Source organism: Lipophrys pholis, assembly GCF_963383615.2.
Source record: "Lipophrys pholis genome assembly, chromosome: 1".
In the NCBI taxonomy this organism is placed as follows: Eukaryota; Metazoa; Chordata; class Actinopteri; order Blenniiformes; family Blenniidae; genus Lipophrys; species Lipophrys pholis.
Window position 1 is genome coordinate 36,993,451 of NC_137635.1, and position 130,410 is coordinate 37,123,860.

At 39.9% G+C, this 130,410-nt stretch overlaps 2 protein-coding genes across 3 annotated transcripts; both read left to right on the top strand.

The window, feature by feature from the left end:
* Window positions 1-32,509: 32,509 nt before the first annotated feature.
* On the top strand, window positions 32,510-35,193 carry klf17 (Kruppel like factor 17). The gene is made up of 3 exons (XM_080461311.1): window positions 32,510-32,707; window positions 32,839-33,946; window positions 34,069-35,193. Exons 1-3 carry the CDS (start codon window positions 32,642-32,644, stop codon window positions 34,242-34,244), a joined length of 1,350 nt encoding a protein of 449 aa, XP_080317437.1. The 5' UTR covers window positions 32,510-32,641; the 3' UTR covers window positions 34,245-35,193.
* A 14,195-nt stretch (window positions 35,194-49,388) lies between these two features.
* On the top strand, window positions 49,389-121,549 carry slc6a9 (solute carrier family 6 member 9). Of its 2 annotated transcripts, XM_080471693.1 has the most exons (14): window positions 49,389-49,518; window positions 61,987-62,306; window positions 103,545-103,701; window positions 107,279-107,410; window positions 107,524-107,800; window positions 109,305-109,437; window positions 109,540-109,674; window positions 109,795-109,898; window positions 112,507-112,744; window positions 113,609-113,743; window positions 113,838-113,937; window positions 115,606-115,706; window positions 116,457-116,627; window positions 119,478-121,543. In XM_080471693.1, exons 2-14 carry the CDS (start codon window positions 62,277-62,279, stop codon window positions 119,748-119,750), a joined length of 1,986 nt encoding a protein of 661 aa, XP_080327819.1. In that variant the 5' UTR covers window positions 49,389-49,518; window positions 61,987-62,276; the 3' UTR covers window positions 119,751-121,543. The 2 variants fall into 2 exon arrangements, with proteins under 2 accessions (XP_080327819.1, XP_080327818.1); XM_080471692.1 differs by lacking the exons at window positions 49,389-49,518; window positions 61,987-62,306 and adding an exon at window positions 79,852-80,430 and having other exon boundaries at window positions 119,478-121,549.
* Window positions 121,550-130,410: the final 8,861 nt, after the last annotated feature.

A 130,410-nucleotide genomic window follows, 5' to 3' on the forward strand; every position in this document is an offset into this window, starting at 1 on the left:
ATTCGTTTCTTTAAGAAAACTCCTTCAACTCAGTATCAGTCACAACAGGTCCGATTCAAAAATAACAAAGTATTCTTAAAAATTTGAATGATCCTTAACATGTACACATACGTTTGTGTCAATGGTTATATGTTTGTATTTTTGGTCTTCAAACGTCCATAACTGAAATACTGGAAATTACCTGAAGAAAACAGGAGCGATGGCTGGGACAGATAGGTGAGGCATATAGTTGCCCGCTGTGTAACCACATGGGGTAAACTAAATGACTCCCCAGCCCAGGTCCCGCCTTGACCCGGGTGTGGGTTTAATTGAACAAGCATTGTTCACATTTTTCTGGATGCATTTACGAGGCAGTCATGTCCAAAACACCCAAAGGTAACTTGAGATGCATTCCTCCCATTAGTAAGGACTGTTATTTTATGGTGGGCGCGACCCCAGGAAAGAGGGGTTGGACAGGTATTGTAGCCCCTGCTGGGAAGCCCACTTTAGAAACCCCATGAGGCACGGTCAGGGCAGCGCATGAGAGTGGACCCCGTGTTTACTGATTTCTTTTTTTGGTCTCCAAATATGTGAATTTTAGCATTTATTTTTTGTTACGTAGCGTTGAAATGTCCATTTCGAGCACATCAGAATTGAAAAATTGTTTTAGTATCCCATAGGATTACCAGTGCACCTGTGCAGTGTGTCAGTTTAACTCAGACTCATGGATACTGTCCACACCCGGAAAGAGAGAGAGAGAGACGTTCTAACTTGTGGTATAACTGTGGATGACAGAGCAGGTTTTCTCCTTACAGTAGCACCATACACTTCTTCTACATTTAACCACAGAATCCCCCCCCCCCCCCCCCAAAAAAAAAGAAACCACAGTCAATCTGTGATGTGCTCAGAAACAAAATGAAGAACCCATGTTTAATCTCCACAGAGACTAAGTGAGAATGCCAATCCATCACAGGGCAAACACAGAATACAGTCAATGTGATGCAACTAACACGTGTTTTATCAAATCAAATCAAATTCTATTTATATAGCACTTTTCATACAAGGTTGTAGCACAAAGTACTTCACATACTATGGAAATAAAAACAAAAACACACACACCACTAACCCCAACTGCCCGTATCAAAATATAAAAAACTGATGTAAGGATGGCCCGGGCCCTGATGTGCAAACTATGAGCGAGAAACCAAACTTACCATCTGAATATTGTTTGCAGCTTAGTAGCCATCAAATCAAAGTAAAACTAATTCTTTGTCTTTCGCGGCAGAGCCCACTGTTGTTTTTGGCCACGTAATTTTAATGCCGTCGGACCACTGGCATCTGAACCACAGTTATAAAAGCGTTTCCTCTCCGACAGGAATTTAGCGACACAATTAACAAAACCTCTCTCTGATGTCTTATCAAACACACAAGAGTGTGTGTGTGTGTGTGTGTGTGTGTGTGTCACTGCTTTACTTTCTTTGTGAGGTCTAGGATCTGAGAGGATACTTGAGTATTAATATATTTTCAAGAGTCAATATCTAGTTTTAGGGTTATTTTCACAATTAGGTGAGGGGTAGACACTTTATTAAAAAAAAGATATGGCGGGGGGTGGGGGGTAGGGTGGTATCTGTGCATGCTGGCGTGACAGAAACACTAACAGTTACTTTGCCACTCAAGTGAAACTGTTTATGAGGCTTTAGACTGATTGCACCCATAAACTAAAATGTACTACGACAACATCAGTTTGTTGATGTGCAAGAGTATTTGATCTCTAATATGTAGACTAAACTTCAACTGAGGAGGCATTAGAAGCCAGGGAAAAAGTCATTACACTTGTCTCACACTGTATTTACAGTACATGTAACAAGTTACAAAACTGTCAGAATATGCAGGTAATTATTTATATACTAACAATAATTGTACATGTCTTTTTTATGCAAAGCTTTTATTAGGTCATCCTTTGAACCTAACACCAAAAGAAACGGGTACTTTCTTCATGTTGTGTGCGTGTTTCACTGTTTTGTGCAGTTATTACTTGTGTATCATCAGTCAGAGCGGTGAGTTGACTCTGGTTCGACCTCCTGAGCAATTATAAACTCCAACTTCCTCTTTCCAGTGAACGTTTCAGAGCGACAGAGTTGGAGCGCCTTATCTCAAACTGGAATGATTTCCATGGAAGAGAGTATGCTGCAATAACCACACACACTCTAGTTAATGTCCCTGTGGGTGTCATTGTGATTTAGGCACACTTTTTGCAATAGAACCCTTTTTTTGTGATTCCACAATTAGTCTAAACTATGCTGCATTGACTTTAAAAATAGTTCATATTTCCTGTGAAAGTCCGATTACCGCCTTGATTTGGTCAGACGTCAGCATGATTCATAAACACCGTCTGATCTACACCTCGACTAAAATGTAGATTTCTGCCATTTTTGCTAAATGAACTGCAGACAGCAGCCGTGATACTCCATGATGTATTTATATATGTGTTTAACATGACTACAGCATTATGTGCGGTGGCCAGGAGCACGCTGACCTCAGATGCCCCAGATTATCTTGAGCACAATATGCAGCTATTTGTTGCCTGACATAACTATTTCAATAGTTCAGTTTCTCTACTCCATTGGGTCAGTCTAATCTGATCTGTCATCATCAAATTTCTGTTGGTAACCTGCAGTGCGTCACACTATTTTCTTTTCTCGATAAATCCTGGGAAATAACCGAAACAGTGGCAGTACTGTGGTGAGAAGATCAGGTCGGGCGGGACCTTTCTGTGTTGTGGCAGCGTGGGATTTCTCTGGGTACTCCAGCCTACAGCTGTAATCCAGAGACACGCTTGTTAGGTTAATTGGTGACTCTAAATTGCTTGTAGGTGTTTTTGTGCATGCGTGGAGGTGATTGCCCCCACCCCCCTCTCCTGTATCCTCTGAGATAGCCGAGCTTCTACACCTAAAACTAATGAAGTTGACGATGAAGGATGGGTGGATGTTTTGAATCAGCACAAACACATTTTTTTTTTGGTACTTTTGGAATCATTACTCTGTAGAAAAATCTTAGTTTTAAACAAACTTCAAAGACGAGACAACTTTCCAACATTTCTATTGAGCATGTATTTGTTGTTCGATCTCTAATACTGTGTATGAAAGAAAACCAACTTAATTGCTCAACGTAACCTATGCAATGCAGTTTTGCACCACACAAACCAATCAACGTCTTCATAATGCCTTCGGGCATTATGCTCAGTCTTCTTGCCCAATCCCTGTGGCTGATAATGGTAAAGTGATAGTTTCAAATAATTATCTTTGCTCCTGTTCAGAGGCATTGTGAGTACATCGGTACTTCAGTTGTGTTTAGGTACACAAATGCAGACAAGCCAGACTCCCATTTACCTCTTTTGTCAATGGATTTAATGTATAATTCTGTTCTTTTCACGGCACTATTCATCTGTATCATCATGTGCTTTGTGAGTATGCAGCATCACCAATGGTCACTAAGTGTTCCCATCCATCATTTTGTCTCGATCAGAGTGAAGCACTTAGGTACAAAACTCTCAGGAAAATGACAGTCTCACATTTGAATGATATTGTTTGGCTCGTTTTCATCCAGACTATGGCTGGACATAAAAAAAAAAAGTGAAGGAGGTTTTGTTTAGAAAATAGCTCTGTGAAGGACAAGAGATGCAATTAACCACAGAGCAGTCATTTGACTCAGTGAACAAGAGATGTTATGTGAGAGTCCTCCTAATTATCCACAGAGGGATTTTCATTATATTTATCAATTGGCATCCATGAGAAACAGGCTGTGTAGTTTATCAAACTGGTTGAAAGTATAAAGGGGAACACAGTTTTCTGGGTTTTCATTTGCTTTAATGAAATTTAATATAACAAATGCCTGGAATACTTTACCCCATGTGGAATTAATCTATATGATATGATATATCAAGTTTCCCATTCTGAGTTGAATCATTGAAATTAGTCCACTTTTTATTGATATTGTAATTCCTAGGAATTTCATTTAATAAGGCGATATGTTGGATTTCTCCAATCCGAGGATTTTTGCGTGCTGAGTCTTCGTCTCCATTTTTGGTGTATTTCTCTGTGAGTTACAGCACCACCTAAAGGCCTGGCATAAGTACTACATTGCTTTGAGCCGTGTTCATAGGGATGTGTAGATGGAAATTATTTTTTTTTTAAAGGGCGATGGAGAGAAAAAAGATAATTTTGACTCGTGTGGACAGGCCCTTAAAAGGTACTTCACTATCTTGTGAAAAAACACTATATAATGGATTAATTTGATTAAGGTAGTTATGTAAATACGTTTCTGGAATACTTGCCAAAAAAAAAAAGACTTCAAGACTGAATATTCTAAAACTTTGGATCTTTTTTTTTTTTTTTAATTTTCCATATTTATGGAGTGTGTCAGGTTAAATGTTGACCTTGAGTATTGGAGACATGGTCATCGCAGGGCATTTGACGTGTAAACCAACTAAGTCTATGTTTACAATGACCTGCTGTGAAGATCCATGTTTTAAAAAGGGAAAGAATTATACCACCAAGTTTTTCCTTCGTTTTCATTTGTAATTAAATTCGTTCATCGTGTTTGGGTAAGCCACGATAGAGAAGGTGGGCAGATGAATTTATTTAAATTGAGACACATCTAAAATTTGACATAAGAGCGTAAGTGAATGCAGCTTTTGCCTTATATTGGTATATCTCGGTTTGTTATAGCGGTCGTCTCCCAATCAGAATGTTGCAGGTTCAATTCCCACCTCTGCCTGCCTATGTGCCGAAGTGTCCATGGGCAAGACACTGAACCCCAAACTGCCCCCATTGGAGTGACAGCTTGCTTGCTGCAGCCTCCAGTGGTGTGTGAATGTGATGAGCTCGGTAAGTTAGTCCTTTTACCATTTATGTTGCTGTCGTGTTTTTCTGGATGAGCAGTAGATATAAGTCAGTTTTAAAGAATGCTACTTCTCATCAGCCCATTCAGTCTGCTGACTCAGACTTTGTAGTTTCTGTTTGGGTTTCTCTTCTGTGACGGTGCCTCACGGGAGAGCGCTTTAAATTGAAGCTCATTGGCTTATCACACATCCGCGATGACATTCGGATGAGTCCTGCTTGCTGTGACTCAGATGTCCTCTACGTGTGTGTGTGTGTGTGTGTGTGTGTGTGTGTGTGTGTGTGTGTGTGTGTGTGTGTGTGTGTGTGTGTGTGTGTGTGTGTGTGTGTGTGTGTGTGTGTGTGTGTGTGTGTGTGTGTGTGTGTGTGTGTGTGTGTGTGTGTGTGTGTGTGTGTGTGTGTGTGTGTGTGTGATGACACGCGTTGCATGGTATGACATTCAAGAGAGCCGGAGTCAAACACATCACCATGGTTTTCATTCATTTAATTTCATTTGCCTTTATTTATTCAGGAGAAACACATTGAGATTTATAATCTCTTTCGCAAGTGTGTTTGATTGGATATCCATCTAAAAGGATGGCAAGTCTGTGTGCATGTTATCCCTATGGGAGGAAAAGGAGGGAGCATTAGCATGTGCGTACTCTGACTGACTTCCTGGGAAGTCACCAGATCGCGTCAGAGTTTTAGGATCTCTCTGCCTCAAACTGTTTCAACATCTGATGGCTTTTCCTCTCTGATTCGGGGGCTTGTCTCTGAAAATACAGCGTGACAGGGGTGACGACACTGACGGAAAGAGCAGGGCACGGAAGGCGAGAGGGAAAGGAGGGCGAAACAAAGGGAACTATAAAGAAAACGAAAACGAGAAGGAGTGGGGAGGGGGATTAAGGAAGTGAAGGGGTGACTCTTGTGGCTTTGGTTACGTAGGTGGAGAATGCAAAGTGTCAAGAGAAAAGAGAATGGAGAGGTCACTTCATCCACGGAGGTGCATTTTACTGTCACAGGGTGACAAGTGAGAAGGCCTGGGAGTCATGACAGGGTGTAACACACATTAAAGATAACATGTCACTTGAGAGGTTGCACGCTGCAGAACAATGTAATGTCAGTGACTCTGCTCAAAGAGAGATCTGCAAAGATCGGAGTGTAATTGGACGTTACGTAGAACTGGTCTGCATTTAGTGACAATACAAGACTTTAGTTCACGACAAGCCAACCAGTTGGTCATTTCTGCCGCATTCAAGTCTCCTCGTCTGTTTGACAAAATAATAGCAGAAGCAGACATCGTGCTATACTACATTTACACACACACACACACACACACACACACACACACACACACACACACACACACACACACACACACACTGTTTTCCAAATTGTCTCAGCGCCTCCATGTAAATTTCACTGCTCTGCTCCAGCGAGGATCATCAAGGCCCACACAGCCATGATCCCCTCTGCTCGTGGACCCCCGATACCAGTTGCTCCACCACAACTTTGAAAGATGAAAGGAGCATGCGACAGATTGTAGATGACACCATGAATAGGAAAGAGGAGTGCTAAAAGAGGAGTAGGTGGACTCCGTGCGCTGCTTCCTGATGAATTGCTCTCATCCTCGGGGCAGACAAGGCGTTAGGAGGGCAAAGATCAAGGCCGCCTTTCAGGCTCGGGTGAAACTCACTCACTTGTGTATCCACGCTTGGTGAACGTGTGATATTGTAAGGTTTACCCACTTTTTTTTCCTAACCTCTGAAAGCTACTGTAGCCATCCGCTAAAATTAAACTTTGATCTTTCTCTCTGACTTTTTTTATGTTTTAATGAAAAAAAGAAAGAACAAAATTAAAGCGCTGCTTTTCCGAAGAAACATCTTTTTAATCCTTGCATGTTCTGCAGAACATTCTACAGCTCAAGTGTGTTAAATATTGTTTTGACATTTGTCTGGAGATTTATGACGACATTTCTTAATTTATGTTGTTGCGCACTCGCAAGTGATCTTTACTCGCTTGCCAAAAAAGCATGAGTAATCCATTCCTCATGTGGTGAGACCTTTCATGTACAAACACAGCATGTTTCACGGTTGAATTCATCCAGAAGTTGTAAATGGCTGTGAAGGAGGTGTTTTATAGGAAATAATTAAGACGCGGCGGACCTACATAAACTAAAATGTTCCACTCGCAATACACGTATGCATCCGTTTAGACCTCAAAGCAATAACTTAATGTTAAAAAAAAAATGTTTCCCAGCGTTTGTGTGTTAGAAATAAATGAGCATCGAATGCTTTCTCAACATTAATAATTCAAAGTCGAAAGGAAAAGATCTTGAGCCCTGCGATGGAGTAGCGACGGTTGTCCTCCACCTCTTGACCGTCAGCTGGAATTGGTTCCTAAACTGGATAAGTCAGAGGGAAATGATGCATGGATGGCCAGATTGATGGATCGAGTCTTTCTTTGCATTTCATGTGTTGTAAGCCGTGGCTCAAGGGCTCGTCCATGTATTTGTTAGTGTTGTTATTCTATCTGATGAAATCAAAGGGTGAAATATAAAGCTGCATGATAGATGCCAACAGAGTAAAACTTATTGTTTTCCTTTTTTTTTTTTTAAATCACAGGCTTGAAAACAAACTTTCCCTCCTTGTGCAGTTGTTTTGAGGGGGTTATCTGAGGTTTCCAATGTGGATAAGTTCCAACAGGGATTCAGTCAGAGAAGTCTTCAGTCTGAGAAGTGCCCTCAGGTGTAAAACCAGAGTAAGGTACCTTCCACAACACTGAGGTTTTTTTTTTTTAACATCTGTGAAGGATTAATGAAGCGACACCTACCTGGAGCGGATATGACATTAACAGTATCAGAAACTGTGAATTGATCACCTTGTTTTCTATTTGCATTCTTTTGGTTACAGAGCTGACATTTCCAATTAGACTGGTTTAAGTGAGGTTTTTATAGACCAACTGTGCCTGCTGCTTCACGACACAAGGTACAACTCCAGGATTTGATAATTTCTTTTGCACTATAATAAAAGCAATTCTCATGTATGTATGTATGTATGTATGTATGTACTTCCAATATTAAAATGGACTCATAGCTTGTTTAAACTTCTATGTAGATGATTCAAAGTTCCAGTAAAAGGATCAAAGCAGCTGATCGTAACCAATACCCATGCTGACGTTGGTGATCGTCAGAGAGATTAAGTCAGATAAGTATTAGTTAGATAAAATAACTTCTGCTTCTGGAGTCAGTCCAACTGGGTTGTCTTATTTGACAACTTTTCTGAGTCAGAACTATGATTTCATTTAAATCCTGATCTGTGTCATTGTGAATGATTAAGCTGGGGTTTGCATAAACACAATCATAGTGCGTGTGCAGAAGACCCCCAACTACCAGGGGAAAGAAAAGTTTTGAGATGCCTTAAAAAGTCATTTGGTGTCATTAAATCTAAAACCTAATTAATTAATTCGTACTCAAATCCATTTCAAAGCCTGAACTTTCTTTCTTTTAAAAGGTTAAATCATGGCCTCAAGAATTTTAGCCCGCCAAGTCCTTTTTTTTTTTTTTTAGAATGTCTGTACTTTTCACGTGAAGAATGTGAGTACTTTTGCCGAATTTGACACAACTGGTGATATTGTGTAATATAATATTTGTTCTTAGTTGTAAAAATAAGAGTATACAGAAGCAGCAACCTCCCCGTTTATTCAATCATATCCTCTCCTTTTAACTTAGGAATATACTGCCAAACCAACTTATTTATTTGAAATTGTTATGTTTATGTCATTGTATATTTTCATCATATTTAGCTTCTTTTCTTACCTTGATCTATTTATAGTGCAGTGACGTAGGTGAAAAGATTGTACCTCATTCATTCTGACGTAATGACTAATCGCTCTCCGACGTCATTGTTACAAAAATTCCGTCGATATTGGAAAGAAATGTGGTTAACATGACCTCTGCTTGACAGGTCAACAAAATGAAAGCGAACAGCCACACTGACATGTCTGCCTCACGGGCTTTTAAAGGAGACATATCATGCTTTTAAATCCTTCCTTTTTACATATAAATCATACAGTTGTGGTCTATATAAAGCGGAACTGCAATGCTTGGGTCTGAATTCCTCATTATTATAGCTCCACAGGCCCCTTTTCAACCCCTTTTCTGATGTGCTTCTGAGAGCAACTCGTTTTGGGGCGGTCTCTTCAAATGCAAATGAGACACTTCATACCCCGCCTCCTCTCCAGGTTGCAGAGGTGACACTCGGTTCAACTCCACCCTGTTCGGCCATCTTTGTAGTTTGACAGAACAGATACAATTATCTAGCGGCGCAGAAACTTTATATTCACACATTATTTACAAAATGTCAACAACGGAAGATTTGTCCATCCAGCCATACATGTTGGAGCCAGAGTCGGACCCGGCGGAGCGAGATGAAAATGACGATGATGCACCTGCAGAACAACGTCTTCATATGGATGTAACGCAATGGTGTGTTACTATATTTACACTAACTTCTCCATCCATGCCCACTACTACAATACTGCCTGTATTACAACGACTATTTAACACAGAAGTTACATTATAATCTAAAACGAGCACACAGCGCTAACATATGAAGACGGTGCAACTGCTAATGCTAACAAAACAATGACAGGGACGTCTTATCATCACACTTTTTAGCGTTATATACAGCTTACCGAAGTGCTCTGTTCGTCGTCTCCATAGATAGAAGGAACTGACGCTCAATCAGACGAAGTCTTTCGGCAAATCCTTCTTTATACTGGCGGAGGTTGCTGAAGCAGTCATCCTTGAAGTGCTTCGCGCACACAAAAATGACCTTACCCACAGATGTGGGTACATTTCTGTGAAAAATAAAACTCAACCAGGCACTTCGAAAAGGTTCTGATGCTGGGAGACGGTGTAACTAAGCTTGTGGGTTACTACATCCAACAACCGAACATTTCGACTTATCCTCTCGTAACTTCGGTTGGACTACAAAATCGCAGTGAGAAACAAAAATGGCGGATTGCTCGAAGTGTCGATGTCCTAATTTGGCAGTTCCGCTGCGAATACTGTGACGTCATTGTTCAAAAAACGTAATAGAGAATAGAAAAATCGAAACAGATTGCAAAATATGAGCAAAACAGAATATAAAGATATCAACGGAGCACCTGAAGAGACTACTTTGAACTTTTCTGTACTTCTAAACACTCTAAATATACAACAAAATGCATTTAAGGGCTAAAAAAGTGGATTTAGCATGATATATCCCCTTTAAGGCTTTAAAATTGCCCAGACTTACAGGTTTGCAGAGGGGGAATTTTACACACGGAGAAACCACCGGACTTCTCCTTTTATGATGTAACTTTGCCGTTTCATGAGTCATGACAGTGCATGTTCTTTAAAGCGCTTCATATCTATGTGTCCATGATACTTTAAGAGTTTGTTCAATGTGGGACGATCTCAAACTAAGTTAGAAAATATCATCACATTATCGTGGTATTTCCACTTCATCTGTAAATCACCTGGAAGTAACAAAAATAAAAAAGTAATTGTAAAAGTCTAAATAGTGCGAAAGAATATGTTTTCTTGTCAAATAATCGCAGTGAGTAGATCAGTGAGTAGATCCTCATATTCCTGCCAGAAATGAGACGAGTACACTGATGATGAGAGTTTAAGCGACTTTGTTTCTTGTGCAACTGCATGTGAGTGTATTCACTTTGTCTGTGAAATGCACTTCACCTTGATGATTAAAAAAAAAAGATCTGAATGCGCCTGACAGAGAAGCACAAACACTCATAAGCTACAGCATTGAGTGAGTGGTGCAAATACCTTCTACATTGTCTGTCCATTATGATAAAGTTGACCGAATTGAAGTAAAACTTGTCGCTGCACTTCCTTCCTAAACATGTGCTGAGCTCATGTTAAACTTAAAAATGCTCATTAAAAGTCCACCCAACATGTACAGTATATAGGAAAACAAAAGAGCTTGGTTGATTGAACAAAGATATGTTTTATTAAACTTAATGTCTCTACATGATCAGATTTGCAGAGCAGGAGAACTGTTTTATGTCACTGAAAGCTGTGGCAGGCATGCTGGTTTTCATATAAGCATAAAAAAAAGATATCTTGTTTTCTATTACTCCCTCAAATCGGAGCTTTCCAGACCTGTGAGACGGTAGATGTAGTTGACACGATTCAGTTGCATTCATTGAGTTAAAAGAAAAGGAAACTAATGTGGAAACAGCCACACCTATCCAGAGAAGGTTTTGCCTCCTGCAAATGATTCATCACCAATGGCGCCGATTAGATGGAAAAGAAAAACTGCTGGAAGCAGGTGTTCATGAGAAGTCCATGTTGTTGCTGCAGTTTTCACGTTCGGTTGGATGTAAAACTGAGCTGTGAATTTGACGAGCCGAGGGAAGGATAGGTGCGACCAAAATCCTTCAGCATAATGAAGTGCGATGACTCACTTCTTTACTGCACAGCTCTTTTTAGGCTTTTCTCTCTGACGCACAGCCTGAACCAGTCTCAAGTTCAACGTTTATGAATCACTGTCCATTTCCTCAGTTACATTTACCTGAGTAACCTTTTGGATAAATTCGAGTAGTTTATAGTTTTTAGGCAATATACTTTTTACTTTTACATGACTTTTACTCAGTTACTTTTAGGATTAAAGCAGCTAGTTACCTTCACTTTTCACAGGATTGGATTGAAATAATTGCATCATCGTTGTGAGTGTAGTAAAGCTGTTTTATTTTATTCTTTTTTTTATTTTATTTATTAGAGCCACAAAGGGCAGCTGTGATTTTACAATCAAAATACAATCACCTAACACTGGGAACAGAAAATGTATACTGTCAAAATGAACTTAAACAATGTAAAACCCTTGATGGGAAGGAATGTGTTTAAGATCTCATCATAGATAACATTTTAACAATGTTAATGGGGATATTCAGCAATTACTCACTACTTCAGTGGGTTTTAACCAAAGTACTTCATTACTCTTAGTGCTCAAATCAACTTTACTGTTCATCGAGTAACATTGTGCTACAGTAACTACAACAAATCTTGAGTCATATTTTTAATTATTCTCCCCACCTCTCTTTTTTTGTAAGTGGTTTTTCTTGTGTTTATCATTAACTGATGTTTTCCGTTCCTCCACAGAGAACTCTGGTTATATTAATGGAGAATTGATAAATAGTGTCACACTTTATGGCTTCTGCTTGGGAAATCATTGGTATGTGAGCTGCCGTTTTATAATTTACGGTCTTGATTAGTACAAGTGAGGCCTCTTTAGTACAGAACAGTCTTAACCCTTTGATACCTTGAACCATTTGGTAGGGCAAAGTTTGTGAGGTCACGTTAACCCCTTGTGGCACACTCCTTGAAATACGTTCATAGCGGTTGTTGATGATACATATATAAAATGATAAATACCACAGGATAATTCTCCTGATTTATAAAATGATTCCCCAGTACAACACGAGCTCAGCGAAGCAGTCCCGCTCTCATTAACCACCATTATGAATAAAGCAATTGATTAGAGTTGATTAATTCTGTTGAAATAATAGCAAAGTTAAAATATATATATACATACATACATTTGTTGTGGTTTAAATGTTTTAAAGTTTATCCAAAGCAGTATGTTGTTTACGGTTCCCAATTTGATGCCTCTCCCAGCTGGAGATAAGCCAAAACACATAAACTGCAATGACAATCATTGAGTACCTCAGACAGCCTTGTTTGAAATGTTCTGTACTACCCTTTCAAAAACAAAACAACAGCAGTTATTGCACTTTTAAGTCAGCACCATTATTCTACTGAGGTCAAAAGAGGATATAAATAGGATTAATGTAAATATCCAGACCCAAAAATAGAGGGTCGTCCTTTCCTTGTATCATAATTAGAACTGCGATGTAGTTTTTCTTTTTGTTGTTGTTGTTTTGGGGTTGTTTTTTTTCACATAATCTTAGTTTTAACTTTTGTATTTTCTTATCTGAAATGCAGTTGTAATGTTTCTTCAATGCTTTGTTGGGGGTAAATTCTTCCGCAACATTAATATATGCGAGGTGAATTAACGCATCGCTTTAATGCCTCTACAACTGGTGGCGGTTTCTCTGAAAACCCGAAAACACCTTATGGGGAACTTAGTGCACATAATAGCATGTACACATTTTAGTATCTGTGCCAGCTGGTGTGTGTGTGTGTGTGTGTGTGTGTGTGTGTGTGTGTGTGTGTGTGTGTGTGTGTGTGTGTGTGTGTGTGTGTGTGTGTGTGTGTGTGTGTGTGTGTGTGTGTGTGTGTGTGTGTGTGTGTGTGTGTGTGTGTGTGTGTGTGTGTGTGTGTGTTTACCCAGCGGTTGTGAACACTCATCTGCCGTGCTCCATCACTACTAATGGTGTAATTAACTGTTGTTTTTTTCTTTTCATGTGGTCACAGCGAGTGATACTATCAGCACACCACTGGCGCCATTACTGGGCCTAACCAATAGAAATGGAAAAAGAAATAGGAAATACAAAAACAAACTAAAGAAAAAAAAAACAAAAAAAAAACAACAACTGCCAATCTGCTCGCTGGCAAAATGTGTGGTCTCATCGTGTCACAAAGCGCAGGCTGTGCTGGACGCTGGGCCAGTGGATGGTCCTGGTAATGTCTGGGTACGTGACAGAGATACGGAGCATTGCTTTTATGTTCTCCACCGTCAAAGACCACAGACCAAAACTCACCAAATCAGCCTCTTATCAGATATATCATGTGTCAAAAATGAAAACCTATTCAAACTATCTAATTGCTTTATCTTAAGTCTCTGTATCAATGAAAAGTACCATAAATCAAACTATTGCAACTTTTTTGGGAAAAAATGAAGAAAGAAAGAAAGAAAGAAAGAAGCAAGTTTAAACAAACATGGCACAAGTAAGTGTAATATAAGGATTGCCAGGTTTGTGGTTTCCCACAGAAATGAGCTCCTTTTGTTTTGCTGCAGGATCATATTTTTGTCCGCAAGGCCAACAACCTGTGTTGTTTACATGAACATTGCCATCACAATAAACGTCTCATCAAAGTCCATCAAAATATCTGCACTTTAAAGTTTTTTTTTGCTTTGTCTATGAACATGAAAGAAATAGATCATGTTTGAATGCCCATATTAAACATCCAAATCTTTCCATCACCAATAACTTGTTAGGACCTTTGATGACGCTTGGTGAAAAAAGTGTTTTGAGGAATGACACTTAAATAAATTAATTTGTCAGTATCATAATGCACTTTGTGTGGGCATATTTCAAATTCTGGTGGTTGGATTGTTTCATCTCTCAGACCTGGCAACCCTTGTAGTTTGTTTTACGTTTCTTTTGTGTCTTTTACATCATCTTAACACTTCAACATGCAGTCTTACACAAAAAAGTTCTTTCATTGTTGTTCATAATATCATATTGAACACCCCCCCCCCCCCCCCCATTACATTTCCTTAGTCTGGGAATTGAAGGGGTTAATGTATGTTGAAATCCTATGCCCAGAGCATAACCTCTTGCCACATGACAAATTGAATAGCAGAATTGAACACAAACATTTTATGTTGCTGAAAAGCGAATATGTGTCGTCAGCAGATTAGTTAATCCTGTATCATGTAAATTACACTTTCAAACCACAGAGTATAAGCACAAGGTTTTTTTTGTGTTTTTTTTGTCATATCCCATGAACATGAACTTCATGCCTTCTGAGAAGCCTCTATGAAGATGGTATGCGATCTTGTAATGAATTATTCATTTTGCTTGTTGTCTGATGTTTGAGTTTCTCGGAGAGAGGTCAAACTTGTTTTTGTTCAGGGGTTTATTTTCTTGAAACCTTTAGCACGTTTTCTCAAATTTGCATTCATGCAATACGTTTTTAGATTAATTCACTATCCATATGGTCTCACTGTAAAGGTTTGTTATTCAGTTCTAGCTCTCAGTGTTATGTCTACTCGCAGTAACAGGAATAAGAACAGGTAATGTCTTCTTTGTAATTTCTTACACCATTTGCTTGAATTTGTCTTTTAGTACGAAGCTTAGTTCCAGTGTTAATGCTAAAGTCTTTTATTAAGGGTGTTGTTACAGTGCGTATGCGGTTGATTAAACATCAAGCAAAGAGATCAAATCTGAACACTTCTTTGCCAAAACACCACATTTACATTAAATTTTAAGGGGTGCTAAAAAAATTGACATCAGTTGCAGAAAAAAATAAATAAATCCGTTATTTCACAACTGTTTCATGCAGCCATGCGAACAAACTCACACCATTGCGGTGTAATTACCCAGAGACATCCAGAAATGTTGTTTTTATTGTGGTGAGCAACGCTGCAGTCAAAACAATTAGACTTGTCAAAGCAGATACTGCATTATATAATCCCTCCCAACTTTCCATCACAGTGACAGGTACAGTTAATAAAACATGGCAAGCATGCCATCTCTTCAGGCTTGTTCAAACAAACCGCTTCAGATATCCGAGTTGTGTGGGAATCACATGGAAGTTTTGCATACTTCATTTTCAAACTGAGAAAGTCTTTATCAGCCCGTTCAGCGGCTCTTCTACCAAAGGATGTCTTATTTGCGGCATATTTCAAGGTGTAAAAGGGGATCCCTGTTTACCTGCTTGGTCAAAATGTCCAATGTGACTTTATTTCAACGTTGAATATGAAGAAAAATGCCAGGTCATGTCAGTCAACTGGATTTCCAGTCAGCAGCTGAAATGCTATTTTTCTGAGGCCACATTTACACAAAACTGGATCGTTACAAATTTATTTCCCCCTCTGAGCTTTTAAAAAAAAAAAGTATAATGAGAAGTATAAAGCCATTCTAACCACTCAGAATCCTGAAAAGAAAATCACAATGACAACTAATGGCACAAATTTTTTCCTGTTCCTTCAGTGATAATGGCACAAGGGTCATGTGTTTGGACCGACAGAGAAGTGGGGCTCCTTCTAAATGTGGCATTAGAGAAGAAAACAAGTGAAATATGACAAAATATTGACAGGGAATCGTGTCAAGCAAAGTATAGGGACATATTGACACTGTTTTTGGAACAGTAACTGTAAACACAAGTCGCCCACTTACGACAGAGTTCTTCCAAATCTATTGCATTTTATAAGACCTTCAAACCAAAAACAAGTGTAATATACATCAATTAGGAATTAATCCCTGCAATATACAGAGAGTACAGGTACGGTTTGTCCCAGTGTGCTCCCACAAAGTAATAAGCTTTTCACAAAATCATGTGAAGAATTATGGATCAAGAATCTGCATGTTGGCATGAAAAAGTATCAATTTGGTAAAAAAAAACAAAAAAAACCAGACAGACAGAAATTACATAATAGGAAATGTATGCTCTTTTTTTTTTTTACTTATTAGTTATACTAGACAAATACAATGAAACTTGTTACATTCCTGCCACTAAACAATTCCAGACTTTTATAGCAAAAATAACTAATTATTTTCAATAATAATAATCAATTTTATTTTAAAAACATCAAAATAAAACTGACCCTGCAGTTCAAAGAAAAACAAGATTGCATCTACAAATACAGGCAAATATAGAATGACGAGCAGCATCAGGTGGCACAGAAGCCGGAGGGACGAAAGAAACAAAAGAAAATACTTTAAACATTTGGGGATAGAACGGGGATAGAGCAGACGTTCGGAAACAGAGCACGCATAAATTAACAGCCAAAGTTCCAGTTGAATACACGAGAACATTTTACAAAGTGATTGTTGCCTCCACTAATCAGCAGCCGACAGGGCAGACTGAATACGAGGCAAGGTGAGATAGCGCCTTCTCTCTAACGGAAATGCAGGAGGTCACAGTCTGATAAGAGCTGTGAGGAACTGTCCAGCCCCGGTGCATGCTCTACAGGCCAGCGATAACGCAGCATCACACTGCATCCCGAGAAAACATGACGGAGCATCATGTGCTGAACAAGCAGAAATCATCGTTTCTTTGTTTTCTGTGGTTTATGAATTGACTTTTTTTCTTTTAAATTTCAAGATAAATACTGCTCATAGACATTTGTTTATTATGCTAAATCATACAGAATGTGACTCATGCAGATTTGGGCAAAGATTCCATTTGAAGTATTAAACAGTATAAATGAAAATCGATAGACTATGCAGGAAATACAACTACATTCATATAAAAAGACGATATGTTTTCAAAAGTCTGAAATACATTCCTTGAATCCACCCTAAAAGAGAGTAGTTTTTTTTCTATTATAATCTACTCGGATTATATTTATTCATTCTCTTACACACATATGCAAAGCATAATGTATTTACATATGTGTTTATCATTTATTTATGTGCATGTATTTGTAATATGTAGCCTTTATATCGTCACAACAAGTGAATACATGGTTCATTGTTAGGAGAGAATTGTTTACTTTATCCAAAAATGCAACAAATTGCAGTTTAAATTTATTTTATTCTTTTTCGAAAAACTGACCCACACACGATGTTTTCTAAATACAGCAGGATCTTTCCAGGATTTTCTAAGCTAAAGCAAATATCAATTCAAACCATTATGGTTTAAATTGCGACTGCTTAATTTGAAATAATTCTACACAAAAATAGGTATTGCATGTTTTACCTGAGCAAGTGTTTATTTGAATAAACATTTTTTTTTTTTTCTGGGTGCATTTGAGGACATAACAAAGTGGTGCATTGTGCTGGGATCGGCAATAACAACAAACCAGAATGGCTGAAAAATGACAACAACAACAACAAAAAAAGCAGAAAATGGATAATCCAGTTATATGCATCCCTGATGTTGACTGTCCTGTGATCTGTTTAATGCAGTATTGTTTTATTGTGAAATGCCTAGCCGGACGTGCCGAGCTCGCGTGTGAGGGTATATGTTAGGGAGTTTATGTACGGAGGTTGAGATTAAAAGTATGTTCTGTTGCTCTCCAAAGTGTCTCTTGAAAAAGAAAATCCTGGATTCATGCCTATAGCACAACTCATTGCCACACCACAAGCTACTTATGTTTTCTTTGAATAACTAGTAAAGTAACTGCACTAAAAAGTAGAACCAAACAATATTTGCTGATTATTTTTTCAGCGTTTACAGAGGTAGTTAATGTGACATGTTCAACGGTCCACGTTCAAAGATGCGCAGAGACTACTCGCGTTTCTTAAGGCTGATATGTGTGTTTCCTGGAGGATTGAGAAGGTATGTGATAGCGCTGTGCCGATTAGCTCTTAAAGGCAAGTTTGTCTTGAGTACTCTTGTTGAAACAAAGGTTTTGAGGCAGGCCTGGTCAAACAAATGTTATCTCAAGTGGACCCCATTAGCCCTCCAAATGTGACATGAGAGCGGGGCCGTGTAATTTAGAGAAGTCAGTGAGCACATATGATGACAAATTGGGAGCGAGGGGGGAGAAAACTTGTCAGCCTGATTTGAAAAGCCAAAAGATGAATGTATGTGAGCTAAGCCCTGTGCAAAACCTCCAAAGACCACCTTAGGGTTCTCACAGACGTTTACACAGGCAGAGTGGTATTAGCCTGTCACTGCCATGTTCCATAGAAAATTACACCATTAGCCACATGTAATGACAAATTAAGAGTAAAATGCGAGCTTTTCTGAGAAAAACAAACAGACAGATGAATCAGCTCATATAGCCAAAGACGAGTCCACAAAGATAATCTCCTTTTCACAGAGCGGCTACGTGCCTTTGTCTTGATGCCGCTGTGGATATAAGTCTTAATAATCACATTTTGTAAGCTCGATAAGTTTTTAGGTATGCTGTTTTCCTTGGAAAAGATTACGCCAAGGTTATACCCGAAATCTCAACATTCCCGGATGAGTAGTGTTGAATGATGAAGTCATTGGTCTGCTTCCCAAAGAAGAGATTTCCTTGCTGTTCATATGAAACCCATTTTTAATTGGAGAATGTGTTTAAACATTTTTTTTTCGATAATCATGCATTTCTTTCAATATTAAGTATTCACATATACATGTCAGTGCAATTGGATCAAGTGAAGTAGAAAATGGATAGCTGCGGTTCACTGAATGGCTTGTTGAGTGTAAAAATCCTATCCAAAGCCTTCATGACTGGGTATTGTGGGACTGGACACAAAAAAATGGACACTTGGCAATAATGGTATTCCAAATACGTCCTGGCACACCGATGAAACATTAAATTGGCCTGAGGTTCAGTTTTAGGCACCTGAACTACAAAATGTTAGTAGATAAGTAAGCTTTCTTTTTTTTTTTTTTTACTAATTTCCTATCATCTTGTCAAGAACCGAACACTTGAACTCAGCATGTAAGGGGATGCTGTCATTGATTCCCTGAGTTCCACATCGATAAGATTTTACTTCATTGATCGTATTTTGAACCTGTGCTGACCTTTTCTCTTCACTGTTGGTTTGATCTGTACGACGGACAAATAATCAGGAAGACTAATGCCATTGTTTCCAATAGCTCCCATCCCCTTACATGCTGAGTTCAAGTTTTTGTCTTCGGGGTTTGGGCTCGGATTAACTCGTACGAAGGACACTAGGTACAAGCATTCCTTCATCCCTATAGCCTTTTGAATTCAGGACAGGGTAGGAGGGGGGGTCACAAATAAAAACTGAAGTGCTTGTGCATGCACAGTTCCAGTCCCGATGATGTAGGCTGCACCTGGAGTTTGTGACGTTGGGTGCCAGTCAGTATACCTGCATTGCTGTCCAGTTGAGAAGGTTTCATACAGCTATGCTTGAGGGGTCCATTGGTCCAGAATCCGCCTTTGACACAGCCTTCCAGTTCTCTGTGAGGTCAATCAACAACTAAATCTGTCCGAAAAAGAACACAAACTGCAACAATGTTTTATGACTTTTTTTTTTTTTTTTCATAAAAAAACATTCGCATTTGTTTTGTTTTTAAAGTGTGTGTGAGTGGGACAGATTGAGTGTGCGTTTCACCGGCTCGCTTCTCGTCGTGAACATGGACTCCTGCTTCCTTTGAAGGAGGCGAGGCCCCGCGGCCGTTCGAGGCTTTAATCTAATAATGGCTTCAATAACAGCAACCATATCTTTGTGACAGCTGTTTTAAAGGCTTGGCAGGTTTAATGTACTGTACACCGCGATGTACCCTGACAGTAATCTGTGAGGTGCCAAAAAATTTATGCCAGAAAGGCTCAGTGCAGCAGTTGAAACTGGACGAACCTGATGTGAGACAGCTCAGCCAAGATAAATGATAAATAGGTGTTGGACCGACTAAGATGTTTGGTTTGGGATTGGTTTGAATAAACAGATTAGTAGAATTTAACTAAATTTACTCAACTATTTCGTGCAGTGGTTCTCAAAGTGTTGATTTAAGTTTTCTTCTAGCAGACTAAATCTATCGTTCATGAGGGATTCCTTTAAAAAAATTAAAAAATAAATCGTGCAAGTAGGATCATTTAAAATTCTATTTAATATTTTTCCATTTTCTGACAATAAATTGTGGATCCGAAATGTTTGATCAGGGAATAAACAACACCACAAATGTAACCGCAGTTTAAGTTTAGATTACAAGCCTGCAATTAACACAGGATGAGTTCGGTTTTTTATTATGCAAGGATCAAACCGTGGAAAAGAGAGTCGGAAATAGAGCATTCAACCATAACTCACTCCTTGTTACAGGTGAAAGTCCATCCTCCTTTCCTACTGAAAGTGAACGGCTCTTTCATTGTAAGTGAAAACTTGTTTTGCAGCACTGTGGCATTGTCAAAACATTAGATCTAGACTTAATGGCACATTGTAATATTCAAAAATGTCAGCTGCAAACTTGTCCCATTTATTTTAGCAATAGTTGGTATGTAACTCTTCATTACATTGAATTGTTTTCTTTAAAAAGCCCCTGTGTGCAAACTGTTGAATGAACACGCTCATGTTAACAGTGATTGAACTTTCAAGACAACAAAAAGAAGCTCCTGTGAGCAGCAGAATAAGGTTCCTCTTCCTTTTGATTCACTGTATCAATTAAATGTATTGTGATAACACGTCCACGTTTTCACATCATATGTGCCATTATGCATGTGGTCAATTAATTATAGTGTAGCTGGAATATGTTTTGCAACACACCACAAACGCACAGCAGGGTTTCTTGGGTTTTTCCTGGTGACGCTGTAAAACTGCCTTAAAGGCTGCGGTATTGTAATCCACTGATATGAAAGAGGTGTGTGTGTGTGTGTGTGTGTGTGTGTGTGTGTGTGTGTGTGTGTGTGTGTGTGTGTGTGTGTGTGTGTGTGTGTGTGTGTGTGTGTGTGTGTGTGTGTGTGTGTGTGTGTGTGTGTGTGTGTGTGTGTGTGTGTGTGTGTGTGTGTGTGTGTGTGTGTGTGTGTGTGTGTGTGTGTGTGTGTGTGTGTCTTAGGCCCTGTCCACACGAGCCAAAGCAGTCTTCTTTCTCTTCGGCGTTCTAGAAAAAGAATTCCGCCCTATAAACGCGGATCAACACGATGCCCAAGAGCATGTCGTACATATGCCAGGCCTTGAAGGGCGCTGTGACTCACCAAATATGCAGAATAAGACACAGAGGTCATAGAAGTTGACTCCTGCTCATAGACGTGTATATAACTCCGAGTTATGTAGGTCTATGCTCCTGATCCTATCCGTAGCTTCAGCAGCTCAACCTGGACCACGTCGTCCGTGATCTTTGTGGTTATTAGGTGACTTCGTGGACCGCGGTGGCGGGGAGAGGGGAGCAATGACATCATCATTATTAGCAGATGTGCTTGCTCATCCACACCTCAATACAGACCCGGCGTTTTAGAATCCCCAATCTGGGACCCGTGTTAAAAAACAAAAAAACACGTTTTTTGGGCTCTTAAAACGCTGCCCAGTGTGGATGATCGGCCAAAAACCGTGCGTTTATGTGAAACGTCGATCTCGTGTGGACAGGCCCTTAGCTTCTAAGATCACTCTTGTCTCCAGTTTGCCTTTCAGCAAGCCCACTTGAGGACATTCCTTTGGCAAGTTCACACAAATAGATACTTGGATTTTAACGTTGCTGAATTCCCTCGTCATGTTTTTATTGGACTAAACAATCAGGCGTGTGTGTTCAGATGTGTCCCTGTATGTCCTATGAATGCCAGCACAAGATCAAAGGAGGTTTCGATCGAATAGCCTCCAATAACACACGCACACACACACACACACACACACACACACACTGCAGCATTGTGTGCTTGATAGGTTTCATTCAGTTCTGGTGACTTGATATTTGTTTACTCTACTTTTTCTGCAGATTTACAGTGATGTCAACCCAGACTGCTACTTTTCAATCCCTCTCTTTTACCAAACTTTAACTATCATCTAAAAATTTAATTTTTTTTTAATTTGAATTTATTTGGTCTCTGCGTTTCAGATATGTCCCCCATAATCTCAGTCCCCACAATGCAGGTGAAACATGACTACACTCAAACACGCCACCAGAGAAAGAATCGATGTTCCCTGCCAGAAGTAATTATGAAATCATATGATGTGATCTGAAGCCAGCTGACGCCTACAGCAATACCAACCTGTGTGCAAGGCTTTCTCGTGCGGGTGCCGGTAGCCATGCCCAAACAGGTCCATAAACCTGAAGGTTCAGAAGAATGCCATTAAGCTCGAGGGATTTTATTGTCATGGCTGATTTCCACTGCCATGTCAATCTTTTTCTGTTGTTTTTTTACCCCAAATCTCGAAAGTCTCAGTGCCTGAATGCAGTTTTCTCTCTCTCGCTCTCTCGCTCTCTCTCTCTCTCTCTCTGTACCCACAAATGCACTCCTCACCCCTCCTCCATGAGGCTCCCAACCTGGTCCCAGTCACTCATCCCGCTCGGCTCCCCTTTGTCTCTGCTGGGGGGAGGGTTGAAGGGTGTAATTGGCCGAGCCTGTTCAGGTGAAAGCAGACCTCTTATCTGGGGACACAAAACCGTCTCTCTGTGTGTGTCTGCAGTGCTGCAAGGTCAAAAGGACATGCTGTGTTCGGCCGGACACACACACACACACACACACACACACACACACACACACACACACACACACACACACACACACACACACACACACACACACACACACACACACACACACACACACACACACACACACACACAGTCCCCTTCACTCATCCTACGGCCCACAACAATCAGCGCAGCTACCTGGGAAAGGTAATTATTTGCTCTCATGTCTGTCTTCTGGCTTTCAGAGCTGCCTGGAGGAAACGCTGAAACGGTTGAAAGTTTGTCCCACACTCTCACCTCCATGCTGGCATTTGCATCATGCCACCATCCTATACACACTGTGCCTTTAGCACATATCTAGACGAGCGGACTGCATGTATTCACACCTGTGCTGCACGCTGTGGGGCAGAACGTCCTGCGTTATCTTGTCAGGAGATTGGTGGAGTAGTTTGACATGAACTCAAGGCGAAGCTGCTCTAGAGACAGAAACCTGAAATGATTATTACTTTTTTACAATGTGATTTCACAACTTGTTTGAACAAACCTGTAAAACGATACGGAAATTAAAGTATTGACAACTATATTTACAAAATAGAAGAAAAACTAAATTGTGAACTGTAAGCCAGGGTCTGTCTCGGTACTTGCAGATACAAAAATGCATCTTTTATTAGCCGACATATAGAACCATGTAGTGTTTATCTTGTCTCGGAAAACCTCACAAAAATATGCATATTACTCAAGTAAAATCCCATTAACAGTTTTAACGTAAGATTCTAAAAAAATGTGTTTTGATACTCTCACTAATACAAGTGCTACCTGAAAGTACATTTAAAACTTAAGTGTCCGTGGTGCACATCAGGTTAGAAGGGGTACATGTAAATGCAGTTGGTAGTTTTTTTTTTGGGGGGGGGGGGGGGGTTCCCATGCAAGTTCCTTGCAATGTGAACTGCAATGTTATTTCAATGTATGTTGTATACAAGGAAAGGGCAGGTGCATTGCTGCTTTGTGAAAAGTGCACAACGGTTATGGCGCCACTGAAAACCGCAAAGTAACTTCTCAATACGAGGGGAAATTACATTTGCTCGACAAGCAGTTTACTTGGCTTTCGGGCTCCATGTCATTATAATGCAACTCTTGTTATCAGTCACAGTACAGTGAGAGCACCTGGACAGAGAACGATACGTCAACAAACTGAGCTCAGGCAGAAGACTGTTTTTCTCTTCTTGACCACATCTGCACCTGTCTTTACCTTGAAGCCTGTCAGGCTTGAGAAACACTTGACGGGTTTACAATGCCCAATGTGTGTTTGATATGATGCAACCCGACAAGTGTGGTGCCAATAAACATTCACAGCGTGGTGCTTCATGGCTGTGTGGACCTCAAAAAGGATGTTACGTGCAATTCTGTGTTCAACAAAAGCAACAAGAGACAAAACATGATTAGTCTTAGATGATATTCATCGTTCTCAAGTCAAATGTGTGGCATTTTGAAGTATTTTGAAAACACTTTAAGCTAAACATTGATTTAATCCATCCATCCCATTGCGTTATCTAAATATTTTCACAAAACTACAACTGAGGGACCGATGGGTGTTTACACTGGTGGCACTAGAGGTGAGAGCACCCCAGAAAGACCCTGATCTGGATTGAAAAAAACATTTCTTGTTCTGAGAGGCGACAAATGAAACCTCAACGCAACTCTGCCATCGTTAATATAGTGTCATGAAAATCAACATGCTGATGTTTAGCAGGCACTTTTTTTGGACATCAAGCAGCTGAGCTTGATAGAATAGCAAAGCACCTTCTTAATATCTTTACAGGAACTTGCTTTGTTAAAGCAGCACACAAACATTGATGGAAATATCCAAACTCTTGAATGCATTTCATTTCATTTCATTTTTTTATTTCATTTCAGACATGCTTAAAACCAGTTTCGGACAACAGTGCACACCAGATAACCAAAGATATTTCACCACACAAACAGTGAATAATTACAGATCAATATAATCAGATAGCATGTCCGCAAAGGAGTGGGAAGAAGTATAAGTTATTAAATCCAACCTCTTCTCCATAAATAAGCTATAAAGTTCTTTACCTTCCACTTATTTGATATTCAGTTCATTGAAACATGTTGGAACTATTATATTAAAACTAATTATCTGATGAAAAAGTATGAATAAATTACATATATTTGATAAGATGTGATATGTAATATAGAATAAATATAATAAAGTTGTTTGATCATATCCAAATATACATTCATAAATACATACTATATACAATTTATATGCATAGAAATGTATTCACACATATACCCACATGTAGAAATAGACAGCATGTAGGGGCATTTGCTCACATTCCTTCATCTTTATATTGTTTTACAATAATTGACTCATACAATATTGACCACTTTGGCCTTGTAGATGTATGGGCATTTCACAACAATAAATTATTAAACTCAAAGGCCAAGCATTCCTGCATTTCTGGAAAAGTTTCAGTTGAAAAAAGTCATTGGAATTATCTGCTAGACACCACGACTGCTTAATAATGGGGTAAAACTCTCAACTAAGAACCAAAAATGTCAATGATATGAATCTGGTGAGTCATATAATTGAGGCAACACACAACGTTAATAGGTTTAATACCCTGTGGCTCATTAGTGTCAATACAAGATGTTGAGATAATCCCAGTGGGGTCAACTGAAGAGTTTGAGGATCATTTGTGTCTTTTTTTTTTTTCTAGGGACTGAGCAACTTATAGTGGTTTGTTCAAACTAATAACTAGAGTTTGAAATGTTTTGCATTACACTAAAGCCAGTCAGTTTCATCATTTCGGCATTCAGGATTTTGGTTTCTAAAACTCATGACAAATACTTACAACATTCAAACTGAGGCGGTGACCTTTCACAAACTCCTGGCATAACCTATCTAAATCCAAACACGGGCAAGTCTGATCAGAAAATATTCGGTCTGAATTGTCATCTATGTAATGTTCGAATTCATCATATTTGGTTTTGTGTTTTAATAAGTAATATTTTTTTTTCTGACTTCATATCACGTCATTACTGTCGCACATCAAGATCATACTCTCCACAATGAGATTGCGTCAGATCTGGAAGAAGATCAGATTATGATCAGATCCGTCCAAAAAGTGAGATTTTAGCTGATAGCCGGAGCATATTCACTAACTTCACCAGGCAGTGGAACCACATCGCTGATGTCACCGATATGAACAAGTAGAGAGTTACAGCAACAGAAACAGGGATTCTGAACTGACACAACACTTGGGGAACAGATTTATGGTCTGCATGGGTGGCCCCAAACCCGTCACCGTACCATGAGACGTCGTGCTGACACTGAACACACAGTGCTACAAACAATACGTCTCGCTTTAGCCTCTCACTCACCCACGTTGTGCATTGAGAGTCTTTGGCTTCTCCTCGGCCCGTGACGGGGGTTAAAGCCATGAGGTGTTCCAGAAAGCACTACGTCAGCCGACACAGATATTTGATTATTTTCTTTCTTGATCGCTGTAGTTTCGACTTTGTTAAAGTCGAAACAGGTTCGATGAGTTATCATCTGTGCAAGCACATGGCTGATCCTGAAACGGTTCACAACAAGTGTCTCATGATTTGGTCAATAATGCCGCACAAATGGATCATGTTGTGTAATTTGACACACGTGCGGAAATGAACACCATTATCTGTTAAATAATAAGCAAAAAAATGGCAGGCATCATATGCTTTCCTTGTATCTCTTACAACAGCTCCACAATAGGTGTGATTTAGCGCCATTGTCATGAATCTGGCTAGTGTATCCTTGCCGGACAGCAAAGCAGCACAGCTTAGCCACTGAAAGATGAGCTAAGTGGAACAGCGAAAATAGAAAAGGAGCGATCACTTGTTGCCCATGAGCACAAGGATTGCTCCTAAACGGATCATATATGCAGACATTTTGCTCCGACGGCAATCCTATACCATCCTCCTCTTCTGCACCAGATTTTTTTATTTTTTTCCCCACATTGATTCTTCAGTTGTGTGTCTATTGTCAGTCTTTTTCTTAACAAATGCTATTCATAGAGCAGAACTGTTCCGAAAAGAGGCCAGATTTTCCACGGAGTACAATAAATATTTAATCTGTAAATGTTGACTTACCTTCGCTTCAAGTGTTTTCCTACCATCACTGTGCTTTTTAAATGTTGTTTTTTTTTTAAAGTTACTTTATAGAAATTGTAAAAGAATAATAATAAGATAGAAAACTTCAGTCTCTCCATGAAAAAATTTTACTTAAGAACAATTCAAGACATTCTGAATTCAAATGGAATCGAAACTTTAGTTTCGGAGAAGTTGATTCTCCAGAAAAGCAGCTTCATTTAGTAATTAGAAATGATTAGTTTCACGACCTTTCTTAAGTTGACCTGTTTACTATCTTACCTGCGCTCGTACCTTATGTGTGAAAGCCCACAAGCCAAGCAATGCACTCGCATGGTGGGACGACGTAGCAGATAGACATCTAGGATCAATGTACATTTAAATGTTTTAAGGCGATAATTGAGGGGAGTATGATTTCTTGGAGCATTTTAATTATGTACATATATTTTTTTCTCCTCAAAGTGCATCCATGTTGCTTTTGCTGTAGATCTACATGATCCGTGGCACATGTCTGTTTGGGTTTGCTGGTGCTATGCAGAATTTATTTGTCATATATTTCCTTTGTAATATTGTCACTTTTGCTTGTGGATTTACACGTAAAAAGAAACTGTAGTCTTCAAATATTTCTTAACTGGTTCATTGTTCCTGATAGATATAAATGAAAACACATGGACATGCATGGATACACAAGAGAAACCCCAACAGGTGGAACAGGTAAATAGCCTTTGTGGTATGGAGTGAGACAGTGACAGGTAATGGGCAAACCCTCAGTTGTTTCCACGTGTTAATACTGAAACTGAAAGAAGGAAAGAAAGAAAGAAAGAAAGGTAACTCCCATTTAAATAAAATGGGTGAAAGAAAAGTTTGACTGAAAATGATTTAATTGCAGCCAAAAAAGTACATCAAGGTTAGATTTTTTTTCTTCTTTTTTTTTTACTCTAATTCATATTCAAGTATAAAGTAAAACTTTTTCTACTTTTAGAAAATAAAATAAATGGTGTCAGAACAGTTTAGATGTGCAACCACTTGGAACAATTAATCTAATGACTTCATTTTCAAACTGTGTCTTACGATAACCAGTTGCTTAATCCAAAAAGAGTACCTTTTGACTTTTTTAGTACCTTTTGACTTTTTTAGCAGAAAATGTTAGTTCACATTTTAAACATTTCACTGATTGTCTTTTGAGTGTGGGAGGCTTCAGGACGAGTTAATTAAGAAAACTTTCTGTGCTTTAACTGAAAACCTGACAGGAAGATTTTTGGTATACTTAGATGCGCCGTCATTCGAAAACATGGAGAGCTTGCATTTTATTTTTCAGTCTGGTTAGATACACCATGTCTTCCTGTTTGAACCAACAGGCGTCAAACTCTAATCTCAGGAAGAGCAGAATTAAAGATTAGAGGCCCCCCAGACGATGTTATTGCAATTCCTCTTTTCCATGATTCTCATACTTGGTTTCCGTTTGTTCTGATTTCCTCTTTCTTCCCGCCTCCATATGATATCTTTCTAGAAGGTAACTAGTCCGTCTCCTTGCCTTCGTTGTACTTTCTTTTCCCCCTCTAATCACTTTGTTGCTTTTTCATGCCATGCACGGCAGCATATTTATCCAAGATAACAGCTGGGTTTCCCCTCACTTTGTGGGTGATGGAGGATAATTGCTGTGTGTGTGTGTGTGTGTGTGTGTGTGTGTGTGTGTGTGTGTGTGTGTGTGTGTGTGTGTGTGTGTGTGTGTGTGTGTGTGTGTGTGTGTGTGTGTGTGTGTGTGTGTGTGTGTGTGTGTGTGTGTGTGTGTGTGTGTGTGTGTGTGTGATCATAGATTATTTGGGGCTCCTTTGCGCACAGCTACTGTTCATCTGAGTTACTTCCTACTACATAATGCAGCCCGTTGTTGCACCTTGGTACTTTTAACTCACTAAAATATATTAATCAAGTGACATAATGTATACTTAGTTATTTGGTCCAACTACTTGGATTACTTTTCGCAATTTCAGCATTTAGCAGTTGGCAACTGTCGTTGAAATGATGTGTTTGAATCATTAGTCTTTGTATTTCTTTGTGTTTTCTCTTATCTTGAAAATACAGTTTAGCAGGGTTTTTTCTATCCCGGCCATTCATCATTTAAGCTACTATCTTCATACAGTCACAATCAGCTTAACTAGCAACACCAGTCCTGTTTACCTAAAGTTCCTTATCTTTTGTTAATTATTTCCTTCCTGGGATATTCTGATCAGTTCTGTTTTGTTTTATTTTATTTTATTTGTCATTAGACCTGTTTTCACCATATCTTATGTTGATTAACTTATGTTAACTATTACACAACAATGCATCATTTTGAAAACAGTTTTATTATGGTTATTATTTAGCTTATAATTTTCTTTAAATGCAAAGCCTCTAATATTGTAGCCATTGTTGTTGATTGCCATCGTGGTCCAACAGTTCAGTTTGTTAGACCAGTCTTTTCTAACCCTGGTACACAGCTGATACAGATGATGGGGTTGTTATCAGAGTTGTGCATTTTGCTGACAACCCATCTATCTGAATCAGGTATGTGGGGGCGAGAAGCTGTCTCCAGCATGTTGGGCAATCTTGAATACTTTACAATCTGTTTTGAGAAACTCTAGTATTCAAACTGCTTCGTTCCATCAATGTATTCCTCTCACTAAAAATGTATTCAGGCGCATACTCCATTATTTTGGTAATCCACTGAATCACTATAAGGTTATATTTCAAACATCTGATCTGTAACCGAACGTAAAACCTCTTTCCTCAGCAACACAATTCAAAGTGAGAGCAACAAGGTTTTTGGTAAATTATGAAGAGAACAGAAATTTTACGACAATGTAAAAAAAAATAACGTGTTGACTTTAATTTAAAAAAATATGCAAACTCATTGCCTTACAAAAATGAATTAATGTTAACTGAAATTCCTTTTTGTGTGTTTGCCACTTTGGGGTTCAGTGTCTTGCCCAAGGACACTTCAGCTTGTAGGCAGGTAGAGATGGGAATTGAACCTGCAACCTTCCAATAGGGAGACGACCGCTCTACCAACCGAGCCATGAGTGGGTAAGGGGTGGGATAAAAGTATCTACGCATGTCTGAAAGAATGTGTCAAGGAAAATATATCATTTTTCCTAAGTTACTGTAACTGGGATACATCAAGTTAAGCATGTTTTCCAACCCCAAATTACTACTTAATTATCCAAAAGTAGTGTTAAAAACAGGTTGGTAAAAACTCAGTTTGGTTAAATGATCTTTTTCATTGATTTGTATGTGAGCATTAACAGTGTACAATGCAATACAATACAATTTTTTTATACTGACACTGAGTTAGAATATCCCAAAACAAAAATGAAATAGGTTAACCTTTCATCGAATCCACACTAACATGCCTTAATTCCCTGCTGTCTGTCTGCATCTCAGTAATCTTTGGTAATTGTGTTTGGGAAACACTTGAGCTGGATTACTTTTTCTCTTTTAGATAACAGTCACTTCACCTGAGCCCAGGATGAACCTTTATCTGTGTCTCTGTTGTTGTTGTTTGTTTTATCTGCATGCGAAAAGGCCTGTGATAGCACCAAACATATTAGTCTCCCCTGCGGTGGAGTTTAAACATTAACTAAATGATATTGTACTCTCACATTTTTTACACAAATGATTAAAAAGACAAATGATTTTGTGCTCTGTCACCCCTAAAACAATGTTCCTCTGTCTATTACTCTTCTGGAAGGACAGTGAGTGGTTTTACTGCTGAAGGTCAGGAGGAGCTCACCGTCTGCATCCTCATCAGCATCTGAAGGTGACTGCTCAGTGAAAGCAGAGGAAGCAAATGGGAAGTTTTTCCTCAGGAAACAGAGTCCATTTCCACTTGGCTTGTAGACAGAACCGGAATCCACTTTGCGTAAGCTCAGCAGGTTAAAAATAACAGAGTATAAAAGCAGAGAGCAGCACTACGCTGCCTTTCACAACACCTGCAGGAGTGCGGGGAGAAGCAAGGATAGAGAAAAATTCACATTATATTTAACGGCTTTGTTGCAGTTTCAGAGGGGTTTCTACCGTGTTCAAATCAACTTTATTACTGGCAAACAAATTGTTGGATACATTTGTGTTATGTAGCAATAAAGAAAGAAAGTTGTATGTGGTAGATACTTGTTGAGAACATTTCAGATTTTATTCCAATAATTGCAGAAATGTACGTTTTGTCACTCATATTATAAGTCAAGAAAGACCAAAACAAATTACATGTTTTGCTTTTTTGTTTCAAACACATATAAGAAATGTAGCACTGAACTGTCCATCTATCCATACATCTGTCTTCCAAACAACGTTATAGACATATTTATTTGTGTAACATCTGACCCTATCTGACTAGTGAAAGTTTGGACTCACATTCACACCTACAGGTAATTTGGGACCAAACATTACTCTCACGTGCATCTTTTTGGACCCGTGGGGAGTAAACATGAGTATAAGAGAACATGCAGGCTTCAAACAGCCAAAAGTTCCTTGTTGTGAATTTAATGTATTTCCCAACACTGCCTTTTCTTTTTAATAGCACATTAACTTGAACTTAATAGCTTTATTTACAATGTACAATTGTCCTTCTCGTCACTGACTTCCGCTGCTCTCCCTGTTTGTGACTCGCACCTGCTCAGTGCTCCGGGCAGGACTGCAGGGGACGTCAGGCTGCTGCACGACAGACAAGAAGCTCATTAAGAAACGTGGAGTCCTTTGTTGACTGCTCGATGAACCGGTTTTCAGATAGGCCCCGGAGTATGTGCGGACGTTTCTCACGTCTGTGTTTGCGTTGAGCACCCTGGGATCATCAGTTGGGGGTAAATTAAATATGCGTCCAATGTTGAATGTTTGTCTGAAGAGGCTGCCCGAAACAGGTTGGGATTTTCACACATTTGAATTCCGTTGTATGATACACATGTTGGGTTTGAGGGCACGGTTTGTCTTTGAAAGTTCTCAATATTTCACAAACGAAAAAAAAGAAAAAAAAAAGTTAAAACATTTATTTGTTCTCCTGCACCAAAATGTACTTATTTTCACCACGTTTCGTGTCGCCTGCTTTCACTGCCTCAGGGAAAATGTAAAGTTTTCCCATGGGATCCTAAAGTGATGAATCGCTTGGGTGAAATCCGACATATACGGGGATAAAGGAAAAAAAACAATTCTGTGAAAAAGAGTATGACTTTTTAAAACAAAACATTGGAAAGTGAACCATCTAACAGTTGCGTTTGTGTTTGGGAAATGTCTCAGCAACCACAAGAGCCACGAAATCTTCATTTCAGTTACATTCAGTGCACTGAAAGTTACCTGGCTTTTCTCCAGGACTTTTGATGGAAGTGGTCTTTAGTGTGTGTGTGTGTGTGTGTGTGTGTGTGTGTGTGTGTGTGTGTGTGTGTGTGTGTGTGTGTGTGTGTGTGTGTGTGTGTGTGTGTGTGTGTGTGTGTGTGTGTGTGTGTGTGTGTGTGCGCGCACGAGCGAGCGAGCGTGTGGGGGGGAGTGGAAACCACGCCTCCAAATATGCGTAAAGGAGCTATAAAAAAACATCAACACTGTTGATACTGACATCCTGAATCCTGGAAGACGCATCAGCTGCCGTTGTTACCCGATAAGCGCTGTATGGACACACAGGACTCTTTCTTCAGTTCGGAGTTTTAAATTCTTGCCTTTTGCCTCCCTGTCGACCAGCATGGCTGTGGCTGAAGCAGTCATTTCTGTTTTAATGCCGTTCTCGAGCCTCAAACCGATGGAAAGCGTGAGTAGACTTAAGTTTTACGTTTACATTGATTGAAGATTCACTGTAGGTTATTGCCTCCCAGTATAAAAGCAATTTTTAAATAACATGGGGGTCTTTTTTCTTTTCTTTTCTTTTTTTTCTTCTCACAGTTGTGCAAGACGGATCGGTGCGTAATGAGTAACGCAACAGGTGTCGCAGAGAACCCGTTGACTGAGGTGGAGGTCAGCATCGTGCAATCTCATGCTTTGCCCTCAAAGGACGAGGACGAGCTGGACAAATTTGTCGACCTCGAGTTCATCTTCTCAAACACTATTGGCTCCGATTTTGCCAGCAATGACGGTGGCAGTGAAGGCATTTCTCCCCCGCAGCAGTACGCGTACTCCCTGCCGGAGTCACCGGAGAGCTGCAGCGGCTGCTCCGTACCTGAGTGGGGCGATCATCCTTCATCCCAGAGCTACCAGGGCTCACTAAACTTCACAAACTCGAGCCCAATGAACAGTCTCATGGCGGAGCTTCTCACTCCTGAGATGAGTTATGCGGGAGAGATTCCTGCGGATTGCGCTGACAAGGGGAGAGAGTACACCGAGCTGCGCTCTTCGAATTCGCTCACCATTCCATCAGCTCCCGCTCACCACCAAGCGGTCACGACTCCTCCCCCACCCGGATACAAAATTAAAACTGAGGCTGTGGGTCAGTCCTGTATGATGGCAGCTGGGAACTTCGTGCAACAGATGTACGACAAACCCCTGATGCGCTCAGAGCATCCGCCAGCTTTTGCGCACCACCAGGGCGCAGTTACAGGTGCATTGCACGGATTCAGTGCGCAACCCGTGCAACATACTGCACTTCATCGACGCACCGATTGTCATTTGGCACAAATGAACTCACCCATGAGCTCCCATCATCTTACTAATCACCAGCAGCTCCAAAACCAGTTTGTGAACGTGCCTTATCAGCAGCAGTACACACAGCAGTGTGGGCCACAGTTTCAAGGACACTACAGCATGCTCAGAGTGCCATTCCAGGCTCACAAGCAGCAGCATCCCGCCTCAGTGCAGGGGATGATGCTCACCCCTCCGTCTTCTCCATCCTTGATGGAATTTTACACACAGGATGAGACGGGGATCGTCAAGCAGAAGAGAGGACGTAGGTCTTGGGCTCGAAAACGCGCTGCCACGCACAACTGTGAGTTCCCTGGCTGTGGGAAAACCTACACCAAGAGCTCTCATCTCAAAGCCCACATGAGAACGCACACAGGTGAGCACATTTCTTCTAATTATCAAATGATTATTTCATTTTAAGTTCGGGATTTTTGTGATGATTCTGCATCCCACACTGATGATACTAACGGGTACTTTTGCTTTCTTTTTTCCTCCCAGGTGAAAAGCCCTACCACTGTAACTGGGAAGGTTGTGGCTGGAAGTTCGCCAGGTCCGATGAGCTGACCCGCCACTTCAGAAAACACACCGGACACAGACCGTTTCAATGTCACCTTTGTGAGAGAGCGTTCTCTCGTTCAGACCACTTGGCTCTTCACATGAAGAGGCACATGTAGGCCACATTCCACCTGTGAGTGTGTGGAGTGACTCAAATCTATGGTGGTGTAGTGGTCAGCATCCAAGAAGAAAGACAAGCTGGCTTCTCTGTCTTAAACCAAAGTAACTGGAGTTCCTCGTACCAATGGATTTGTATGAGGAAATAGTTTTTTGAGTTGGACACATCACAAGTTTAAGTGCCTGTGGATTTTTGTATTATTAATATGCGCTAAATTATAGTAGTTTAGTAATCAAGACCTTCCTCTTCACTGTCTCATAAAGTAATTATCAGTGAGTGCCTTAACCAGATGTCTTATTTGCTCACTGTGGGCAGGACCCAGATGTTTGTGTATTTGTATATATGTAAATTATATTTTTTTGAAGTGTTTACATTTTATATATTTACTCAGATCAGCTTGGGGCGACAATGACTATTTTAATCTTTTTTAAGCTTTTCTAATATGATTGATCAACATATATATTTGTGAAGACACAGTTCAGACATTGTATCTGGTTTTGTTTGCCGCTTACGCAATGTCAACATATATCCAGGTACTAAAAGTCATTTTTAGGATCCCAACAAAAAGATGAAGCTTCGCTCGATTTTAATGACTGCTCACCGTGTTTAGGGAGTGAAATACAGATGTATATTTTGTTACAGAAAAGTTTGTATTGTCTTTTAAAAGTGAAGAACCCCACTGCAACCTGAGGTTGAACTGCTGTACTTGAAACTTGTAAAACAGATGTATATTTCTCCCTGGTTGCAATTGTTTTTTTTAATTGCGTTTAAGGGCTAACAAATATAAAATAAAATGCTTTTTACATCGACTGCAACTGTCATTGTACATTTCTATTACTTCCATGAGACATTTGATACTGAGTCCACTGCATGTTTATATGTGTATGTTTGTGCATCTGGTGGCTCTGTGTCGTTTCCCATGATGGAATAAACAAAAGTAATACCCCCCCAAAACATGACTGGGCAAACCAGAACGTTTCCATTACAGTATATTTAATTCCAACAAGGAACAAAACCCATTGAGAATACAACCTTTATTATTAATTTCATTATTTATGAAAAAGCCGATATAGTATTCACAGAACAATATACACAAACAAGAGTAATGCCATCATTGTCACACTGAAGGAAAACTAAGGTGAGACTGGACAACAGGGTCATCACAATAGCTAAGAGAGCTGGTTTTATGTCTTTTAAAATGGATTGAATCTCCCGAAAGTTATGACTTCTGTTGGATTCAACATTCTGGGTAAGAAGTAGAAAATTGAAATTCTGACTTCATCTGACTGCATCTGTTCAATATCTTGGGAGTGCGCGCCCCAATGACCAAGCTTGGTTGTGAAATCAACTCACGACGTTTCATTTATTTACAACTGTTAATCTTTTATCTTCAATCTTAGTCCAAATTGAAACTTCAGGATGGACCTCCCATCAGATCGTCTAGAGAAAACTTACTTGACTTCTTGTGCAATACTGCCCTCTAGTGTTAGTTCACATCGTGGCATAATTCTCGAAGTGAAAGGTGACGCCCCTCCTCTTGCTTTGAAGAACTACTTCGAAGAATTGTTTAGTTTCACTCGTTCCTCAACTGAAACTTAGAATTCACTTAACTCTAAATTTACATGTCGAATCTGTGTGTGTGTGTGTGTGTGTGTGTGTGTGTGTGTGTGTGTGTGTGTGTGTGTGTGTGTGTGTGTGTGTGTGTGTGTGTGTGTGTGTGTGTGTGTGTGTGTGTGTGTGTATTCAAGTGTGACATTGTACAGTTAAATTAATTATAGTACATAAACAAAACACGTGATTGTCTTTCAGCTGCTCCCCTCTAAGGTCACCATACTAGTTTGTAACATCAAGTTCTTTTTCTGTTGCAGCCCTCAACTCCTCTCTATAATAACAAATAATTAATGATTGATAGCAAAAAGAAAGAGAAGGAGAAAGAGAAGGAAAAACCCCACAGGAGAAAAGATACAACCACAGGAGTAAATAAAATGCTCAAACTGGCTGATTGTCAACTTGTTTTTTTTTAGATTATTTATTTATTCATTTATTTATTTAGCACCAAGTTCAGAGCAGCACTGATATGATTAAACGACAACATATGAGTAAATAAAGACTCCAGACGAACTTGAAGGGACGCCATCTTTACAAAAGAGGGGGAAAGGGGGATTCTAATCCTGGGATCAGAGAGAAAGACATAAGTAAATATATTTTTAAAAAAAATGAAACAATATATTAATATATCTTGCAAACATTGAACAAAGAAGGAATTGTGTTAAGACAAAAGGCGGAGCAATCATCGTTTGCAGTAAAATTCCTCAAAAGAAGCAAAACCTGCTTTTCACACTTAAAATTATATGTAATTTATTATATATAAAGTTTATAAAAGTCGGTTTAAAAGCTATGAACTGGAACTTTGTTGTGAGTAGAGTGTGGTGAAGGGTCGGTGGCACTCCATCTTTGGAGTTTGGTTCCTGAAAAACTCCTTTGATTTTGATATCTTGACTGTTGACATCTCTGATTCACAAAACCATATGTGATGTCCGTATGAAGCTGTGATCTACAGCGGTTTCTGAATATACATCATCACTTGTGTTTACAAAAACAAAATGGACATCGTGAATGTTGAATGGACCCAAAATGCCAGATAAAAGATACTACACAAACGTAGTGAGGCACCTCCAGTTTGAGTGGGGTTTGTTCCACTGCTCCGTGACGTTAGGGCGACGAGTGATGACAACTTTCTGATGCTTGTCCAGTCTGCATTTGATGATTCAGCTCGTCTGACCTCTGCTCATCTGGCATCGCGTAGCAAGCCCATTTACGTTTGTGGGCAGGACCTGCAGGATATATACGGCACAATGTTTTTAGATTACGGTCGATTGAATTAGACAAACTACTCAACGGATGCAAAAATGATTTAATAGTAATTGGGTTTTTTTTTGTTGTTTTTTTTACCTTTGTGGTTCCTGAGATGATTTTTTAAATGGCCCTTCTTTACATAGACTCTTTTGCAGCCGGGGAATTTGCAGTGAAAATATACAACATTTCTCTGCTCATGGAATGTTTTGTGCTGCACCTTCTGCATGTTTCCTTCACTGAACATGGGAGATGGTGAGTTCTGATCAGTTAACCTCTGCTGTGGAACTGGTATGTGTCTGTGCTGGTGGTATGGTGGAGGAGGCACGGAGTACTGAAAAAGATATGGCACAAAAGGAAAAAAAAAATATTCAAACATGTCAAGTTTTGATGTGATTAACCAGCCACAACATTGTGATGATACTTACATAGCAGGGGGCTGCTGACTTCTTCTTTACGAGCTGGTACTCCAGGAGATAGAAATCCATCACCAAGTGTTGTGGGGATAAAGCTGCGTGGTGACCTGCTGTCACATCGTTGGACAAAATGAACTCCATGTCCACGTATTGCTCCAGTTCATCTAAGAGGTTGGGGGAGGAAGAAGGAGACCAGACAGCTTTGCTCGGCGCAGAATTCTCCATCTTGCGCAGCTGTTGACGCACACAAGAACAGAAGGTGTGGAATTAGAAGACGTTTTCCTCAATGCTCGTCAACTATCACGACAAAATCTTTAAACAAAAGCGAGGGAGAGGTTTACTCTGAACATATTTTAGACTATGAGAAATTTCTTCTATATTTATGATCACACATTATGATACTGAAAAGTGAAAATTTATGTGGATGGATACCCACTACTAACAAGCCACATGTTTCTTTTTTTTTCGTCATCTTTTTGAAAATGCTGATCTTCAAAGTGGATGCAGATTTTGAATGATTTATTGGCAGCAGGTCCGACATCGACCGGGCTCAGTGTTGTTTGTTGAGTTTCTGTAAATGTCATTCCTTCCATGCATATATTGATATTTCAACTTTTTATTCTATTTGTTATATCCTATTCTGTATAAATACTATGAATGAATTTCCTTCTGGCATTAATAAAGTATTTCTATTCTATTCTATTCTATTCTATTCTATTCTATTCTATTCTATTCTATTCATCTAAAGTTTGCTTACTATTGCATTTTGAAATACAGGATAATTCAAAAGCCACAGATTTTTCTGAAGTTTGTCTTTCTTAGTACTTAAAAAGAAAATCACCTGTAAACGAAGGAGCTGCATACATTCATTCAGAGCATTAATATACTTTTGCACAATTATTGCACAATTATTGCACAATTATAGCACAATTATAGCACAATTATTATTATTATTATTATTATTATTATTATTATTATTATTATTATTATTATTATTATTATTATTATTATCATCGTTGTTTTAGTAGTAGTACTAGTAGTAGTAGTGGTAATAGTTGTTTTTTGTTGAGTTTCTGCCTCTTCAACTTTAAAATAACTTAAATGTTTTCCACTGTGTTTTTTGTTGAAGGTATTGCATTACTTGTCTAATGAGACATATTGGATTGAATTTTCATTTTTGTGTCTCAATCATCCAATCTGTTTGTGATCTATCGCCATTTGGGAGGAATCGGGGTATTTGCACTGCCAGTCAAAGAAGGAAACAAAAACAACTTTCTTCATTTTATTGACACAACGGTTCTCAAAATTACTTGCTGTTTACAAATTTCATTCAAGCAATGTACTTTATCTAGAGGGACACAGCATCTATTCAAAGTTTTCAATGAAACTATACAAGAATAGAAGAATAATTAAGGCTTTAGTGAATTGGTACTTAACTGTTGTCAAAATGAAAGTACAATTTTAATGAGATAAGTGCTGAAAAAGACTGAGTGTTCTTCTTGTGGAAAGTTTCTACCTGCTTGTCAGATTTGCTCCCAATGGAATGAACAGTTTTTGGAGCTATTTTCCCTGTGATAGTTGTCATCTAGTCACACCCATCAAACTAAGCAACACTGAAGGTGCCAGAGATGGTCTCTGTTGAACCAGCGGGGCTACGATAACTCAGTCACAGTTAGGACAAGAGCAATGAAATCTTCATGCAAAGTACTGTGTGTAAAGGTTTTTCCTGGTCCGACTTTGCCCCAGTAACAAAGCCCACAAAGTCGCTTCCAATTCAAACCAATTGTGTGTTGAAATTTCCAGTGTAGCTCCCAACAAGTCAGCCTGGCATTTCGAACAAGTCCCACTGGACAAGCTCATAATGAAGCATAGTGGAATCTGAATGATTTTAAGTTAAAAAGAAGTTGAAAACAAAACCAAAACATGTACTTACAGTCTCCTTGATGTACAGCTGCGGTCTGTCAGATGGATGTGGGCTGCACTTTATACAAGCTGAAAGTTTCAAGGTGTGGCTGCCCCTGGACCCCCCACCTTCAAAATTTACCTTAGCCTACCCCAAAGCAAGACACAAACAATGACACAAACAATTCAAGGTATGTTTTCCACTATAGATCTACATTTTCTAGTCTTACTTTACTATTTTCCATGTTTGTTTTTCTGTTTACATGATACGTATACATATAGAATCTTCTTTTCTATTATAAAATGAGAATATGAACATTTTAATTCGGTCATATGCTGCTCTTGGATTGATTCTCTTATTTAGCCAAATTAAACACTGGTGGAGGATTTTACTTTCATTTTAATTGTACATTATATGCCATAACTTTGTTTTTCGCATACGGTCGCAATTTCTTCTCCTTTTATTTTGCCAAAATGCATGGTCACTCCCTAAAACCTGCTTGACTGGTTAAACCTACTGTATCAGAAATACTGGAACAGCCCAACCAACAATGTGAGGCATTCATGCTCCAATCAGAAAAACAATCCAAGGCTGCACTTTTACTGGCAAAGAGCTGGGAAACACATATAAAATGTAAACACAGATTGGGACATTTTGTCAGTTCTCATAAGGTTTGATATTTCCTGACTCTAAACAGACCTTTATCATTACCGCACCTTTACTGACGCTTCTGCAAAACACGTATGTGAAGCAGACTAAAAGGGTCTGTGCTTATGGACCATTTGGGGTTTACGTGTATTCATTAACAATTAAAATGCAAGATTGCATTTTGCAGGAATAATTTAATACGTTTAATCATCCTATTGTAGCTTGAATCACATTTCTTTTCTCGAGTTGAATTCAGGCGAGTGTTTTAGGTTGATAATACATCATTAACTAACTCAATCACAAGCTCCATCTGGTCTAGTTCACAAATTTGGACACGCGTGTATTAAAACTACACGTTCATTTGAGCTCAGATGACATTTTCCGAAAGTTTTAAGCCGTTTAAATCACTTATTCACTGAAATTATCGTAGAATAATAATAATCGGACTTTTATGTTCTCCTTGATTATCTGTACTTTTTTTCTGCAGGGAGGTAACTGTCACTACTGCACACCGCTGTGCTGATGTGAGGCGTCCACACTCCATTTTAAAGAATCCCCTCCGGTTCATTAATGCAACACTTCAGTACTTGTTTGTTGTAATTCAGGATCTACCAGTCTTCTGGGTGCTTCACTTCAGAGGAAAGCAGAATGGCAGAAGCTCAGTGTGCGACCTGTTTCAAGGTAACTGAAGATGTTTATTGCAACATCGAACTTACAAAGCATAACTTGTCTGTTTTTAAATCACATTTTTAGATACACTGAGAAGAGCACCTTTTCAACCTTTACAATAGTTTATTCATTTTATTGTACTGAGATCAGACAGAGCCCATCCCACAATGATTTAACTAGTCTGGAAATGGCTGAAGTATACTTAAACTGGTAGCATTGCAGTCTAATAACCATATAAGAATATTGTGATTTAATTAAAGTGTTGAGTACATGTAGGCCTCATATGGTGAGATACCATGTTTTTTTCTTGCAGAGACAGTTGTGCATTGTTGTTCAACAAAAACATTAGGAAATCTTTCATCTCAATCGTTTTGTTTTCTAGAATCTGGATTATATCATGACGCCTCACTGCAGATGACTTGAGCTACATATAACACTTGCAGTAATTTATATTATGTAACCACTAAAATTTTGCAATGCACTATATTACACAACTTTAATCAATGATATTTAAGTTCTTAAAACATACTTCTTTATTCATTCACCTTAGAAGACAATGGGATTTTTATAGTTTTGTTGTAATTGACCTCTACAGCGTATATAAATACAGCGATTAGTATTTCTCGGCACTCTGCCATCAAATCTCTTTAGAAATGTGCTATTGATTAAAACATAGTACAGTACTTCATGGCAAAAAATTTTATCTTTTTTTTTTCTTCACTGCGTCATGGTTTCAGTATTTCTGATACAATGGTTTAAACCAGTCAAACAGGTTTTACTGGACAAGAATGCCTTTGACCAAAATAAACAGACTTTCAGTTGCTCGCCCTTATAGATTAAATTACATTCGGTCTAAAATTATTCAGATTGTGTGAAAAGGAAGGGAAATCTTGCTGAATTGATGTTTTCAGAACAAGAAACAGTTGTTGAAACATGGTATTATGTACTATATGAAATGAAATGGAAAAAGCTGCTTTCATGTGGGAATAAAAACAACAATAAATAAATAAATGAATAAAAGCACAACAAAACAGACAACATAACAGAGCGAAGCAAAGAGGGAAAAAAGTAAATAAAGAAATAATGACCCATTATATCCAAAAAGGAGTAGGACGAAGCCCAAGCTTAATCACTTCTCCCACTTCTCCACCTCAACCATAAGTCACTCCAAACCGATGTCATTGTTTATGTGCATATGCCCAACAACACATACTGTACATCCATATTTACAAATATAATGTTGTCTTCTATTTGGCAAAATACACAACAGGGATGTGATTAAATGAAACTCTGGCTGTGTTAGAACTATCTATCTATCTATCTATCTTACACCATTACTTGTGAAAATACTCAGACATTCAAGGCCTCCCAGCAGATTTTAATAAACAAAACTGAGGAGATTTGATTTATTTTATTTAATCTTTGAGGCACCCTGTTAATGATTGGCTCTGCTTCCAAACGGCTCCGCCCATTAATTAAAAAGCAGGTGAGTGAAATCCGGGACGCCGAGACTGTGGAGTGGGCCAACGAGAACTTTTACCATCCTGCTGCTGTGTGCAGTTCATACATTTCATTTAATTTAGTTTTGTGCAAGTGGTTTGATCAGGGTGTGTAGTATCAGCCGATCCAGTGTTTCTCTGGTAGTGTAGAGAAGTCAGGGCCTGGAAACAGCTTTGTTCAGTCAGACCACGTGGACACAGTGAAATACTAAATTGTCCCGCGTGTGGATCGTATGGCTGCTGCGTTCGAAAACTTCATGGCACAAGGGTACGACAGTCAACAGATGACATCAATGCACTTTGAGGCTTCATCTGAATCTCACAATATCCCGTTTGGATACAGCAATCAGACGGAGGCTTCGGGTGAGGCGTATTGGGCGCAACCCGTGCAGCATACTGCGCCACAGGCAGACACCGGCTTCCACTGGCCGCAACAGCAGCACAACTACCCCGACCTTTACGCGCCTAATTACATGCAGTACGCACAGCAGAGCTTTCCTGCTTTTCAAGAACCGCCTGCTATGCCTGATGTGTATCCAAACTTCCATCAGCAGCATCTTTCAGCTCCTGCGCAGGGGCCCTATCATGCGCCATATCAGCAGCAGTTCGCGTACACTGGGGTGCCGCAATTTCAAGGACAGTACCCCATGTTTCCGGGGCCAATGAATGGTCCCCAGCAGCACCATTCCACTTTCCCGCCCATGATGATGGACTCTGCCCAGTCGTCGCCTTACTCGGTGGGCTGGAGAGCGAACCATGAGCCAGGCAGCCATCAACGCGGCGCAGGACGCACCTCCGGAACGCAAAAGTGCGACTTTCCTGGTTGTGGCAGAGTGTACACGACGATCGCCCTCCTGAAAGCGCACATGAAAGTGCATCTGAGTGAGTGCACGTTATAATTGTTCATGGATCGGACAAACTGTTTTGTCTACACAGGTTGTATTTTGTTTTTCTCCTCAGACGAAGAGGTCCACCACTGTAACTGGGGAGGCTGTGGACAGAAATTCGTCGGCTCAGATGAACTGTCTTGTCACATCTCGCGGCACATTGGACCTTATTACTGTCGTCACTTCTCATTCTCTCCACCTTGATGTGTTGGCAGTGGATGCACAAGTAAGCTTTGCTTGAACTGTGGGCACTGAGAAAATGCAGGAGTTTGCCGTTGGACACTGCATCTCATGAAATAATTTTTTTTAATCTCCTGTGAGGCCTCCTGCACGTGACAGCCTGGGTTTGATCTTTTGCCAAGTCCATCTTAATTGGTGATTTATTAATTTTTTTTATATAGAGAAATTGACTGTTTTAAGGTTCACGGTTGGAGATGTTCACATTTTTCCCCCCAAAAGATTAAAATTGGTTGTTGACTTACATTCGCACAATTTTCCTTAATGGTACACATTTTGTCATGTTTAGTTATGTCACGTTTTGCTGAAAACTTGTTTATTCCACTTTGCCTGTTCAAGTACTTGTTGGCTTTACAAGATCATCCTGTGCTTTTTATACAGTTAAGTGTTGTGGAGGTTTGGTGATCGCTTCGTCACATTTAAGCCTGATTTTAGAAGTCACAGGTACAATGTCACCCCGTCAACTCATTACTTATTAAATATAGCTAGTTGATATTTTTAATTTCACCTCACTGATATTGACCAATTGATTGTGCTTTGTTTATATAGAATACCAACTATTACACTCATGGTTGCACGCCTGTACTGGAAGGAAACTTGTAATCTCAGATGCATCGTTTTCCCACAATGTTATTTGTTCTTGAGGGCTCAGAAATTAAAGTGCTTTTACAACCACAACCACTTACCAATGCATATTTTTCTAGTTTCATAACTTAAATCCTTTTGAGTCTTGGAAGTTTGGCCAAACCTTAACCAAACACATTGTATTATAGAAGGACAAAATAGTGACTCCGAAATAAATGAGGCGAATTAGTGCTTATGTGAGGTTTTATGGTGAGTAACCTGAATAAAATGCCATCATGTTTGACCTCTTCTATAGCTTTCAACCAGGAAACAGCTGTTTTTTGCATCAAACAAATTCTGATACCTGGGATTTTCAGCGAAAAGGTTTGGAAAGAGCAAAGATGTAATTTTAGTTTTCACACAAGATAGCATTTTCCATTTGATTTCTTTCACTAACTGCATTGTACCACTGACACTCATCAGGTCTGATTGAAGGAATCTCATTGAAATGAGGAAGTAATTTTTTTTCTGCTTTGGATTTGCTCTTGTATTTTAAATTTATGCTAATGGAGAAGGATTTCTGACCTTTTTTTTTCTTTTCTTTTCTTTGCCCTGACTTACCTTTTCAAACACATTGTGAAGTTAAGATGAATTGATTGTAAGTTTTTAAAGGCCAGTTTTCACACCATGTGTCATCAGCCTGCAGTGCCCTCAGGTGGTCTAGGAGGGCGTTTCACATGCAGCAGCAGCAGCATCCCATGGTGTGGAGATCTTTCAGATGAGCTGTGCTGGTGGGTGAGGAGTGAGACAGGGAGCCACTGATGGGCTTTGGTGAAGTGTTTCTGTTCCCATTGTCCTGAATGCGTTTGCTGGAGAGCCCATTGCAAAGTTTATCACAGTGGCCTGGAAGAAAATCATGCATTAATCTATCAGTGAGTTTGGTTCTGTCTTTAAGGTGATATAAAATGAGGTCCGACAGTCATTGAAGGTGAGATGAAGATCCATTTATGGTTTGTGATGCCGAAGGATAGTTTGGTCTTGACCACAGAAGTTAATGGTGGACGTTTAAACCTGATGAGACTAAATAGAAAGTAGCTCCACTGTCATGCAGTTGTGCTTGATATTGATAAACTTTTATACACTGCGTTACTACTTCATAGCCTGTTACTACTTCATAGTTGCAACATATGTCATGCTAAAATACATTAATTCGCCCATTTCACACTTTTGTTTCTGCAGACCAATTATTTTACCATTCATGATGTACACATTTTATATTTAATAGGGCGTTTTGTTGCTGGAGAGTTTGACTGCTTTAGGAGAAATGCCAAATTAAATTTCAATCTGAATGTAGCTGAGCCTTCTGTTATCTATTCTGTACACAAATCTCCAGGCAAGGATTAGGCCTATCATTCAAGCATGGTTTAGTGGCGTATGCAGAATAATAACCAGCACATGTTTTACTTGCACTATAGGAAAAACCCCAGAAGTGGAAAGCCTAGGTAATATTTTAGTTGGGTTTTTTTAATACTTAGAGTATGGCTGCAACGACTATACATTAAGCACTATGAGACAAGTGGACAACTTCTACATTTTCACTTGTGCTTCTGCGGTTTTGGATCATACACAAATACTCAGCATATTTCTGCAGTTTTTTTTTTTTTAAGAAGCTCTGACATTTTGTCAGCTTTACTCATTAAAAATAAGATGTGGTATTTCTCTGTTATTGTTCACTGCTGCTAAACTGCATTACGCTGAAAATAAAAACATTGATTATATAGCACCTATTTCAGCAATTCTACAATTCCTTGTAAACTCTTTGAAAGAGGCATGTTAAGATATGCACTATAAAAAGAAATGTCGGATATTTGGCTTTAGGGTGAAATTTATAGAGAGATTGTGATGTTTTGTTAAAAAAATAAAAACTGAATTCGGATCAGCAGGATTCTATGGAAAACCTAAACATTACAGCTAAACTTTTATCACAGTTTTTAAGCATTTTCATAATTGTTGGTTTTGGATAAGAGCACCATGCCGTACTTTCCTTTAGTGCAACTTGAGGTCAAATTTTCAGGGCGTGAATGTCCTCAGGGAAAACTGTTTCCACTTTTGGGACAGTGTTTCTTGTCATAGTTTTTAGGGGGAAAATAAAAATACAACTTTTTTTTCTTTTTAAATTTAAAATTAGACTTTTTGAGCCATTGTACACCACTTTTGGTTTACACAAGTGAGTGTGCATTTGTGTTGTCAGGGAGGCAAAAGTATGTGTGCCCCTGTAGCTTTGTTTACCTAAGCCAGTGGGAGTCTGGGCTTTGTCAATCATCAGTGGGTCAGAAGTCAAACTTCACACGCAGCATGTCTAAGCAAGAAATAACCAGTAAAACCCAAGCATTCATGGTTTTTTTTTGAGGAACCTTTGACATGTTGCAATAGGTTACCTAATTATTCAATGCACAAACGTTTATGGGTTTTCACATTTGAATGGTTCCAACAAACGGATTTGGAATTTTTTGGTCCTTTTTCTTTTGCACAAGCCACTCCCTGAACACTCGTATACTATTCCAAGGGGTCACAGCAAGGGCATGGGAAGACTCCTATGTCTACAACAGATGTAATTCTCAACATAACTTTTCTTCACACATAAAAAAACATTTGGAATATTCTACTTTAAACAGACACAAAATGTAGTTCTTAATGTCATTATTGTATCTGTGTATTTTAAAGTTACATACTAAACCAAATTGGCTTAATCTGCATAATTATTTAGGAGTATTTAATCTCATAAGTTTCCTCATTTTTGGAATGTATTGTGTGGTGGCACATTTATATAATCACTTGGTCATCTGATAATAAACATGTAAAGTCTGTTTGATCTACATAACTTCTCACACTGCATGAGTTTTTTTCCCCCGTTTTTTTTTTCTAAAGCTTATCTATGAAAACCGCCACCTGTTAAGCTTTCTGAATTTCACTTATGGAACAGCTTGTTTGGTTCATTCTCGCATAGAATATATTCTCATGAAAAAGTGAATCGAAGATCACGGCTCGGTCAAACTGACTAGTGAGACCAAAAATGGAGCAGACGTGTCACCATCAGATCTTCCACGGAAGTTGTACAGAGGTGTGCAGACGGCTTTTTAACACAGGAAGTCGGCCTGATGCTGTGGAAATGTCAAAGGGAGACTGACTCTTTCTTGTTCAAGGTACTTGCTTTGTAAGCATAATACTTTGACTTTTGAAAATTCTCAAATGAATTTTGTATATAAAAAATAAAGTGTTATTAAAGTTTCCTGGGTTCTTCTTTCTCCAAGAAGCCTTTAGTTTATTAGCGTCTCATGACTTAAATCATGCTTTAAATCACCTTATTAAAGAGGAAGTGGGAGGAAATTCCAGGCATTTTTTTTGTATGTGAAGCACTCGATGTGAAAAGTCCAGAATTAAATCTTCCATTTTTCATATGCATGAGTTTGTTGAATATATAGAAAGAAACAAAGAGCCACCAAATGGTCTGATCTGCAGATAACAAACACTTACTGCCAACGAAGCAGATCTGTAAACTGGATAAACGTAGTCACTGCTGGTGGTTTCCAGTTCCTGTGAACACACACTCACACACACACACACACACACACACACACAAAACCCTGCTTAAAAACCATCATGAATGAAGACAAATGCTTTCCTAGTAATTTCGTGTGTGAACATTTACTGCAGAAAACCAATGGCCATCATGAGAGGTTTCTTTAAAACTTAAAACATGTTCCACATCTCAGAGTAGCACATTACAATAAATTTAGAAAGATGTGCTTACTCTTGTTTAACTGAATTGTTGGTGTGTTGGTGTCACCTTATCAAACATAACTCATATTGTTGTAGAAAACTCGAGCATGAAAATGCACCGTTAAGTACAACGGTACCCTTAAATTATCATCGTGGCTTCTCCATTAAAATGTTTGCTGAAAGAAAATGAAGATTTGCTCAGCTGCTGTTGTCATATTGTCTTATTAGTTGCATTTCCTCGGCCCAACACACGTTAAACAATGGTATGGTTTTTGTTTCAGACAGATCTGCTCTATTGTATATGTAGAAGGTATTTAACTTTAACACAGGTTTTTGGCCCACGTTATGTCAATTAGGTATCAGTTACTTTATTGGAAATAATAAAATATGTGCATTAAAACTCTTTTGAGCAACATTGCTTCATATGGCTTGCTTTGTTGAGAATGTCAAACTCAGACACAATTGCTATGTGCTTCCTTAACGAGCTCCTTGCACATCCCACAGCAATACAAATGTGCAAAGCCTTTCATCCGTCCAAAATACACCTCAAAATGACTTCAGGTCTATCTGTAAAAAGAAGGAAAAAAAAAAACCCCACAATCTAAATTTTTGAGACCTGCCCATGTTGTGGGCTTGTCAAGCTTTCGAGGTCTGCTTATCACAAAAACATTGACCACCACCCCAAGTGTGGAAACTCCTCAGCTCCCTCCTCTCACCCGCAGCCTCTGACCATCCCCGCGCCTGTATGCGCACCTCTCCGCTCCTCGCTCCCCAACAGCACCAGAAACCAGGTAAACCCGCATCTGCATGCCAAAACAAAACCTCCAGAGTGCCATCATCCATTCTTCCTCCACATCTGTCACCATCCACACACTCAATTATGTTTGGGGGATTTTTTCTTTGGACGCCCCGAAGCTTCCATTGATGCATGCTGCACTACACAGTCGAGACTACCACACCTGTCTGGAGCATCGCATTGACTTCATTGCCTCTTCATGTCGGGAGTACTGGACTAAATTCACCTTATAGTCAGTAGACACATGTGCAGCATACTGAGTTCAATCACACCTTGATTATAAACTGCCCGCAAATACGCACGTATAGAGCCGCGATCGCAGGGGATCTGCCAGGGGAACCGATGCGGCATGCCTTGATAACAAAAGAATAACGAAACGTGTATTCTCCCCCCCCCCCCCTTTCTTTTTTTTTTTTTTTTTGTTTACACGCAGCTTCACTCAGCATTATTGAGGAGTAGACAGGGTTACATGAGTCCCGGTACCGGTGAAACACCTCGACCGGAATCCTGCAGCCTCATTATTATTATTATTATTATTATTATTATTATTATTATTATTATTATTATTATTGTTCTAATTATCCGCTGTGTTATTTATCATGCGCCCGTGGCTCTCCAAGTTTCGCTCATGTCACTGTGGAAATGTTTTATGCGCCACTGTTCAGTAGGGGTTGGCGGCATGCATGTAGACTGTAGTACGAGCAGGTAAGCGGTGTGGGATAGACTGATGCAGCGGCAGCCCCGCACCAAGTGCCCATGACAGGTTCTGTGTGTGTGTGTGTGTGTGTGTGTGTGTGTGTGTGTGGACTGAGAGCCCTCACATGTTGCTGCCCCCCCCCCCCCCCCCCCCCCCCCCCCCCAACGCCTATTTTAGAGAGCAGAAGGGAGGTCTTAAAGGCGGTGACCGAAGGGGAACGGAGGACTTGAGGTGATGCAACTTTCAATATTGAGGGAAAAAAAACAAACAATAAAACACCTTGAAGTTTCACTAGACTTCTGCCAAAAGACGCTGTTTCATCCACGGTAAGACAGCATGTTGTGGGGAGGTAGGGGGGGGGGGGGGGGGGGGGGGGGAAGGGAAGTATAGTGCCTGTTGAGTTTTGTGTGTTTGAGTTGATAAATAAGCGGGTGGTCGCCACACAACGCGGTTCAATCCTCTTAAAGAAGCAGCTTGGTGGGTCACGTTAGGTCTGTTTTAATGGCCGAACGCCAGGAAGAGAAGAGAAGAGAATGAACACGTGTCGCGTGAGCGTCAGGTCTCCACTGAGTGTGAGCGATGATGCACGGTGGGCTCCAGAATGTGATGAAGAGTATTGTCTAAGGGGAGAAACACGTGGCAGTGGGTGAGCCTGCCCACTTTGTTGAGGAGCAGGAGGTGAAGGGAGCCTTCTTGCTCGCTACTTCATTCATAACGTGCTGGGCACGTTATCCGATTCTGATACTTGTTGAGGAAACATGTTTATGTCGCAAGAGTACTTTCAATAACTGTTACAGATAATGATTCATTTCTCTTCTCGACTGTAGAATTGTCTCAAAAATATTTTCAGTAACATAACACATAAACACAGACGAATTGATCCCAATTTCACAGTTATGAAATGGTCAGCTTGTTTGTTTTAAACCCCTTAACTTTACATGTTCTACCAATAAGCTTTAAGGCAAGGCAAAAACGTTTATGTAGCACCATTCAGACACAAGGGAATTCGCAGAAATAAGGGAAATACATTAAAACAAGGTAATTAAGAAATGCATTAAAAGTAAGAGAAGAAATAAGAATAAAGAAAACAAATACTGAATTTACAAATAAAAACTGAATCTTATGATAATAATTTACTGAAACTGATATGTAATACTAGATATACACTAAAGTTCAAAATCAGGTTGTATACAATATAACCGAGTTGCAATAAGTAAAAACTACTTAAATAGAAAATGTTACTGCCATTGTGCTTTGAGACTGGTTCCTACTAACAGTACTTTTTCTCCTGCCCTTAATATACATCTATACATCAGTTGTGACTGGCTGGGCCACGTTTAATAAAAATTTTTCTGTTAGATGCATATCTGCAGTTTCCACCAGCAGCGTTTCAGAATCAGTCTTTTGACTGTTAATGAGAGTTTGTCATCAAACTGTCCAAGAAAAAGTACATGTAGTAATTGTGTATATTTGTAATTGTATGCATTGTAACATGATGAAACAAGATGATAATATACTCATGAAATGGCATTTTGAAAACTATATCTTAGGTTTGCTATGAACCAGAATGTCCACATTACAAAATCATCGCAAGTCGAAATCCAGTATTTTAGTTCTATTGAATTGTTGGGTAGTTTCGCAATGTTCTCACAACGATCAATAAAATCTCCCAGATTCCACTTTGATTTTCGGGCACATTTTCCGGTTCCTTTAGTTGTACATAAACTGAATATCCTTTGATAGTTGCTGTCCTGATTAAACAAAACAAAAAAATCAAACGATAATCAAGAAATATGTAAAAGTTTATGATTAAGGAAAAGGTGGTGCATTGGCTTAATGCTTGGGTGCGGGGGACCCAGGGTCGAATCCCAGGAAATAGATTTATCTTAATGCTTATCAGGTCTGCAGAGGACTTTGTGGGGACTTGCTGTAAAAGGGAATAATCAAATTGACACTTTATTAATTATTAACCCTTTATGGTGCACTCACTAAAGTATGCGTAAATTGGTTTTAATGCTGAGACGTTGTTGAAGGATAGTTGTACTTTTCAAGACTTTAAAGTCATTCACAATACACAGTAATATGACAATTATACAATTATATAAAGCTCCATAAAAACTCATCAGCAAGTTGACATTTCGCTAAGTGACATGATTTTGAACGGAGTCATCAGACGCACCGGTTCGTTTTTTTCGATTAATGTTTTCAAAACCTTGCCGTCAGAAAATAAATAATTTCACTTGTTTTCCCGGAAAGTAACCACATTGTTTGCTGGACCGAATTGTAAAAGTAGGGTATGTCAACAGAAGCCGTACATGCATGAATGGAAGTAACTCCAGCTCATAACACATGGACACGCCACCCTCTTCCCACCATATCCTAACCCACAGACAGGAGGGCCTTTCTTTCATGCGGCCCAGAAGTTTTCCGTTTGCTTTCCTGACTCTGTAGGCCTCCCTGTTCTGCCCGCAGTATATAAAGAGGCCAGGAACTCCTTTACACTTCAGTTTCGCCTTATAGTGTGTGTTTGAAATGAGAAAGCATTTGAGTGTTCAAAACTTTTCATGTTAATTTAATGTGACGAGACTAAATTTATGAAGAAATCTATCAATTTTCAGTGTTTTGTGAAAAATGACTTTGGCAATGTTTGGAAAAATCTAAAGTATCCCATGATTCAGTTGTTTTAGCCTTGGCCGGGCCACCTGGAGGAGGGTGTCTGCTGCAATATGTGAAACACCCAGTGAGTCCAGGAAACAACACTGATGATGTGCATCAGGAGAAGTGTCTATTACAGCCAGGAGGTCATTGATAAACAGCAGTTTTTTTTTTAAGGAAGTGATGAAATGGAGGGAATCTTAACCACAGAGGAAGTACTGAAGTCCCTTTCACTTCAGCGTCCTATTACAGTGAAGCGACAGTTAAAGTTTACAATGATGACAGTTTGAGATACAGAGTCGGATCATTGAAGAGCACCATTATCACCTCCATTATTGGAGTTAGTCATGCTTTATGATTTCAAAGCATAGAGGAACTGCAACATCTAAGTAAATGGACTGAAAGGGAGTGACATGGCATTTGGCATATTCCAGTTTATATTTGACATACCCTTGCTTAATGTTTGTGACTAGAATTCCACCAAACTTACAGAAAACCAAAGTTGTCCGACTAGTTGTCGAACATAATGTGCTGCTGATTGAAGAGGGACACATTTTCCAATTTGAAAGTCTGTGCTTGTCAAACATCGACCAATGACATAATATGTCGTTTAATTAAAGTATTGTTAGTTAGAAAACTGATGAATATTATACCCTACACATGCGTTTCTCCGTGGCTTGTATTTGACCTTTTGGACTGTTGTTTTTGTGGACCAGAGATGGATGGTTTTCACTGGCTAAACACTGTGAGACTAGACCTGTTTGAAGAGGTTTGACTTACAAAAGAGTGAATATTGATGTTTCAATTAGTAATTCTCACTGGCCTTTATATTTTTAGTTTTGTACGTAGACTCATCGATGGACTTTGTAGATTAGTTCAGGATGGACGGATACAGTGATGCCACTAAGGTGTCTGTGCAAGGATGGCTCAGTAGCATTAATGGCTCATTGCTCTAATCACATAATCGAAGTGGATAATGGGTAATGGTGCTGCTGCATTCAGTTTGAATGCCCTCTGTTTACAACTACTCTGAAGACATGGACTAAATTGAGGTTATTTCACTTGCAGCAAATATAACCACCAGTAGGGGGCAGCAGAGCACAGCCTCACTTTTGTTTTGGACTCTGTTGTGAGGCATCTCTGAGACATTTCAGTAGTGAAAGATCAAGTATTACTTAGTCTGCCAAGGTCAAGGGACACATCATCTACTCAGAGATCAACCATAGCTCATTTATCGGGGGATTGCCCAGACAGAAGCATGTTGTAATTAACCTGTTTCTGATTTCATCACTTTGTAGCAGTAAAAGCAGCTGTACCCACAACATTGAGAAATAGTCACCTTCTAGGAAAGACAAGATGGAGAACTTGCCTATTTACGCAGCAAATACGGTGTAAATCTCTCATGTATTTGATGAAATGTTATTTGTGGAGCCTGATGCAGCTCAAGCCCCCAGTGACCCTTTGGCTTCATGTTTTTAAACAGATCCTGATAGAAATAATTAGGCTCTTAAAACCTGAACTACTTTACTGTGCCCATGAACAGTTGTGTCCATTGCTGGAAACAATGCTGACTGAGAGTGTAGAGCCTGAACAAAATCTGATGAGACACACTGCAGAGTTCAGTCAAATACTCTTTGGTTTCACCACAGCAAAGAAGGCTTTTCACGGTGTATATAATTATTTGACCCAGTGTTCGCATAAAATAAATAATTATTGCTTGGTGTAGCCTCAGAGAAAAGCAAATTCCTCAACTACCTTCTGCAACAATGAGGTTGTAACAATTTGCTGTGATTCTCCTCTTCACACTCGTCTCATTTCAACTGATCACATTGTACTTACAGGATTATGAGGGATCTTGGTCCTCCGTCATTATTGAGGCTTGAATAATACTTTATGAATGCGCCTCTTTTTTTTCATTTTTTTTACCACCAGGACATACAATCAATCGAACTAATCAACAATGAAAGAAAAATATATTCTTCCCTTTACAACTCATATTAATTGTTCCATGTGCGATGTGAACTTGTATGTGTGTAAAGTGATGCATTTGTAATTTCTGCTGTCGTTTCTTGTTATTGGTGTAGGGTGTTGTTTCTGGGCCAAGGTCTTTGTATCATTTAAAGATAACAGAGGTCAACCTCTGCTTGGGTATATATGCACTTGTGTGTTTTTGTCGTGGAAGCAGCTATGTGTTGATTATTGTCAGAATTCTCTTATTGCTCTACCTTTATATTCTGGGATTCCAGCTCAAGTCATTTTAGCACACAGTTTGAAAAAAACTCAAATTTTTCTCATTACTTTTCAACTTATATAGTCACTGCAACAGAGAGTGTGTTTCTATCATAGACCACAGTAGACACTGGCATTTGAATGCCACTAGTGCGAGGGGAAAAAAAAAAGAAATCAAGATTTGTGGGCTTAATATTCAGATTCTGTAGCTCGTCATTACCAATACGGTTAGAATTGTTCATTTTTCATTTAGCTCCCCGAAAGGACACAGTTCTGTCTTTATTTACTTTACTTACTATTTATTGGACGCTTCAAGTACCGTCACAATTCCTCAGTGAAATTCAGTTGTATTTCTGTGTGCAGTTTAAGAATGAGGCTGTCTATCATGACAAAACACAGCTCGCACTGTCCCAATCATACTGCTGCATATTGACATAATAGATGGAGCTGCTTTGCAGGCCCGGCAATGTGATGCATTGTAAACACGGCTTGCAATTATGGGTACTATTTGGTCTTGAACCCCCCCGTGTGTCGTACACCATGTCAGTCCAGGAGCCAGTGCCAAAGCACAGATGTTGACTGCAAATCAAGAACAGCTTATACACGAGGCTGTTGTTGCATCTGTCAGTTGAACAAAAGGAAAGTAATTAATGAGTCCCTCTTGCGTATCTGTACCTTAATTCAGCATTTGCTTGAAGCGAAATTAAAAGAAGAAAAAAAAAAAAAAAAAAACCACCAGAACTCTATTTTTTATTTTTTTATTTTTTTTCAATTGTGTATCTTGTGTAAGAGCTGGACAGGTCGCTATGTCCCTAGAAAATGAGACCCCAACAAAGGAATACTCATGGTGGTTAATGTATAACTGCATGGCATTGTCCCATTTTGCTTTTACTAACGGCAGCCTGAAATCTCCAGAACTGTAAAACATTAATCGGTAAAAGAAGCTATTTATTTGTGAAAAATGAAGGCTCATGTTTAATATTTATTTTTTTTATTTTTTACATCACATCCTGAAGAATCCCCTTTTACCCTAGAGCACGACTTTTTCACTCGGTGCCCTGTCGGTCTTTTGTCACTTTTTGAACTTATTTACCCTTAAGTCATGAAAAACAAAGAAATGTGACAAAACAACGCAAAGAAAGGCCTGACGGCGCTTGAACAGAAGTGGTTCTTCTTACACCGCGTCACTGCATTTAAAGTAGTCCTCTCTGTCCTGGACCAGGATGTTCTCAAGAAAGGCCGATCGTCGGAATAATGTTTTTCATTTCACAGTCCTGATTTACAACCTCAATTCCAAAATAGTTGGGACAAAGTGTAAATTGTAAGTAAACTCAAAATGCAATGACTTTCAAATCACACCAGCCAGTATTCTATTCACGGTAGAACTGAGAGAACATAGCACATTTTGAAAATGAGAAATGTTACAAATGTATCCACAAAATGAGCTAATTTCAAATTTGATGGCCGCTACAGGTCACAAAAAAGTTGGGACAGGAGCCTGACTACCATGGTGTAGCATCCCCTCTTCATTTCAACACAGAGTGGAGGCGACTGGGCATTGAGGAGACAAGTTTCTTGAGTTCAGCCACTGGAATTTGATCCCACTCTTGTTTAATGCAGGCTTCCAGCTGCTGGAGAGTTCTGGGTGTCCTTTGACAGACTTTTCGCTTAATTATGCGCCAAATGTTCTCAATTGGTGAAAGATCAGGACTGCAGGCCGGCCAGTTCAGCACACGGACTCTTTTGCTACGAAGCCACGCTGTTGTAATAGCTGCAGTATGTGGTTTTGCATTATCTTGCTGAAATACGCAAGGTCTTCCCTGGAATAGACGTCATCTGGAGGGGAGCATATGTTGTTCTAAAACCTCTATATATCTTGCAGCATTCACGGTGCTTTATAAAACATGCAAGTGTCCCTCACCATATGCACCAATGCATCCCCATACCATCACAGATGCTGGCTTTTGAGCTGAACGCTGATAAACAGGAGGGGTGGTCTTCCTCCTCTTTAGCCCGGAGAACACGACGCCCATGATTTCCAACAAGGATTTCAAATTTGGACTCGTCTGACCACAGGACACTTTGCCACTTTGCTACAGTCCATTTTAAATGAGCCATGGCCCACAGAGCACGGCGGCGCTTCTGGATCATGCTCAACAATGGCTTCTTTTTTTGCATGATAGAGTTTTTGGTAGCATCTGTGGATGGCACGGCGGACTGTGTTGACAGACAGTGGTTTCTTGAAGTATTCCTGGGCCCATTTAGTAATGTCAACGACAGAATCACGCCGGTGAGTGATGCAGTGGCGTCTGAGGGCCCGAAGATCACGGGAATCCAGTAAAGGTTTTCAGCCTTGTCCTTTACACAAAGAGATTGTTCTAGGTTCGCTGAATCTTCTGACAATGTTATGCACTGTCGATGATAAGACCTTCAAAGCCTTTGCAATTTGACGTTGCGGAGCATTGTTTTTAAAATATTCCCCAATTTTTTTATGCAAGCCTTCACTGGTTGGAGAACCTCTGGCCATCTTTAATTCTGAGAGACTGAGGCCACGTTTGCACGTACCTGGGTATCTGAAAAAACTGTGATATTTCTCTGCGTTTGGGGCTCACATTTACACATAAACACAGCTACGACTCACCACAAACGATGACTCCTGAAAACTCGCCACAGTGGAGATCTGGATAAAATCCGTGTCTCCAGGTGCATCTAAAGGGGGGTAGATGGATATCTACATCACAATTCGTGACTGTTTTTTTCCCCCCAGGATTCTGATTGGCCATCATGGCTTCATACTTCTCACTACACTGCCCCCTAGAGGTTTGGCATGCTCACAGCAGTTTTTAATCAGCTGTATAGGTCGGTCAATGGAAATTAAGATTTATTTTTAATGTAGAGAGGGAAATATCCGCTTTTTTTTTAAAAACGTGTAAACGTGGCCTGAGCCTCTCTAAGACATCCCTTTTATAGCCAATCATGTTACTCATCTGATGCCAGTTAACGTAATTACTTGCTAGATATTCTTCCAGCAGATTTTCTTATATATTAACTGCTTTTTCAGCCCTTTTTTTCCATGTGTCCCAACTTTCTTGAGACCTGTTGCAACTTGAACATTTAAAAAAAAGCTCATTTTGTGGGTTACAATGTAAAACGTCTCATTTTCAATATTTGAAATGTTATTTATGTTCTATAGGAAATAACATATTGGCTCATGTGATCTGAAAGGCATTGCATTTTGATTTTATTCACAATTTACACTTTGTCCCGACTATGAAGAAAACAAATGCATGCTCAGGATACTCTCTTGAAAATTAATTTGGACCTTGATGAAGTCACTACACCACTGTGCAGCACTGTAATAAAATATTTTCTAGATATAGAAAATCAAATTGCATGTAGAGAAACATTATAGTTGATGGCATATGTCTATCAATTAGGAAAGTCACACTTTACTGACTTTAACCTGCCGGTCGGATGCCGCTTATCACGTGGTTTGATTTCCTAAAGACATGGTTCAAAAAAGTGTCTGTCTTATGTGTCGACTGGAAAATGTGTCCGCAGTGTCAAAAGGCAAACTTTATTGCACTGAGGGGTTTACAGTGGGCCTTCATTGCATTTAATGCTGTCTTGTTCTCGGGTCTATTTATTTGATAAGTGGAAGAAATGGTTTTTGAACAAGAGCTGGAGAGCTCATTATTCCTGCTGCATCTAATAAGTTACAAAAGAGTCGCTGTTCAGCCCACTTCTTGTCATCCTCAGCTGTTCGCCGTGGGGTCAGGACAGGTACGTGTGTCCCATCTGTAGTTTTTTTTTTTTTTTTTTCTTTCAACTGAGCAAAGAGCTTTGAATTTTCTAAAAAAGACTTGAATCATTTACCAGCAAAAACCCTTTTCAAGCTGTTTCACCTCCTGGGTACATTCTTTCAAACTTTATATTTTGCAAGCGGTTTAGTTGTAAATAGGTCTGCAGATAAGGTCAAAATTATTTGAAATAATGACGATTCAGCTTTATGTTTTCGGCTGATATGTCTACTCCTGTAAGCTAATTGTTCAGGCCCAGGAATATCCTGCACAAGCTGGAGTTGGATGTGACTTCCCACCGCCACTCCTCCTGGGATTGCCCAATCTGCTTGGTTCAACTCCTGCCTTGTGTACATTAACCCTGTGTGGTGTTCTTATTTTTGTTATTCAGTCGGTGTTTGTGAGTCTGGTGGACCCGCTGCATTTTGGGGTTTTAAAGTCAACACAAACAATTTCACATAAAGATAATCAATAGTGGCAAGCGATGCAATGACAAGCGATATAAACAGCTTATACATGCAGTAGAGCTCTAGTCCTGGCTGGCAGGTTCCACACACTGTCTTTCACACTGTTGCAGGTTAATCTTGTCCCATTCTTCTTGAATTGCCGCTTTCAATTCTTCTAAATTCTTTGGTTTACACTTTGAAACAGACCTGAAGAAAATCCAGCACAAATTGTCGATAGGGCCAGAGATTGAGCTCAGCACTCTAAAGACCTGGATACTGTCCTCCTGCAGCCGTGTTCTTCTGACCTTGGATGTGTGGCAAGGGGCATTATCTTGTTGAAACATCCCGTTTTGACCTCAACAGAACAGTCCACGTGCAGAAGGGAGCATGTGGGTTTCCAGGATAGCGCAATACTTGGAGGGGTTCAATGTGCCAATGTGTCAGAGATGGTGAGATGACCAACACACCATCAACACCGGCGCATCCCCAAAACATGACACTGCCTCTGCCTTGCTTGACAGGAGGTACTGTACATGCTTTGCCTCCACATCTGCGTACCCTCACATTAGCAGAAAGAAGATAAAGCTGGAATCTGGACTCATCTGACCACAGAATCTTCTTCCAATTCCTGGCTGTGCATTTCTTGTGTGCTTTGGCCCAACGGCGCTGGGCTAACCTCTGCATCTCATGGATCAGGGGCTTATTGACAGCCTAGTAGGATGATCTAAAAGTCGACCCCATACAGTGGAACACTGAAAGGCAGTTTGGTTTGAGCACGGCTACTGAAGCTCCTATGAGGTTTTTCAGGCGGATGTGGGTCAGGATGCTGTAATTTCCTGCTGAAGAACCCCTGGATGCACAGATCTTGGTTTGTCTTCCAAGTTGTTGGTTAGTTAGTATTTCTGCAGTGTATCCTCTGGGGATTAATACAGTGCTATAAGATCGGCACTGGCGACAGCTGTACCCTTCCTGGCTGAGATTCTGTATCTCGAGGTGTGTTTCATGCTTTAGCTTCCTTTTTTTTTTTTCTTAGACATTTTTGTCTTGAAGAACTTTCAAATATGGCGGCTTTTTATAGACGCTAGATAAAAAGCACCACCTTCATTAGTGGATCACCGGTACCAAAATGAACCAATACTGAAAATGTCTTATGTATTTTATGGAACCAATCAATTTGAAGTTTTTCTATTTTTCTTTATAAGTATTTGTTTAGTATTTTGTCCGACTGTACCAAAAGAATAAATAAAACCACTGAACATGCTTTTTTTTTTGGGATAAAATGTTTTAAAAAAAATTTGTATTTGTTACCAAGATAAATTATGTCCATAATCAACAAATGAAGCAAGGTCTGTCATTACTATCGTTTTTTAATTTATTTTATTTTTAACTTTATTTGAAATTTAAGACAAACGATAGCCGTATCAGCCTAGACAACACATCTGCCCCGTTAAACAAGTTCCCTTTTTATACCAGCCTATTTGTTGCTGCAGGCCACAACCTAGAATAATGAGATTTTACAAACGCCTCTCTCTCACTTCCTGTCGCAGCTTGATTAATGTCCGATATGCACTGCAATTCTTGGCCGTCCCAGACAAAAGACAATAATCGTGGGTTTTGGTCTGAATCGGTGGATCTACAGTTGCACCGTCTGACAGGTTCAAGGACAGCCATTGTCCTGGTCTGACAGGACCAGGACAGTGTCAGACATTTGTGGTGATCGTGGCTGCTGCTGCAACCTGCGTCAACTAACTCACCAATAGAAACGCAGTTGGAAATGAGGGAAACGATCAGCACAACACTGGCACTAAACCCAAATAGATGCTTCGTGGCGACAATAGCAAAATGCAGGAAAATAGTATATGAGATCCAAACACGTAAATGCCACAAGGACTAAGACTCCATTGATGTTTTGCTAATAATCTTTTTTTTCGTGAATGGATGGCGAACACATATGACATCACGTTGACTCGCATACATCGTAGCCTGCGATTCAGCTTGCATTTTCATCATGCAAGCTGCACACGGCAAACTTAGTGTCGTGTCCAAAATGTATTAGATTCATGTCGTACGGTGTGGCGAGCTGTGAACTTAGGTAGCGGAACCCCAACGGCTACAGCTGCTCATCAATGGTGACATTAGGCCCAGGTGGTTGCTGTGGGATAGAGTATGAAAAAATAAGGATTGGTTTTCCCCAAGACAGATGGTAAAATGTTTGAGCAGACAGGTCTCTGTACTGGAAGTTTGCAACAGCCGAACCCAAACATCCTCTATGTAATATAAATGTGTGCGGGGGGTGTACAGTGTGTGGTCATTAAAATTATGTTCTGATCGCCGTTCTTCACAGAATATGAGCAAAAAGCCAATCAGTCTAAGAATGGAAAAATAATTGTAAAATATTTCCGTTTGATAAAAGATTAAAACAGGTCTCACAGATGCAAACACCATACCCGGGTTAAAGTGTCAACTGCTTGGAGCACTGTGATCACATCTCACTCATCAAAGACTTGAGTTTTTAAAACCGTTTGCTGTTAAAGACTAATCCAATCCCATTTCCTGACATAGAATTTATTTGTGTGTGTGCGTGTCTGTGTGTTTTTTTCAGATATCACACTGTGGTAAGTTTCAGTTTTAAACTTAGTTTTTTGTTTCTCATCATCTTTTGTGCAGCGTGCTCTGTGTGATGGATGTCCCGGGGCATTTTTGAGTCCCTGTAGGCTCCCGTACATGTGACAGGAGAAGTGTATGCAGCGCACGCGTCGTGTTTTTATGTGCCTTACATTGAATGGAGGCTATATTTGGCAACGTTTTCTCTCCTTTTAGCCGAAGTGCTTTCAGTACACTGTTTAGAGTTTTTATTTATATTCACTGATGGAGTCAAATTAAAGGAGGCATGCTGCAGACATCATGGATTTGACTCGCGCAAATCTCTACAGGACATCTTACAGGATTGACAACTATGGGTGTCTGTGGTTTTGTTTATGATATTTTTTGTGGTGGTGACCAACAGAATATGCTATTGTGATGATTTTTCTTCTATTTTTAAGATATGCAGTTAAAGCTGTTTCTCATAAACCATTTCATGAAATATTGGGAAAAAAACAGTTGAAGATGTAATAGCCTACGGTCTCTCAGTAACAGTAGTATAAATATTGTTTGAATATTGGTAACATTCCTGAAGTGCAACTAATAGAGCATTTCAAAAACGCCTAACTCAGAAGTATTTTCCACCACTTTCTTCTATCTCCAGACCGAGTGTGTCTTTTCCCAGTTTGGCTTTCCTACAGCAGTAGTCAATGGGCAGTCTAAACGTTTCCCTAACAGTTAATCTCTTTACACAAAAGGGTACTTTGTTATGGCAGCTGCTTTGCTACAAAATGCAAATCTCTTACTACATGTTTTCTAAATTCTCTCCTTGCTTCACTTCAGAGTGTTATATATAAATAGTCATCTTTCCACACCTCAGGGTCACCATCGCTCCGGACATGAATGGTTAATGATGCGTTTTTTACTTTTAACCTTGCAGCAGGTCATTTACAAAGACTGAAGAACTGTTTTGAATGTGGCCAAGGGGACAAGTGACTAAAAAGTGTTGCTTTGCCTCCCCCTTTCCTTCCCCACCTTCCCCCCACCCCTCCTCTCTGCCTGTCACGTGTTCTTTTCACAGCATAGAAAAGTTTCTGGATTAGGGCAGAATTAACACAAAGCGGCGACGCCACTCCAGCTACACTCGCAAACAACGACGGGAGAGGCAAGAGGGGGGACGGAGACGGACAGAGCGACGCGGCCGGGTGAAGACACTTGAGCGAACCTCGGCCACCTCCGAAAACTTCAAACTCTGATAGCGAGAGGCAGACGAGTCCAACCCAGAGTGAGCGAGCGAGCGGGCGAGCAAGAGAGAGAGAGAGAGAGAGGCAGCAGAGCGGCGGAGGATCTTTGCCAATAAGGTCCTGAAGGATGGAAGAGAAGCAGTTTGCGGGGATCCTGGTAAGTTCTCCTCTTGCCTAGTGAGCACATGCACACACTCTCACTCTTATGAAAGCAGTGTCACACCAAGATGCAGCCACGTTCCAGCGGCACTGCGCTGCTGGGGATGCAGCTGCTGGACCACCAGTTGAGTCCCCTTTAAGAGCAGGTGGCTTGATATCACTACACTGTTTGCACACTCCCCAAGGTTATACTTTCTAATTCACAGTTTAAAGTTGAGGCTTTCGCTCACAAATTTTTGTTACCTACTCATGATTTTGAAGATAATCTTCTCAACTTGAGGTGGGGAAAAATTGTTTCACTGGATAATACTTTGTTGTGTGCTTGTGTGTTGTCTTTCTGCCGTTTGTGTGCAGAACTGTATTTCCCTCTAAAAGCCACCATCACATCATGAAGCAAACTTTATCCCCGAAGTCCACAAAGTCTGCTCTCATTTAGTGTCATAGAAGTTTCCCTTTCATCACGTTGTGTTTTCTATTTACCGAAAATCTGATTTTTGCAATTGCCGCAAACAATAAACATGTTTTCACTGTTTTTGACCTGCTGATAAGAGATGAGGCCAAGAGGTGAATATGTCAGTCAGAGACTACACGGATGGTAAGGCTTTGAAAGAGGTTTGGTGTCATTGGCAGTCAGGTCACTTCTCTCTCTCTCTCCTCTCTCTCTCTCTCTCTCTCTCTCTCTCTCTCTCTCTCTCTCTCTCTCTCCATCTCCCTCTCCCTCTCTCCAGTCCAGTTCCTTCAGTCCATCTTGAGACGCTGATAAAAACAAACTGAGCTCTAACTCCCTTCTGACATTCTCACTTGTTTGAAGCCTTGCTTTCCTCCCAGATTACATTTTTTTTTCCTTTCAAGATGTATATCCAAGTTAAAATGTATACACACTGTCTGAACTTAAGAGGGGGACGTTATCAGTCTCGCCAGCTCTCTCCGCTCATGCGCTCTCAAAACATTTGAAGGTGCTTTGAGGTTGGAGGTTTAATTCTTGTCCTCACTCCTTTTTTTTTTTCTCTTTTTTTTTGCACAGTGAGAAACTGCCAGTCAAACTTGTGAATAGTTTGGGACATGTGGAAAATTGAAAAAAACAGAAAAAAGTGTTAGAGGTCATTAAAAGTTATCACTAGTTGAAGATCAAAATACTTATGGATATGAGTCTGCATTTATAGATTTCAGAGGTCACTGTGAAGATACAGACACTGAAACTGCCACTCAGACCCTGCCAGGTGATTTCAGGGGAAATGTCGAATAAACAGGTGCAGTGCCGATATAAATACATTTTCTGTTACATGTTTATTTCATATTTAGGATAAAAGGTTGTCACTGATTTTATTTAATTACGCTTCAGACAGAAAGCAGCATTTCTCTCCGAACTTAGGGGGGTTTCATGTTATTTCATGTGGCAGTCAAAGGCTCCAAGTTGCGAGTAGATTGTAAGACTCTTGTAGTGGCTGCAAGCAAAGAGCTAAAGCGCGCTCATTCACAGCCTGTCTCTTTCTCCGGTTGTCTCCAGCAGTTGTGATCAGTGATGTCGGCTGAGGGTTTGGAGACATAAACGACGAATGAAAGAGAGTTTGTGTGTCAAAGTTGCTCACCCTGTGCCAACTGTCATGTCAACTGTTTTGTCGTCGCACCTCTCTCCCCTCTTTCTGCCACTTTTTTCTTCACCCGTCTTTTCACTTTTATTGGCCCTTTCACACTCAACTCCGTCATCTCAACTGTCTTTCTGAAAGTTTCCTTTATTTCCTGCTGTTTTTCACAAACATGCCACTGCGTTTTTTTTGTTTTTTTTTGAAAGTCCCGGCCCTTTTTCTGCTGTCTGGTTACATTTATTTATGCCACCCCAGATGGTTGGTGGATGGACCAGTCATTGTAAATCTCCGGACACACAAGGCGCTTGCTTCCTGCTACCGCTTGGCTCTGCTGGTAGACTTCTGCCGGGACTCTTTCTGACCAAACTTAATTGCCCCGCTCGCTCACAGCGGTCAAAAGGAGCCCCATCTCCTCAATCTTCTCGCGTTGTCTTTGACTTCACTTCCACCGAGCGGATGAGCAGATGGTGCCCTGGCACAGGCTTTTAGTGGACGGATACTGTCTCTTTGATTTTTCCTCCTTAGTTACGTCTTTTACACTCATCGTCTTTAAAATGTCTGCTCTTTATGTGTATGTATAAAGATGTGAGAGGAGGAGGAGGAGAGCGGGGAGGAGTTGGACTGAGATTTTGCTTGATTGCCTGCTGAACGCCGTATTCATATGTCTGGCTGTGTAAACCACAGCTGCCCCTCCATCACCAGTGAAGCCAAATGGAGGAAGAGGTCACGAAAAACACTGGCTCCTGATCAAAGTTGAACTCTGGCAAGCGACTCACGGGTGCAGCAACTGATTGAAAGTTTTCTGGGTGTTTATTAGCAATTCTAATCAAACAAACTTTTTGTCAGCAATTAAAAGACAACCCGTTGAGGTCAGACACTCCAACATATCCCCTGGTAACCAATGATATTTGAAATGTGTACAATTCTTCTCATCAGTTCTATTACTTCCCGATTTCTCCTTCTGTGTCTGTCATTTACTTGGGGCAAAAATATTAAAATACTAAATAACATGCAATATTTGAAAAGTTTCTATGGATATAAAAGACATAGCATGAATTAATATTGACTGACAGAAAAACCTATTATGCTTCAAAATGCAGAGGAGCAGGAGGAAATTACTGTAATTATGGTATTGCATACCTAGAGGTCTTGTGGTTTATGTGAGCATGCACAGAGTGAATACCTACCAACTTTGGACAAAAGGATGTACTTTCTACTCTCAGTAATCACTAATATATATCTGCCTATCACATGGTTGCAGTCATTTAAGGTCATCTATGAGATTTACTATATGTATGTTTCCTCAAAGGAGGTTTTTCAAATAATGTCCCTCTATTATGAGCTATCTTTGGTTTGATCACATACGATTGGTACTTACCGCATCAAAAGGCACAAGGTAGGATATGCCCTGTAAAGCTGACACATAGAAACATTCACTTAAGCTCACGGACCTTGCAGACATTTTTCCTCAATAGTATCATTAAATAAGTCTTGTGTTTATTAGTTTTTTTTCCAACATTTTCTATTATTTTTGTGTGACATTCTAGAAACTGACAAAAATTCTAATTAGGAACTAACTGTCTTTTTAAAGAAAAGAAACAAACTACTGCCTCTCCAAACTTCCAGAATCACTTGGAATAATATTAACTGTCTGAATGTTATGAAATATTATCTGCATGTGCTTCACTTCTCTCCTTCAACTATTTCACTTTAACTCTTAAGCAAGGTCCTTTGGTCTTTGACTTTCAGTTTACAGAAGTCCTGGTTGTGGTCGACCAATATTGAATGAAGTATAAAATAAGATCCTCCACTTTGTTATAAAACATTCAAGAACTGCATTCACATTGTCTTTCACATTATTTTTTGTCACTACTCCTTTGTCATATATTGAAATGTGATAATATTTCAAAACATCTTGAAAATAACTTTTTACATTACAAAAATTGCACAACCCCACATACAGTGCAATGTTTTGTTGACCAACTGTCGGCCTGAGTTTTCTTTTGTCTTTAGAATGTATGAGAAAGCTGGATTATCAAAAAGAAACTCCCACGGAGAAGATCTGCAAACTCTGTCTCAGCCAGCGAGCTCCTCGTTTTCACTGATAAACTTCTGCTCCTTCTTTCATTTTGTACCGAAAACGTCTCATTGACTCTCTGAATTGCTCTGAAAAACACAGCATTGACAAACTGCAACCTCAAATGTGAGCATTTCACTTCAAGGTACAGAAAATATAAAGGTTGATAATCATTTCTTGGATCAACCTTATGACTTGTAAATGTGATAAACCATTTTAAAAAAATCTAAATAGAACATAAACCACATATGTATTTAATAGGCTTGACACTACTCAAGTTTATTTGGGATGACTCTTATTGGGACAGCTGTCTTTAAACTAGACCAGGACTTTTTGTCCTTTTTCTGTCTCAATTAAAAGTTGACATTGATCAGAGAAAATCTCAGTATTTTTGGATTCTTGTCATATTTGGCATCTATTTTGCTTGACACAGCTTTATCTATATTTGCCAATGCCACAGCAAACTGTGAAACCCCCTTTAAAAAATTTTTATTTGTTTTTATTAGTGTAACTTAGCTCATGCAATGGTTTCCAATGCAGGTTCATGTTTGTTTCCAATATTTAGGCATCCAATATTAACTACCTGCCTGACATGATTGATAATCTTATGTCTTAGCAATTTTACAATAATTCATAAAATCTGACAGTTTTTCTCAGTTCGACACATCCTTCTGGCAAAAAATAAAGAAGAAAAATGCCACATAAAAATAACATACACTATTGAACACTAATATGCTTTTCTTGGTTGGAAAGTGCAAAATATTTGCAGTTCGCTTTTTTAAAAAAGTCAGTAAAGCACGAGAGAAGTGAGTCTTTTTATATTTGTGTGTACGAGGATGCAAAAAATCAGCGTGCTACTCGATGCGTTCGTGTATCTGTGCGCGTGCCATTTCCCCGGGGTTGTGTGGCTAATGTGTGCTGCAGGCTGTGAAGTGGAAACTAAATGGAAAGAAATAGTGCAACCTACAGCTACAACCTCCCTGAGGTCAGGACATGTGCACGCACGCACGCACGCACGCACGCATGCACAAGATCAAAAGATCAAAAGATCAAGACGTATTTGCATATACTAATAATCCCACAACGACAACCTGTAAATGCACAAACACAGAACGGCGCACTCTTGCTCTGACTTTACAATCTGTTCAGTGAAACTAGGCTGTGAGCCATTCTGCTCTAAATTGTTATTAATGCAACATCCCATATGGTCATTAAGGATTTAATTTTATTCTCATGATGCACATGTTGAGTTATTTTATTTTGAAGTTTAAAAGCTTCTTTGCCTGGGTCATCAGCTTGTCTTGATGGTCTATGTGTAGTTCTATGATTACTCTCGCAATGCATATATTCTCATGTATTCCCCCTTTGGAATTGCATCTTGTCACCATGTGCGTCACATCATTTGCGCACACTTACTGCAGGTGGACCTGGGCTGCCCCCTCCCCTCTCTCTATCCGTCTGTACTTATATAAGAAGCATATTGAGCCGAGAGTCAGTCAGTTTAGTTAAAGGCAGTGCTCAGCAACCGTGCTGACTGCCTCTGGGACGAAGGGCCAACAAACAGATGTGAACCAAGTGAGAGAGAGATGCAGCTCTGAGGGCAGGTGGGGGGGGGGGGGGGGGGGGGGGGGGGAGTCAGACATGATTTCTGATTTGATTTCAATCCATCCCCCGACTGACCAGCTGAATGACAAGGGGAAAAAAATTAATTACAGCGATCCGTACGGGGCACACCCATCGCCCAGCGTCTGATTAACTGCAGCTACTGTGGCGAACGTACAATTTAGAAACAAGGGCCACAAATGCCAAACACGTCCACTGCTGGGCGCTCTTGAAAAGGTAACCCACCACCAACCAACCTCCTGTGTATGTTCACACACACACACACACACACACACACACACACACACACACACACACACACACACACACACACACACACACACACACACACACACACACACACAAAAAAGAGTCCATTGTGTTTCAGAACTTTAGATTTCATTTGGAAAAACCACTCAGGCTGAAAATTTCGTTTTCTGATTTTCTTCCTCTCTCCTTTTTCTGGTTTAATGGGTCTCTCCCCCCTCGAACTCCACAAGAAAGACAAGCAAGTCAGAGAGAGAGAGAGAGAGAGAGAGAGAGAGAGGACTTTACACTCTTCCTTTGTTGTCCTCTAAAGTCGGTAAAATTATGGACAGAGCTTTGACATTGTGTCTCCAAGAGAGCTCCTAAATCTCCCCTACTTTCTTTTAGTATTATTATCATTTTCAACGGTTTCCAATTGAACTCTTTTCAAAGGCCTTTTCAGAACCATATTTAGGTAATTTGTTGCGCTTGAACCCAGCCTGCTCCTTGGCTGCGTGTGCGTATGCGAGTGTTGAATGGCAGCTATAGGCCTGGGACGAAGGGGGGTCCTCTTTTCTCAGGACCGGGCAAGCCCTCTCCTTGCTTAGTTACACACCTCCCCTTGTTATTTATCACTTTTCTTCTTCTCTCTGTTTCCTCCAGTATTTAGCCCTTTTCAAAGGAGGAATCTGTAACGTCTCTGGGTACAGCTGTCTGATGAAATAGCTTTTCTGGCTCTCAGTTTGTTGAGATTCTGGCCAAACATGACAAATCCAGGTGCAACTCTGTTGGAGAAGAAATGTTTTATCCTTTTTTTTTTTTTTTTGCTAGTATCGTTAAGAAAAAAATAAAAAATAAAAATCCCGGGTGGCCTTAGTGATGAAAATCTTTCCATTGTTGTCACAGCTTGACTGTTGACCATCAGTCACAATGTATTTGATATACATGATCAACAAAGCTATGTGTTAAATAAGTTCTGATGTTCTCCACAACCAAACAGTGCTAAAACTGCTACAATTGCAATTCCATATATATATATATATATGTATATATATATATACATATATATTCCATATACATCTATCCAGTCAACTGTAGTAGGTGGAGAAGGTTTACGCCACTTCCTCGTCAAAGCCTTTTTGCTTGCAGTCAGCAGAATTTGGACCAACTAAATATATGTTGTCATATCTAAATAGGATATTAATTCAGAAAAGAAATTGTCAATGTTTTCTAGCAATACTTGTTTGAGTTTTTTTCCCACGTCCATCAGTATTAGACCAACAATCACTGTTCTTCTCTGGGTCAATTTAGCAGCTATTTATTCTGAAGAGCACAGAAGCAAGTTGTAACTGACTTTTTTAAATTTTTTATTTAAACACTAGATTTCATCATTTTCTTAGTTTCATTTTTTCAATTGCAAATAGTGGCTTTAGGCCTTGAAACTTTAGGTGAATAGTACGAGGAGGGAGTTTCAGTTAATAAAAATTTGAACACGTTTTGAATCAACTTGGTTTTCATTTGAAAAACAGATTTTCTTAATGGACAACAAAAAGAACATCTCAAACAGCCCCAAAACGCTCGGGCAGCCTACTATCAATGATTAGTGAGAAAGGCTCAAATCAGTGAACTTTCACATATTTTTCTTGCACAGACTAGTTATGAATTGAGTGAAATTTATTTTTTGATTAACTCAAATCTTGCTCGTCAATTTCCTGTCAAAACTGTAACTTGCATTTTAAGTTAATTACACATTACCAGAGCATACAAGCGTACAGTATCTCTCTGAAAGATAAAATTCTTGTTTTAACCTCTGGTGTTTGACGGAAAAAAATACATTTGAAGTGATGATATAAAAACTCCCTCATTCCGAACTCGGCTTTTCAAGTGTCCACATATTTTAACATATTTGACGTTTTTGTCTTGTCATCTCAGTCAAACTCACTTGTTCATATAATGGTGTGAAATATATACCATTTTCACATTAAAGCCCACTTAAATGACCATGACCGCGTAAAAAGATGACTGTTTATGATTTTTTTTTGTCTCAGAATAGTTCTGTTTTTATACTGCAACGTTTTCAAAATGATCGTCATACACATGGACACACCCAAAACTCTGAAAAGCATGCTGTACACATTCAAGCGCCTTTAAACTGTCTTTCTTTCTCTTGTAAGCCCACTCAGTATCTGGTTTGTAAAAACGCGTCACCAGATATTGGCTTGATGACGGCGTACTAAAATGGACACTTTTATTGGAGAAGCACTGTTATTCGACTGGAGTGTGCATGTTGCGGTATCAACATTTCTTAAAAGTTCAGTTTTCTCAGTTTACATGGAGAAAGAGTGCAGAGTGTATCTGAAAGGTTTTCAGTCACTCTGGCAGCTGGTGTTGTATAAATGGACACCGAATACGCAACGAAAGTGTGCAGCGTTGTCGTGTGACCCCGACCTGAAACTGAACTTTTAATGAGTCTACGCCTCATCAACATTTGTCACGTGTCACATTAGCGGCCGACGGAGACGGACTTCAGCCCCTTCCTCTGCTGCTGAAGCTGTAATATCATTGCTGAGGCAACACGGCTCAACAAGGGTGAACAGAGGTCTGTAACTTGCCCACACATTTCATACTCTCCATGGATCAGAAGAATCTTCCTCGTCTTTGCGTCTTGCAAGTCCAGAGCGATTTCATCTCAATTTTGAACTTGCTCGTTAGAGGGTTTTGTTCCTACTGACAGTTGCATGCTCGCTGTAATGATGTTCTGATGAGGCGTCTGAGCCGGATCAACATTTACATCCAGCGTTTGATCAGAGTCCGAGCTGCCACCAAATCCTGGACGCTCCATAAGTTTGATGTCCATTGCTCTCTATGCTCTAAACACGCTCACCTTACCTTTGCACTTGCCATGTGTATAATCAGCAGGTTGCCAGGTCAGTGTAAAAATGTCTTTGAAAGTAAGAGCAGGTCAACAAAACTCACTTTGCCAAAAGACTTTTTGGTTTTCGACTTTACGGTTTTTGTTCACGGGCAATTTCTGAGCATGAAACATTGGTACCTCGGACACATATTTCATGTTTTCTTTTCTTTTTCTGTTATGAAGAATGACGCATTGCTTTGTTTTTGTTTTTTTTTCTTCCTTTTTTTCTCCACCCTCCCTCCCTCTCTCGTCACATTTTAAGCGGGACAGTGACTTCAGCCACGTGAGGCCAACTTCACTCACGTGTTCCTCACTTTCATCCCCAGCAATGGTCCCATATGTTTGTCAAAATGTGTATGTTGTGTGCTTTTTCCGGCCCGATTCGTTCCCATGCCTTCTCTCCAATGAGCCCCGCTCTCCCCGGGGGTCCGAGCCGAAGCCTCACGCTATTTATACAGAGCGAACAGCTGGGGCCCTCCCAGCCAAAGCAGTGAGGGATGAGGGGTCGGGGGAAGGGTGGGGAGATGATCATGGAAACTTCAGGTTAAACCAAGCGTTTGAAATGTCTCTATGTTCTCTCTTTATTAACATCATTACAGTTTTTTTTTTTGTTTTGTTTTTTTTTGCTCTCTTCCTTTCTGTGTTTTGTGTTTCTCCCCTGGGTGTCCAGAAGCTGGCTACACCAGGTCGTGTCCATTTCAGGTCAGCTGGACCGACATCACTCACTCATTTAAATTTCGTTCATTATCCCATTTGCTGTCTGTTTTTAGTTTCTTTTTATCGCTCTGTTTTGCTTCTGTTTTTCATTGCTCTGCAGCTGATGGTTGTTATTTTTTTTTTTTGTTTAGTTTTTTTTACTCCCCAAAACACACTTTCTTTCCCCGCTTCCAATTAAAGAGCTTGCTGTGTTGGACTGGATAAAAGAGGTTGATTTTCCCTCCAACTGCGCTTCAACACACTTTGTCCTTTTGTTGCTCTGGACAAAGCTGAACTGCTGTTGCAAAACTGTTTTTTTTTTTCTTTTCTTGTATGCGTGTGTATTCCCTCCCTTTTCTTCTTCTTGGTGGCTCCTGTGGTGCTTGTCCTATTGTGAACCTCAGTCCTGTGAAGTTCTCTCTGCGCTGCTTTTCCCTTCACTTATTTGGTCCCATCTTCTCTCACGCCTGCTCTGCGCTTCGCTCCCTCAGCTTTTCCTCACATGAACTACTCGGGAGAGAAGAAAAAGTCAGGCTTATCGACGCTCCCTTCAGTTCAAGGCCGCTTTCACAGTCAGACGTCCCATCACAGGCATGCTGAGCTAACGATAGGTGAAGACATATTAACCTAATTGCTGTAAGGGACAGATATATAGATCGCAGAGGATGTAATGAGCCCGGACGCGACTTTTGGCTCCCTGTGAGATTAGCCTTTGAGTGTAAAAGCAAGTTGATCCATGGATATTAAAGGACAAGACATCATACTGAGAGGCAGGCGCCTTTTTTTCTTTTTTTTTTATTATTTATTTTTATTAAGACATGTTTATTCACGTACACTGCAGATTTGAAGGATCAAGTGTAGGAGGATGATTCTTTGCTACCTCTCCAATCAATATGAATCTCCTGGATGAAATCATTCACACTTTTTTTCCCTCTTCATGAATGCCACCCAGTTCTCTGTTATGAGAAATGGTGTTGAATGAACAGTGAAATGAAGTGAGGGTGCAATTAGTTATGAAACTAGATGTATTCCTAGCATGCTTAGTTTCAGTTTTTGAGAAACAATCATGACGACAGTGGGAATATATGAAGTTTACAATTGATGTTTATTTGAAAGAAAACACAATGTAAAGCATGTAATAAAAGAAATAACAGTTATAGAATATACTTTCATACAAAACCAAAAGTGTAGGGAGTGTGCAGGCCTATTTATAAACAGGCATTATACTTCATACAGGACTTTTTGTTCTCCACAGGTTCTAGCAGCTGGAATTCTCGCATCTAGCAAAAAAACCTACTACTTAACATGAGGGTAAATGTGTGCAACGTGCAAAATTTGAGATGATCAAGTGGTTTGTTACTGTCCTGTAAATTGACTGGTGAACCTTCCCATCACCCATAAAAAGCTAGTTTTCTCAATTTGAGTGAAGATGCTTAAGTTTCTTCAGCAATTCTCGTGCTTAACTGTTTCTCTGCACAAGTCCAGCAGCTTGATTTATAAGTCATAATGTTACATGACTTTCTTTTGAAACCATAATTTGAAGAATATTACCTGGGATGACTGATTTTTACTTACCTTTTTGCCAGTTGCCAGTTGGCACTTCATACACTACTTCACAAAGCATTATGTGCCCATAATGCGGTGATGTGTTATACAATACTCATCGATAGGAATTGTTACTCTTTTTTTTTTTTTTTTCTAGTCTGTTGTTTTTTTTTTGTGTGCCCCTGAGAGAGGAGACATCCCACACCCTGAAAAGCACTGACTGAGGTAAACCTAAAAAAGATACAGCACACTGTGTGCGATTTATAAACATCACCTCACGCGTTTCAGTCACATGGATGGCTCGGTGTTTCCAACACATTAACACAGATTCTCTTTACATTTGCAGGCTCTCTTATATTTTATTCCACTGATTCATCGTGTTGCTGGCTTGCTTTAATCGGGCTGCATTACACCTCAGTTTGTGTGCGTCCTCAAAGTCAAATTGAGTCATACGCAACTGTACAGATAACAAGAGGATGCTGACGGCGTGCACTGAAGTTCAGCACAGCAGCGAGGATCATTTACAGGATTCATTGCTTTAGTGCTTAGGTTAGCTTTGGCACCGTTCTCAGTTCAACCTTTGTCCAGCGGCTATGATGTTTTAGGGTGAAATGTGTGTTTACTTGACCTTGGTTTTACCGTTTGCTCTTTTCCAGTGTATATCACCGGTGATTGTATGCGTAAGTGTGTGTGCGCACTTCAAAGTGCTCTATAAGTTGCACAAGATCCATATTTGTGTTACGTTGCAGTTTGGACTTGCTTAGAGATTTTTCATATAAAGCCAACATTTGTTTGGCGCAGTTGTTTCGGTTTGTTGTGTAGAAGTCCTCAAATTCACTCAATTGAATAGCAGTTGGAAGATTAATTCCAGTAGTAAAATAGTAGTAGTCAAAGTAGTCAAAATAAAATCTTCTCGCAGTTTGGTGACAGACGGATACTGATTCCCACAGGCGTCATGTTCAGACTGTGAGAAACTCCTTTTAACAATGACTCACGTGATTAGAACAGGATTGTTTACAATGACACTCATTTGTGACTTTTCACTGAATATTAATTGTGTTTGTTTGGCTTTTAGGATCACAACGCTTTCTCAACCTCTGAAAGACATTTATCTGGCATAATTATGCAGTGATATTTGAATTTATTTGTCAGAGCAGATAAGAGTGCTTTGAAAAAGGAGAGAAAAACATCAGGGTGGAGATAAAATTGGAATGAACTCAAAAATGAGAGGGGATTATTTCCCTCTTCATTTCTGGGTTTTATGTTTGCGTGGTGCAGTGTTTGTTTTTGTTTTGTTTTTCTAAACCTTTATTTGTTTGTTTTTTTCTGCAAGCCCCCAAATTTATTGTGTCAAAAACACAGTTTTTCTCTTAATGTTTAGACACTCAGAGCAGTTTGACACATGACCTTACTTCTCGAGCCTTTAATGTATTTCAACCATTTAATCAAACAAACATCACATTCACATTCAAACTCAGAAAAAGTTTAATTCCAGATTGGAATGAACTTTCTTACTTGAGAATTATGTGAGAATCTAAAGTCACAACATGATTTCATTTACAGTTTATTCATTCCAACACCTACACAACACAAAGCTCCTACAGTGTTCATAGGCTAACATATACAGTCTTTTATTTAACTAACAGATGTGTGTTCCTTCTAAGAAAGCGTTTCCTCTCTGTTTAGCTACAAAGATACAGCTCACAGTAATAAACTGGATTTTTCCAAACGCATAATTGGTCAGTTTTACCATTGACATGAATTGATGCCGGTGAGAGTGGGAGTATTAAATCTACTGGATATCAGGTCCTCACCCTGAGCGTGCGTGGAACATATTCTTCTCTTTTTAAATGTATTTTAAATATGATTTTTATTGTTTAGTGAAGGCCAGTGCAAATCATGATATGATATAATATTGTTACTGCTTCACCTTAAAAAGTTGCCTCGCAAACCAGCTGGAAGCTTTAATTGCAAAACAGCTCAAAGAAATGCAGCACATTTAACGGCGAACCGAGAATTTTTGTTATCCGGCACAATGAGTTACAATGACCCCGTTTTCCGATATTTGATCAGCGTAACTGTAAGCAGTGGGTGAACAGTGCGAGTGAGCTGTTGAAAAGCAGCATGTGATGCCGTCCTGCTGCAGCCTCCGATATGAGGATGAGCAACACTGTTTACCTTGATACTAATGTCCTGGGGACAGCTGTGAACAGCTGTTAGCTCACCCTGCACATAGAATCAAAACCGTTGGTAACAGATGCACCAACCAGTAACGCTTAAATAACCTTTTCAATATTTGTTTAGGTGAAATGAAAAAAAACATTTAGATTTCAGTATAATTTTAATGCTTTAACAATCCTGGTTGTAATGGACTTTCTCTCCTCTATAAATGAATACATTATCAGCTGATTTTATTACTGATATTAGCTTTAAAATGAAATAGACCTTGTTGCAGACATGATAAGCCGATAGAACTCTGCTTAATGTATCTAATGTGTAACTCGATATATCACAAGTTGATCAACATCATGAAAATAAGCTCAAAACTAGGTGAGTTCAACTCCAAACTTTGACTATTAACTGTAATGAAAGTTGGATGACTTGGAAATGTTGAAACAATTTTATATCAGCAAAAATCTTCTGTCCATCCCTATAAAGCAACATTTTTTTTAATGCTGTTAGTTTGTTATTTGTTTCATCAATCGTCATATTCAAAAATACAAGTATTTCTCAGAATAGCACAGACACACTAATCCTGGTCCGATCGTCTGCAGGGATATTCATGGTTCTTGTCCAATATGTCATACTTTGTTTAAACAGTGATACAAGTAAAGCACAGAAAATGATGCGCTGCACTTGTATTTTTGATCATATATTGGTGATTAAAAGGGATAAAAAAAATTTTTTTTTTATTATTATTCCTGTTTAGCTGTGCTGAGGAGCATAGAGGCCCAGGTTGACTATGTGATGTGCATCAGAGTGATGTTTCAGAAAAACACAGTGAATGTTACAGCATCAAAAGAAAATAAAACATTCAATGATGGCATTATTCAGAACTCAGTATTAAAGTACATGCACTCTTGTTATATATTCAGATTTTGCTAAGTTCTAAAAAAACAAATTTTGCTCTGAATATAAAACAGCTAACATTTAACACATCTGTAAAATCTCCTGTCTCTATATAACTGAAAAACCAACTTGTCCTCAGATGATAGAGCACAAGTACATCTTATTACCTGTTGGCATTTAAAGTGTGGGTAAAATGGGCCCTGTATGAAAAAGTGAGACCCAGGCTGCACTAATCTTCAAATGATTGCGTATTTGTTACAGTCCTCAGTGAGAATATTAGTTGGTCAGAAGTGGAGCTTAAAATGAAAGTGAGAGAAAAAAAAACAACAACTTCCTGGCATTATATTTTCCCACTTTTCTTCCTCTGTGTTAAAAGTCACTATTTGCTGTCTGTGTTGCATGTTTCGTGGTGGGGTTTAGTATCCGTGTCTGTGTGTGGCCTTTGGGTTACCTGTAATAGAAGTTGGCATGTGTTGGGACGTGCACAGAAAAGCCTCGAGGAAAAAAAAGACGATCCATTCTGACCTTATCAGTGTTACGACTCTCTGCCCGCCTTGATGCGTCTCTCTCTGCTCATGTTCATCGATGTTACCTTGTTAAAGCGGGGACGCCAAAGACATCGTCTGAATTCTGAGTGGATTAATCCCACCTTGGCTATATACAATGCCATTAACAAGTAGCCCTCCTGGCAGCAGCTTCGATTCTGAGTATGTTTATGATTTATGAATCTGCTCGCTCCATGTGACTGCTTGTGTTTCAGGCTGTGTTTACTACCACCAATAGTGCTTCAGTGCATTTGAATATGAAGCGAAGTCCTACTGTGTTCATCGTTATCCTCTTTCTCCCAGGACGTTTTGATTGAAGCATATACAAAGAGCAAGAAGTGGGAATTTTAACAAGTTGCTTTTATTTATTATGCATCTGTGGTTTTCTGATTGGGGTTAAATAACCAAACATAATAGGGTAATTAGTAACTGAAACAACCCCCCCTTCCCCTCGACAAATGACCCACTGCAGCCACAACAAGCAATTATTTGAGGATCTTTTGTCTCTGCTAAATTCATACTGAGTTTTTATGATTGAATCAAAGCCCAGTGCCTGCATGATTAAAGTGCAGTTAAGTGCATGAGCACGTGCGTGGGTGGGTGCACTCGTTAAGCATTCCTTTAGGTTTGACCAAATCTGAAGCCAACAGACCCTCCTTGAGGCAACACTCGTAGAAAGTGGCAGGATCCCTGTGGAGGAACTAATGATCTACCAGAGTTTGTCAAATACACGCGCACACACGGACACGCATGCACACACGCACAGTGTTGTTGTACTGAGTCACCGCTCTAAAATAACCCCTTAAAGATGTGAGCACTTGTTTCTGTAGCCTTACGCTGCAAAACTGTTTACATTCAGAAGGTTCGAAACTAATTGTGCGGCAGAAATACACAAACACACTACTGCCTACTGCCTAGTGCCTGCAGTCTCCCCCAAAGCGGCCCGTGGCTCAGACTCCGAGTAACGGCTCAACACCATTCCTGCCACAGCAGCACAACAGCCCGCTCTGGAAAAACAGGCTTCTTACAAAGGGGCAGCAAGGCTTTTTATAAGTAAATTCTCACAACTCACAGTGTGCCCTACGTGTTGTATTAAGCCAGATTTATACTTGTGCGTCACAGTGTGGGGCAGTCACGCTGTAGGTGCCTCAGATGTAGAAGTAGATTTATAGTTCAAGCTTTTTTTTTTGTGAGATTTTACCCAATGGAAGAACCACCCCGGCAGTAGAGGAATGGGTGGTAAACTGTCAGGCTGTATTGTCTTTTAATTATATACCCCACAGCTTGCCATGTGGTGATAACTACTGCAAAGGAAGTCACAGCCACAGCAATAATTACCAGCAGAAGGAATCATTTCAACACCTCTCCCATGCTTTTTTTTTTTTTGGGAGAACGGTGGAGAGATTGCACTGAACAAGTTTGCTGGCGTCTCATTAATTTAGCAGGTGTCGTTTGAACCCTCTTCATTGTCACAGTCGTACTAGAGAGAACACAAGTGACCGCAGCCGAGCAGTTACAGCTCTGATGATGTAAAAGCATATTTTGAAAGCTGCCTCACCCCTGATCCGCTCCTACACTTTTGACGAGGTTCATGAGTTTGCATCTTGTCATGAGGACATTTTCATCATAGTGATGAAGAAACAAGCACCGCTCAAAGATAAGAAGAATAATTGAAAGATTGCAACATATGTAGTTTTTGTAATTAAATTAGATACTTATGTGATTTCTACATGAGATGTTTTTTTTTTTTTTTTGTTCAAGTTGTCTGCCCACCTACAGTGGGTGTTTGACAAGCACCAATCTCCCACCCACCTCTCCGTCTCGCCAGCACCAAGTGGGTCCTCAGAGACAGGTGGACCGACCTCCTTCTTTGTTTAGAATCTGCCAAACCGACCGGCTTGTTCGTTTCTCTCAAAAGACGTGGAAGTGCAGGTGTGCAGGTGCTGAATCGACAAACTGTGATTTATTTGTCAAAATGAGGGTTTGAATTGTCGGGATGGAGTCACTCAAGGTTCATTAATTTAAAAAAGAAAAGAAAAAAAATCCGCTATGTACAAATATTGCTAGAAAATGTATCGTTAACGGGTAGCATTTCTACATGTAGTAATACTACTCTCTAGAAAAGGGAGACTTATCAGAATATCTTCACTAACATTGTGAAACAAGTGGTGCTGCAAACAGGAAATGCAAAACAGCACTTGTGCCTCTCCAACAATAATGTGCCTGTTCTAAACATGTCAACATGCGCATGTGTTTGTCAGGAGCTCTTGTTGTCTTTGGCCTTAGTTCTTCCTCTCAGCACACTGAATAGGGCGGGCATATGGTAATGATTCTTTTATTGCATCCCCAGTGAGATGCTAACGCTCTCAATTGATAGACAAATGAATGACATCCTGTCTGCGTTGCTTGTTTCGTGTTGAACATAACTGGAGGTCCTCCACTCATGCGGCAGTGGGCATTGTCCTCAACTATCAAACACCCATTAGGCCGGGTGCCAGTTAACTGTCAACTTTTGACATTACTCACACCACATCCAGTCAGAGAAGTGATGTTGATTGACTTGTTGAAAGACACGCTCTCATACTGCTGCGTGAATGATGTTTTTGTTGATCTTCTCGATCACGCCCCTATTGTGAACGCTCGTCTACCTTTTTCTCTCAAAGTCCCTGCTGTTTTTGTTGTGTGCTCGCCATTAGCCATATGGTGGCAAACAAACATAACAATGTGTGCATCACGACAGAGGGAAGTGCTTAAATTTGAAAGGGTGTAACTCTGTGAACATGTTGTGGACGAGGCGGCAGAGGAGGGCTTTGGCTCGGCCGGCCTGTCGGTGTGACATGGCAGAGGGTGGGGGGCATTGGCAATGTCACGGTGTAGAGACGGACGAGGATTTGGAAGAGTCAAGTACTCCTGAAAGGGAAGTTGTTGGTGGTCTGCAGTGTTGCAGCAGCTGCCTCTGAAAACAAACGGAAGAAATAAGAGAGAGAGAAAGGGAGTAGGGGCAGGGGAGTCCGGTGGAAGCCGTGCGGGCTCCTCACTTGTGGGCTCCTCACTATTTTTTTGTCTCCTTGCTTTAATCTGTTGGGAGAAACAGCGAGGGAGAGAGAGCGCTTGGCCGAAGCCCACGGGTCCTCCAGACCTCCCCCACTTTACTCCAGCCAGCTAAACTAGAAGTTCAGCACCCCCCTGTTCCCTCCACCATCGCCACCACCATGGGTCCTCCTCTCTCCCGCTTACTTGCTCTGTATTCAGCCAAGGTGCTGGAGTGACAACGAGCCATTCATTGTGGAGGTAGAGGGAAAAGACTGTGGATCTCTCCTGTGTCTTGTTTTTGGGGGGGTGGGGGGGGGGGGGGGGTTGAGGAGAAAGGGGAAGGAGGGAGGGAGCATATTCCTGAAATGGTGAAATACGACCGAAAAGGGGCACAGAAAGAGAAAGTATTAAGAGTGAGGGAAGAAAGAGCGGGAGGGGTGAGTAAAAAGTAGGAGCGCAGAAAGGAGGGAGGGACGGATGGAGGGGAGGCAGAGCTGGAATCACAGAAAGAAGGGAGGGGGGAGAGAGAGAGAGAGACAGGAGAGAGTGGGCTACCATGCCGAATGAGCAAGAGAGGCGGAGAGGAAGCAGAGCTCCATCAGATGAAATGAGGTGAAAGTAATTCAGGCATTAATCAAGCCAGGGCAAAAGGGAGGGTATACTGTGTTTTCTCCCCCCTCTTTCGCTGCGGAACTGAAAGGCAAGGTGTGAATGAAGGAGTCTACAGTGGCCAGCAGAGAAGCACCACTAGGTCACATCATCAAATCATGTCCGAGTCGAACACCATTGCTGCTTCCACCGCAGACCAGGTCAGTTCAAGCTGTCATATTGTGGTTTGTTTTGTCTTTTTTTCTTTGTGTGCGTGTGTGTTTTGATTGGCAACGGAAGTGGGTGTGCTGATGTTTCTTTTGCGTTCGATGCACCTTACATCACCTTTCGCTAGCGGAAAGAGGACTTTAGGAGGAGGACGACTTTGGAAAAGAAAACCTGTGCAAAATCCCAAGTTCCGCTCTGATGTATATCATCTTTAGATTCTAATTCGGAAGTAGTTAGAGGGAGTTTCTAAGAGCAACTGAGTGTGTGTTTCTTGGACTATCAAAGCATCGATTGTTTTGCCCGGAGCTGCCTGGACAACGGTACAGGGTACTGAAAGAATTGAATTCATCAAGACGAGCTATTGTCTACGCCGCCTTATTTTTCGGTGATCATTCAGGGGGTCTGTGACGACTCAATACCCCCTGCACCACGTGAGGAGGGGGACGCAGCTCTTTAAAAACCTGACCACGTGTGGCGGCCCTGAAAAGTTTTATAAGTAATTGCAGTGGGAAGTCCGGGCAGCGCTGTGAGAGATGGGGTTGGTAAGGAAGTGGGCTGGTCCACCGTGTGTGTGAAAGAGAGTGACAGAGTAGAAAAGCAGAAGTGTCCAGAAAGGGCTGATATTTATTCACCCCCCCGCCCCCCCCCACCGACCCACCCCCCTCCTACCTCCACAAGCCAGTTTAATTGCACACTTTGGCAGATACATCCTTTGCTCCGTTTTCTTTTATTAACTGTCGACTGACTTTGAAGCACTTTGAAACAATTAAATACTCTGATCTGCTTAAGATAAGATATACAGTTATTTCCATTACAGCAGGTAAAGACAAAAAAAAATGTGTGTGTGTGTGTGTGTGTGTGTGTGTGAGTGAGAGTGTGTCTTTTTGTGTGAGTGTGAGTGTGTGCATCCGACCTTGCTGCCGGCTTATGTTGTTAGCCAACTCCTTGTCTCCTGTTTCCGATTGCCACTGTCAAGGCTGAGTCAGCTTGCTATAGCTCTGTCGGCACACACACACACACACACACGCACACGCACACGCACACGCACACACCTGCAAGCGTACACAGAATGTTTAGTCCTTTTGGTGGTCTCGCACCACAAACAGAGGACATAACGGATGTTGAAAAGTGCTCTTGCACACTATTCAGGAAAGGAGGCTTGTCGTGGGTGGAAGGTTGAAGATATTTCCAGCTCCACTGTATGCGTGTGCCTATGTATGTGGACTTTGAAAAACTGACAACAGCAAACACGCTAATCCCCCTGATTGTGGATGATTTTGATTTGTTGAACATTTTGAACATGCACGCACCATATTGCCTCTAAAGCTTTGACTGACAGGGCTTACTTTACTCTCCAGGACGAGCGTTTCCATCATCTTGTTTTATATTCCGTGATACCTTCAACAGTTGCACCTGCTCACATTAGTCGGGATTTATCTGTATTCTGGCATTATCGGAGTCCACAGATTAGCTCTTCCCCATGACTGTTCTTATCAGTCGTATAATTTGTGTTTGTATTTTATTTATGAGTAATGAATTACGTCTCTTTTTCTGTGAAATCTTACAACCTTCTGCATTTTTCGACACACGCAAACTGGTTTCACCTAAAATGACTCCTTCACTCACCTGACGTGACTGAGTAAATAGAGGTTTTGTGGGAGGCTCATCGGAGTGTTTTTATACTTTTACAAGAGCCTGTGTAGAAATGTTTTGTATTTAAATCAACGCCCAAAGAGCTAGATATGATCTTGTTGCAAGTCTCATGCAGTTACATGCATCCCAAATAAAATGAATAAATAAATGAATATGATAAAATAAACAAAAAAAACCCCAACTTTTTGGTCATTTTATAATGTGTGCATTAATTTATTACGTATAATGGACAGGCAATCCGAATAGAATGCGCCCCACATTTTAGACATTGCTAGCTGGGATAGGCTCCAAGTCTTGCAAACTTCATTTGGATAAAACGGGCACGAAAGATGGACGGATGGATGGATGAAGGGGCATAAATAGGTTGGTCATTTGGCAAATTAGTCCCAAATGACCAAAAATGGTAATTTCTGGTTTGTACTTTCAGTTTAAAGCAATCAACAGTTAAAAATATTTGGCATAGATTAATGATTTGGTTTCTTTCTGCCATAGAGAATAGCAGCGCCTCCCTCACAGCTGGAGGTCGTGTTATTGGAATGTAGAAAACTCTGTTTGGCTGACGGGGCTGTTTTTTAGCTGATACACTAATCGCTTTGACAAATCACTGGTGTGAGTCTGTCTTTGATTCAGTTCGGTGTTTTGGCTCTATAAATCAAGGGATACTTGAATGCAAGGTTCCCGGAAAGGATAAATTTGATAAAAACGGAAAGATGTCCATGAATCTGAGTAAGAAAAAGTGTATATAACTGGAGCGGCTTTTAAATATGAATCACCTGCCAAATTAAATCTAACCATGATGGCTCTCCTTGTGATTTGTCAAGTTGTTTTTAAGCATATTGTCTCTAATTGGTGCTGCACTGAGCGCCGATTGTGAGAAATGTGGGGGGGAAAAAAAGTTGGCACTTTAAATTTCCATGCAGTTTTCCACTTGTCATCACTTGAATTTTTTTTGGAGCATCTTTAAAAATGTTATGCACATCATTAGAAAGTTCAGGAGAAATCTCTGTGGGTCAGTACTGTCTGAGCTGATTACTGTGGGTTGACTCAAGTGCTCATTGATTGCATTCGTGCACATTGACACCTACACTGACATGCCGAAGTAAGTAGGAGCAGATGAGCAACTCCCTAATAATGGCCTTAAAATGAACATAGCTGGACAGTTTGACAGCATTCTCAACTACTTTAGAATAAATGAAATTCTAAAAAAAGTAGAAAAGAGCATGCAGGTAAAAAAAAAACAATGTATCAAATAATGAAATGAGATACTTATGGTTCTTTATCAACATATATTTTCTGTGTAATCAAACAGTAGGAGGATAGAATACAAGTTGTCAAAATTTTGACTATAATTGGGTGTAGTAAAAGAAAAAGATGCAAGCTCACACAATGATGTAGTGGGTCTTGTCACATTTTAAGAAATTGTAAGTTTGAGTTTAGGGTGGAGTCTTCTCCACCCTGGACTCAAGCACTCGATTTTCCTCCAACAGTCCAAGAACATGCATTTAAGGTTAATTGCTGACTATATTTTTCGTGAGTTTGACTGTGTGACTCCCTGTCTCTCTGTGATGGACTGCTGACCTGTCCATGGTGCACACCACCTTCGCCCTAGCTGGATGGGATTAGTTCCGGCACCCTGTAAAGTGCTCTGAAATGGATAAAGATGAGTCTATGGATGGATAAAAGGAAGCAAAAAAACCACATACTTAGAATGTTTTTTCAAATTTGCTTCATCATCATCATCATCATCATCATCCTCATCCTCATCCTCATCGTCATCAGCAGCAGCAGCAGCCTCTCTTGTAATAGTTTTAAACACTTCGAGGAAACGATCCAGTATCATGTCTTAGAATCACTCAGTTAGTTGGTGGGTCACATCTTCCCTCACAGCGGTAGACAGACCTCACCGTGTTGGGACAATAGTCTGAGGTCATGCGTGATTTCGAGGCATGCTTCACTAATAATTGCAGTAATAAGGAGCTCAGATGGATGTGGTAATTGCAAAGTGAGTGTCGGTGATTGGCCTTGACGTCCATTTAAGAAAGAAAAGATAAAATTTTCTTGATAGCAACTCCGATCGCACTCTCACTGCTTTGATTTGATGTCATTTTAACATCATTCTTTATGCCAGTGTTTAATTATACATTGACTGACTTTTTCAGGTTTTTCCTAAATGACCTGCATTGTAATTTGTCCATGTAATTTCCATATGCTGCGAAGATAGCAGTATTAGGCTTTATGTCTCTGATCACCACTGGTCTGCGGTAGTCACAATTCAAAGCACACTAACCGCTTCAACAACTGACCCAAATTATTGCTTTGTATATAAGCAGATTTTCTGGTTCATAGGGTGTCTTGCCAAGAAGCTAATGAGGCTTGTTGTGTATAAAAGTACAAATTCCTCCTCTATAAAGGCACCCATCCAGAGGACTGTTGCACTCCCAACACCTACCTTATTTCTTTATGTGTGTGTATGGGAGCATATGTAGACACATTTAGCTTGTCTGCCCTGCAGGCAGTCACGGTCTCACTGCCAGCTTAGTGCACCGATGTTCTAGGTCTCCCAAAAAAAGACTACATTTTTTAGCTTAAATATCATGACCAAAGCATATACCATTTTTTTTTATTTTAGTTAATTTTAAATTAAGGAATGATGATCATTATCAGGACTGTTTTGTAAATGTAATGGAAAGTAAAACAATGACGGATGCAATGGTAACTGTTCACTACATTACATCCATTGTAGGACCCCCCCCCCCCCCCCCCCCCCCCCCCACACACACACACACACACACAAACTCTGCCCATCTGGGGGCAGGTGTTGCAGTTTATGGAGCGGAAGTGCAAAGTAGCCATGTTTACTCACTGCACCATGGCTTAGCAAGCAGGGGAACAGACACACAGAGAAAATAGAAGAGAGGCAGAAGTAGAAGTAAAACGTGTGTGTTTTGTATCCCTTGCCCATCTCCCCGTGGTAGCTCAAACCTTCAGCCTCTCTCTGGCTCCCGGGCTCACAGCTGCTTTGCAGAAGCACATATTCAAACTGCTAAACACACAGCAAGTGGATGATACATGCACAGCTGGGTGGGTGAAGAGAAGAAATAATGACGGACGCTAAAAGATATTTTACCTGACCAGTTGAATGACTTCCTGAGAGGAGAGTTTGAAAAACTGATGGCAGGGATGAAGACTGGAAGGACATGCGAGAAAACACAATTTTCCTTTGAAGTCACTGATTTTTTTTTTCCTCTGTTCTCAAGGCCACGCTGCAATTGAATCTTTATATGGACCTTTTGTTTTGTCATGCTTCTCTGTAATCACAATTTCATTTCAGAGATTAGAAAAATGTGTCATGTTTGGAGATACATATTTTGCCAGATTTCTAGCTGCTGAAATGAGAAAGAAAAATCATTCCACTCAATCACTTCTGTTGACTTAGTCCAGCAGAGAAACTAAAAACTAGGGGAATAATTCAGCGAATTGTTATCTTAAGGAAAATCCAACCATAACATACAAATCAACAGTTCACATGCCTCCAATTTTGTTTAATACTATCATAGTGTAACATGGCTGTTAACTAATAGAAAGAGACTTAAACCAAATAACTGACATAGGAAACCGTAGCGTCCTATAGGCAGACTTGCTCCCGACAGTGAGATGCAGGTAGATTCAGACAAACTTTGACCTCTCGTAAAGGGATCAGACCGTTTGGCGACTCAGCATTTAGCATTTTCTTGTTGGTTGAAATGTTACTATACAGTCATATCCATGTAGTAATATTTGACTATCTTCGGACGTATGCCCATGTCTTTCTCCCATGTGATGTTGATCTACTGCATCATAATGAAAAAAACCATAACAAACCTTACGTTATCTATTATTTGAACCTCTTGACTTACTTGATTCATATTAGTAGGATCGACCTTGCTTAATCTATATATAAAGGTTAGTGAGTAAAATGCACATATGTGGAGGTCACACAGTGGTTAGCAGCGCTGCTAGAGTTACCCTCCTCGGGCGAAAATGTCCTGTTGAGGAATGTTTGGGTCATGCCAAAGGTGAACGGCCCAAGGCCTATAACTGTAAAGGTCAGCAATTTCCAGCCTTGGTCTTTGGATTGAGACTGTCATGCATCGGGCCGTATTGCTACTTCAGCATTGATGATTATCAAAGAAAAAAAAAAAACCTTCATTGGTTTGAATTAAGATGAAGAACGAACAAGAATGGCACCGAGCTAACAACATAGAGAACCAGAAAGATTCTTGTTTGAGAATGAACCAACTTGAGCACCCACAAGCTACTGATCGTCCAATGTGCAAAATGCAGTGAGTAGAATTATTTACCTTTGACTAGAAAACCAAAACATTCAGAGATGTGAAGTATAAGCAATACGGTAGAAATACTATGGTAAGCCACTATCAGCCCACTTATAGAAACTCAAACTTTTTGCTGAAACGAGCTGAAAATGCAGATTATTTTTTCGATTCACCGCCTGTTGAATTGGTTTTGAAGAAGTCATTTGTATGGTGATCGCTGTGACTTGCACAGGGTCTTCCGTCTAAAATAATACTTGCGACGAATGTTGTGTAGATCTACTTACATCCAATAGTTGGTGTCTATAATTTTGTATATTTCCTGTGCCTCGTTGTCTCTGTATTCACACTGTATGTCCAGTTCGATATGAGTGACTACATATCAGGCATGGTACCCAAAGCAATTTTGGACTGGTAGGATGCTGGTTATTGTAACCACATTGTATTTTTCATTAGATGATACTAAATCACTTCATTCGTTTATTTAATAAAGACAACTTAACTGCATAAGCCAGATTTGTTTTGACTGCACATGTTGCAATAATGGTTGAGCCACTTCCAGGATCCAGGTATTGTTTAAACTGGTTCATGGATTATTTCCCTCATGAGTATACGCAGTGTAACAGACCTGCCACTCTAATTGTTTGTACCACGTGTGGTTTTGCTGCTGTGATGAGGCGGTTACTGAATTTTCCTGTCAAAGCAATTCCTACATGTCGCTTTAGTTGTATTTTTTAATGCGCATCTTCATCCTACAAATTGTGTTTGGAAGATTTATATGCAGGTTTCCCCAAAACGGATGAAGGGCTTAACCTTGCTTTGAAAACCAGGATATGACGAGTACACACATGCTAATGTAGAAATATTTTACACCTTAAATATTATACTAGTGTTTTTAGTTGTTGTCTGAAGCACTTTGTCCAGTTGTTTGAACTGTTGAGGCTTTTCTTTTAATCATTTATATCAATTCTTCTGAGGGGTGTCTCATAACAACTGGGAATACTGTGGAAGGTTTAGCCATGTTTCAGTCATTTCTGCTCCATATACCTATATCTCTTATTAAAAGTTGTATACTTTAGGTTTTGTTTTTTAACTTTTTCTGCTCAGGCAATCTTCATATATGTATGTTTTGACTTGTTGTAATTGTAATTATCCACAATTAGGAAATGATCTATATTGAGAAAATAAACCTGCAGTGTTGCCACTTTGAAAATAAAGGGAAATGGTCGTATGCATTATGTTGCATATTTCATGCATAATATCATGCATATTGCTATCAAGCCTCGGTATGCACTGGAGTTACATGAGGCCATTGCAACCACGCTAAGTTATATATTGTGCAGAGTCCTGATCTCACAACATAAACATGCAAATAGTACAAAAATATCTTGACCATTTTTGTTTTCTGGGTCATTTTTATATGGACACGAGTAGAAACCCAATATGCGATAAACAATTTCTGCGTGTTTAAAGTCAGGATCTGGTCACATGTCGATACTTAGATGTGTACATTGATACACATATAGCTGAGGCTCAATGATATGAAACAGCTGCTACCACGACCCACTTTATTCATCATTTAAACAAGTGTGTGCCCCAAACCGGCATGCATCACATTTACCTTGCACTGCAAGTTCCCAAAAGAAGGGGAAGTTTGAGCAAAACTCTGAAACGGGGTGAAGAGAAAAAGCTGATGAGGCTCATTCATCAGCTTTGTCATGGATTTGTAGGAAGCAAAAAAAAAAAAAAAAAAAACCAGCAGAGAAAAGAGCTGACGATGAGGCTGGTTGAGGCAGCATGCTTACCATGTTAGCTCGGAAGGTAAGGGTTGGCCGCAGGGGCTGATCATGCTTGTTGAGGCTGCGTGTGTGTGCCCACTCTTGTTGAGGCAGCACACTTCGCACAATGAGGATTGATGGCGACTCCATAGAGATGATGCCTGTTACTGCTGCCTCAAGTGTAGAGGGCTGAAACAATGGAGAGAAAAAGGGCAGACAAGAACTAAGACTGATGATGAAGTTGGATGTATATTTGTATTTGGAAAAAGAAGAAGTCTGGAAATCGTTATGGAGAAGGAGAGACTTTGTGTGCGCAGTTTAATACATCCATGCTCTTATAGTCATAATTCATCATTTGGCTTTCATTGAAAAGTTCTTCATTCTTATACTTTGCACAAACGTGTTACACAAGCAACGGCAGCCTTGGATCGAGATAGAAAAAACAAATGCTGGACTGAATGAATAAATTATTCAATTGTATTAGATATGCAGACAGGTCTTCTTATTGTGCTGTGAAATGGAGCTGCGTGTTTAACTTCTACATTTGCACAATGCATTCTGCAGAAATTTTTCATTTTATTGTTGCTTAATGTTGAGGAAATGAATTCCTTAAAACTCAAGTTTAAAGTTTAAGAACGCATCATCATCATCTAGGTAGTGCAAAAGACCGGCATTATTTTATGCATTTACATGTTGTTTTATCCATACATCTTCACTTCTGTGTCTAAAAAAGGAAAGTAATACAGCAACAGGCTCATACGTCAAAATGACACTGTTATTTTATTTAATTTTTTTACATTATCTTTGATGAATTTACGAAAACAAATGAACAGACTCTCATTGAAGCTGTCTGAAGAAAGTATTCTGTTTGTGAAGTGACATATTTATTACCAACAATAATTCTGACACTGCAACTAACAAAACGGCCCAGACAAACGAAGCTGAATGACATTGTGACTGTGTCTGTTCCACAGCTGTTGTTGTATACTGTTGTATACTGCAGCTTGAATCTAGTATTCACACACCATTTGCTCATACCACTGGCATTACTGGATTCCATGTCTGTGCTCTTGTGTAAGAATATGTATGGTTTTGTGTGTGTGTGTGTGTGTGTGTGTGTGTGTGTGTGTGTGTGTGTGTGTGTGTGTGTGTGTGTGTGTGTGTGGGAGGGGGTAAGAGGGGATGCAGGTGAACAGCTTGCGAGGGCCAACAGATCCGCGGGCCAGTCTCGCGCATCACTTGACAGCCATACCCAATGAAGGCCCACGCACAAATGAACTTGTTAAGCAAATGAGTGAACAATCGAGTGAGGGTGGGGGCGTGGAGGGGTGGAAGGGTTCGCACATGGCTGCAGCAGCTCCTGCTTAACCTGCCTGCCTGCCTGTCTGCACACATCAGGCATCAGTGCGCCTTGCCCCTCTGTCTCCATCTTTTCCTCTTACTCCCTTTCTGTCAGTCCAGCTCATGAAGCTCACGGTGTCCACCTACATTTCAGTCTGCTTCTTTGCCTCTCCTACGTTCACTCGGGCTCATGTAAAGCCATTGTCTTATTAGAGAAGAGCCTATTTCTTGAATTGGATTGGAAGATTATCTTCACAATGCTTTGACAGCACTACATTTGCCTACAATGATCAGTGATATCTGCTGTCAAAACAGATTGGACCAATGTATGAAGTTGGAATGGTGACCAAAAATATAATAGCTTCGTGGTATTTACACATTCTGACATGTAGCAGAAAATCCAATGAAAATTCTGAAGTGATCCTGTATTCCTGAAATAAAGATTTTAGTTAGATGAAGCCGCACACAAATACACACTCACACCTGAATTTACACATTTATATCACACATTTATGAGCACTCACCAAAGCCTTGGCCAACAGAGGAAAGTTTTATATTGCGTAATATTCCCAGCTTTTAACCTCTTCAAGGCCACAGCCTTCTTACCCCGACCCCCCACCTTGCTTTCCTACACGATGTCCCTAACCCCCCCTTTTCTTCAGGGAAGGCATTTGAAAACTTCAGCCTGGTGCTTTTAGTGCTATAAGTATCGCAGAGATTGAGACATTGGTCACTTGACAGCCTATTGGGACTGTTTGAGGAGTGAATGCTGCTTTTGCATCAGGTTCTGAACAATGCAAAACCGTTTGAAGGTAAGGAGCTCTTTAGCACTTTGAAATGTTGATTTTAGAGCTTGATGACTATTGTTGAGGCATCCAGCTGGTCAGGTAAAATAAAATTGGAATATGAGTGCATTACCTGATAAAAGCAGATTGTTCAATGCAACGATGGATGAGTGGGAACCTCTTTTGATTGTATGAATAGCCTTTTAAATACTATTGCATTCTTAGGTATGGCATTAATCCAATGGAAATGACAGTATATTTCATTTCAAGTTGATACAGCTGACCTTGCTTAGTTACACTTTGCTATTAATGTTATGACATTTATATTGTAAACTGGCATTCTGCTTGTCTGTTCCTTGTATGTCTGTGTCTCAAGCCACATGTTTTTTTTTGTTTTTTTTATCATTGATTGTTTCAGTTTGTTTAAATGGATTCTGTTGGACTCGAAGATAATTCAGAAGATAATTATCTGTGCCGATCTTATTCCGTTTTAGTATATTGCAATTTTAAACTAGTTTATGAACATTGCATATAGTTCAAACAACACAACGCCATATGGGCACAATCAGGGATAAAATTTGACCTTCTTATCTAATCACAACTGGGTCATCTTCATTTACATCTCCTCTAATGCACAGCATTTGGGGAAAATAATACAAGGTTCAATAGTGGTTGACAATTTCAGTTGTCAGTACAAGTTTTTGAAATATGATAGGGTTTGTGCGTATCCATATTGTCTCACTCTTCTCTTTGCTGTAAAATAATCATTCATGGGACATCCCTGAGTTATTTTCAGCCGTTCTGTATTTGTAATAGAGATTACGTTTTACTCAGTTGAAATGAACTGCTGTTTAGGTCCTGGCATCATAAAATGATCTCATCTCATCAGTTAAATGCATTTCAAACATGAAATTATTTTGCACAGTGGATGCAACTATTAGATAAGATATCAAACAAGATCTAGAAAGTTTGAGTCACTCTTCAGAGTTATGGTAGTTTTGCTGATTTTTTTTCTTTTGGAATATTGTTTCTGTAGCTTTACTTGTAGCCTGATGATCAAATCCTAAGAGGCCATTGGTTGTGGTTGAATTTGTTTCAAACACCAGACTCGGGCAGGTTAAAAAACACAACAAAAAACAAATCTGATTGGATAGATGACACAATGGCGCATGCTTGTGGACTCCAACGTTTCATATTCAATATGTTGTACTTGGTTGTGCATACATACTGTGAGGAGACTGTGTAAGTGAAGTGACTATAATAATTTAGTGTATTGCACATTTTTCCTCTAGCATGTGCAGTGGCCATGATTCTTTGATTGTCAACAATAACATGAAAAACACAGTCACCTTAACATACTTTGACCACATTAGTGTGAGGGATTGTATTTGACAAGGATACATTGGCTTTTCACTTTCCTACAAATGAGGTCTGCAATTACTTGGTCCTTCAATCCATAATTGTTTTGGATAAATTTCTCTAAATTAACGTTTTGATTAGCTTTTCGAAAAGTAAATGCAATGATGTGAAAATCAGTTGTATCTCTCTGTATTGAGTATAGATCACACAAGAATGAATTCTTTGATGGTCGTAGATTATTTTGGAAGGTTTTGATTTGCAGTGTTCAAACATAGTTCAGTATATATGTTCTCAAAATATTTTTGAAACTATTTTCCTAAACAACCTTTCCATCTCGATGCAGTGCTCTTTAGATGTACTTGACCATAGATGAGTTTCAGCACTCTGCGATGTTTTTAAGTGTCAAGTGTGAACTGGCCATGCCAGACTTGGCGAGGAACTGTCAATGTATAGAGTGAAGTAACCTGTTGGTGACCCCTGAAATTCTGGGCGGCCATCAATCCCACCCTTCATCTGACAGCGCTCGACTTCCTCTCATCCTCCTCCTCCTCTCTCCTCCTCCTGACACCCCATCCATTGGTCTCAATTAATCAGCCGTGGAGGGGAATTTATTCAGCCCCTGCCCAATTGCATCCTTTTGGTATGTGGCCCCAGTGGTAGCAGGTTGAGAAGCCATGGTCTACACTGTCTTTAGGCCTATTACTCTCACCTCACAGCTCACTCATAAAGAGAGCTTTGAACGGTCGGTTTTTGGGGGGATCCGGTGGGCTTTTTGTGCCATAATAGCCGAGTGGTTTCAGTCACTGCAGACAGACATGTTTACCAAACTTTGCATAGGTGAAGCAAGGGAGATTACGTGTGCCACTTTGAATAACTAGAGGCCTGATCCTTGGTTGCAGAAGGATATAATAAATGACAACATGTTTTTCCTGTACGAGCCAGAAGATCTTTATTTTGAGCTTGTTTGTGTACGTAGCAGTATCATAGTGTTCAATGTAAATGAGTCATTTAAGAAGTTTTGTATTACCTCTAAGGAATGATTTCATTGGGATTCAAATGAAGAGAATACTGAGAATGATAATAAATGGAAGAATAGACTGTGCTAATTAACATCTTGAGGATGCACTAAGTGGGCAGTAATGATGTGGAGGAATAATGAAATAAGATATAAACACTTCAGGTTGTGCTGTCAGTCATACAATATATATTTTTAACATTGGTGAGTACATTTTATTTTTTTCAATGCATCAAGTTTTCCTTTGTTTTGTACATTTTTTTTTTCATTGTGTCAGAGACACATCAGCTGTCGCGCTGGAGGAATGCACGAAAGCAGTGTCAAGCATTAAACATGTTCGGGTCACCTGCTTTTAGGGTTGCCAACCGTCCCTTGAAAAACGGAATTGTCCCGTATTTACAAACAAAAGTACACGTCACATATTGAGCTGAAAAAGGGGCACACTTTGTCCCGTATTATTGTGACAATCAAACAAAGACTGGAAAATGTCAATGGAATTAATGATTAACGGGGCGTTTCATACAAAAACTTACGGTAAACTTATTCCGCCGCCTCTCCTGCTCTGCGACCAATGAGCTGACAGCAGACACACACACGAGCAGAATCCCGCTTATTTCATTGGTTGAGGTACGGTTACTCGCGACAAGATAAATTAAGACAACAGACAAGTCTACAAAGCAACATGGTTGACAGTTCACTGGAGAGTTCACCTTTAACCAGTAGATGCTTTTTTTTTTTGTACATACAAATAGGAACACCATGGCAGGAGGACATGAAACACACAAACCTAGAGGCCTGTACTACGACGCTGGATTTTCTCTTATCGAGATAACTTCAAGGATTAACCCTGAGTTTTCTGTACAGCGACGCTCGCTCACCTCTCATCAGGATAAATCACCCCGGCAACTTACGCTGAATGTCTAACCTGCTCCTGAGCAGGTTGCGTTCTTGATAAGATCACAGTGAGTCTAACAGCTCCCCCTCCTGTCCAATCAGATCTCTTGGAAAAATGACCTGCCTATTCTTAAATGATCCCGATTGGTGTGTGGGTTCAGCACTGAGCTGCAGCGGGAGATGAAAAAGTAATTTAGAGCAATCTTTTTGACATACTAAAATAAATCCTCCTCACTGAGGCTTTGAAGGATGTTTCTCAGTGTTTATCACGGTTGATCCAAGTCTGTTTAGCGCCACGAGGGTTGATCTGTAATGAGGTTAATGATCACACATGACAGAACTGCAGAAACATGAATTTATAGAATGCAGAACTTCTCATGCCATCGTGGTGATTAATTAATATCACAACACAAAACACTCTCAGTCTTAAAACAACTGGAAATAAACTATAAACTAAAAGACGAGCAGTGAATAAGTTCAGCCCAACACGTTTCTGTTGTAATAAAGTGAAATTGAGTGATCAAAGTGCCGTGCCCTCCGTTTACATTACGTCGTTTATATTATATTATATTGTCACACACTAACACGTTAGGAATGGTCTGGCATTGGGCACGTCAACAGTATTGCTTTTAGCCTGGTGGGTGTGTTTTAATTCTTCATATTCTCAGAGAATAATTGATTCTTCAGTAATCTGTAAACTGCGCTGCAGGGTTTCTCCGTGTGTGTGTGATTGATTAGACGCTGCAAACTCTGCTCCTTTGAATTGCAAGCACACACATAGGTCTGGGTTGAACTAGCGAGTTGATAACCTGCTTCTTGGTAACGCTTATCAGGATCGCAGGTGTCTGGATAAGTCAACCCAGGAAACAGAGAGAGATCCTGGATATGTTGATCACGATTCGTAGTACAGGCCTGGTTGCAAACTTACAACTATTAAACGAAGCTAAACTAGACCATTAACTAACTTGACTAACTAAACAACAAAAACACAACACAACACAATCCCTAACAACACACACTACCAGCCTAATATAACCCCAATAATGGCATTTAAAGCCCCACCAACCCAAACTCCCACAGTGCATTGCAGCACATTTCAGTCTGTCCAATCAGCATCACGATTGCTACAATATTATTGATGGTTAGAAACCAATAAATACAGTTTATTGATAATATATGCAAATGAATACATAATCATAAACTTTCTTTACAGTATACCACAAATTTGCAGTCTTAAATGTATGGTTAGATGAATGAATAATAAATAAACTATACAGGTGGTTAAAATACTATACAAAATTAAAAATACATTCAATATGTTTTTTGTTTTTTTTAATCTTTTATTTACCACAGATTTATGGTGATGCAATTAAATTTAATGAGCTTGGGTTTAGTTTGAATGAATGTGGCAGGCTTAAGTCGTGTTTTTCTGAGTTTTAAGTTTTTTCCTAACGAGGCATTCATCATTTAACAACAAAATAAAGACATGGCACAATTAGGAAACGTGTCACCATGTCGTCAGACTTTCTTTCTGAGTGACGTGCTGACGTGTGTGAAGCTCCTTTTTTTCACCGGCTGTTTGAGACTGTAGTGACATTTCCTGATGCATAAGGGGAACACACATCAGACTACTTCTTCCTTGTTCTGCTTTGTTAGATGTACATAAGCTCTAAAATGCTGCAGGCAATAGAAACAAACACATTTATTGAGTCTCTCATGTAAATGGAACACATATTAAAAGCTGTTGCTCATTTAAGAAATACCATCACCTCCGTTATCTATGTCACCTCCAGATGTGTTTGCTACATTTTCAAGCAATTGTTCTTTCCTGAAGATTAACCCATGTCTATCAGATGTCACCTCAGTTTTGGAATAGAGTTGAACAATACCAAGACACTCAAATCTCCACACCAATTTGACCTTCCTTTTCTGTTGTGTTTTGATATAAGCTTAATCTTCCAATCTGCCCGAGCTCAGTGCTTCCCTTTCTGCTTCATACACTCATGTTTATCCAACTTTCGAAGCAGCTACACGATAACTCAACATCTGCCGTGTGAAACCAGTGCTCCATGTATATTTCAATACTTGATGGACGTCACAAGATGGACCTTGAGATAAGACAGTTTGCTCGCTTCTACACATGCTGGTTTTGAGTCGGCATGTTCTTGGTGTGGGGCCAGCAAAGCTCTCTTCAAGCTACCAGACTTCAGGTTGGATAAATCTAACAGCTGAAGTAGATCCACAATGGGAATACATTCATTCAATCTTTAATAGGAATAGTGAAAACTGGAGACATTTCACTGTGAGCCACCAAAAAAAAAGCTACATGTAATAGCGTATTTTTATCTAAAGTTACTATACATTTTATGTAATGACAGAGGTCACCCAGATGTTAGAAGGGGTTGTTTTTGATACTTGCCTCATTTCTTGCCTCATTTAAAAAGTCATAATGAGGTGGAGGACGGGTCATTGTTGTAGCTGCGCACAATGCACAGATGTGAATTTTATGTCCGTCTCGACCAACATACCACAGTGTTTGTCTCTGTAAGACTTTCGAAGACAATGGAAAGGAGCTTGAGGTTAAACAGCCGAGGGTTTGTCACAAAGCAGTGCTGAGAAAGTGTCCTGAGTTCAAATGAGACGCTCTACAGGGCACAGGTGCACACAGAAGACAATGCAGGAGAAAAAAAACCAAACAGGACATTTGAATTGAAGTTCCATGCATTTTGCAGTGAACTGGTGTGGTGGATTTTTCCATTTCATTCTTGTGCCATCAGCTTTAAACACCTACTGTAAATACGTGCCCAAATGTAAAAAGACAGATTGGCCCTACTGTCTGAGTAAACCTTGTGGCCAGTTTAAAAGATGTAGTATTTACAGCCACGACATAGTCTTCTTTGAATGATCATATCATGCAGAAAATACTTTTAACAGAATGCAAATATTTACAATAGACTAAGATAAACTGACCAAGTTGTGTTCCTCTGTAATCGGCTTTGGATAGACTGAATACAGCTTTGTGTATTGCGTGTCACACGACTAATGGCTGTCCATTTATAAAGTACACGTAGCACTTTCACAACATTTGATTCAAAAGTACATTTACAGAAACATTTGAGATGAGCACAGAGAGGAAGAGAGCAGCTCTATCGGTAAAATGCCATCACTCTGCAGGAGGTGTCCCTAAATAAAATCCATCAGGCAGGAAATGACACGCACAGTAAGCAGTTGCACGATATCAACAAATTACTAAGGGAGATTATCAAGCCTTTGCAGAGTTCATTGCTTGACTGACTGATTTCTTGTCGTACTTGTAGGAGGGGTTGTGACTAATGAAGCATGCGAGAGAGATGGAAATACTATATATACTAGACACAGTTTTCTTTTAAAGAGATAAAGTAACTTCATTGTGTGTGTGTGTGTGTGTGTGTGTGTGTGTGTGTGTGTGTGTGTGTGTGTGTGTGTGTGTGTGTGTGTGTGTGTGTGTGTGTGTGTGTGTGTGTGTGTGTGTTGCCCTGCACTGAGAGAAGTCTTGTTGTTCTTGCCACACTCCAGTAAACAGTATCTCTTACAGACGGGGCTGCAGCTGTCAGGAGACGTTGGTTTGAAAGGTCTGTGCTGCCGTCAGTCAAAGTGGCCCGCTGTGTATATGAATGCATGTGTAAAGTGATGTGTTTGTCCTTTAGTGTGTGACCTATGCGTCCGTCCACAGAGCTGGGGGGCTCTCTTTAGGCTGTGAGAGCAGGCAGGATGAGTGACAGCAGCTTCTCGATGAAACACAGGAGGGAGAAAGTGTACTACGGCTGGCAGGCAAACTAATGGATTCTTTTAGATTTATTGAGTTGAAGCCAGTTAACAAAATGATAAAGTTGTGATGTTCATCCTGATGCATGCCAACAGAGCTTTAATTTGCAAAGTCAAATAATCCTCTCCCTATGCACAGTCTGTATTTTGAACGCAGTTACACATTAGTGTGAATAATGAGCTGAAATAAATGTTATGTGCCTGATGTCAGTGAGAAACTCTGTCTTGCTCAAGGGATTCCTCAACATCTGTTTTTGAAAGGCTATGCATTTAAAAAAGTATAGAATACAGTAGAAATTTATTTATACAGCACCTTTCACTGACATGTGTCAAAAGGTGCTTAATAGCACTAAAAACACACAAAAAATAAAACAGAGAAGATCATTAAAGGCAAGAAAAAACATACATAGTTATACAAAAAAGTTCAATTGAGCAGCTCCAGGTCAAAGGACTGCCTGAAGGCTTTGGTGCAAGAGCTTCAGATGCACAGTCACCACGGGTTTTGAGCTTCGTGTGTGGGACCGCAAGCAGCATTTGTTGGCCAGACCTAAGCGCTCTTTCTGAGGCATATGGGTTAAGGAGGTTGGAAAGATAAAACGTTATTTTAAAATGAACATGGAAAGTCATCAGGAGCCAGTGAAGGGAGGAGAGGACAGAGGTAATGTGGGTTCTCCGGGTTGCTGCATTTTGGACGGTTTGAAGGCAGTTTAAAGATGACTGATTTAAACAGCTAAAAAGGCCATTACAGTAGTTTAAACGAGAAGAGATAAAAGCATGTAATATCATCTCCAGCTCCACCTTGGATGCCATTCCTTTTAGTTTGGCGATGTTACGCAGTTGGAAAAAGCAGGGACGTGTCAACAGGCTGACATGGCTGTCTAGTGACAGAGACTGGTCCAAAGATACTCCCAGATTATGGAGGCAGGGTTTGATATAATCATTTAATGGCCCAATGTGCTGCCTAATAGGTGGTATCCATTTTTGTGGGCAAGTATAAGAGCCTCTGTTTTTCTTGTGTTAAGCTAAAGGCAATTGTCAGTCATCCACATTTTAATGTCCTGCAAAGTAATAAATACAATAAAAATAGTAATGGGCCCAGGACAGATCCCTGAGGTACACCACAGGGCAGAGGGGCTGTGTCAGACATGAACTGGCCCACTGAAACAGACAACCTCCTGTGGGAGAGGTAGGATGAAAACCAGTCCAATGCATTTAACATCCTCACTCACAAACAGGAAGCGTTCATTCCTTTCGCATTACTCCAGCAGGCCCTTGTACAAGTGACGCATTTTAGGGTAACCCTAACCCTCTTTTTGTGACCTCCAGTCTGAACTGCACAGCACAGATCAGTGGTTCTCTTTGTTTTTCTCATTTCCTCAGCCCCAAGATGGCAGTCGTTTGAGGATCAGGTTTGCAGTAGGAAGAGCCAGAAACTTGTGCTTCCGACTGACTCACACCTGAGAGATGATCATTTCAGGAGAGTTAATCACCGACCCATATTATTGTAGGTGTGATTGATTTGTTTGTGACGAATGCAACTTGACAGCAGTCTCCGAATCAGATGACACATTGGTTAATCAAAGTGGAATCAAGCGCAGGGTGGATCTCACATTTGGCTTTAGTGTATGGAAACATGACCTCATTATAATCTGGGATAATCTGTCAGGTTTGGTGCAAGCCACTTTATCTTATATTGCCCTGATTTCTCAGACAACTATAAAAATGGCATATAAAATACCAATTCAAACTTTTTTTTAAGACATTTCACAGTGAAGGACAGCGTCACATATATAACCAATACCGTGTTAAATAAAATGTATTCAAACAGTGGAAGGCAAAAACTCCACATTAAGTCTATCATTATCAAAAAAGGAAATTTGTGTCATGGGTGAGTCATTATCTGATTGATTCATCATTATAATGCTGCACCAACATTTGTTGTTAAAGCACCAAGTTGGAAAACATTTTTTTTAATCTTCATTATTCCAAGAAGTGGCATTTATACAATTGTTTTCACTTATTTCGCAGTAAAAGAAAAGTGATAATTACAATTATGGAGCAAGTGTGTGTGGTATTGGTTCCATATTTGTCATTCTCATTCTAAGATGATTCAGTCATGTTAGTTTTGTGCTGATTTTAGAGTTTCATTTAATAGGATAGTTTCACTCTTTCTGATATTTGTTGTCATTTTCATGAAAGTTACCCTGTCATTACTGCTTTGGCCTTAACATGATATTCTATTTTTTTCACAATTGAAACTGTGAGGACTGATGGATTTCCTCACTTATCTTCATCAAATACATTATGCATATCTTACAGTTCAGGCTGATGTATAAAGAAGGATGCACACTTTCTGTGATTGCGTTCAAATCTGATTATAGGCTTCAGGAAATTGTTGTTCAGAATATCTCCACAAGTCCAAAATATTAAATAGTCACTTTTAGTATATCTTTGTTTTGTTTGTCTTAGCTCCTAAGTTGGAGCTGAAATGATGGTATTACGAGTCACAGCAAAGTCACTGCTGTCACTCGAAAGAGACCGCGGAGTGTTGCGAAAGTTGCAAACTAAATAGCAGACAGGGTGGGGTGGAGGGGGCAGGCGGGCGGGCATGTGTGGTCTTATATAAAGCCCAGATGGTCCCAAAGAAGCACGTGATGGAGGAGTGGAAGGATGGGGGGATATGGAAAGAGGAGTTCAGTCTGTATGTCTGACTGACCAGGGGGTCCCGGGAGCCAACACCACAGGCTACAACACCTGGGTGGAGGGAGAGAGCCAGACACTGGGGTCAGTGAAGGGAGAAAAGGATGTCATGAAGAACACACAGTTCAGCTTTTGCCTCGAGGGTTCAGCCAACGCGTGGTGTTTACGAGGCAGATACAGCTCGGATACTAGGGTTTAGCCTGCGGTCAGCTTTTACTTTGGTTTCATCTTCAGTGGGAAGAAGATGATTTCCCAAAGTGTCCCATCTGACTGTTAAAAAAAGGATTTTTGGAAGTCATGAAGAAACTAGTAGATTGTTTGCTTGTTGCAAGCTCCTTCACCATACGACGACCTAGTCAACAGCTCACCATGCTCAGTTTACACTAGTTGTGATAGCTGTCGCCCCTTGTAACAACCCAAAATGTAATAACACCCATAACATAATAACTTGCAAATAAGATACTTGATCCTTAAATGTAATAACATTTTGCCAATAATCAAATAAGTCATTACATTGACAGTATACATTGACTGCATTCTGAGGAATAAAAGCCTTTGTATATTATGTTATCGGCAAGTTATTATGGTATGGGTTTTAATACATTCAAAATGTTCCAAATGGTCGAATCTGTTACGGCCAGTAACTTACTCATGGTTATTACATTATTGGTTGCTGCTCACCCTATTTATACTTTCTGTGCATTGTTAAGTTAATCGGCTTTCAGCTGGAAATCATATGCTGTGGATGTGTGAGTAGCATCAGTCGTCATGTCTACACCTGACAATTTGGTAGAGCTATCAGCTTTATCTTGGCCTTTGTTGATTTGGTTACGCCCAACTTTCACCACATGTCATGCACACACACAGCTTTCTCTGCATCTCAATCTGACAGCAAGTGATGAAGAAAACAATGAAACTATACCACAAAATCTACTGCAAACCAAGCTGGCATTTGTAAGAGTTAAGAAAATGGGTGTATTTAAGTTTAAATGATCTAAGATGAGTTAATACCACTTTACAGAAAAAAAAAACATCAGGTCTTTTTTTAACCAATTAGTTCTAAATAAAGTTTCATGTACCTGTTTACAAAATAAATGTGATGTGAAAAGCTTATATCAGACTAGTATCTTTACCAGAGTAATACCTGATTTTTCCTAATTGGTTCACGTTTCTCTTCTTTTTTTTCTTTTCTTTTTTTTTGACAATTTTGTATATTTCAGCCCAAACAAAGGTTTTAAAAGTGCTTTATAACAATCTGTATTTTTTTATGGTTATATTATGGATCATGGTAAATGATGACGTGCTTTAACTTGTTGTTTGTGCATGTGTGTATTTCCTGAGACTCCCCACCTGGTTGCTGATAGGAGAGCCAGACACACAAAATGTGCAGCTGAGGCACAACAAGAACACACACAGCTGCACACCGTCTCCGACGCTTCTCTCCTTTCCAAAGTCAACTCCAGGCAGAGGAAAGCGCGACCCAAAGCAATATGGGGCTCACCACTGGAGGTTTCTGCTCACATGGTGGTGTGACTGCAGCTTCCCTCTGCGCATCTCGGCGCCCAAAAAAGCTTGTTTTTGCCGATCTTCCGGTCTGTCCCACCTGCAGCTTGCAGCCCAGCACAAAGAAGAGGTCAAGGATGTTGGAAGAAATGCTCTTTGTTTTGCCCTTATAACATGCGCGCACAGCCAGACTCAAAGACAAACTGCAGGGCTTTGGGGAAAATATGGCAGCTGTTTGTTTTCTGTGGTTGTTGCTGTTTTGCTGTCTTGATTTTTTTTCTTTTTCTTTTTTTTTCTGCTGATGAACAAGATGTCTCTCGCAGACTCCCGCAAGCGGTGCATCCATCAGGGAGAGGTGGTGTTTATATATCTGTGTGGGACGCCCCCTCGAAGACTTGGTGTCCTTCAGCAGTTTGCCAAAATTAGTGCAAAATAGAAAAGTTTATAACAGGCCACTGAACTGTAAATCTTTCACTTTCGTTATACAGCAATTAAAACATGCTTCCCTATATTTTCCTTAAACTCAGCTGTAGGCAGAAAGCCATTGAGAATTTTTCACTTTTTTTCGTTTAAAAAAAGACATACGTTAACATTTTTCAGGTTTTGCTATTGTGTGTATGGGTATTTTTATTCAATAGGAAAGAAACCCCTGCTATGCACAGATAACGTAACATAACAGCGTGGACAATTGAAGCTAGTTTTTATTGTGGATCAACGTGTATCCAAAAGTGAACACCCTATATGGGCTTGTACATGCAAAAATATATCTATTTAAACCGTTGTGAGACAGGTTACCCTACTGATGATGTGTTGTTGCAATAGTGATCTTTAATGTGGCGAGTTTAGTTACAGGATAGCATTTTAAGGATTTGACCTTAAATCATCATTTTACAATTGAACATTCATGCATTTTATGAACTTCATTCATTCTTGAGAACATTTTCAGGAGTTTTTGATGTTAATAATGGGAGTGGATGGGCTGGGTGAGGGTGGAGTTACGGTGAATTGGCAGAGGGTGTCGAGTTAAACTAAAAAACATCTCTCGTTGTGGCCACATTTCTCACTCAATCTTATCATATACATGACATCATATCATGTTGGGAGGACAGAAACAAAAAGCATTGGCATTAACAAAACGGGCATTCTCTCAAAATCACTTTAAAACTCCTTCAAAAGCAAATTCTATGCGATTCACATAACCAAAGCATTGTTTTTTATTTATGTTTTCAGTGTTTTTATGAAATTCAGCAAATCTTTTGTTTACCGAGCTGTTATCTGTCGCTTCTCTTTGAGGATTCATTGTCATACATCGTCTCCAGTATTCACATTTCAGTCAGAGCAGACAAACGTTCTGAATTAGTGAGGCTTATTTTTTTTGTAATGGTGAAAGTTCGCTCGTGTGTGCCCACAAACACACACACAAACAGTCACAGCTGAGGTTAGAGAGGAGGTCAGGGGAGAGGGACCATCTGATGCCAGCAGATGGAGTGATGCAGGGAGGGAGGAGAGCAGAGGAGAAGCAGGAAATCAGGACGACAACACCAAATGCTTATCGGCTGTTCTTAAGGCGCTGATTTCACTTTGCATCCTGTCTGCTCCAGTGCGTCTACCTTATGCTAAAGTCTGGGCTAAAGAACTGTTTCTGTCTTTCTTTCTTCTTTTTTTTGACAGAAAATAGTTAAGTATGAGAAAAACATATGAATATATCAACTCCACCTGCATCTACAGATATTTAATAATCAACACTGTCTGATTTTGTCATAAATGTAAATTTACCCACTATTACAATGTGATGGTGACATGAGCCAAACGGTTCCTCTTAGGATGCTTTACACTTTCATAGTGAATGAGGTGGCTTTCTGGACTTCATGCAGTCATTGGAGCTGCTGCAGCAACACGATCTCAGAAACACACTCGCTTTCTATTTACCTGAAGTCACCTTTGTCTCTTCACTCTGTGTTGCAGAATGGAGCAGTTCCAGGAGAGCCCGTGAAGAAGGATGAAAACTCCCGAAGAGGGAACTGGGGCAACCAGATTGAGTTTGTCCTCACCAGCGTGGGCTATGCTGTGGGCCTGGGCAACGTCTGGAGGTTTCCTTACCTCTGCTACAGAAATGGAGGAGGTATGAATCACATTCTATGGTCGAGCCCGTTTATCTTAGCAATACCATCAAGTAAAGTAATCTTAACTACTTAGATATTTAATCATACTTGCAGACAAAGAGTGAATTTGAATTGAAATTACAAAGGGAAATGTGAGAAGGAGGACATGAAAGATTTGTGATGTAATGCTACATTAGTCAGCAATGCAGCCGAAAGCTTTACAGTCAAGTCCCTTACAACGGAAAGCGTTAGTTCAGCAATATTGAAGTAAAATATTGTGAAAGAGCTAAAAGTCAAATTTTATTGGATTTATACTAAAATATTTAGACATTGGAGCAAAAAAGAAGTGCACATACACTGTTATATTTATTTATGTCTGTGCACACAGAAAACCAACACACCCAGGTACTCACAAGCCAGAGATCAAGTCAAACTACATGGTCTGTGGTTAGACCATGGTTATAATCTGGTAAAATGCCAATCTGATTACGATCATTAAACACTTTTTCTCTAATTATGATTCAAATTACTCTCGGGTTACTTTGTCCATGTGAATGGCATGTCAGTGGCTTCACATGGTTTGAGTTTCAAGTACTTGTCTGAGCATGTTTGTTACGTAACGTCAACAAAACATGTTTAATGCCTCGGTCTCTGGAAACAGTGAGGTGGCAAAGCTCAACTGGTGGATGCAGTTTTCACAAATGAAAGCAAAAACAAAACAAAAGGAAACACGAGCTTGATTTGTCTCACTTATAAATCTGTCTTGTATACAGTCATGTTGGTAAAGCTTGATAAGAGATATCACGTGTGCATGTCACAAGTGGACAAGCGTGCAAAGCATCATGGGATGGATAAAGTGACTGAGATGATATTTAACGGGGGAAATAAACTTGGAAATCACTCAGATGAATTAAGTTCATGTCAACAGAGCAAACTAATCTCACACCAGATGCAGCTGTGACAGTTCAAAAACAATAATAGTGGTATTAATCTAAAGTTAAAAACATACTAGCTTGTGCTTTTCTAAATTGTTCAGTAAGTAAAATTCTTCCCTTTGGTTTGAATTATAAGCTCACTAAAAATACATTTTCTTTCGAGTACCACATCTGTGCAATGTTTCAAATTGGCAGGAAATGTCTTCAGCACAGTGAAAAGCACGACAGTAGTGCACGTTGCATAAATCAATGTAACATCACTTCCAAATTAATACTGATGAATTAATACAATCAAATGTGAATGTACCCAATTTGCAAATGGCAAAGTTTGATATATTTGGTCTATACATGTACAATAAACATACATTTAAGGTAATTTCTTTCAGTATTTTGATAACATAGAAAATAAAGTTTTATAAGCTCGCTATGGACTATCTGACATAGTTTTTCCAGAACAGATCTGTCATTCAAGTGTCATTATTACCAATTTTGGGACCTGGTGCGGGAGTTCACAGTGTTTATTAACACGAGGTATCAACTGCTGCATAACTTCATCAATGATCATTGTGCTGACCCCAGATATTCTCTGCATTCAAGAACATGATGACAATGAAATATGTTTAAGACACAGTGCCGACGGCAGGATGAAACAGGCCATGATGAGCACTTTATGCTTTTGAATGTTGCTTTGACCCAAAAAACAAAAAGGAAAAATCACTCGTCAAAACCAACGCCTAAGTCTGTTAGTTTGAGCTCACCTCATTCCCTATTTCTGATCATTTCTTTCCAGTGAGGTCCACCACATGTCATATGTTAACTCTGCTGATATTTAGATTATATGATGTGTGTGGAAGGCCTGTATGTCCATTCAAGGACAGGTTGTATGTAGGTCATACATTAGCTAATGCCCAGCTCCAGATAAGTGAGCTGAGCTTTACCAGCGCCGATAAGATTTTGGTGTTGTACAATATCAGCTGGTTACTCCGACCTCGTTCGCATACTGATAAAAAAGAAAAAAAGGCTTGGGGGGAGCACACACACACACACACATACACACACATGCACACCATAGACAAATAGACATTCCCTATAGATGAATGTCTGCTTTCCGGTCCAGGCTGGCTAAGCTTCACATTTCAGTGACCTTTCTGTTCACACAGAGAAGTTTTAAGATTTTTTATAAAACTTCAGTATCATCTATTATTTATTCCTTTTCAGCCAATGACTCAGATTTAAGTTGTATCGTAGTTGTTTTTAGGGAAAAATACATTCATCATTTTGCACAAATGTTCAACAAGGCACTGCTCTACGAAACTTCTTCCATCGTTGGTCAATTTCTTTATTAATAATAATGGTACATAAAGAATGCTTTCCACCATTTTTACAGATGACCTTATTTGGAGTAGGTATTTGAAGAAAAAGAAATAACAATATTATATGAGTGAAATAGTGAATGACATATTATAGGTGAAACTACTAAACAACATTTAAAATTGTGTTCAGAAGAGTGAGTAATGTAGTATATTAAGATACCATTGATAGATACTATCACATATAACACTCATGTTCATGTTAGCTCTTTTCGCACTCTGAGATACTTCATTGTTCAACTTAAGTGCACGATCTCCATGATTCACAATGGTGTTTTTTGTATTCACTGGATGTGTTTTTCACACATGCTGTTTTAGATCAAACCTGTTATTCGAGGACACATGAACAACATATTTGTGATTCTTGTGTCGATGAAAAGCTCAAGTTCATTTAAGCCACAGTTCCACCGCGCAGTACGTGGTGGGGCGCGAGGGTACGGTACACCCAGGCCCATATCTGTCCCACGGTCCACCACAAAAAGTATGGTTAAAATGTAGGCGGGGTTGTGAACAACACGGGGGATGTGTCGGGCGAAGAACGCGGCCAGCAGAGTAAAACCTTGAGCCTCGTTCTCTGTGACACAGCATAAGCTTTTTCAATCAAGAAGCATCCAGCTCCCACTGAATCTCCTCCTCTCCTGTTACTGAGAGGAGTGTCTGCGCCTCGTTGAAAGACCGCGATGTGTCGTGCGCCGACGTTTCAATAAACCCAGTTAATAAAACAACCAGTGAGCACAAAGCGGCGTATGTAAACAACAGGAGGGTTTCGGCCGATGAAATATTTAAATATTGCGGGCAAGTCGGAAAAAAAACCCCAAAAACTATGATGATCACTGATTCTTGGCGAGAGGGAAATGTGAAACTGAGGTGTTTTAGGAGAAAATGAAAAAAAAAAACAGAGTGATGATCGTCACTACCAATCAGCAGACGGCTGTGTTGTCGTTCCTCCTCACAGATCCGTTCCTCAGTGCGAGGTACCTCAACGGAGGGGTGGCAGAAAATCGTAGCCAGTGGTCACGTTTTTTTGTGTACCATCCACAACCTTTTCAGTGGGACTACGCAAAAACCCATTCCGGCACAAAATGTGCGGTGGGACTGCAACTTTAGAGACTAAAAGAATAAGTCAGAACTGACTTATTCTTGCTTGGGAGGTCACTGAAATGTCCGAAACATATTCATGAGCTATTTTTCTGATCATTCGCCAATATTCTTTTTCCACATTTTCAGTCCATGTATGAGCATGAAGACGGTGTTGACTGGTGTGAGTTCTTTTTACATTTTTTCACCTCCAGGTGCCTTCATGCTACCGTACTTCATCATGCTGGTGTTCTGCGGCATCCCCCTCTTCTTCCTTGAGCTTTCCTTTGGACAGTTTGCCAGCCTGGGTTGTCTGGGAGTCTGGAAGATCAGCCCTATGTTCAAAGGTGTGTGCTTTCATGTAGTTTAATTTCATCAAGAAGACGTTTTTAGTCAAGTTAATGTGGTCAAAATGTACGTGTGACGTTACGTAACACCCCCCGATCTTTCCTCTAACCAGGTGTGGGCTACGGCATGATGGTGGTGTCAACCTACATTGGGATCTATTACAATGTGGTCATCTGCATCGCTTTCTACTACTTTTTCATGTCCATGACAAACCTGCTGCCATGGACTTACTGCAACAATCCCTGGAACACGCCCGCCTGCAGCGGGGTGGTGGGATCCGGCTCCCAGCTCAACAGCAGCCTGGCTAACGCTACCACCACCCTGGTAGCTGGAGTGTCCGAGATAGTCAACCGCTCCAAGAGGACCAGCCCCAGTGAGGAATACTGGAAGTAAGAACTGGAATCAAATTACATGCATTTGAGCTGTTGGTATCGTCATAATTTATCTATTTTTAAGACGCAGCATCATCATCATCAAGGCCAGAAGCAATCTCGGTCAACAAAAAGTGAAGTCATGATACGTCCTGGGCACGACAGCAGTCATCACAAAGCTAACGTGGGACCAGTTAGATAGATGATTTATTAGAGGAGAATGATGATAGTCCATTATTTTATGAAATTAAGTGTTTTTAAAACGTATTCAAAGTTTATTCCCCAAAATCCAGCTTTTCCTTGATTTTCAGCCAGTGGAATATTGGATCATAGGAGCTGCATTCAGAATCTGCTGTGTCTGTGTGAGCTGGACTGTCTCCGCCAACACATGGCCATCTTGGGAAGAGGAGGAAGTACTTCCTCTTGTGGTGCCATGTGCCACAGCAGAGTTGCCTAATTGTAGGAGGGTCAAAGGGAGGTCCGACCTTGATTGGGATTGGCTAAACCCCCGATGACAGTATATAGGGTTTGATTTCTGATTCCCTCTTTGGAGCAACACACTTTTTAAAAATTTAAACAAGCCGGGGAGAGAGATGACAGACTTTATTCACTTGTGGGGTGTCATTTCCAGGTATGGAGATGCATATTGCTGCTGGAAAACTTTTGGAAAGTGAAGTTTGCATAATATGACCCCTTTAAGGAAAATTGGACTTAACACACAGGTCAAACTTGACATGCACCTGCAAGATAAGCTCGCTTCGAACATGCCTTGTGTTTACAGAAAACATTCTAATATTTGGATTGACTGGCAGTGTGCCAGCTTCTGAGCAGAGTCATTAGAAGCGACACACGTCACATTTCCTTGTGTATGTTCAGATCAATGCAGCAAAATTATAAACCATTACATGCAAAGGTAAGAAGAATGATTGATTACAGGTGAACATGAACTTTGAAACATCAGAATATATTTAGGCTTTAAAAAAAAACAACACAAAAATGCGCCACTATCTGTGTTTATGCTCACATAAATCTTGTGTAGCTGCACCATGTGAAAAACTGATTGCTCAAGCAAAGTGTAGAGTGTGGAGAGCGATAATCAATCATCCCCTCATTTGCAGAGATTTATTTCAGTAGCAGGGGAGAAAATCCGTAGGCTGTAGTAAATACATGGAGATGCATGAATAATTATCATCAGTGTTCCTTTGCAGAGGGTTTAAATACTATTATCATTTAAATTCATATTTAAGGATATTTAAAAGAAAAAAATTTTGTATGCCCTCATTAAATTGTTAGTTGGTACATCAGGGGTTGTTTTTTTTTTTATCTCTACCTAATAGTTGTTGCTAGTGTTCAAGTGTTTGTCCTCCATGAAGTATCATTTCATCGAATAGTTTTAAAGTGTAAAGTGAGATTCATGTTTACTTTTTAACATTTCTTCAAAAAGAAAATCAACTTGAGCCAATTCTGCATATGCAAACCATTAAAGCATCTGTACCTCTCCCTGTCTTTCTTCCACTCTCAGACATTATGTGTTGAACATCTCTGATGATATTGGAAACTTCGGAGAGGTCCGTCTGCCTATCCTAGGCTGCCTGGCTATATCCTGGGTTGTCGTCTTCCTCTGTCTTATCAGGGGTGTTAAATCATCCGGAAAGGTCAGCTTCACACCAAACACATGCACACGACCACAATGTAATATCAGTTAGTGCAGTGCATCTTTTGCACGGGATGTTTATCTCTCTGTTGTTGTCGTCCAGGTGGTGTACTTCACAGCCACTTTCCCCTATGTTGTTCTGACTATCCTGTTCATCCGTGGGATCACCCTGGATGGAGCCATTAATGGCATCAAGTACTACTTGACTCCACAGTGGCAGAAAGTCCTTGATGCGAAGGTATGCACTCATATTAGCGGGTAGATGAAGACATGAACTGGAAATAGATGCATCTGTGTTGTCTGGTCTCTTTTTCCTTCCTCGTACTATTTCTGAGTGTATGTGGGTTTGTTTTTGTAGGTTTGGGGAGATGCTGCCTCACAGATCTTCTACTCCCTGGGTTGTGCCTGGGGTGGTCTCATTACCATGGCTTCCTATAATAAGTTTCACAACAACTGTTTCAGGTTGGTACTCCAGAATAGTGTCGAGAAAAGAAAATTAGAAACTGTGCTTTAATGCAGTAGGTTAGCATTTTGGGCTTTTACACTATTATTTTACGATGAAGACATGAAGTTATAAAGTGAGAATACAGCCTCTTGGCCTAAATGTGCATCCTCTTCCAGATTGTGATCACTAATACATACATGTATATGAATATGTGATCGCTTTAGAAAAAAAAGATCATCCAAGGAATGGAAATTGAAGTAGCGAATAACTTAAAGTTTGAGGTTTCACAAAGAGAGAGCGCCATAAGAGGAGGGTTGGGAACTGCTTGATCAACATCGAGCAAGCTTGGTGATAAATGGATGCTTGTGCTAATGTGTGACCAGTAAAATAGTTTGTCTGATCAGAAATGGACATATATGGACACTGGAGTCTAAAGGTGAGTTTGAACAGCACCTGGCAGCGTCTTAGATGTGACTATGGAGTAGGGTTCTGCGTTTCAGTCAGACAGAAAAAGCAGGACAAACGATGGGCTGAGACAAGGAGGGTGAAGTGACAGAGAAGGGAGAGATGAAGAAAAGGAAGCTCTGTTGGAAACATTTAGATGGAAAGCTAATGTGAAGGAGAATAAGACGTTGGCTATCATATTATGGACCAATGTGACTCAAACAAACATATAGCAGTTTGTAATCATGTGACTGTTTAATTTCAGTATTTAACCTCTCTAAACTATGATGGTCACTGTTTCTTTTTCTTTTTTTTCATTTTTTGCAAATTTTTCTTTTTTCTTTTTGCATTTCACAATTACAAAAACCTTTTGTTAATCCATTAACCATTTCACTCTGCTTCCTGATGGCTGTTTAGTCAACAAGTGCCTAAATCCGCTAGGATAATGAAACAAAGAACATTTTGTGCAACAATTATTTTCTTTTAAGTGCAAGTAACTCAGAACACTACTACCACTACATATCTAACACAAAAATAAATAAATTAAAAAAAAAACTGCAGTATTGAGTGTAAGGAGGAGAGGAGAGGACAATTTGAAGGCGACAGGTCTAAAAAAGAGAAGGTGAGATACTGTTGAAGAAGAGGAGGGACAAAGATATAATCCCTTTTTTGGATTTGTGTTGAAAGACCGGTCACTCTGTGCTTGAATACCAACGGACCGGACAAGCAGACGAGGAGAAGGTTAAGACGGAGGAAAGGGCACCGAGGAGGCGATAACGAGACGAAAATATGTCATTTATTCTCCTTTGCTTGTCCACAAATGCTGGCTGAGTGCGGGAGTCAGAACTGTTCCTGGGGGCAAGTAGAAGGGCTGGAGATATCATTTGTTTCTATGCCAGGAGCGAGACGCTGCGCTATCTGTGCACACAGCTGCACCGCTTAATCAGCTTGTGTTCTGCAGCTCCGTCCCAGTGGGGACCCTCTCTGCTCTCCTGTAACTCCACCAATTGGTGCGCACGCAGAAGTATAAGAGTGTAGGGCAGGACAAATGTCTCGGTGGGGCGAGAAGCTGACATCAAAGATGTCCACAGTGACAACCTGAACAGGAAACTGAGCCCTCTGTAACCACAACACTCACTGGTTAAACCCAAATGCAGTTAAAAGCTAGGTCAGAGGCAGGAAGTATTTTTTTTCTCCAGTCATTCCTGAACTTCTGCACCTGTCAGAATGAGACCAATGCTTGTCAAAAGCAAAACAAAGCATGAATAAATTGACAGTCCGAAAACACATTTCACCACTACCTGTCTAAGTGAAAGTCTATCATAGGTTAGAAGAGAATAACTTTTTCCCTGATGCTGTGCTGTAAATAATTAGGAAAAAAAGGATCAACTAAATAGATTCAGGTCTGTATTTTATGATTTTTTTTATTTTATTTTTTTAAATTTAAAGCACGCTGTATTTGGTAAGGACAAACATGGCCGTGCTTTCATATTTTTTAATGGAAATGGAAAAGCATTTTGCCCCATTTTCTGTGGCCTTGAGACAAATGTTCCTGCAGTACGTTGAAAGTATGCCCAACATTTATTGTGTTTGATTTACAAGCTGCTGTTTGACGTTACTTCAATAAATCGTCCAACTACATATTTCTATACCTGCTTTTTACCAAGTTGAGTCTCAGGTACTGGAGCCAATCACAGCTTCAGATTAATGAGAAGCATTGGACGTATTGGTAGTCCCTCAGGTGAATAACCGAGGCTAACAGATACAATCACTGATATTTATATCTGTAGTTTATTTTGTCACGAGTTGACTTTCTTGTCAGTATGAGTTTGGAGATCAATTGCATTATTGGTCGTATATGATGACAAGTTGACAGGTTTTATTGGCATGTCAGCCTTAGAACAGAGTCAATATTTGTTCCAAACTGGAATATATTTTTATCTTAACCACTTCTTTGGCACACATGTTCATGCGTCATTTCAGATCACCTGATGGGAGTGTCACTGTTACTTGTTTTTCTAACTGCAATATTCTGGAAAATATTAAAACATTATTTTCTATTCCGTCACCACCTTTTCGCAGGTTTCTGGACAGACCTTTATGTCAATTGAAACAATGTGTTGTTGCAGTTTATACGTCTTTGAAGTGTTCATTGTTGATTTTTTTTTTCTCTGCACACAGAGACAGCATCATCATCAGTATAACCAACTGTGCGACCAGTGTTTATGCCGGCTTTGTCATCTTTTCCATTTTGGGCTTCATGGCACATAACCTGAACGTCCCTGTGTCGGAGGTGGCTGACCACGGCCCGGGACTGGCCTTTGTGGCTTACCCTGAAGCACTCACACTGCTCCCCATCTCACCACTGTGGTCACTGCTTTTCTTCTTCATGCTCATCCTTCTTGGACTGGGGACTCAGGTGGGTGGACTCACACACTAGTTTCATTACGGATTTTACAAAATAGTTTTTATTGTTATTTAATTTGTTAGACACTTCATTAAAAACACAAATCTAAATCCATAAAATGTGGAAATACAACGCAGACAGCACAAATAAAAACAATAGATATACAAATACATTCACCAATACAAATACATACAGAAACAGAATCTTCCACTTGTTTATGGATGTTCATAAAACTTGTGTTTTTCATGGAAGTACTTCTGTCCGATCTCCATTGGCAAACAGTTCTCCTTCGAGGTTTTGGCCAAGCCCACCTCCAGTGGACTGGGCTTTACACAATTGGTCAATTTGGAAAATGACATCTTATTACTATCCAGAAAAGATGTCCCATTAGTTGACATGTGAAAATATTATGTAAAGGATTGTTGTTTGTCCAGAGTTATTTTGTGGCCTTGACTGTGTCATGCCGCCCCAGCAGATTCAGCATTTATTAATGAATGTCTTGTGTTATTGTCCTGATAAAACACCGATGACCACATGTTTCCTCACCATCTTTGAACAGAGGCACTTTATTTTACCGGCCCAAAAAGGTCTTAGTAGTATAATAGCTTAATTATTATTATAGATTCTGGTCATCAGCATTATAAGTGTGATATTCTTCAATTATGACAGGATTAGATTTGATCAGAATCTATAAAAAAAAAAAACCTTATTCACAATATTAGATAGCAGATTAAATACATATACCTCAAGTAGTTCACCCAGATTTTAAACGGTTATTAGATTGTGTATTATTCTTTGGGGAACATATTCCTCTGCACTGTGAATGCTCTTGAGGCGTTAAATCCCCACATCTTTTTCCTCTTGTGGTTTCTCTAGTTCTGTCTGCTGGAGACTCTGGTGACAGCCATTGTGGATGAGATCGGCACAGACTGGATCATCAGGAACAAAACCGTAGTCACACTGTCTGTGGCCATTGTTGGTTTCCTGCTGGGAGTGCCACTAACTACACAGGTGAACCACTGTGCTTATGTTTGGTTTGACTAGAACCTGCGAGAAAGAATGAAGAACTGACTTGTACCCTGTTTGTTTGTGTGTGTGTGTGCAGGCAGGGATCTATTGGCTGTTACTGATGGACAACTATGCTGCTAGTTTCTCTCTGGTCATCATATCCTGCATCATGTGCATTTGCGTCATGCATATTTATGGTAAAAAGCTCAAATATAACCTTGGTTATATTTTGGATTGAAGCCTGGGTTTTCTTGGTGACTTGGACTTTTACTCATCTCTGAAAAAAACTTGATGTACCTACACAAGATGACTCTACAAAGAGATGGTGTCATTCAAAAGTGTTGCTATTCGCAAAATATCGCCAGTGAATGTCAATCTGTCAAAGAGATGTAGGAATGAAAGGAAAAGCAAGAGACAGGAAAGTAAATGATGAAAGAAATGTTGTCATTCAAGGACAGCTGAAGTTTGCACCATGTCAGCACTTAAATTTAGGAATTATTTCCCGGCTATTCTTCACAGGAATCAATTAACAGAAAGACACTTTCGCCGCACAAGAAGCAGATTCTCCTCTATTAAAAAAAACAAAACAGGCTCCATCAATACAAAGAAAGTGGCAGATTAAACCAGGGATGAGGACTTTGCCCTGACACATTTTTGACACTGCTGGAAACCTGACACAGCTCAGCTCTGCGAAACGCTTCACTGAAGCTGACTCCATTTCGTTCAAAGTAGAATCAGGCAGGCCAAAAGAGGCTGCACCATGAGAAGATCAATACGTCAAGCTTTGTTCACCCAGAGATAGAAAATCGACTTTACTGATACTGAATTTACAAACTAAAGACTCCAGTTTGTTAAGGTGCTGTAACAAACAGGGCTGTTTGTTGGCAGAGCATTTCTAAGCCAACTTGTGGGCTAATACATACGAGCACATTGTAGTGGATAATGGAAAAAGTCCAAGGTGGATATTTGTGTCAGTGTCAAAGTAGAGAAAAGATTATTTCATCCAACTTTGAGTTGCAATGGGCTGGAGCCCATCTCAGCTGACCTTGGCTTGAAAGGCATTGTACTCTGTGATGGACTCTGTTGTAAGTCTATCACAAAGTTATTACAAAGAGATACACAGTCTACACACAAGGAGCCAGAATCTGACATCTAAAGCTGGTGCTCTCACGGTAAGGCAAGAGTACTAACCACTACTGGGCAACTTCATTCTTGTTGAGTCATGCTAGAACAGGATGATAATCCCCATCAAAAGTGCTCAAAGCTTTCATGAACTACTTGAAAATGAAGTACAGCTGACTGCACGTTTCCTTAGAGGTCACCTCGTGTGCACCCCACCAATCACTAATGTGACCACTTGAACATCAATAAAGATGACCTTGCCTGACATCCCCACAAGCCCTTCAGGACATTGCCAGAAAATATGTGGACAGCATGGGTTGTTAAGATCTTCAGTTTAATGAAGTACTTGCAACTCAAGTTCAAAAAAATAAAATACAAAATGCAGTAAAAGTTCATTGTTTGACTCAAATCGATATGTGTTTTTGCACAGTTTCAATGATTTAGGTACCATTAGGCTGTGGTGAAGACAGGTTGGACAAGTCACCAGTCCATCACAGGGTAAACACAGAGTTGGACAATTCATTCCCACCAGCCTCCAAGAGTAGACTGAGGGCAATTTAAACCCTCGTTACAATACATATTTCTGTCAAAACAACAGAGAAGCGAAATACTAGACTGACCAAAATACTAGACTGACCAATACCCAGAGAAAATGTATGCATGGACAGGGAGAACATGCAAAGCAAATCCTAGACTGCATATTATATACTGTATCTGACACTGCCATTTGCTTCCCTATGCAGGTCACAGGAACTACTTCAAAGATGTGGAGATGATGCTGGGCTTCCCTCCTCCTCTTTTCTTCAAAGTCTGCTGGAGATTCATTTCGCCCCTCATCATCTCAGTAAGCAAACACATATCTACTCATTTTGAGAGAGAGAGCGAATGGACTCAATCTTCCCTGAAATTTGACCAGTGTTGAAGTTGCTTTTCCTCTTGAAACTCATTTGTAGGTTCCTTTGTCTACAGACTAACCCCTGCTATTTTCTAAGCAGCCTGAATGAGTTGAAGGTTTTCAACTATCCTGCTGACATTTTGTTAGGGGCTTGACCTACATTTGATCTTTCAGCAACACTGATCTGTGTGGCTGCTGTTGGCTTTGTTTCCGGTATAAACCTCTAAAACTGACCGGGAAATGAACACATGCAGCTGCTATCAATAATATTTCCCAAGCAGGAGTATTAGGCCACTAAGCTGCTGGGCTGACCAAGAAATGTCTTATTGTGGATTACTGGTCAGATTTCAGGCACTTTTGTTCTCTCTGTCATTTCACTACGCAGATTAACGCGCAACACTCTGGGACATCTGCTGGTTCTGTGACTAAACGCTTTGCTGTTGAGTACATTCAGGATTTAGGATCCTAATTATCATCAACTTTTGGATAAAATTAGTCTGAAGTGCTGTTTTCAGCAGGGTTTTCACCTGTCCTGAGAGGAACTATTTCTCATTCCTACCACAGTTTTTCCCATTGATATGGAGAAAATGTACTATACTTAATTTTCCAAGGATTTTTGGGAGATGAAATTGAATTTTTGTTTTGATATAGAAACATAAATTCCATTTCATTAAGTGTTTTTGTTGTATCCTTTTGTAGTTCATCCTGATCTTCACAGTGATCCAGTACAAGCCCATCACTTACAACGACTACATCTATCCCGGCTGGTCCTTAGCTATTGGCTTCTCCATGGCTCTGTCCTCAGTGGTCTGCATACCCGTCTACGCCCTCTACAAGATCTCACGGTCCCCAGGAGCCACCTTCAGAGAGGTACGCAACCCCTTAAAGTTCCCTACAATCTGACTAGGCTTCTGTAGGATCTCTGACGTACAGCTGGCAGAAAGAGAGCAGTTTTTACAACTGCAAAGCACAAGAACACAGGCAACACAAAAGTCTCTCTGGAACATTTGAACATAATAAAACAAGGTCAGTGTCTTAAAATACTATGGTGCACTCGACATTTGAAGGACTTGATGAGAACTGAAGTATATTTGCTTGAGGTATTAAGTCATGCGTTTCCATTTGGAACCCTGTATATAAATGAACTGCCAGTTACCATTAAATTAAGTCTGATGAAAAGATTTTTTTTTCATACTCACATTTGTGTGCACACGAATTTGCATGTGTGTATCAAAGTTCGTACGTGTGTCATACAATTGGTATCTTTGAAGTTTGTTTGGTGTCTGGCGTCAGTGGCGGCTGGTGGGAAATTAGGTGGGGCTCTTCATTATTATTCAGTTTCAGCCAATGTTAACTTCATTTAAATACAGTGTGTTTATAAACGACATAACAATCTTGCCTTTTTCAGATTGAGAGAGGCCTCCAGTGATGAGACATTATAGTTCTTTGAAAAAGCTAGTGAATAGCGAGCACTTATTAAGACTCTTTTATTAACATACTTACATGCATACAAATACAAGCATATGCTTCATTAGTCCATTTTAGAAAATGAATGTGTTTTGGCGCTGGTTTATTTGAAATGACAGTTAGTCTGAGTTTAGAAAAAAATATATCTAAGCATTTATAAACATTAACAAACCCATACACATTTACAAAATGGCTCACACATTTCAGTTTGTGTGCATTTAAAAATAACTACAATGGAGAAAGTTGAACATGCACCTTTTCAGCCAAATTTCTCCTTTCAAACGATGATTTAGAAGAGACGTAACAGAGTTAATAATCAGAAACTCACCGCTCTTTGTCTCCATGGCCACATCTCGTGAAAACACACAAAAACAAAACAGAACTGACTTTAAGTGAAATGACACTTATTGGTTTAATTTCATGTCACTCATATTGTTAATCAGTATTTGTTGAGACCGCTACTAAACCCCGCCTCCTTGGGGCGGCTTTCTGCAGCACCCCAGGCTGCTCACACACACTACGAGAGAGAGAAATCAAGAAATCCTCTTTTTTGTTTAAGATTATCTATAGAAAACAAAATGAACACAATTCAGGGCTCATTGTTAATTTGTTAGCATAAATAGATTTCAACAAAATTACAGTATATACATTTTTGGGGTTTTTTAATCTCCCAGGGAGGGCAGTGCCCTCTATTGGCTAGTCACCACTGCTGTATATGCAAATTTGTGCACACCTACAAAGGCTATTAAATGCTTCAGTCTCTATCTAAGTACCGTATTTCCCAGACTATTGAGCGCACCTGGATATAAGCCGCACCTACCAAACTTATAAAGGAAAGAAAGGTGTGTGTGTGTGTGTGTGTGTGTGTGTGTGTGTGTGTGTGTGTGTGTGTGTGTGTGTGTGTGTGTGTGTGTGTGTGTGTGTGTGTGTGTGTGTGTGTGTGTGTGTGTGTGTGTGTGTGTGTGTGTGTGTGTGTGTGTGGTCCACCTGCTACGGAAAAGCCTGCGGAGGGAGAGAGAGAGAAATACACAATCACAGGGTTTTACCTCTGTTGATAAAGTATTTTATCGGTTATTTGCCGATTGTGATTCTGAGGAGGAAGATTTCTCTGCCACAGAGTCCAGCAGGGCGGCTTTACGTGATGCACCTGAACGCATCACTCACAGCCGTCAGCTGCTGGAGTTCTGGAACACGGAGAATAGCACAAGACGAGGTCACGAAGAGCAGAAATATCACTTTTAGGGCAGGTGTTGGAGAAGCAGAGGCTCAAAACAACATGCGGAAGTAGAATCTGGCGGCATGAAGCCCATTAACCCGTAAAAATCCATAAATTAGCCGCATCATTTTATAAGCCACATGGTTCAAAGCGTGTGAAATAAGTAGCGGCTTATAGTCTGGAAATTACAGTATTTGTTGGAGCATCACAAAATAAACTATCAGACCACCATACAGTACTATTGAGGAACTGCCCGATAACAAAAGTTGAAGTTATCTTGGAAAGAGGGGCTGACGCACTTCATTTTTCACTGCAACAGCCATAAAATTCAGATAGAGCTATTCAAGTCATAACAAAGTTAATACCAGACTAACATCAACAATATTTTGTGGGTTTAGTAAAGACAGCAATGTCTACAATATTAGGTCAACTCCATTGATTTTCATGCCAAACAACACAAAACTAATGGGAGTCAGGAGTTGGCTAACCCAAAGTCTAGTCAATGACACAAGTTCATTTTGGGGAATTTGATTTTCAGAAGCAACATCTTTTGGACTTACACATGCATTGCAGGAAAAATAACTCTATTTACTTCCTATTAATAAACGTTGATTTGCAAGAGACTGAACAGGTCAAAAAGGGAATCTCACAGCCAAACTGGCCACAGACACAAAATAAGTGTAAAGGCTTGAAAGAGTCAGTACAACTCTGTTAAGTCATACACATGTTATTCCAATACAAACACAATTTGTAAATCCACTCTTTTAAATAAATGGTGTTATTTATTTCCACCCGCTCTGCCCTTGAACTAAAGATCATAAAAATCTGGCACAATTATTTCCTTTTTTTCAGCTTCCAAAGAGACATCTTATTAATTAACCACTAGAAAAAAAACACAAATTAGTTGAATTTCCGATTTTTGGGACCGAGTTAATTTGCTTTCCGTCTGATCCCTTTATCTCTGAGACCATTTCAATGACTTATCCTGTAGTCTCTGCTGATTTTTAAATGAATCTTTTCCTTGCTCCCTGTCTCAGCGGTTGAAGTTCGCATGTCAGCCACATCCGAAGTGGGGCCCCGCCCTGCAGGAGCACCGGACAGGCCGCTACGCCCCCATGGCCTCCGAAGAAACTGTGGAGGTCCGTCCCCTGAAGGAGAGGGAGGAGCTGAAGGAAGAGAAGATCGAAAAGGAAGAGGAGACGGAGAAGGAGAGGGAGAACGAGAAGGAGAGGAAGGATGAGATCAGCCTCACCATCCAGGGAAGCAATGGCTCCACTAACACACACAACAACCCCAATCCCAGCGCATAGACGGCACCGCACTTTGTCAGCGCTACCGGGCCTCGTGCCCCACTGTCTCCTCCTTTCTTCCTACCTTTTCCTCCCTTGTCCCTTCATCCTCACCCCCCCTCCTTTCCCACAGCCCTCTGTGGGGGAGATCCCATTCACTGGAGACCTTTACATATTGTAAGGGCTTATTATATCTATCCTAACCTCTTCAATCTATCGATGTGTTGTCTCTAAATAAACGAGGAAAAAAAAAAAAAAAAAAAAAACCTAAAGGAGGATAAAAAATTGGGTCATCTCCAAAAAGATTTGTGTGTATGTTAATGTGGGTGTGTGTGTGTGTGTGTGCGTGTGTGTGTGGATGGGCTGTTAATTTGTTCCACATAATTTAATAAAGCAGTTTGTTTTTCCTTTCATTTTTCTTTTTTTTTTTTCTTTTTTTGTAAAACTTGTAAATGTCATCTTCATATCTCCATATGCAGTTAGAGGTACAGTAGATTGTGAAGCTGTATGTTTGTTTTGTGCATGCGGCAGCATAGACACACACACTGTTCTCCTTTATCCTGTTAGCTGGTTCTGTTTGGGATCGTTGGCTTTGTGGCGGCAGTGATTTGACAGCTGGAGGCTTGTTGTGGTGCTGTAACGTGCTGTAGAGGAGGAGGGTATAAACCGTGCCTGTCCTGGCCATTTACAGTCGGGGATGCAGAAAGTTGGAAATAGGCTCTATTCTTTAGCCAGAGAAAAGAGGCGGAAACACTCGTTCACACTTGTACACTCTGTATATTTTACAGCACACAGTGACCTCAACCATAATGATCTCAGCTTAAGAGTTAGCCTGTTGTTTTTTATGCTGCTGCTTCTTTAAAAAAACACAAAAAATAAAAAAGCTCCGCCGGAGCAGAAAGATTTAACAAAACACCCAAGATGACAACTGACACTTAGGGCTGATTTTTTTTCTGAGGACATGTCCTCCATTTTAGTAACTTTTGTTCCACTAAAGCTGCTTAAACTTTGAGAACTTAGCAGAGACATATCAGTGAACTGTACTGTAACTCTCTGCCTTTGCATTCACACAGACGCACACACACAAACCAAGCGTTTCTGTTTTGACAGAAGAGGTCCCAGTGCCCACTACTCAGGGTCCAAGTGAAGGTAAACTTTGCGGTTCCTCAGCCTGTTTGAAACCTTATCGCAAACGAGTTGGCCTGTCGAAATCAGAGGGGCTGAAACCCACGCGGTCGTCATTGCATTTGAAAGATGCCTACTATTTCACACAAAGCAGGTGGATGCAACTCCATAATTAGAAGTGCCATCTCTTCTCAAGTCTTCCAGGCATTCGTTTTTGGTTTTTTTTTCAGTGAAATGCGTATCTGGATGTGATCGTCTGTGAAGGAGAACCTGAACTTGAAAAGGATTTCAAGTGTGTTGTAGTTGGTGTCTCCCATGGGTCGTAGCAATCTGCCCGTTTCAGGCATGTTACCAAAAACATTACCTAAGTTACCTGAGTCCTGCACATGTTTTTGGTAACATTTGTATCTCAGAGACTGACGAGCCGTCAGTCTTTTACAGTCAGTTAAACCTTTAATGTATTTGAAGAGTTTTACAGCTCTGAGCCGAGCTGTGCTGGAACTGACGACGAGACCGAGAGCAAAGACAAGCTGCTAGTTGTCAGAGGAAAACGGAATGAAACTCGTTCATGATTTATGTAGTTTTATATGTAGCATCATAATATTCTCTCTGTAGGAGTATCCTTTTTACCTCTCATTATTGTAAAGTAACTTAGTAAATAATAATGATAAAGACAGCCTATGTTTATTTTGTACAAAAAAAAACAAAAAACGACAGAATCGATATTAACCATGTTTACTATTCCTCATCTGTGACTTGATTTGTTGTTGTTTTGTTGGAGGACATGACACAATAGAGAAGAGGTCTCTTTAGTACGCAGTGTTAGGTTTCCCAGGAGCGTCTGATTGGGAAGTGTCCAGTTGGATGTCGCAGTCGTGTAGTTGCAGAGGTTTATGGTGGCATGAACGGGAAAAAAACAAACACAAGGAAGGATCTTTCCCGGCTGTGTGGAAATTTGATTTTTGATTTTTTTTTTTGTGCAGTCATCCTCAGATTTTATTGGACGTTTTCAGATCCACAGGCAGAAAGAATTTTGGGAGAGGTTGCATCAGCTCTCGCTCGGCTCTGTTGTTTGCAATGGATTTTTTTGAAGGGTGGGGGGGGCTGACACTTTGAGCTGTCAAATCTCCAGTTTAGATATTGAGAGGGCTGTGATGCCAGTGTGAGCACTGAACACACAAACCAGTACATTTTATACAACATACTTATGATTAAATATGCTCTTCCATTTTTTGGGGGGGTTTTGTTTTGCCGTCAGAAACGTGTGGACGTTTATAATAATCTTGCTGCTGCAGTTAAATTCCCTTTGCGTAAATCCTGGAAACGGGAAAACAGAAGCAAAGCAAAGGTAACGCAATCCATAAAATAATTTATTTGGAAAAATATGTATTTTAAAATGAAACATCATAACATACTAAATTTGACAATATTTCTATGTTATGCACAAACCAATGCACATTCAATTTGTACATTTCGACAGAAAGACAATCCCCCCCCCCCTTCCAGTTAGTACATGAGGCAAAGCCGGAGCTTCATGCTTAGCAACCAAACATTAGACCGCTATTATCATTATTCTTCTCTAACTAAGCAAGAAAACCAATAAGCACATTCCCCAAGAGGGTGCACTTCTCTTTAAGGACTTCATATTTGTCCATGTACAGAAGCACAGCATCACATTTAAGTCTTTCACCACTATTCAAAACAATTATATTCTTCTGCCGAGGATAGTGTTTTTTGTTTGTTTGTTTGTTTTAACATGGCAGTGCAGTTGCTCCCATAATCCACAAGATGGAGCAATGCTGACACTCAGGGTGGGAAAAGGCACAGCAGAAGAAAATACATGAAGCCCATTAGGCACAGCTTGCAGTGGCCAATATGAAATGAAGTGCCAGTGAGAGAGGCAAATTGTCCACTACTACAGGAGCTGGAGTATTGTGAATGACAAGAAGCACAGTGAGCTTTAGGAATCAAGCACACATTTTTACCCAGGTCTTTAACAGCAGAGATATCAGAGACATGCAGAGACATCCGGCTGTTCCTACAAATGGAGAAATGTCAGCTGTGGTTGGTGATTAGCAATCTGTTTTGACCTTTTAATTTCCTTCCTTTAAATTTTCCTATATATATATATATATATATATATATATATATATATATATATATATATATATTTCTGATGAAATTTCTTCAAAACCAGGTGCTCTATAAAGCAAAACATTACCTTCTCATCAACTGTGCTGCTTCAGTAGGAAGTCCACTTTCAAAACATGCTGCTGAAAGAGCTCATCATCTCATAGTTTTCACTGTATGTTTGGACGGCTTTGAGCTTGGACCGGTTGGTGATCGGCTGTCTCGTGTGTCCATGACGTAAGACGTGAAGCTTGCTTCCATAATATCTCTCTGTATATCCCAACCCTCACCGTCTCTGCTGGCCCTGCATCTCTTCCTCCAACTGTACAGTAATGTAAAAAAAAAAATTATATATAATCGGATTGTGTGTGCGCGTGTGTGTTTGATTCTCTTTGCTTTTACTTTGAGGGTGGGTCGTTGTGTTTTTTGCGGGTCTCGGGAAGGGCGGGTTTCGATTGTTTTTGATTTGTCATTTTTCTCGTAGGGTAATGTAGATGACGTCAAATGTATTGTGTATTCTGTGTGTAGTGGGTTAGCTCTTACTGCTGAAGCCTGCATGTAAAGCAGGCGTAGTGTCTGTATTGATGTCCTCTAATCTATCAGAACTAGCCAAGTCCTATTCTGCTAATCATCTACAGTCTATCTTAAAAGAAAAAAAAAGAAAAAACAAAAGATTTTGTACTAAAAGAAGTGAAAGGAAATGACACATTTCATTTTCAGTTGTTCATCTTTCTTTATCCATGTTCAACGACACTACTTTTTTTGTTGTTCTGGGAGTTGTTTTCATATGAAGTTAAGACGAAGCCAGCTGATATTACATGCATTGCCAAACAAAAAGCTTTGGATTGAAACTTGAACTTACAAAAGAATGGTTAGTTTTTACTGTGAGTTTTGGCGTAGACAGCGGCTGCAGCTACATAATGATACTTTTTTCATTTTTGTTCTTTAACAGCACAGCATCTACTTCCAATTATTTCACACAGTGAAATGCCAACAGTCACGCATCATTGTTTACCTTTAATATCTCGTGGCCCGGAGCAGTTGGCTGTTTGTGTCTATTTTTCTCAAATAATCAAAATCAAAGCACCAAAATTTCACTGCATGCAAAATAAGAAAATCACTTTTATTCACTTCTGCGGAAAAAAAAAATTATGTTATATTCTCTACCCTTTAGGCAAATGATTAAGTGGATCCATTTTCTTAGTTGGTGGGATGACATCTAACTATAACCTGGTTACCAGAATTTCCTCCAGAAAACAAATGAGTAAAAAAATAAATAAATAAAAAAAAATGACTCAACTACTTACTTATTAACACACTGGAGTGGCTGCACAAAGAAAATCAGTGATGTTGAAGAATATGTGAAGGTTTGGACCATTTTTGTACATAAACTCAGCACAACTGTTCGCCGGTAGTCAACAAAACTGTGATTTTACCTTGTTTCTGTGGTTCTCTGTAAATGACAGAACATTACCTCCTGAATTCTTGCTACTGCTCTTATAGGCGTAACTTCATGTCGCAGGCACTTTAAAGAAATTGTTAGTTTTTATATATATATACAAACATCTAAATATATAATGACAAAGAGTTATACACCTCCAATAATAAAAAACAAAAACAAAAAAAAAAAGTATTTTTCAGTGAAGTGACGACAAGAAATTGCTGTGTTGTTGGTGCTGTGCCAATGTCGGTTGTTACAACGGGAGGAGCGGAGAGGAAAAGCACAAGTCAGAAAAGAGAACCCAGTTGTTCTGGTATCTTCTATCATATCTATCTGTCAATCTATCTAACCATGTCTGTTCTTCCTGTTCTTCAACCTTTAGGGCCAAAATCCATTGAAATGTCTTAGTCCTGTCAGCTGTATATCGTAAACTGTTGAATTACAAAATGGTAAATAAAATCTATTTTAAAGATCACTTTTGTTGTGTTTTATTGAAGAGTTGAGCTTGTTGGCACCACTCCAGCGACAGAAATGTGATTTTTTTTTTTTTGTATACACTTATAAGATGAACCACCAATAGTGACTGTTCTTTTATCATTGTGAAATGATTTATGGACAAGCACATGAGATGCAGCTTCTCGTGAGAACAATACAAAAAAAGCACACATGGAAAAAAAAAACCCAGCTTTGGAAAACAAACGCACACAACAAACAATCATCTTGCTCACCCACTCGACAACCCACACACCCCACTGACAACACGGTGCTACAATACAATATCACGGCGAAAGACAACCCTATCAACACAGAGGACTTCTTTTTATTTCCAAGAAATTCAAAACACGAGCAAGTTGTTTTTAAATAATAATATAACAAATTCCTTAGACAATGAAGACAGTGGCGTCTCTCAAACTGATCTAGGTCCAATAAAACATGGATGCTACATATGTTTAATTGTAAAAGAGGAGTTATGTTGAATCAAAGATTGTTTCAAATTGTGTGGACCATCAAAATTAAAACGTTTAAGGATGGATTGAAGCTGGTGAAATTGCCTTTGACATTTAGGCTGCAGCGGATTCTGCGATTTATACATGGAACAATGGTGAGTATCTATTGACATTTCAAAACAAATCTAAATATTGATCCGAACAGCACATTAAAAGGTCTGATAGACAAGGCAATGACTGCATCAATTGGGTAAAAATTGGTTGCTGAGTATTCTATTCCTGACATTAAATATTAAATGATTGGCTAGTGTCCAAACAGATTTGTAAACTTGAGGGATGAGGAGAAGACTGGTTGTGCGCTATGCCATGCGACATAGTTTATTCGACACAAGCTTGTCATGAAACCAATTTCAACCCATATTAGAATTAGACGAAAGAATGAAGAATTTGAGAACTATCAGTCAGAATTGTACATAACAGTGTAACCCGTACAACACGTTGATGTTGATTATCAAGTTGGGCATTAAACCAGGGGGGAACGTTTTGACTCAAGCCAACAGAATGAGAGCAGTGAGCACATATTGATCAAATGTCTGTACTATGATAAATTTATATATATATACTCATGTACTCCAGTTGCCTACAACATTTCTTAAAAATAAGTGGTTACTCCGAATTACCTGTCTCTCTGTGATTCTCCTATTGTACCCTGGGATCGGCTCTGCTGCTCAGAAAATGTGACCAATTATTGTGACAATAGTATGCAGACATTGCATGTTGTTGCACAGCATCAGCATTCGACAAGAAATGTTTATTGTCTCTCAGTCAGGGCAGCGGCTCCTGGAAATAAAGAGAAATTGTCACACAAACAGGTTCAGTAAGACTTACGCCATCTTTCTCTGGTCTTCTGTTCTGGAAAAAACAACAACAACAAATCAAACCAGTACGTTCTTTCATTCTCAAGTATACCACGGGGCAGATAGGACAAGACAGGAAATCCATAAACTCCTGGCTTTATTATTGCACTAATAAAGTGCTTACATTTGGGTGAATTGGTTGTATTAGGCAAATCAAAAAACTAAATCAAAAAGCACTCTGCCCACTTGTACAAAATTGCACTTCTTTTCCATTGTAATATGATGTTTTCTCCTGCTAGTTTTTTTCCCTTTATAATCATATGACGAACATGAAGCATTCGCTTTGTTGTAAAAATATTGATTAAACAAGGTTATTTTTTTCCATTTAAACAAAAAAAAAAAAAAAATGGTCAAAAGCCCTGTATTGTCAAACCAGTAGCCCAATGCGGATTATTTCTTCATGTTTATAAGTATGCAAAACATCTGGAATCACAGGAGTAAAATCAATATTTAGGATTGTCTTCTTCTAAAAACAGGTTGCAGACTGTACTTTGAACCGTGATCATTTCACTTTTTTAATCTCTCTAATCTCCCAAAGAGGGAAGGAATGGTAACCGAGGATTTAAAGTGTTTCATCTCTGAGAGATGGTGTGGTGTGGTGTGGTGCGGTGTGGTGTGGTGTGGTGTGGTGCGGTGTGGTGCGGTGTGGGACAGAGGTTCCATTCTTCCCACACAGAGCAATGCAGCAACACCATACGCTATTGTCCGTCTGTCCATCCTTCAAATCCATCCACATTGCTGGAGTTTACCAAATTAACTCACTTTAAAAGATAACATTGCGAAAGCTCATCCGTGACCTCTGCTGCTTTTGAATGTCCTGTCTGTTGAACGAGAAGTACCACAGTACTGTACGGAGTCAGAAGAGGGCAGCATGGCTATGAATATAAAATCTCCGTCCTAAAGCCGCCCCTGCACCAAGTCAAGTCAGCATTGACTAAAAGAGCATGTCAAGCTTCAGGCAAACGTCTAAATGTCATGAAAAAAAAAAAAAAAGAGAAAATGTGTCATTTTCTCAATAGACGTGGGTGGACATTCTCATTTTGTAGTATGATTTAGGGTTTGTCAACAAGACGAAGTCATGCTTATAGCCTCTAGGAACTGTCACATTTGTTGTAACCTACAATACTCCCAATAAGGATTTCTCAGTCTCCTGCTTGCAATCCATCTCTTTTAAACAGACTTTGGATTGAAATCACTATAGATACCAAATGTCCAATATATGAGTTTTATCCTTGATTAGGGCCAGTTTGAAATGTGTCTTGATGGTACAGATATTAAGTCTATTAAGAGTTTCTGAATATTTTGTACAGGTTAGACTACGATTTCTGAAATCATGTGAAAGTACACCGTCTACCATCATTTACATGTTTCCTCTCTGGTCAGAGACACAAGAGTGATTTCTTCAACAGTTTGAAGTCCTCATTTTTGCTGCTTCTGTCATCATCTTCAGGAGTTCGCAAACAAATTACTGTCCGTTGGTACAGCCTTCTATCAATTTTAGCTTATGGCATTGTAGATCCTTATTTTTCTCGACTGGTTATAAAAGTGTAAGTGTATTGGTAAGTCACATTAGCTGAGCTGTCAGCACTCTCGGGTATTTGAAAACTTAATATTACTTGTAGTTGGACAGTTTTTTTTTAATGTTTTTTTGGAAAGAACTGAGTTAGTTTAAGGTGGAAGAGGTGCTCAAGTGAACAGGAGTTTAGGTAAATCCCAGAGGATCCCGACTTCTGGTAGCATTAAAGCAACGGTCAGCTAAACAGGAGAGCGACAGCAGCTTTGCAGTGCTCCAATTGTGTGTCATGTACAATGGATGTACCACATAGCAGGCTCAGTTTCCGTATTGTAATATATGGAGCCAAGGTTATTGCAGAGCTGAGGATGAGCAGCCACACCTCCACCTGCAGTGGTCACTTTGAGACGGGGAGTTTCAATGACTTTCACCAGAGGAGACAGGGATTCATAGATTACCTGCTGCCACTTTTTTTATACGTTTGCTGATTTTCTTACCTCCAATTCCTGTAGCTTTGCAATGACACGAAACACACACTTGTGTAAAACGTTAAAGCCCACAGTGTAGCTCACTGTATCCATGACAACATTCTGCTCATTGTTTCTTGCAAAGATTCACATCTGTTCTCAAAACCAATAATTGTTGATGTGACTTTTTCCAGTTTATTTGCTGATGAAAAATTTTGATTTTAACAACTTTTGATAACGATAACAACATGATAATTTCGGTGAGTCCGACAACATGGAGTGATTTTTGCACGTGAATCTCATGCTTCATCCTCTGGTAATCGTGGGTCTTTAGAACACTTGTTGTGTTAAACTGCTGGTCAACAAGAACTGTTGCAGATTTACCAAAATCTGAAAGAAGCATTTACTGAGACTAATAGAGATGAATCTCAGAGGAACTCGGCCTGTAGAGGTTCAGACGTCACTTTGGAGCGATGGACAGTCATTTCATATTTGTCATCTTAAAAAAGTGTCGCTCTGTCATTTCTGCCCTACCAAGGGGAACCAGGGAAGTGGCATAACATCCATCACTGGTCCAGTCCACAGGAATTGCGATATGTGATAAACACAGCCAGATGCTAATGGATTGCTCATTTCTGAATTCATACTAAATTCTGATACCTTATGGGGAGAATTCGTGGACTTCCATTTATCATTTTGCCAAAGTTATCTCAAACTAAATACTGTTTAGAAGCTAACCTTGGACAAAAAAAAAAAGAGAAAAAACAATCAAATGAAACAGTGAACAAGCGGATCTTCAGCTTGACTTTAAAGTCCTCCACAGAACAGGCAGGTATGAAATCAACAGGAAGGCTGGTGAGTGAAACATACGCTGACCTATTGTCTTTTTCTTGACCTCTATGGCCTTAAGAAGTACAAGCAAGCGCATAGGGGTGAAACATTTTTTTAAAGAATTTTATCCAATCAATTTTAGCTCAATCTGGGTAGAGTCCAATTTATATTTTTGTATGTACTTTTAATTCCTGGCTTGAGAGGGTGAAACTTTATTCTATGTAGAGTTTGCCTTTTCTCCCTGTGCATGCACCCGGTCTTTCTATAACTCTTGTTATACTCTCAATGAGATAGAAATGAAAATAACCAGCAGAGAGAGCAGGAGCAGCAGTTCTCTCTGTTCTTTCCCTCACCTCAGCCTGACACGAAATCACCAGGTCACCCAAAAATGGATTAATTTCCCTAATGGAGAACTCCACTTTTGCATTTCAGTCCCTACAGTGTTCAACCACGTTTAAATCCCCAGCAGCATAGAGAAATAAGGTCTCTCTCTCTCTCTCTCTCTCTCTCTCTCTCTCTCTCTCTCTCTGTTCATGACACGGCGCTGTCTCTCAGAATGGACAATATACTATAAGAACTATAAGTACTTTTCCACACCATAGCAACAGGCAGGTGTAGAGGCGTAACTGTTGATTATAATCCTTGAATGCTCACCATATTGTCCTCAGAACAACAGTACCGTGAAGTGTTATTGCCCGTGTGTCAGGAGGGGGTGAAGGACACTTTCAAGACTAGAGGGCTTTTTTTTTTTTTTTTTCTTTTGACAGAAAGTAATTTCCCTGCTTGGGAGACCATTGGAGCATTTTGCTCGTAAGGTGACTTCAGTACGGGAAACAAACCTTTCTCCATAGTGGATTTGAAATACGGCTACCACTCAGGGTCACAGCGGGCAAGCTGTTGGTCCTCCACTCTTGTCAGCTGTAATATACAACATATCCTCCACTGTGACACTTTCACTTTATGTTTTCATTAGTAGTGTGTGGAGAGCGAGACCAACTGTTGTTGGTATTCTCATCATCCAGCGTGAGCTGGAGATTAATGATTTAACCGAACAATGCTTCATCTGATGTCAGCCTGTCATTGATCAAGCCATAATTTTACACACTATATGAGAGCAGAGATGTGATGTTTACCATTATTATTGTAGCCTTAATCTGCAATCCTGAGTGGGTAATGTCATTTATCAAATAAAAGTGCCAGACAGTCTCTGGCACCAGCTCCTCTACTGCAGGGTTTTATTACTGGCTTCGTTTTTTTTCTTGGTTGACTGTGAGCTTATTTAATCTTTGGATGTTTTGATCCGATAAAAC

Coding starts and splice junctions, on each gene's coding strand:
- klf17 (XM_080461311.1), top strand. CDS start 32,642: ATGGCTGTGGCTGAAGCAGTCATTTCTGTTTTAATGCCGTTCTCGAGC. Junction 32,708..32,838: donor GCCTCAAACCGATGGAAAGC/GTGAGTAGACTT, acceptor TTCTTCTCACAG/TTGTGCAAGACGGATCGGTG. Junction 33,947..34,068: donor CCACATGAGAACGCACACAG/GTGAGCACATTT, acceptor TTTTCCTCCCAG/GTGAAAAGCCCTACCACTGT.
- slc6a9 (XM_080471692.1), top strand. CDS start 80,389: ATGTCCGAGTCGAACACCATTGCTGCTTCCACCGCAGACCAG. Junction 112,745..113,608: donor TTCTTGGACTGGGGACTCAG/GTGGGTGGACTC, acceptor TGGTTTCTCTAG/TTCTGTCTGCTGGAGACTCT. Junction 113,938..115,605: donor TTGCGTCATGCATATTTATG/GTAAAAAGCTCA, acceptor TTCCCTATGCAG/GTCACAGGAACTACTTCAAA.